Raw genomic sequence first — 144179 nt, 5'->3', positions numbered from 1 at the left:
TAACGTACTGCTGTCCAACAAAAGAGCAGCAGCAGTTCATCTTTACACTTTGTGATTTCATCATGGACCAAAAGAAATGCTCCCAAACTGCTTGGAATAAAGTCTTTTACAGTGAAAGTTAGGAACGTTTTCACCTTGAAGTGTCTGTTTTGGAGGGCCATTTTTTTTTTTTTGGGACAGCAATGATGCACACACATACACTCACTGGCCACTTTATTAGTGTTCAATTGCTTGTTAACACAAATAGCTAATCAGCCAATCACACGGCTGCTACTCACTGCATTTAGGCATGTAGAGGTGGTCAAGACAACTTGCTGAAGTGCAGGCCGAGCATCAGAACGGGGAAGAAAGGGGATTTAAGGGGCTTTGAACGTGGCGTGGTTGTTGGTGCCAGACGGGCTGGTCTGAGTATTTCAGAAACTGCTGATCTGCTGGGATTTTCACGCACAACCATCTCCAGGGTTTACAGAGAACGGTCCGAAAAAGAGGAAATATCCAGTGAGCGGTCAGTTGTGTGGATGAAAATGCCTTGTTGATGTGAGAGGTCAGAGGAGAACGGGCAGACTGGTTCCAGATGATAGAAAGACAACAGGAACTCAAATAACCAACCAAAATCTCTGAGGAACGTTTCCAACACCTTGTTGAAAGTCTGCCTCGAAAAATTAAGGCAGTTCTGAAGGCAAAAGGGGGTCCAACCTTCTACTAGCGAGGTGTACCTAATAAAACAGGCCAGTGAGTGTGTGTATATGTATATATATATTACACTGCTGCTCGTCTTCTCACTCGCACTTACTCTCGTCACCACATCACATTGATCCTCATGATCTCCTCCTAATGTACCTAATAAAGTGGCTGGTGAGTGTATATACATATTATAACCTGGGTTGTGCTTCGGACTCCTTCCCTGAGCAGACGAATCTGATGATTGCGAGTATGTTGAAAGACCCCAAAGAGAACTGCCAAACCTTGGTGAAGGCATGTCTTCTGGGGGTACTTTGATGCGTATTTAGATGAATGTATCATAAGACAGTGATATAAACAATACTGTACTGAATAAATGAATACACAAAGGCAGATTTAATGATGGGAGATCATTACCCTAACCCTAACCCTAAATTTGAATAGCAGCTAAGATAGTTATAGCTAAATTAGACCATGCCTGCTCATAGCGATCACGTTTTCACTCCAGTGGTTCCACTTACATGCAGTGCTATACTTTCAGTTTTACCTCTGTAAGCATCAGCCTAATGTTATTTAGCTTATGTTGGGTAACCAGCTACAATATCTGGGGCATAAAGCAAATGTGCATATCTAGTATAAATATTTTGCCATAGGAAATTGTAAGAAGGATAAATTGTAAATGTGTGCTGGGCCACACAAAGCTGTCCCGCACGGGCCGGATGGCCTACAGCATAAGCAAGAAGGACATGCAGAAGAACTTTCTGAACACATTCTTTTGATATATTGCCTCAACCATGCATCCCTACAGCAAAACACTGAATATTACCGGATATTACCACAGTGCAATATCCCAGTGATCCTGTGTGAACTCTGGCTCAAACACATCCAGAAATGATCAGCATAAGCCTTAGGAAACAATAGCACTTTTCTCTCGTACTGCATCCTGCTTAACTATCACTGTTTACCATCTGTTTTCAGATTTACAGGTTGCTTAAACACTTTTGGCTCTAAACGAAAGTTTTTCTTCATTATTTTGAGATAGAACCTCCAAGAATGATCACTTAATGTCAAACTAAGTGGAGAGCTTTAAGTGTTTCTTGTAAATTAGGATGGTTGCATCATGTTCCAGGTGGTGCGAAATGATAAGGTACTGGAAAAAAGTCAAATTTCCTGCCAAAGATCATCCATCTCAACTCAAGTCTTGAGTAAATCCTGTCATAAACACTGCGCTGTTTTTACACATTAGCTTGTAACCCCAGGAGCACTCATTCATTTGTATGATGTAGAGCAGTAAACACTTCAGCACTGCTTTCAGACTGAATGAAGAGGTATTTTGCATCAAAGTCCTGACTGGGACAAAATTAGCACGGGCTACGCTCGTGAAGAGCCCCGCTGCTGGTGCTGAGATTGGAGGTGGGCATCCCGAGGCTATATGTAAACTCTTCATTATTCCGCTGGGGCCCGCTTCATTAACCTCTGCTCCACGCGACCTCAGCGGCACGTTTGATTAACTTCACTCCCTAACTCCTCTCTCTAAGCCCCACCTGCAGCACTCTCAATGTCACAACCCATTAAAGTCGTGGAACATGCGCTAAGAGAAAGGGATTTGGAGCAAATGTGTAGAGCAGCAACCAGGCCGAGGAAAGGTCCATGGGGTAAACATGCTCCAGGACCAAACCCCAGCGTGGCCTATTCATGCACCTCCCGGGAAGGTCTTTTTATAACATCTTTTGCAAGAGAAACCTTTACAGAACGTTGGTAAAACCTTCTACTCTACGTGATCAGAAGTTGTACTGCAGCATGTTTCTCAAAATAATTACGCTTAGAATGTCATTCGGTCCGTGTGCCTGTGTGAGGACCACTAACTGAACACTAGCTCACATTGGCTTGATGGTTTTAGCCATAGCATAGTCCAGCTTGGTAGCATAGCATTTTAAACTGGAATATTTAATGGCTGCTGTGAACAAAGTTTGTCACAAGATAGAATAGGTTGTTGACGCTGTTTTGACAAAGCTTTTCAACAGTTGCTGTAAAAAACACATTTACTAGTAGAGCATTTAGAGGTCAGCTGTTCTTGCTCCACCCACAAATTCCATTGTAGTTGCTATGACTAGGTAGTGTTATAATTGTTGGGGGGAAAATGTAGACCAAATCAGAGTGTTTGTTAACATATAGGTTGGCTGTACTAACAGGTGGATAGCCCATTTCCAGTCAGTGTGAAAGCAGGTCAGTTTAGTAAATACAAACACAGACAGATCACTGGCAATAATGGTAAAATGTTCCTGTTTTTGAAGCTGTAACGTCAAATATACACAAGTGCACAATGGTTGTTGCCAATTTTCCCATTTTACAGCTTTTGTTTTGCGTAGTTTTAATCCCAGTGAGGGATCATTTCTTTGGTAACACTGGCAGCTGATGCAATTAACAGTTTAGCAAATCTTTTCCACTTTCCACTTTCAAGTGAGTTGCAGTCACAGTTAAATCACCGGCAGTATGGTTCTTTTTTTTTTTTTTGGATTGCTATTCTACAAATTAGGGTGGCGTGGTGGGTAGCACTGTTGCCTCATAGCAACAAGGGCCTGGGTTCGCTTCCCCGGCCAGGTGACCAGGTCCTCTCTGTGTGGAGTTTGCATGTTCTCCCCGTGTCTGTGTGGGTTTCCTCCAGGTTCTCCGGTTTCCTCCCACAGTCCAAAGATGTGCAGTCAGGCCAATTGGACATGTTACATTGCCCCTAGATGTGTGTGTGTGTGTGTGTGTGTGAATGTGTATGTCTGCCCTGCGATAGACTGGCAACCTGTTCAAGGTGTGTCCTGCCTTCCGCCCGATGACAGCTGGGATGAGCTCCAGCACCCCCCCCCCCCCCCGCGACCCTGACGGAGAAGCAGCTTAGAAAAATGTGTGTTCTACAAATTATTGCTTTGTGAAGAGTTTGGGACAAGGTGACACAAGCTAAAGCCATTAGCATTTTTGGTAGCCTCCACAGAGCGAGTGTTTTTGCTTTTCACATTTTGCAGAGACAAATATGAGCATTGCTTCATTATACACATGTATATATTCGTATGCAAAACAGTGCAGTGTATTGTTTCATATTAGCCAATAAGCAATGTAGCCAATTAGCTAAATTAGACAATTTAGAGCGCCAGAAAGTAACCAAAATGACAAATCGTTAATCATGCTTATTTTGACACAGATGTTTTGACTAGGTTGCAGATGTCCCTCATTTGGATGGAAAATGAACTAAAACTAAAATCCTGAGTTCCCTTTTGGGTCAGTTATTGTTTTTGACTGTACAGTGTCAAAAAATGACAAAGTGAATACTTCATGTACTGAGGTCAGTAGGCCTGGCCTATCACCAAGACTCTTTTGGGACACTTTGTATAGACTTTAGAGAAAACAAGAATATATTTATAAATGCCAATGTATAAATGCGCACATCTGTTTACTCTCCTTGTCTCTCTGTGCCTCTTTGGGAGTGGCAGTGCATCCAGCTTCCATTTATATTGGCCAAAAGGCCCCCAGTTAACTAAAGGGGAGGGGAAGAGCCTGACATTGAGGTACCTGTGGGAGAGAAAGAACAGTGTTGAATATAAGTATAACTGTTTATATGAATGAATGGTCAAATAATGCCAGTATTTTTGTTGTTGACGATGATGTTTGCATGAATACACTTGTATATTCTCTGTTAACCCACTTGCTCTAAGCAGTGATTTAGCCCAGTCTGATTAGGGACGGGGTTATGAGTTTAAATGTGGGAGCGATTTAGTCAGGCAGTGAGGCCTGTTTATGGAGCTGAAAGTTGGCCTTCATTGCTCGAAACTGGATCCAGTACTGAAGTTGAGTCAGGGAAACTATTTTATTGGACTGATGTTTGTGGACTAGAACAAGTCAACTAGAGTCTGTGTGTCTAGAAACGGCTTTTAAGTAATTTATTATCCTTTTGCACAGTTCTGTTCCTTTTTTGGGTGAACACTAATAATATGAACATTTTATTGGAACTTACCTTGAAGTGCTGAGTAGTTGTTTTGCCGTGAACCCAGGTTCTTGCAGCTACCAGAACACTGCAGTGAAACCCTGTAGAACTGTGGCGAGTGCTTGCTTTAGTAGCATATGAGTTTATTAATATCAGCAGCAATTGCAATAGGATCTAGTCTGTCAATCTGTAAATATTAGGTACACAATTAGCATTGTAGTATTTCAATCACAACAGAGAAGCTGTAATGAGAAGGTATGATTAGCTTGGTGGTGAGTTGTAGGCAAGAGAGAAGAGGCCGTTTTTGGCCGTTAAATATGGAGGAAGACTAACACTGCCAGACTCGTGGAGGAAGAAAGTTCCAGAGATGAAGAGCAGATCTAGAAAATGCTCGGTTGCCAAAGTTGTTATGGTTGGATGGAGCAATGGTTAGTACATCAGCTGAGGACAAGTGAAGGGTACAGGTGGGTTTATCAGGAGCTTTTTTAATGAGTAAAAGAGTTTTTAAATGAATGTGTTTTAATTAAAATGAAGGTGCTTTACTGGAAGCCTGAGGAGATCATGAGGAACAATGTGATGTGGTTATGAGAGAGAGTGTGTGAGAAGACGAGCACCAGAGTTTATATATATATATATATATATATATGTATATATACACACACACACACTCACCGGCCACTTTATTAGGTACACCTTGCTAGTAAAACGTTGGACCCCCTTTTGCCTTCAGAACTGCCTTCATTCTTCATGGCACACTTTCAACAAGGTGTTGGAAACATTTCCTCAGAGATTTTGGTCGGTGATTTGAGTTCCTGTTGCCTTCCTATCATCTAGAACCAGTCTGCCCATTCTCCTCTGACCTCTCACATCAACAAGCAAAGCAAGCAAAATTTATCTATACAGAGCTTTTTACAACAGATGTTGTCACAAAGCAGCTTTACAGAACAAGTAGTATTACAGAAAGAAAAGAAAAGAAAATCTGTGTCCGAGCCCCCATGAGCAAGCCAGCGGCAACGGTGGCAAGGAAAAACTCCCTAAAGAGGAAGAAACCTTGAGAGGAACCAAGACTCAGAAGGGGAACCCATCCTCCTCTGGTCGACACCGGATAGCGAACATTATTAGTATGAAGTATTATAGTACAAAGTGGGAAAAAGAAAAGCAGTGATTAACTTGATTAATTTATGATTATGCAGCAGCAGCATCTGAGGGTGAGGACTGCACAACGTTGCAAAGCAAGAAGCTCAGTGGTGGTCAAGCTGGTCCAGAAGGCTGGCGAGCAGTGGCACCCGATCAAGGCAGAAGAGGCAACAGCATCAGACGCACAAGATGGGCAGCTATTCAGCTCGGCAAAGAAAGGAAAGAAAAACGCAGTCAGTTCTGTAAAGAGTGGCTGACCACAGATTACAGTGTTAACAGAGCAGCAGAGACTCTGGCAGGTCCAGATCTGACAGGGAGGACTAATCACCAAAGGCTCCACTATACAAGTAAGTTTTTAGCCTAGACTTAAAGACTGAGGCTGTGTCTGAGTCCCGGACATTAATAGGAAGATTATTTCAATGCTGGGGGGCTTTGTATGAGAAGGCTCTCCCCCCTGATGTAACTTTATTAATTCTAGGTACCAGTAGTGAGCAGCACCTTGTGATCTAAGAAGGTATGATGGTTCATAGTAGGAGAGAAGGTCACTCAGGTACTGAGGGCCGAGTCCGTTTAGAGCTTTATAGGTCAGTAATAGGATTTTATAATCAATGTGAAATTTAACTGGTAACCAGTGCAGGGTTGATAAGACTGGGCTGATATGGTCGAACTTTCTGGTTCTTGTGAGACTCTGGCTGTAGTGTTCTGGACTAACTGAAGCTTGTTAAGGCTTTTGCTGGGACATGAAGACAGCAGGGCATTACAGTAGTCTAGCCTTGAAGTAATAAATGCATGAACTAGCTTTTCTGCTTCCTGTAGAGATAATGCATTTCTTAATTTAGCGATATTGTGGAGATGCAGGAAGGTTGTTCTAGTGATATTAGTTACATGTGTGTCGAAGGACAGATCAGCGTGACAGATGAACTTGATGCACCTGAGAAATTAAGTGTTGAGTTAGACAGTGTGTTTCTAGCTGTTTTTGGACCAAGAAGGAGGACTTCTGTTTTATCTGAGTTAAGTAGCAGAAAGTTACTCGACATCCAGCCTTTTATGTCTTTTACACAGTCCTCAGTCTTGCTAAGTTTAATTTTATCATCCGGTTCGCTTGATATATATAATATAATATATAGGTCATCAGCATAGCAAGTGGTACCCAGTGGTAGTATATATATTGTGAATAATATAGGTCCTAAGACAGAGCCTTGTGGAACACCATACTTTACTTTTGCAAGGACAGATGATTCACCCTTTACATTAACGAACTGATAGCAATCAGTGAGGTAGGACCTGAACCAGGAAAGAGCTGTTCCTGTTACCCCTACAGGGTTTTCTAGTCTAGTAAGACAGAGTGGTCTATTGTGTCAAATGCTGCACTAAGGTCATGGAGGACTATCAAAGACACATTTCCTTTGACAAGGAAATGACAATAATAAAAGACAATAAAAGATAATAAAAAGATAATAAAAGATCATTTACAATTTTTACTAGTGCTGTTTCTGTACTGTGATGTGGCCTGAAACCAGACTGATATTTTTCATGTAGATGATTCCTATACAAATAGGAGCTTAATTGTTTTGCTACCACTTTTCCAGGATTTTGGATATAAAGGGGAGATTCGAGATAGGTCTATAGTTTGATAGTTCGGGTTTGAGGGATCGAGGTTAGCTTTCTTAATCAGAGTCTAATCACTGCAAGTTTAAAAGTTTTTGGGATGTATCCAAGGCTAAGAGAGGAGTTTATTATTGACAGAATAGGCTTGATTATTTCTGGTAAGATTTCCTTGAGTAAACCTGTAGGAATCAGATCTAACATACAAGTAGAAGATTTTGCTGAAGAAACAGTTTTCACTAGTTCATTTTCTTGAAGTAAGGTAAACGATTCCAGCCTCTCTGCAGTGACTGTAATACTCTCAGGGTCTAGACTGGCATTATATGTCATAGTAGGCTCCTCCCACTAATCCATGTGCCCCTTTTCCCCTGTCTGGTTACTGGTCGTTGCTTGAATCTCTGTCTGTGTTGTCTGAACTGTTATCTGCTGTGGTGTTTGTACTGTTCTGGTTGTACTGTTTGTATTGGTCTTTGTATGTTTGATTCTGGTTTATGTCATGTCTGCCCCCTGATGTATCCGTGTTGGCTCTATGACCCTGGACTGTTACGATTATGACCCTGGATTTGCCCTTAATAAATCTTGTTTATCTCAGCACGTGCCTCCGCCTCCTCGCTCCCCGTTACATTATAAGCCAGCAGGTTTGTAGAGTTTAAATGTGTGTTCTGAATTTTCTGCCTAATATTTTCAATTTTATCACTAAAGAAATTCATAAAATCATTGCAGCTATAGGCTAATGGCATCTGGGGTTCAGTGACTTTTTTGTTCTCTGTTATTTTAGAAATTGTGCTAAATAGTACAAGGCATTTTCATCCACACAACTCACTGGATGTTTCCTCTGTTTCGGACCGTTCTCTGTAAACCCTGGAGATGGTTGTGCGTGAAAATCCCAGTAGATCAGCAGTTTCTGAAATACTCAGACCAGCCCGTCTGGCACCAACAACCACGCCATGTTCAAAGTCCCTTAAATCCCCTTTCTTCCCCGTTCTGATGCTCGGCCTGCACTTCAGCAAGTTGTCTTGACCACCTCTACATGCCTAAATGCAGTGAGTTGCAGCCGTGTGATTGGCTGATCAGCTATTTGTGTTAACAAGCAACTGAACAGGTGTACCTAATAAAGTGGCTGGCGAGTGTGTGTGTATATATACACACACACACACACAGATACATAAGTGGTAGGTATAATAAAGCCCTGATATTTCTTGTAAGTGAAGTTCCACTGCCATCAGTGTATATCATTTTAGCAAGTTCTTGAAGATGGTCTGAAACACCTTTTATGTCACAAAATCCTTCAAATAAAAGTCATCATTGATGTCTTCATAAGATATATTTTCACCAATACCATGACTGACAAACTCTTCTTCTCATAGCAAGAAACAGCTTTGTTGAAAGGTCACTCTATTGGGGTAGATCAGGTGTAGTTGTTTCTGGTCAGCAGTAGGTTTTAATTGATTGTAAACTTCACTCAGCATCTTCTCAAAACCCCCTAAAACCACTAACCCTCAGAAGCCCTTTTAATGTCTGGATCATCAGTACACAACGAACACAGAGAGGGACCATATCTCTCTCCACGATAATGGAGCAGAAGTACATTTTCTTTGGCTCAAGACCCACACACACACACACACACACACACATACTCACACAAAATAGCAAGGACATTTGGAGTGGACATTTTCTGCCCATTTCTCTTTCCCCACAAGAGCCACTAATGGGCATGTAATTAATTTTAATTGGAATGTGAAGTGACAAAAACAGACAGAAATAGCAGTGTGGGAGCCGGGCGAATCGTGGCTCCGGGTCTGCGTGGAGTCGTGGTCGCGCTGTAATTATCCCTGCGCTCTGACGGGGATCCATCTTAAAACCGTCTCATCGCGACGCTCTGCCGACTCTCAGGCCCACACTCCTCTCCGGCCCAGCAACTCAACTGTCGTAAAAAATACAAATACGTCTGCCCTCCTCTGTCTCCTTCCTGCACTGCTAAATGGATCCTGTCACACGTATTAAAAACAAGAGCACGTCAGACTGTGACACATTAAAAGGGGGGAAGAGGTGCAGGGATGGAGGGGGCTGGAATGGAAGTCAAAAAAGAAAAAGAAGAACCCTCATTAATAGAGTGGATTGCGGGTGCACTGGAGCCCTTGGAGGAAATGTTGGGAGGACAAAATGGCCCTGACAATCAACCGGCTGAGTGCTCTTGCACTCTTCTCAGCCGTTGTTGGGGCTGGGCTGGGGTTTTGGGTTGGGGAGAGGGGAGGGAAAGGGAGTGGAGGGGGGATTGGTATGTCTCTGAGTCCTACATGCAGCCAGGGAGCGTGTGCTCTAAGTGGAGCGGAGATAAGCACCAAGAGGACGTTTGGAGACCCAGTTAGGAGTAATCGCTCGGACGGCCCTGTGACATTGACAGATTAAAAAAGGGAGGAGAGGAAGCAGGAAAAAAAAAAAGGAACAGGACTTGTGCGCTTGGTGTTGACTGAGTGGCGTCTCTAAATGAATACATCAAGATAAACCTCTGATGGCTTGAGGGGCTTTGGAGAGAGAGGGGGGAGAGAAAAAAACAAATCAATCTCATTGCAAGATTGCAACCATCACCACTTACAGTTTCTCATCCCCTCACGCTGAATTTCCACCTTTAACAAAGCAAACAAAGGAACTAAATGGCCTTTCCTTCGCACCAGGTTGCTGGTGATAAGCTGTACCATGTGCACTATGTGAATTAATAAATGGCTTGTTTGCCCATCTCTGTGGAGGAATTCGACAGGCCTGGCTGAAAGTGAGCTTAGTGATGATGAATATATCGCCTTCTCTGTAGGTGTGCGGTAATTAGATTAAGCTAGATGTTGCCCTCACAATTCGGTTTTCACAAAAATTGCAACTGTTCATTTCATTTGGTCCTTTTCATTTTTCTCTATTTGTAGATTTGACTGAGAAAGCAAAACGTTCCATCAGCGCTGATGTCAAAGATCAATGCTGAATATCACTATACAGTGTCACCTGTCATGTAAACACCACTTATTAGTCCTCAAGTAGGTTATTGAAAGTTATCTGCATAGCTTTGACAAAGCCTACTGTGCCGTTTCAACCAGTTAATGGCGCTGATCTTCTAAGTTAATTATAATAGCCTCAAATTCCACAGAATTCCATCGTTTTTTTTAAAGAATTCTACTTAATGAAATTGTTCAGATGTAAACAGCCATTCAAAGTGGTTTGATGTGAAACTCCTACAAGTTCTTCACAGTGGTGGTGATAGGAAGCAAACATCAGAGGAGTTTACTGCCTCTGATTGTTCCCTTGCAGAAAGCCACTACACAAAATGGTTATGAATATTATGGCTGTCAAAAAAAGAAAAAAAAACTTTCAGTTTAGTTTTTTCATCATTTGATCATGCAGATGTTCTTCACATTGTGTGAACATTTCATGATGTATAGACCAATAGAAAAGCTCCAAAACTGATTGCAATAAAATCTCTTTACATGAACTTAATGTTAAAACAAATGTACAGCAATGTTACGTCGCCAGTTGCTAGAGCAATGAAGAGTTTTGACATCTGCAGCATAGACAAAACATCTGTGTCATGATAGTTTTGTTTGTTTTTTTAAATACATTTGTTCATGGTTGAGATTCAAGATTACATGGTACATGCAGGGCAACTGTCACCAGCCCTGGACTTGTAGATCTACTTACCTGTGTAGTTATAACCACAATCTGCCATGCAGGCTCCAGCTAGTCAACTTCAGAGGTGGCCGGATCACATGCGTTGGTGTTTGTATGAGGAGGGGTAGTTTGTTAGATGCAGGCTGGATCTAAACCCTGCAGGAAAGCAGATCTTCAAGACCAGCACTGATTGATTATTGGTGTGTTGTAAGGCAAAACATGACCCAAAGATAACCTTCCTGACCCCCCAGATGTACCATCATCAACACTACATATGAAAACTCAGTAGACACATGTAGGTCATTTCGAAAGGTAATAACATGGATATATTTGCATTGTACATATTGCAACTGCTGCTTCCTCTCACCACCATTGATATCAGTCGCTAAGTTTCTTTGCATAAAAACATTTCTTATCACAGTGCTCTGAATGACTTTGTTTACATCTCAGTGATCTGATTATGCAGAAATTTTGAAAAATTGGTGGCATTCCTCTTTTAGCAACCTCAGTGAAAGCATGTACAGCTCCAGGCTTATAAATGAACACCTCAGTGTTTTTCAAACTAATCTACATCTACAACATTTATTATGGACAGTCATTTTCGCTGTTCTCAACAACAGAAACCCCTTCGACTCAAGACATAACAGGTGATGATGGGCTGATGCTGAAATTTAGGCACATTCTGATATTATTCATGTGTTTGGAGTCTATGGAGTTTTCCGTTTTCTGTAATGTAGCCGTATTCATGGTATACATACAGCAGATACAGCTTATTTCATAAAAGACTGGCAAATGTCTGGAAAGTTAACACTGATTGAATAAATGTTAGCCATGCACTTTCCAAATACAAGTATAGCAGCTTAACTCACCTAAAATTTGTAGGCATGCTTGTACACATAGCCATTAAGCGTACAAGCCTGAGACAAGCTGGGCCTGACTGAAATCCTACTGCAAACAATGAAATCCCACTCATATAACAGACCTCAGGAAGTGTGCAAGAGTGCACAAAGTGAAAACCAACGGCCTAAAAATACACCCAGAATGTGAGAAACCGCAAATATCTCCTGCACAGAGTGACAGCTCAGCTTGCGCAGACCTCCTCATTAGAGTGCAGTGTTAATTATATAATTACAAGGCCGTATGCACTACTGATATGCCTCTTGCCATGCATGGCTGCCTGATATTGTTAATGTCGATATAGGCTGTGCACTGAAACCAGCAGGGTGCTGCATTCGAAACCAGAATATTGGGTTCTAAAGCAAAAGCTGTGAAGAGAAAGGCTACAATCTCATTGGCCAGTTACATTCAGTGTGGTCAGAGTTATTTTGCTGCTGATAGAAAACTTTACTGCATCCACAAAATATGGAGAACTCCCTATCATCTTTCCATCTGCCAATTAAAGCAGCATTGCTACTGATGCTCTACTGTCACATCAATGTACCAATTAACAAAGCAACAAGTGACAGTTGGGCAGAGTGGACAGTTGCTCTTGTCTGAGCAGCTGCTGAAAGGAGATACTCAAAGTCAATGGGTTTCCAAAGAAACAAAACATGGTAAACATCACTCGAGCCTCCTACATAACACTGCCATAAATATGTCATGACAGATGGTATAAACTTATGAATTGCCCTAACATATTTTCTTCAGTAATTTAACAGTTTCATGCTATTAGTAATTGTCCTGACAGATGCCATAATGTTTGATGTCATAACAGCTGAAAAACTATTTTTGACACATTTTTACTAAGTGTACTTTACTTAGCTGTCATAACATCACACTTTATGACATCTGTCATGACAGCTCTCTTAGTACTAACATGACACTCTTATATTACTGAATAAAATCTGTCATGACAATTCATAACAGCTTATGACATCTGCCATGACATTTATGTCAGGTATTTCTCAAATATTATAAACCCCCTGGGTGAACATACATGCAAATGCATACCTGAGAATCGGACTCTTTTCTTCCTAGGTAAAGTTTGGAACAGCTGCTTCCAAAAGGTTTAGTTTATAGATGGAAAAACAAATATCAAATGTATGCACAAAATAGCTTTTGTTCTGGGGATGCAAGGATAAATATTTTTTTCATGATTATTATTGTGTTCTACACATTTTTGTGCTTAATCTCTCCCTTTTAGATGACTGTAAGCAGCACAAATTATGGCCAAAAGTATGTGGACACTTGACCATCACACCTACGTACATGAGCTTGTTGGACCCTTCCCTTTGAGGCTGTAAAAGCCCCCACTCATTTGGGAAAGCCTTCCACAAAGTTTTGGAGTGTGTCTGTAGGAATTTGTGCCCATTCAGTCAAAAGCATTTGTGAGGTCAGGCACTGGTGATGGACGAGAAGCCCTAGCTAACAGTTGACGTTTGAATTAATCTGAGCGGTGTTCATTGGGGTTGGGGTCAGGGTTCTATGCAGGCCACTGGAGTTTCTCCACAACAAACTAGTCAAACCACAGAGGTATAGTCATCCTAGAACAGGAAAAGCCCTTTCTCAAATTGTTGCCAAAAAGGTGGAAGTTTCTAAATGTCTAAAATGTCCTTGAATGCTGTTGCATTACCTTTCACTGGAACTAAGGTGCTGAGCACTAATCCTGAAAAACCCTCATTATCCATCCTCCACCAACTTTACTATTGGCATTATACTTTCTGGTAGGTAGTATTCTGGCATCTGCCAAACCCAGATTCGTCCATCAGATTGCCAGATATTTAAACATGGTTCATCACTAGAACGTGTTTCCACTGCTCCGGAGTCCAGTGGTGGCATGCTTTATACCATCCAGCTGATGCTTGGTGTTGCGCATACTGATCGTAGGCTTGGGTGCAGCTGCTCGACCATGGAAACCTATTTCATGAAGCTTTGGACACATAGTTCTTGTGCTGATCTTGCTTCCAGAGTAAGTTTGAACTCTGTAGTTGGTGATACAACAGAAGATAGCCAGTTTTTAAGTGCTATGTGCTTCAGCACTTGGTGGCCCTGAGCTGTTGGTACTCCTAAACACTTCCATTTCATAATAATTGTCCTTAAAGTTGAATGAGACAGACCAAGCAGGACAGGAATTTTACAGACTGGCACGGCCTTCTATGACAGTGCCATGTTTAAAGTCTCTGGCAACATGACCCATTCTACTGCTAGTTTTTGTGTCTAGTGTCACAATTGGCCCCTCCCAGTCTTCCATGTGCGTCTGTTTACATGTCCATGTGCTTCTTTGTTTGGTTTCCTCCCGGTTCTGCCCCCTTGTTTCTTGTCTTCGCCCTTGATTGTTCCCACCTGTTTTCCACCTGTGTCCTGTTGTCCCTTGTTAGCCCTCTTGTATTTAAGCCCTGTGTTTTCCCTAGTCTAGTGCTGGTCTTTGTTTGATTTGTTTGACGTGTATGTATTGTTTGATCCTGTGGTGTTTCATTTATTCCGGCCTCAGTTGTGTGTTTCTACTCTGTGTTCGTTTTGCATTATGTCTGTTCCTCCTGTTCTCCCTATTGGCTCACTGACCCTGGACCGTCTCGACCCCGAGTATGGATTTTCAATAAATCTCGCTTTTCTCATCGCTCCCCACCATTACATCTAGAGATTGCATGGCTATATGCTTGATTTTAGACATCTTTTAGTACTGAGTGTGGCTGAAATACCTGAGCTCAATAAATTGAAGTGTGTCCACATACTTTTTGGTCATATGTGTGACTCTACCTTCACTGTTCTTGAGGATTTTGTGTTTTTCAGATCAAACCGAGAACTTCAATAAATGGACCTGACAGGGTTTTTGACAGCATTCCAAATCTGAAAAAAAAAAGAATGATTCATACCTACAACCACTCATTTCTCCACAGCTAACAGATGCATTTTGAGGTGATAGATATGAATTGTTTTCACATGATATAACATGGGGTGTGCAATTTCTGAAGACTAAATCTACCATGAAGGGCTTCTTCATGCTCCTCCATGATTTAAGGGGTACATTTTGAACATTCTGTGCAGAGCGGGCTCTGAGTTATTTTCCTCTTCAATTTTTTAAGACTTTCTGAGAGTGTTCCCCAGTTGTTACCATGGGAACCCATGCGGACAATTTTATTTGTACAATGTTGTATACTTAGCTCATGCCATATTCTCCTGGTGCCTGGTGAAGTAATGAAATAGCACCTGAGGAAGCTGGCAGCGTTGCAGAGATAGGGTGCACTTTACAAACGTTTGTTGATGAGGAAATGATTCAGTAAAACAAAACCAGAAAGGTGTGATTGCAGCCTGCTGAGCTGCACACCTCTTTCACTTCAATTGTGCCTCATCATATCCAGCGTTATCATTCCTGATGCGTTTTCTGTGTCAGTAAGAGGGCTCAGTATGAAGAATTCCAATGAGGAGCTCACCTGGCTCAAGAACAGGTGACTCTGAAGCCTGCGGATGTCAGGTTTTGATGTTTTGAGTAGCGTAATATCTGCTGCACATGTATGGCTTTGACCCTGCAGTATAATGAATAGTTAAACCATAATAAATGAAGCTGCTTATAGTTCTTCCTCTGAACTACAGCAGCGTCATTTTAAGACAACTTTGTGTCTGTTTATATTTTGTTTATAATTTGATCTACACATACATCCTTTATCTGCTTGTATGTGTGTGTACAAAGGAATATATTCTAATAATAAATTAAATAAATAAAAAAAATAAAAGTTTTTTTAAATAAGAGATTTAAGTAATAAAACAAAACGGTATATGATAAGTAAGTAAGTGATACTTTTTTGATCCCACAACAGGGAAATTCCACCTCCGCATTTAACCCATCCATGAAGTGAAACACCACATACACACTAGTGAACACACACACTAGGGGGCAGTGAGCACACTTGCCCGGAGCGGTGGACAGCCCTATCCATGGAGCCCAGGGAGCAGTTGGGGGTTCGGTGTCTTGCTCAAGGACACCTCAGTCATGTGCTGTCGGCCCTGGGGATCGAACCGGCAACCATCCGGTCACAGGGCTAAATCCCTAACCTCCAGCCCACGACTGCCCCCTAAATATATATAAATATGATATAAAGCCCCCAGCATTTGGCTGTGGTGCAGTGGGAAAGCATTCCCTAAAGCAGACCGCTTTTAAGAGTGCCTGACCTGACAAGTGCATTTGTGTCTGAATGCAGTCAAATCCTCACAGCAATGTTCCAACATCTAGCCTTTCCAGGAGCGTAGAGGCTGTTACTGCAAGAGTGGAACAAACTCCCTTTGAGCCATGTAGTATATATAGGTTATAATATTTTTCCATCTGCTGGAGTTAATGTTGCTGCCAGGAGGCCGAATATCTTACTGCAGCTGTATAACTGCAACAACTGTCTACAAATGATCACTATAGTGGAGAGAACAGATTACTGGGATGACAGAATGACTAATCAGATGAGGAGGAGCTTAAAGCTAATGTCGATGAGGTGGCTTCCTTTCTACGTACCTTAGTTTTGCATCTTTTCTCTGGCTGCAAGGGTAAAAAACATATCTATGGCAATTTGTTTTGCTGAATAAACCCTCTTTCAAACTTTATTTACCATTTAAGTTACACTAATACTAGTTTGGTTGTATATATTAGCCTGTAGCTCACTAGGTTGGCTAGCAGTCAGGATTGGTCGACAATGCAGGTATTCTCAATGGTTGTATGGCATATCTGCATAATGCATGTTGGGTATTGTGCATGAAAACAATATATAAAATTGTGAAATCTGTCCAACTGATGAGCCTGAGGGCTACAATGCTGCACTACAGAATCCAGCATGACATGTCAAATGACACTCTAAGCTGTAGTTTTAGGCTGGAAAGGCCCTTTGATGAAGCCAGAGAAGTAAATGGTTCCATTTTTATAATGTTAAGTCCTGTAATGTTCTGAAATCTTCCTGCAAGCAGGAAGTCATGGTTGTTCAGACTGTGATTACCAGGCCGCGGTGTGTTGGGAGCAGGAACAGAACAGAAATGTGCACTGGGTTGAATACCTCTGGCCTAATTCTTTCCTGTGACCAAGCCTGACTGCTTGAAGAGCCCCAAAAGGAGAAAATTGCTTGTCTTGTGCCCTTTCTTACTTCAAGGGAGAAAAAAATGCCTCCATGTCATATATTCAATAGCCTATCTGAGACAATAGGAGCATTGAGAGATTTGCCACGCAGTGTGAGAGATACCATTAAAACGAAGGAACACATTTCTTTCTGGACAGTCCTATTACTGGAACAAAGGGACAGAGTAGAAAAGTGCACCTCCCAGGGCCCATTTACACAGAAAAATAACCTACCAATAATCCATAGTTATTATTATGTGTTCTGGTGGCTGAGGTAACAGCATGTGACTTATTCCCAGCCATTTCTCACTGTGGAAATGAAAGCCTTGCCAAGACTTTCCATGACTTTCAGCACTAAATTCATAGCAGACTTCCAACTTAAAGATGATAAGGGAGATTCTCGCCTCTCAGCCCACTAAATCTGTCTATTTTAGAAAGGAAACAGCAGTTGTAGTTATTTGTTTGACCTGCTTTTAACCTATTCCCTGTGGGTCAAGGCCATACCACAGCCACAAAGCAATGTGTGGGATGCTGTTTCTTCGTAATTGTGACAGGTTGGAGTTTCTCTTATCTAAATGTACTGAAAGCCTTTCACTGTGTACCGTCAAGTTTGTTGATCTGAGCACCCAAAAGCCGGCAAATGTCTTCAGACGATCAAAGTGTTTCGTCAGTAGCGCACAGGTCAAAGGGTCACACAGTCGGCGTACATCAACATTCTGATGAGGCCAAAAACAGTCAAGGGAACGCACACGCCGAGACCTGCCAAAGTCCACGAGCAAATGGAGAGAGAAAACACTGGAAAATGTCAAAGTGTCTTTGCTTGTGTTGCCACAGATTTTCCTTTCATTCCTCACCGAAATTGAGGTGCAGTGTTTTCTCGGGAGACAAAGCCAGGCAAACAACGCCGCAGGGCTCGCCACATTGATAAGGTGAGGTCAATGCAAGCTCGTAATCGACTTCAGCAGCTTAGAGCGTCTGCCCACTGGGAATCTCCACACACCAACAAAAGCAGCTCAGCTGAGGAAGTAATAATCCAGTGATATCTGCGCTGTGGCATGGGACCGCCAATGCCAATGGCTTCTAACAGAAAATAGTTCCTGGACAATTCCCCCTTTGATGAGGAGAGCACAGTGTTTTTTAGTGATTTATCAATACAGAGTGAGGCTTTGACTTAATTCACTTTAACCCCCCTGGGTCCTGAGCCACAAAATGTATTTTCCTTGTATTACAGCCCATCATGAAATCAAACAAAAGCGTTTTTCAGGCTTTCACAGCCTGGATGAGCAGATTCTCTGGTTGAAGATATGCAGCTAAAATTCTTCAGATTGTAAGGAACAGCTCACAATAGTGCTTAGGGGCCATCCACAGGGGATACCTCACTGATTTAATGATTTCACTGCCTTATTGGCTTCTGTGGTTCATTGCTAATGTGGTTCATTTCTGAATTATTACAAAGAATGAACACAGACTTCAAATGTTATTGAGTGAACCTGGAGATCGAACTGAACTTCTCATATAAACACAGATAGCTTTGCTTCCACCACAGCTACAGTCAATGTCCAGATGTATCCAGAACCCTCTTCTAATTACTGAATTAGCTAATTTAAGGTGCACCAGTCCCTAACACAGGTGTTCAGTTGTGCACACACAACTCATATAATCTCCACAAATATCATTGCCAATAGAATGGCCTGCCAAAAGAAGGTCACCAGGCCTAATGCCGAACGGCAGCTAAAGGAGTATAAAGCCCCCAGCTTTGGGTTGTGAAGCAGTAGAACTGTATTCTCTGGAGTGATAGAGCTCCATCCAATACCTCTGGAATGAGTAGGAGTGGAGTTTGTGATCCAGAACGAATCATTTAAGATTAGTATTTGATCTCACTAATGCTCTTGGGGCTGCATGCAATCAAATCCTCACTGCAGTGTTCCAACATCTAGGCCTCTGAGAAAAGTAGAGGCTGTTACTGCAGCCAGTAGGATAAACTCTGTATTAAAACTCTTAATTTCAGAAGAAGAGTTGGATGAGAAAGCCTTTGAAAATGTAATATATATCGAATCTTTTATAAGAAAAGCGAAAAAAAACAGTCAGAGGTTTAATATTGTTGCCCTTTTTTGTAATAGATACAATGGGCCTCATTCTCCAATATCTTCTGGAGTTTATTCCTGAATTTTTTCTGGAGAGAGGTCATAGGAAAAAGTCTATATCAGATTCATGACATGTTCTTAAACTACTGAATCGTTCACACCTTTTATTGCTATTCCTTATCACTATGCAATAATTCCAAAACCCATTCCATAACAGCTGGAATATCGTCCTGCAAACACTGAGAAAAGATCGGTTTAATCAACCTCCACGGTAAACACTTCAATGTGAATTAGAAGGCTTTGAGGTTCTGGAGGCATAGGTGCAAATCCAGTCTCATTGTCGCATCTGAAGTATTACCCGTGTGGTACGTTTCTTAGGTATGAACCATCTGCCAGTCACTGCTCAGTTATTAATCACTAATTCATGTGCAAGTGAAGCTGATTTCTTTCCTCTAATGACAGTAGCAATAAGATGAGCTTGACATTAGCATAGTAGCACTGCTGCTTTATCTTGATCCACACTGAGTTGTCAGTTTATTAGGTATACCTATCTTGTGCCTACAGTTACATTGGCCATTTTATCAGAAACACCAGTCATGAAGTCTTATCCGGATATGGGGGGGGGGACTTTTTAAACATTCATGTCCCGCTCTGCTCATTTGAATGTATCGTTTTAAAAATATTCAGAATGTAGCTTGCTGTAGATCCCACTTGATAAAAGAACCTCGGTGGGAGCGCCTGATGAATAAAGTATGATAAAAAAAATAAATGTTTAAAAAAAAAAAGCATTAATTATTGCTAAGAGAACACGCAGAGTTTGACGTTCCACGCCAAGGCTTGAGGAAGAGTAGCAGGAGCTGCGTGAGCTCCATCCCTCTGATGGATGGTGGACTGTGAGTGTGACATGAGGGCATTTACCTCATTGAGCCATGTGTCTTGATCCTGCTAGTGAGAACACTAGTCTGTTATGATGGGCCACGGGAGGATCCTGTGGAAAGGACACACACCATGAAGAGCTGCTAAAATCTTTATGTGACGCTCTCATCTCTTAGGAATTGATGCGCTTCCCGAGTCTTGACACAGCAGTCTGTAGCCATTAGGATCAAATCCAGCTATGGTAAAGCCTTCCTTCAACTGTGACAGCTTTGAAATAGAGCCACTCTGCACCGGCTGTGTCCGGCACTGAAACAGTGGCTTGTGCGAACCCAAGGCCTGGTGAAGGACAAACATGTACCTGGCGCGCAGTATTTCACTCAGCATTGTGATCTGCTTGTCAGGTGCAGCTTTTCATAATGAGGCTCTCCCTTCCTCTCTATAATCCTGCTGTTTGCTTTCCAAAAGCATGCCTCTTGACTCGAATAGAATGGCTTTCAAACAGTTAGGACCTTTTGGATGGTTTATTATGATTGTATGGATTGGTGTTTGAATCATGTTTGCTGCTGCAGTGCTAATTGCACCTTTTTCCATTGAAAATGGAGGCTTTCTCAGAACTATTACAACAGAATTAGATGTTGTAACTGGAATGAATTTAACCTGGCTGCCTTAAAATTGTATTGAACCTCAAATGACAGCTTTACAGAATGTAACACACCAGTTATTGTCCTGTTAAGTTAGTATTAGAGGGTTAAACGCATTTCAATGCAGGTTACATCAAATTGTAGCAATGTAACTGAATAAAGGGACATGTGTGCAGTAGGAGCATTGATAGCAAATTCAAGTCCATAGTTAACTAAATTTACTGTTCAGAAATCTCAGCAGTTGCTCAGTTTTGGTGGATAGATGTCTCTGCCTCAGACTTGGAGTTTGAGGTTCAAACATGTAAGGTTTTATTTCTGTAAGTGTTTCCTCTCATCATTTCATAGCAGTATGATACACCAACAGTATTAGACCTCTGAAGACGTCCATCGCTTTGTAGCTGGTGTCACCTCAAACACTTTAAAATTAAGGGCTGGTTTCCCAGATGTGATTAGGGCTACTCTTGGACTATGCTGCAGTGCCAATGGAGAATGACCATTGACAGTTCATTTTAGTCTAGGCTTAGGCTAATTCTGTGGCTGGGAAACTGGCGCTAGAAGTCATGATATTTGGAAGTGAACACTTGGAGAGAATCGCCACTTAAAAAAGAGACAGATGATGCTCAACTCTATCCAGGTAGGACAATCTAATAATCAAACAACTGAGGAGGCACCCATGGCAACCATTAAAATTTCTGCCCCCTCCTAGAAACAACAGGGCTACTAAAGCCAAGGAGCGTTAGATTGCATGTAAGAAATATTTGTATTCTGACTCCTTGACAACCTTGTAATTCACAGGGCTGAGTGACATTTGGGTTTCAGTAGGTAGGCTACAGTGTATAAAGTGTGTTAGGTGCAGGAATAGAACAAATATGTGGGCTGCTGTGGTCCCTGAGGACTGGAGAAATCCTCTGTGTAAGACAGTGTGAAGGCCTGTTCTGCTCTTTTCTGCAGTGCACACATCTCTCACAGTGAAACAGCACACACTGTACAAGTCTAATGTGAAACGAGTGTGCAGATCACCCCCTTTTTAATGTGGTAGAACCTCATAACTCTGTATATATATATATATATGTGTGTGTGTGTGTGTGTGTGTGTGTGTGTGTGTGTGTGTGTGTGTAAATATTGTATATCAATACTTTTTCCATAAATGAAACGGTTAACACCCAGATTTCCTTTTTTGATCATATCACTGACTACAAACTGAGGACATGTGATCAGTGGTCTACAGCATAACCATAACTATAGTGTAATCAGGATTGATGTACTGAAGGGGTGGGGTTGCGAGGATGGGGCATTTCCAAATTTGCATATAAATATGTATTCATTACAGTCTTTATCAGGGTAGGCCAGTTTAATAGTTTCTTAGGCAGAACAAGTGATGTATAAAATATTTAGCAGTTGATTTTTTAACACTGATGGTTTTTTATAGTTTAAATTAAGACCGAGTGCCACCTCAGTCACTCGCAAAAAAAGGGTCCTCTGTGGACGGATGCGGGGGGCTGTTAGGGAACAATCTGCAGGACAAGTTGGCGGTAATAAGCAGCAGTGCATCATGCGTGCAGAGGCAAGGCTGCATACAAAGGAGAATCCATAATGACGAACAGCTGGCGAGTAACTCACAGAGCCTCGTTAAAGGACTCCTCTCACTCACATCTGTAGAGAGATGAGCGACAGAGCTCCGGGAAAGACAGAGCTCATCACAGCTCTGCTTAGAAGACAAATGCTTTTGGAAGAATTACTCCACCCTGACTGAGTTTTTTGACCGTTTCTCAGTTAGATTTCCCTTCGGAATCAACTGATCCTTCCGCGCATCAAGTGTGTAAATTAGTGACATAAACTTTTGGCAGAAATAGTGTATGATAAATTCTCATAAAATTCATGAAGTTCAACCTGTTTGAAATTCTGGTTTCATGCTAATCAGATATGTGGGCCCCGACGCCTCTGAAACCACACAAGCTCTTTCCGTGTCTATTTTTAGGAGCTGTCAGCTTTGCAAACGCGTAGCGACGGCTCCATCCACACGAGCATAAGTGCTCTCAATGCGGCCCATTTGCAGGTAATGTGGTACTTGAACAGTATCATTGTAGCCATACAACTCTATTCATCCTTTAAATATTTCATTTTGCTCAATGAGAGCTGCTTTGGACTTCATTGTGTAAAAGACATCAATATTATTATTAAATACACTCACTGGCCACTTTATTAGGTACTTGCTAGTAGAAGGTTGGACCCCCTTTTGCCTTCAGAACTGCCTTCATTCTTCGTGGCAGACTTTCAACAAGGTGTTGGAAACGTTCCTCAGAGATTTTGGTTGGTTATTTGAGTTCCTGTTGCCTTTCTATCATCTGGAACCAGTCTGCCCATTCTCCTCTGACCTCTCACATCAACAGGGCATTTTCGTCCACACAACTGACCGCTCACTGGATGTTTCCTCTTTTTCGGACCGTTCGCTGTAAACCCTAGAGGTGGTTGTGTGTGAAAATCCCAGTAGATCAGCAGTTTTTGAAATACTCAGACCAGCCCATCTGGCACCAACAACCACGCCACGTTCAAAGTCCCTTAAATCCCCTTTCTTCCCCGTTCTGATGCTCGGCCTGCACTTCAGCAGGTTGTCTTGACCACCTCTACATGCGTAAATGCATTGAGTTGTGGCCGTGTGATTGGCTGATTAGCTATTTGTGTTAAGAAGCAATTGAACAAGTGTACCTAATAAAGTGGCAGGTGAGTGTGGGGGGGTGTGTTTGTACTTAGCATACTGGGGAGAGCGGGGTAGGTGGGCACAGTTTCGCTCTCTGCGAGGAAGGACTTTTACTCTCCGGACTTGTTGGGCAGGAGTTTATAGACGGCCTCTACATATGAACATCACACACACACACACACACACACACCTACACACACACACACACACACACACACACACACACACACACACACACACACACAAGCTCGAACAGAGGATCCTCCATGATGTTTAGATCTCCTATGCAAAATCATTATAAAGTGCATAGTTCCAGTCCTGAAATCTGATTGGCTGATTGGCCTAACAGCCACTTAATTCTGTATCACTGCGCCTCGGCTTGAAAAAACGCTGTTAATGGAGTAATCTTGGACTGTAATGCTGCTCCGAGTATACTGATGAAGTGAGAACCTGTTTTTTGTTTAAACTGAGGGGCAACGTGTTCTTAACTAGAACAAGACTGGTCAGCTAGCAAACAGGCTAAGAGATAGCAAACATGCTAAACAGCTCCACCATAAATATCACAGACTTGAATGGACTCTACACTTCAGATGTTCATGTTTCAGTCAGAAGTCGCGTCAAACCCCGTCTGAATCTCCCTAAACAGCGTGCTAGCTATGAACGTTCACAGAACGTAGAACGCCTCTACAGACAAATAGTGCATCGTTTATTGAATATGGCTGTTCTTCGCTGTAACGACTGTTTCTAAGCTATATTTTGTACCGTTGGGGTGCAGGAACCAGTATTTAGATTCCTCCTATGTAGGGCACTATCTAGGGAGTAGGGAAACATTTGCGATTCAGTCCCAGGACGAGAAGAGGGGAGCCAGTATATTGGTGCTAAATAAGACCCGTGGTGGCAATTTGGTGACCAAAAAGTACTTCCAAAAGAAAGGTTTTTGCATTAAACTGTGCTGCGTTATCATACATTCATTATCAGACATCAAAAAATCATGAAATGACCGAAAAATACAGCAATGGCCAAATAAACAGTTCAGTCGTCCATGGTCGAAACCATACTCTAAAGGAGCTACATTTCTTGGAGGAATACTTGTTTATGTTGTTTATTATTACTAATTGTATCTTAAATTATTAATTGTGTATTTTATTGTGTTTTATGTTGACCGCTGTTTTATAAAAGCAATAATCCACTGTTACAAAAGTTCTTCCACACAAAATGTTCTGTTTTGTAGCTTTAAAAATCTCATAATTCAGTGGACTGCTGGGAAAAACAGTTACACAAATATACACAGGACATACATAAAATACACACAGGACAAACCAATGTGATGTCACTGATTAGTACCTGAGCATAAAGGATGTGATCAGTGGTCTATAGCTTTTAAGAGATATCAACAATGGTATGAACTAGGGATTTACTGATACTCAACACGTACAGTAGAGCAGGGTTGGGTGGCACAGTTTTTACTCCCTGTCATATATTAAGAAAGCCCAACTAGCAACAAATGAAACAAGTGAAATGAAATGGTCACGGGGGGTGCTGGAGCCTATCCCCGTGGTCATCAGGCTAAAACAGACACTTTATTTATAGAGCTGGCGCGTTAATGTTGTGTACACCCAGCTCCAGCAGATCCCAGTACTAACCAGCCCAGTTCTTCCTTAGCCTCTTTCATATTTGCTTCCTTCATTGGATACTGCTACACAAAGAAAACCTTTCCGTTAGAGCTGTGTGCAGCATTGAGGAAAAAATGACTGGCTTGTTCAGTGGGAAGGCTACAGTATACAAAGTGCATTTGGAACTGGAATAGAACAAATATGTGGGCTGCTGTGGTCCCTGAGGACTGGAGAAATCCTCTGTGTTAGATGATGTGAAGGCCTTTGGTGTTCCAGAAGCCTTTTCTTTTCTGCAGTGCACATGTCTCTAGCAGTGAAGCAATACATGCTGTACAAGTCAAATGTGAGAAGAGTGGGCAGATCACCTTTTAAAAAGCTTCTGTTGTGGTAGAAGAATGAAATTGCAACGGAAAATGGCTCAGTAGGTAAATGAGTGTGATATTTCTTTTTATTAAGGACAAATCTCTGCCCTGAATATGAAGTATGCACTGGTGCTGTATGGAATGAAGAAACCTGCTTATGATATAAGATCATTTCTGATCTGTCTGATTATTTGCAACCTGTATGTTTGAGTTTTCACATTGACTGTAAACACTAAAGACTGAATGGCTGCTAAGATTATCGTGTATGTGATGCAGCTAGTTGGAGGGAGGGGCACAAGCTGGAGAGTGTTGGTTTGAAAACATATTTAGCCGATTCCCTTTAAAAGTATCACGTTAAAAAATGTAGCGTTTGGTCAGCAGAGGCTCCTAAAAAGGGTCACCCTGCATATGTCTTGCATTTCTTCATTTTAAGGTATCATTTTAGATTATATGATGTGGGGAATTATCTGAAGTGACAAAGAAAATGCTCCCATCAATGGTCAGCATTACCATTGTTTACCCTTCATTTGTCTCCCTCTTATTCATAATGCATCCATAATAACCACTTTAAAATGGTCCCTTCACAACCTGCAACGTGATATATTCATCATTTGTAATTTTAAATAGGTAGTCAAACGTAACCATTTAGGATAGTGTTAGATGCTCGCGGCTGGAGTGGCATACCTCAAGAGCCTCAGCTTGTTTGAAGCATAACAATAGCGAGTAATCAAGCAAACTACATTGTCAGGTTTTTTACTAATTGAATAATTTGATAATGAGGGGCTTTAATTATTTTTGCCATGGGGCCACCGAGTAACAATATACATGACCAAAGTATAAATCCCAGCCCACAGTACAGTAACTCCGCATTTTGGATCTCACCATGTGCTAATGCTGCTGGTCTACTGATAACATACCCTTCAGAAACAAAAACAATGAATAATGAATTTGGGTTGCATTTGCATGAGGGCCCACATTAAATGTGCTCTATTTTGATGTGTGTTTTTGTGGGTAGTCTATAGTCATTTCTGGATATTTTACATAAAGTGAGTAAAATAGAGTGATAGTATAAGCAACTAGGCCTGTAATGTAGGCCAGACGCAATCTAGGAAGTTCTGTTTCTGTCCTCAAAAAAGAATGAGTCTTAATCAAGATCCCAGCAGCCAAGTGATCACAGTGATGAGCAAAAGGGAAAAGCAAGATTTCAATCTGAGCGAGAGAGTGAGAGAGAGAGTGAGTGAGAGAGAGAGAGAGAGAGAGAGAGAGAGAGAGAGAGAGAGAGAGAGAGAGAGAGAGGAAGAGGGAAAGAGGCACTCAACCATCTCCAAGCAGAACTGCAGCCAAGGGGTGGACACGGGAATGAAGCAAGGCCACCCTTCTGGCCACCCCAGTTATGAAAAGTGAGACGGTCTATCAGTGTGCAAAATACCCCCTGGTATTATGGGCTATCTCATGTTGGCTGGCTACTCCAGCATTGGCTGGTTGCTAACTCACTCGCCATAGTGTTCTGATGCTTCGCTTCAGGGGCAGCAAAATGTTTGCTTTAACAATTTGTCTTTTAGAAATGCTCTTTCCTAGTTTGGTAATGTTTTCTTCCATACCTTAACTAAGATCTTACACATCTAATCTTTTGTCTTCAGAGGACTGAGTAACAAGTCACACTTTTCACCAATCACTTTTCACCGAGAAATCGTAAGATTTAAAAATGGGCTAGTGGGCATGTACAGATGCGTTAGTGCGATGTACAGATGAGTTAACTATCAAAAATGAGTCTGTTATAATCATAATCATTAGACTGTGTAATCTGTAGCGAGTGCAGCCTAAATGAAAAAAACTTCTACGGCCTGTCTGAATTTTTTTCTTAGAAAATTGAATTAGTAAAATGATGCATTTAATTTACTTAAGTACATCATTTGAGTAAAATATGTTACATTCTTTCAGTTTACTTTTGGCGATAGTTGTGTTTAATAAATCATTGATGTTAAAGGGCTTCTCTATGTATTAATGTATTTTTTATTTATTTATTTATTTTATTTATTAATGCCACTTTATTAGGTATTGCTAGTAGAAGGTTGGACCCCCTTTTGCCTTCAGAACTGCCTTAATTCTTCGTGCCATAACACGCCTTTCAACAAGGTGTTGGAAACGTTCCTCAGAGATTTTGGTTGGTTATTTGAGTTTCTGTTGTCTTTCTATCATCTGGAACCAGTCTGCCCATTCACCTCTGACCTCTCACATCAGCAAGGCGTTTTCGTCCACACAACTGACCGCTCATTGGATGTTTCCTCTTTTTCAGACCGTTCTCTGTAAACCCTAGAGATGGTTGTGTGTGAAAATCCCAGTAGATCAGCAGTTTCTGAAATACTCAGTCCAGCCCGTCTGGCACCAACAACCACGCCACTTTCTTCCCCGTTCTGATGCTCGGTCTGCACTTCAGCAAGTTGTGTTGACCACCTCTACATGCCTAAATGCATTGAGTTACAGCCATGTGATTGGCTGATTAGCTATTTGTGTTAAGCAGCTGAACCGGTGAGTGTAATACTTTATTTATGTGGAAATGATAGACGGGTTTAGTGGTACAGAGAAACACTAATACTCACTTTATGTCACTTTAGTGCAGTAATGCTTATTTCTCTGTGCCACTCCCAAAAATATATAGGTCTTACTTAACCCCCCTATTCTAAAAGATCTAGCTGAGCTAGACTCCAAAAAAAGGAAAAGAGAGAAGAAAATGATCTAAACATGTCAAAGACTCTGAAGAAGCATGTCATCATGACCGTAGAGCCTCTGTGAGTTCGACCCCCTTTTTAACTCCAGCCATGAGATAAGGCTGCAGCTCATCAAACGCTTGTGACTGTTTAAACAAAGCCGAGTTTGCTCAGCTCCGACCTCCAGCCAGCAAGAGCGAGGGTGTGTTTGAGCTGCTGCTCAGGATAAGAGCTCACGTTCACTTCCTCTACCCAAATCATCAATATTTACATCCATTTTCTGCAGGGAAATTCTTCTCATTATTCTACTTTAATCAGTTAAACAAACACAGAAAATCAGCAGAAATATGACAGGTTTAGCATTCATGTGTTGTCTGATGGAGACAGAAGGTTAAACTACAGTTTGTTTAGCAACTCAGGAAAAATGTCAATATGAAAACAGAAAACGAGGACGGTTTGAAATTCATTACAGTTCAGAAATTCATGAGTGCTGAAATGTGGAGGTTTCATCAGTATGTCAGCACAGAGTATGCAGCTCTGCAAAATCAGAGACCACCCTTTCAGGCGATATTCCTGAGGATTGGATATAAGATTGCACTTGCATAAGGATTGACAAGGCCGAAGAAAAATGAGTGAAAAAAAACAGAAGTTTCCAAAACTGGAGCTCAAAAAATGAAGAGAAAATGAGACGGCGAGACCTGGTAGACCACCAAAACTGTCACCGCCAGGTAAACAACACGTAAAGCTCTCATGTTGGAGAGAAAGGAGAAAACCCAGCTCCTCTCTTACTCAGGACTATCAGTCCGAAATGAAGTGGAGCTGTCAAGAACCATTCCTGAGGAAAGGAAACAGATAAGAAAGCAAAAAATTTGTGAATCACACAAAGAAGCCGCTGGTCTTCTCAGAGCGATGAGTCCAGATCTCAACATCACTAAATGTGTTCGGGATTATTTGGAGTGTGAGAAGCAGAAAATGCAACCAGCTAATAGTGAGGTGAAAAAAGTATCCCTGCAGATTTCTCTGAAAAACTGAGAATAACTGAAAGCACAGGCTGCTGTGTCATTTTCTCCTAAATATATTTTCAGATTTTTCCTTTTACAGTGATGTACGAAATTGCCTTTTGAATTTACAGTTAAATAAATGAAGGGTGGTCTCTAAATTTGGACAGTATGTGGTGCTGTATCAGATAAAATGTTTTACACTTGAACTTTAACAAATCGGTGAAAGCTGACGTGCGAACACGAAGAAAAGCAACACAGCAATCTTTAAAAACCTAAACCTCATCTTTACTGTACTCCACAGCATGTTGCCACAGCGGACATGAAACATGCTTGTGTCTGATGCATATCTGTCCAGGCGTCTGAATGTAACTAATTTAATTGAATAATAATTTAAGGTGGAACAGGGAATGAAGCTAACTTCAGATTTATCTTGTCTCTATCCACTGTGAGAGTCTCAATTACAGTCAGTAAAACGGAGCTATATGACCCGAGACGGGAGTCACTATGTATATACACTTGGAAGTAACGTTCATTATATACACTCTGGGATTGTGTAAGGCCATGGGTGCAGTTTTTTCAGACTCAGCGTCCACCTTAACACCACCACTTTCCCACTGTCTCATCTGTTTCTTTATCTCCCATATATACATATATATATATATATATATATATATATAGAGAGAGAGAGAGAGAGAGAGAGAGAGAAATTGTTCAAATTAAAGTAATGAGCCTGTTTTAAAAATGTAGTGAGTAAAAAGTGCAGCTTTTTCTTTTAATGTGGAGTGAGTCAAATAAAAAAGTATTAACTTACAGAAGTTCCCAAGTACAGATACTTAAAAAAATTACTTAAGTACAGTAACAAAGTACTTGTACTTGTACTTTGTTACTTACTACCTCTGTTTGCTCCTCACGGTATTACGTCTAGGAAAAGAACCAGGCCGATCACACGTCTTTTTTTTTATATCTCTCTTCAACATCTCAAAACTCTTTCAGCATCTATCAGTGGAAACAGAGATCTTTCATTTTCTCCTTTATTTCCTGCGCTTCTTACGATGAAGCACTCTGTTAAAGCTCCTCATTTCTCCAGAGGAGAGGTTATGAGGTGTAATGTAGAAATTGGGCATCCAATATTTCGTTCCTTCTAGGAAAATGCGATTTCACAAAACATTACCTAAAAATGTTAGCATGCGGCCCTAGAGATGGACATTTGGGTGGAAAGCTGCTTGTACTTGAATTATATAAACACATGAATCATGTTTAGAATTACCTTCATCACAGATGTTTGCATTAGTAGTAGTTCGTAGAAAATGAGAGCAGTCAAAATAGAGGCATTAATGGCAAACAGCTAAAATGAATGAGGCCAAACTGCCACAGATACATAGTCAGATACAGGTCACGATTAGCTGTTCGTCTTCACGGATGCAGCAATTAAATTTTGACTATGAGAGGACAGACAGCTGGACGAACCTGAGCTAAAAGTTTAGGATGAGCAAGAGAAATGCATTAATGCTTTAATTAGCCGACTAGCTGTCATAAATTCATTCAAATTATGCCTTCAAAAGTGCATCAGTAAAGTGCCTCAGTAAAGCCACTTAATGCCACATACACAGTGCTGATTCACTGATGTGGGCATCATTTTAGTTTCAGACACTCCAGACACTGACTTCTCACTCCACTTCTTTTTTTTTTTACTTTATGAAGCCACCATTTCATTATGGTGTACATTGGAATTTGTAGTGTACATTGTCTGCTAAGATATGGTTTGCATTATGGGTTATTGTTAGTGATCTATATAGAGAGTGAAGTATACCATTGAGATTTTAAACAACAAAACTGCAACTGCAAAATGGCCAACATACTACACAGCGCAGTGTTTCTGTAATAGGGATTCATTTAGGCAGTATTACGGTAATTTTGAGACCAGATTTTGGCCTAAAATATTTTTTTAATATCCATTTTATATTCTGAGGTTGTTGCATGGCAAAATACTTCTCAAAGATATTATTTTAGATATAGCACTATTTCACCGTTATCATATACATATACATATAACTCAGAAGACGTGTAGGTTCACTGGTCATTTTGAATAGTACTTAGGCTATATTTATGTAGACATTGTGAAACCTGGTTTCCAAGTTTACCCAAGGGTCTTGTATAATGACCCACTTCAGATCACTCAGAATGACTTTGTTTACATCTCAACCATTGAATTATGTAGACGTTTTGAAAAGTTGGTGGGATTGCCCTTTAAGTTTTGGTAGCTACTCGTGGGTCAAGGGGGTAAAACTGTGCAAGTAGCAATATCAGTGGTCTGATAAAGACATCATTGGGCTACAGGCCTCCGTGCGACTGCCCTGCCTGCACTGCAGATACATGCGTCATTGTTGCAGATGCTCCTCAGTAGACATGCTCCTTCACCGTGGGCCAGAGGGGCTCAGTCAGACCGCTTGTATCTCTCTCTTTCCATCTTTCTCTATCTCCCTCCCTCCCTCTCTCTCTCTCTCTCTATCTGCTGTTGGGGACACAGCAGTGGAGGAAGGAGCAGCTGTGACATCTGCTCTGAGTGCCAGCGGTAGGCCTCCGTGTCTAATGAAAGAACACGCTGGCATTTGGCACTGCTTTACACACCATTTATTAGCAGCAGTGAAACTCAACCAGGCTCTGCCACGCACTTTATTGATGACACACAGCCACTGACGGCACCATCGTCTCAGCAGACATGCCTCACCTGACTGCATGTTCAGCAGTGGACAACGCGGTTTAAAAGTGTGGAATCACTGGTTGTAACCATTTATCATTTTCTTACACACATTATTCATGTAGAATTACATTATAAACCACAAACCATTATTAAAAGATGAGTAATGTGCTGTAATGATCTATTTACACTCATCTCTGTCAACTTACCTGCCTTGAGATTTGATATCCACTTTGCCATCAGGTAATATGGTTAGTTATTTCATGAACACTTCATTATTGAGACTGCTCTACTTTCTCCTGCTTCAAATCTGACAAAGACTTTTCTCTCTCACGAGCGTTTTTATTCCTCCTCCACTGATTGGTTATTATTATTTTTTGGTTATTTATTTTGTTGTTTCCCCATGCTATGTGAAGCAACCTTGGGTTTGTGAAAGGTGCTACAGAAATGTAACATTATTATTATTATTACTGATCATAGGTCATAAAACTATAAATTGGTCATAAAACTCAATTTGTTACTCAATTCTACTAATGATTTGAAATATGTGAAGGTGCAGTATATTAGATTCATGTCACACATGCATCTGCTGTCTTGTTTTGTTTCTGTTATTTAAAACACTGACTTTAAATGATATATTATATAATAATCATCTTGCAAAATCACTGGTTTAAAGGACAATGGTTTTTACATCAGTGACAACAGGTAACACAGAGGCTTTTATTGAGTAAAAACAAGCAGCAAAATCGCACATCAGAAATGCATCCGCCCTTGGTTTGAATCTTTGTTGGAGAAGCAGGCTGAATGTTGAAGGAGCTGCTGGTCAGTTAGAAGCTTCTCAGTGGAACTGCCTGGAACGCAGAAACACACGTGTTATTGTATCTGTCACTGTTTTCATTAGCATACAGAAATACACAGTCGTTACACCAGAGATGAGATGGAATCTTCACTAAAATCCTCACATGTTTATAAAACATACACGGTTTGTGAAATAATGAGTGTCTCCCCTTGAACAGCAGGTTTATTGTGTAATTTCTGACTAAAAAGCTCATTACATTAACACAGTTTTGTGCTTGTGCAAAAAAAAAACATCTCCATAATGGGGATAAAAAAACTTTACAGGAGAAGGCTAAATGGGTAACACTTTATTTGAAGGCTACCTACATAAGGGCTTCATAACACACTCATAAGCACTGAATAATGTGTTTATGAAGCACTACTTGAACATTTATTAAGTGCTTATGTCGGTTCTCGCAACCTGACAAGATGTTTTATGAAATAAATGACATTGTACTGACATAATATGAATAAACCTTGAACATATTTACAGCACTAAACATTTAAAACACTATACGCAATTGCATCAATCATCTTATCTATGCCATGGAGGGAAGAGGGGGTGGTTTCCAGGCATATCAGTACAATGTCATCTTAAGAATGCTGACATAAAGTTATGTATAGTGTTTTAAATGTTTAGTGCTGTAAATATGTTCAAGGTTTATTCATATTATGTCAGTATAATGTCATTTATTTCATAAAACATCTTATGTCAGGTTGCGAGAACCAACATAAGCACTTAATAAATGTTCAACTAGTGCTTCATAAACACATTATTCAGTGCTTATGAATGCGTCATGAAGCCCTTATGTAGATAGCCTTCAAATAAAGTGTTACCAAATGTTCTTCATGTGTGGAGATTTTTGCTCAAATAATGAAAAACAGAGATATTTGTTTTTTTATTGGACAACAATGATGTTTTATTCATGTGGAAATTATGTACATATTTAAATCAAGTAAATCCTAATATACAAGTTGTGTGGTTATGAGAGGGAAGACTAGGCCACACATGAGCAGTTTTTAACTTAAGATCACAAAATCCTCAATAAATAAAACCAAACAGAAAACTACCCAGTGCCTGTTTCACTCTGTGGTCCCCAAAAGTTAATAATACTGTAAATAAATAAAACAACTCTGAATAATTCAGTGTGCGTTATCCTATTGATTGAGCTGTGTGGGCAATCTGATGCAAACATATTGTTCTTATAAATGTTTAATTTTGCATCCTTGTGGTTCAGCAAACACTGTGGTGTTCTGAAATATTGAACTCTTTTTTTCTCAACCAAGGACAGAACACTAAAACCAGGCACAGCTGTCACACTATTACAGCAATTTCAATTAGAGACAAAGGCTTAAAATGATTTCAGCAGTCATTTCTGATTCTTCATTTACAGTTGTTAAAGTTTAATAGTGTGTCAGATGTGTTCCTTCCAATCTAGCACAACTTCACACATTTATGTGAGAAGGAAAATGCCTCTCTATTGTTCTTTAATGGTTTGAGCTTCACTGTTTGTCTAGTGAAATGTTACTAATGCTCAGATGTGGCTAATTAAATGAATTAAATTAAATAAAAGCAGTAGTGTGGATCATCAGAGTACCTTCCTGCAGAGATGGGTCAGGCAATACATGATCAGGCAATACATGAACACTGCAAAGCCACAATGACACACATAGGGAGACACACTATTAGGTTAGTAAAATGCATCAATAACAGTGGTTTAACTTGTACTAGAATCAGTTTTAATTGATTATAATAATGATGTATTACAGAGACATCCTTACTTTGAAATCTATCTGTTTAGTTAACATGACAACTTCCATTAGGGAGTTACGATAATAGCTCTTACAGAACAGCAGTTCCCAAGTTCATAATCAAATCCTAACTCCAGATAAGAAAAGAGCATTAGAGAAGCATCTTAACTAGAATTCCCCAAATACTGTATATATGCTGTTTTTTTTTCCAGCAGCGATGAAAACTGTCTGGCTAAATTGCATTATAACATCGTTTTGATTGTGTTTCAGCTGCACATATGTTGTCAGTTGCTTGATAACAGACATAACAGTTGATTATCCACCTCAATTTAGTCATTTAGGATTTTCTTAACTTCTATTTTGGTTTAAAGCTGAGTTTTAAACTGTAATCTGGTTGATGGGAATTAAACTAATTAAACACAATTTCCACAAATTACACATTTGTTGATAGCATTCTTTTTCTATTTTTACATCTAATATCCTCCCTAAAATCCCAAAAGAAATAATCCACTGCTATGTAATTAGATTAATTAGATTAGAGTAATTAAACAATTCTGAAGCATACCAAAAAATGTATTCAAACTGAACTGTGGTGACGTTTCAGACATAATAAAGCAGCCTATCTTTTCCTAAAGGAAGTGAATCATTGTGAGGTCAAACATTTACAGCTGTAGTAAACATGACGTAACGTTATTCCATTAGAATTCCGATTACGCATCAAGTTACAGACGTTCTTTTGTGTGAAGTGATGAATAGTGTGTAATTGTGTCTCCACTGACCTGCCCAGAAAGCACTGATGAGAGCTGGTCAGGATAGGGCTGGCCTCCAGGGCTATCATCTGCTCTCGTCTGCTGAAAAGGACAAAAAGGACATCACTCTCATCTGGGTGCTGCCACAGGGGCCTAATAGCACAGCCACTTCATCCTCATCAAACTGCTTGTTAATCGTTTACCAGTATGTTAAACACAGACTGTTCATTAGGGTCAAAATAATGTCTCACTGCATAGAAAAACCTTTGACTGTGTGCTTTCTGACACTGTATGACATAAATAACAATAAAGAACAATTAAAAACAATAGCTGCAGCCATACTGAAGCCTGGATCTTGTCTATTTTATACATATCATCATGTCATACAGTGTCTGAAAGCACATAAGCTAGTCTGACATTGTTTCACCTGCCTTATATTATGCTGGGGACTTTAAATATTCATACTAAGATATCATCCTCGATGTTTATGGATTTAACTCTTGTTTTCAATGTGATATGTTTCTAATAGTAGTCACTGGTTTTTATAGATTTATTTGTTATTTGATAGTCTGATAGGCCCAGGGTGGTCTTTGCACTAAGCAAAGATAGGCAGCCACCTAGAGCCCCCATGAGACGAGGGCCCAATGACAATACAAGTTAGATAGACTGTACGTGTTGATGTTCAATAACCTATTCCGAAATCTACATGTACACACACACACACACACACACACACACACACACACACACATACACACACACACACACGTATATGTATGTATGTGTATATATATATATATATATATATATATATATATATAAATGACACAAATGGTATAAGACAATGGTGATCTACTTTATCAAAAATCAAATAAAGCCATAATACACGAAGTATAATACAGAAACGCTGAAATGGGGAGGAAAGCAAAAGGTTTCTTTTATTTCAGTCAGAACAGATCGCTGCACAGGCTCAGCAGACCATCCTTAATGCTAGCTTTAATATTTGTATAGATAGCTCCAAGTTACCAAGTAAAAGTAATCCAAAGTAATCTAAAATGTTTTGTTACTTATTCAAGAAATTTCATTACACATTACTTCACTTTTAAGTTACTCTGTACCAAAGTATTGCACTATGTTGGCAGATTCTTTTGCTTGTTTTAAGCATTATTTCTTAAAACAAGCAAAATCATCTGCCAACAGACTGAGATCATAACACAAATCGAGCAATTTATAAAATGATAAACTATGCTTAGAAATACGTCAAATAATCTTATCATACCCTTACACCAGTCTCCAAATGAGAAATATTAGACATATTGATTAGATGTAAGATGATTTCGTGCGCCAATATATCATTTTTTGCAGTGTAGTGGGAGCCCAGAGCCTCAACTCGTTTAAAAATGTTTGTCCCACAGTCACTAAATCCACCCCTAGATAGGCCTCTAACAGCAGTCAGAGATACAGAGACAGTGATTGTAGCAAAAACACTGTAGCACTGTTGTGCGTCAGTAACGGTGACTGGTTTTCATGGAGCTATTTCTAATTTAAGACTCTTGACAGGCCTCTAACAATTTTTTTTTTCTATAGTAAATCCTGTGTATTAAATCTTTATTCATATTACTTTTGTTAAATTATTGTCTTGGTCTTGAGAAGATTTTCCTTGCCGCTGTTGCCCTTGGCTCACTTGGGGCTTGAACTGGGATTTTCTGTAAACTTGCTTTGTGACAATGGTCATTGTAAAAAGTGCTATATAAATTAATCTTATGAATAAAGCTTGACTCATTGCTCCAGGGCATGGCTAACGAAGGAAACTTCAGAAGCCAAACGTGTCTTGGCTGATTGACTACATTTGAGGAAAGGGATTAAAGTGTGTACAAGTGTGTTGATTTGGTCCTTTGTCCTTTACTGGGACCACTGATGTGCAACTTTTCTGGTTGAACTGGTTAAAAATGACATGCTTCATTCACAGAAGATTTCATCCTGACAGAAACCTGGAGCTTGTCTTAAAAACGGCTGACTGCTAAAGAGCGTCTGGCGTGTGTTTAGCCAACACACAGAATCATTCTGCTGCTAAAGCTAAGCACTGCTCTCTTTCTCCAAGCATGCTTCCCTCTTTCTCTTTCCCTCTCTCTGCCAGTCTATTTTCACAGCAACTGGCACAAGGACATGGGTATTCTGCTCAATGTGCAATCATCGTCCGTGCCATGCATTGATATTTTGCCAGGCTCATCCCTAAATGGCAGGATAACGAATCCGTGGAAGCGTGAGTGCGTTTGCAGAATTCAGACTGGTGGGGTAAACAAGAGGAACAAAAACAAAGGCAAACAAAGCAATTTCATGGATAAATTGCTCATGTGTGAAGGCCTCATTGAGCTTCCTTATTACAGTATAATAATTCGCTTTTCTTGTGGGCAACAACATTCGCTTTCTCGAAGGCTGAAGTTTTTTTTTGTTTTGTAAAGACTGAACAACAGCATTTATACATCTTAGGTAGAAACCTGTTTCAGACAGCGTTGACCTTAACTTTCAAGAAAGCGCTGTTAACTTGTCAAGCTACAGTCAGTTTCTACAGTGCTGCAATTATCTTCGTTTTCCAGAACAAATCCCTCAAATTACTTTGCCAAGTGTGCTGTGTTACCATTGTATCAATAAAGGGGATTGAGCCAGTGCTCTCCAGTGAGCAGATGGTGTCACTGTATCACTGTCAGACATTTGAATTCTCAGTCAGGTTGCATTAATTGACTCTTCAATCATAACACACTGTCGTCTGTGTTCGGTGGATCAGTGAACAGCTTTAGCTACTCTAACTGAGAACTGAATAAGGGCTTTGGAAATGAACACTGTAATCCTTATCGTTTAGGCCTGCTTTTGAAGCAGATCGTGAATAAATGCGTGTGTAAGGGAATTAACAGTGCACATAGTAGATCTAAGCTTATTGAGCATGACGAGCACAAGCCCTTATGGCTTTTGGTTTTAATATGACCGAAAAAAAAAAAACAAGATAGTGAGTCATCTGGGTTATTTCAAAATGGCTATCATCAAGATCATCTGACCATGAATCCCCATAAATTGAGGGGACTAAAGCGTTTGGTGATTAAAGCTGTTGTGGTTGAAGGTTAAGGCTGAAAGCTGAGTCACCGTAGGTCTGTATTCTGGAGTGGAGCATAAACAGCTTTGCTCCTTTCTCCTCCCCTCTGCCCTCCATTCGCACACATGCACTAAGCGCTCAAAACGCGTGGCCCCTGGCGCACAGAGCCACATGCTTGCTGTGAGAATGGCGATGAGAGAAGCTTCTGGCAAACGCAACGTGAATGACAGAGGCATCCGTTTTTACCCCAGCAATACTAATCATCTGAATCTGCAACTCCGAATAAACAGATGCTAAGCAAACATGGCCTGCAGGATTGGGCTCCACACTCAGAGTGGATAAAGAACAGCAGACAGCCTTCAGAAGGATGACTCTCACATTTAAAGCGGCTCAGAAGGAGGCATGATTCGCACATGGTTCAAGCCACAGGAGAAAGATCTTTGCATTACAACTGTAGATGAAAAACTGACTCACGAAAGCAGATATTAATTGAGATTCAGTGAAACTTTTGACATAAAAAGATACAGACTCTCTGAATTGTAAAGCCCAGCTGGAGCTGGTAAAAGTTTACCTGTGGTGGTTCTGTAATTTAAGTGATTATGGACAAGATCCATGACTTTTAATCCAATATTAATCTGCTATGTCTAGTTTTTACAGTCTGACAGTCATACATATGGAGGGAAAGAGTGAACTCAGAGCTCCCTCAGTTCTAGTAGTCCTATTTAAATTTCCCTCATACTAAAAAAGGCTAACAGACATGGTTGTGCTCCGTGTTGTTATTGTTAGTGAAGCCCTGCCCCAGTTGGTGCACTTGCAGTGCTCATTTGTGCAAACCCATGTATGTACCCTTTTTTTTCATTTCGATGTTCAAAGGGCTGCTTTTGGGTGTTTTCTATGTGTCTTTAGTGTGACAAAGCCCACATTGATGTAGACTATGCATCACTCTTGTTTTCAAAATTCCTCACAATACATTAATGGAGGACGGGCATTTTTACAGCTGCCTGATCAACATGAAAGCCTATTTAAAATGTATTGCTTTATTAATTTATCTTGTCATTGAGCTGCAGTACACTTGTAATCTACATTAAGACATTGTATATACGCAAATTACCTAATTATGAAACATGCATATCTGGTTCATCCCCCCCAAAAAAAACTAGCACCCCTTTAGAGATTATTTTTATTTTGAATACAGATATGAACCAACATCTCATTAAAGCTCTAATCAACTAGCTTTATTTTTTTCTGGCATATGGCAAGGATAGTGTGTTAAAACATGTTAGTCAATGAGTCTCTTTAGTCTAGAACACTACAATGTGTGGAACAGATGTTACTCATACATAATCCATAACCCTGGGCACTTCCACAATCCTCTGGAACTGGAATCCAGAAGCTTTAAGTGAAGTGTTTCTCATGTCTTCAGATACTCACCAGGCCTGCAGCAGGCTGTGACTGAGTGGAGCTGCTAGGCACCTCTAGCAGACGAGAGGAAGCTGCTCAGCTCTGGGTGGGCGGCTTTATCAGCCTGCTCCATGTACTCGCTGCAACCAGTCTGCAACAGAGAGACGCTGCACATGTTAGACAAACAGAGCATTTAAACGGGCAGCTAAAAAGAGATAACCAGCTCTTAGAAACACCAGTCGTGGGCGGCCTTGAGTTTTTCGAATGCCTGATGCAACTGTTTGCTATCTGATAATGTTTCTGACTAAGAGCAGGCCTGAGGGAAGGAAGCGAGGTATGCTGAAGCAAAGTGAATATGAAAATGTATCTCAATTGCATTTGTCGATACTGTCTTTCCTATCCACAGAGATTAACAAAATTATTACCTAAATGAGCAAAATGAAAGTCAAAAATGTGCACTATATTCTTAATGCAGATATCAAACACTGATTTGATAGGAGCATCACTTTTTTCCCAGTGTACCATCATACAGAAGCACTTGATCCATGTTGTGTCTGAAGTACTACTTCTACAAATGAAGCACTACTTCTCTTCTATTGGCTGTTTAGGACAAGACAAAACAAGTGCTCAATTTAGAAGTTTAGTGTTTTCTCTTAAAAACAGTAATTGCTAAGGTTGTTGATTAGATTTAGGATTTCAACTGATTACTTCAGAATCCCTCAACAGAGAAATCGGCCTTCTTTTCCCCTTCACCTAACAAAGCCTAAATGTAATGAAACAGTCAATTCAATTTCTTGTTTTAAATGCTCCACTAGATTAATTACATTGACTTCTGTGGCTTTATTTTCAAACCACTACATCAGCCACACTAATCTGTGATCAGGGCTGAACAATGGAGGTACAACATAGGTTCGTTTCTGTTTGTTATCAGCATCGATTGGAGATAGTGAGGGTTCGCTAAGCAGGAGCCGGAGAACCTTTTCCGCGGCCCAGCCTTGTAAACACCTTTAGCCTGGCCTTCAGTGTGGAAACCTCCACTTGATAGGACAGGAGGATAATTACCTCAGACTAATGAGCTGAGGGTGACAGGTACAAGAGAATCAGCGTCATTCACACTTCAGAACTATAAATGTCTGAATATAGCAGGTAACGGTAATACATCTGTTTGCACTCCTGAAAGGTACGTGCTTTAAGTCCTTAACCTTTAATTGTGTGTTTGTTATCACGCTGCGTTCAAAACCATCTGAATTCAATTATCAAATCAGCAATGCCACATTTACGAGCCCAAGCTGCTGAGCGCTCACTGGTGTGTAATGTTTTGGAAGTATAGTATTTTTGTTTTGAGCTCAACTGGAGTAGAAAAAAGTGTAGAGTTGACATATTTTAGTCGTTGATATTAAGACTATACAATGAGATTTAACAAAATCTAGCATTTTACCACTTAATACTTTGTTTGTTGTAGGCTCATTCACTGCTAATACAACTCAAATAACTCAATAAACAATAGAGTGCTTGAAAATAAATATGGCTTTCTAAGCTTCACAGGTCGTTGCCGGTTAGGCCGAAAATGTGCGTTTTGATGGTTTTGTCTATTTGTAGTATTCCATGTAGTCTACATAAGTGATAAGTGATACTTTTTTGATCCCACAACCGGGGAAATTCCACCTCTGCATTTAACCAATCCGTGAAGTGAAACACCACATACACACTAGTGAACACACACACTAGGGCGCAGTGAGCACACTTGCCCGGAGCGGTGGGCAGCCCTATCCACGGCGCCCGGGGAGCAGTTGGGGGTTAGGTGTCTTGCTCAAGGACACCTCAGTCATGGACTGGCCCTGGGGCTCGAACCGGCAACCTTCCGGTCACAGGGCCAGATCCCTAATCTCCAGCCCATGACTACATGATTGGTAATTTCATTGGTGGTAGGATTGTGCCGAATTACTGAAGCAGATGCCTGTATAACACAAGCAATTCTGGTTCATTCAATGAAGAAGTCTGCATGAAAAGCTGGAGCACAGGCCACAAGTGAGTGGAGTGAGAGAAGGGTAATGTCCTCCTGCCTTTGTGCTGCGCAGGAAGAGTTCCGGGCTCTTCTCTGCACTGTGAAAAAAGCTTTTATTCAAATCGCTCCCTATCCTCCTCCAAATGACGGCCAACTCTGTCATCGTAAACAGCATTTTTTCCCCTGACATGATGGAAATGCCACTATTATGTGACAGTAAATTGGATTTTTCTGTTTGTGCATTACAGAGTCTCTCTTTAGATGAATATATCAAGAATTAATCAGCCCTTGTCATTATAAATGCATTTACTCCTGCCACAGAACAACAAATATGATTGAATGTGGAGCGAATAGCTGAATTTGGAGGCAGTGTGTTATGTTTTTTCTGAACTTGTGAAATGTAGAAAAGAAAAATACTTCATTAATCTTCAACACGGTTGAGAAACATGAGGTTAGTGAACTGTCTGTAGGAATGGTAGACTACCCTCTAATGCTTAAGCCTCTACAATTTCACTTCTCTGCTGCCATGTGGCGGTCAGTGAGCAGTCGTGTGTGCTAAACACAGATGAGATGTTCTTCAAACAATGAATGTGATGAGGCTTCAGCCTCAGCGTAAGTCTGCCACGACGACAGACTTTCCACCTGTGCGGCTCTGATTACAACAGAAACGCTTGCTTTAATTTTTAGTAAATTAATTGAAGCAAATTCGAGGTAATTCTACACAGCTTCCGTCACATTGCACATAAAATATTAATGATCTACTAGCTGTGTGCCAGAGTAATAGACTTTAACTTAACTGGTTGGGATAGTGTAGTGGTTAACACCTCTGCCTCCTACACTGTAGACTGGGGTTCAATCCCCACCTGGGCAAACACCCTACACTATACCAATAAGAGTCCTTGGGCAAGACTCCTAACACCACCTTGGCCTTCCTATGTAAAATGATCAAATTGTAAGTCGCTCTGGATAAGAGCGTCAGCCAAATGCCATAAATGTAACTGAGACAAACAGCTGAACTTTCAATAGAATATATATAACAGATGTGTGATGTAACCCAAAGCCCTGTATTTATTTTTATGTTTTTCTTCTGAATTTCTCCACATTTCTTAAACTGACCTGCCCATGCTTCACCTTCATTTAACCTCTTAAGACATACCCCTATACCATACTCTTGTTTTGTTTCTTGAGCACATATTGTTAAAGGCAGACAATATGTCGATCTGTTATTGTTATCACAATATCATCAGAACGTAAAGAACACTGAGCACCAATGGCGTGCTTCATTACATCTAGAGCACAATGACTGCTGTGGATTTAGTGCGTGGGCACTACTGATGTGTTCTAACCTCAGATAAATAAAATACCAGGATAAGTAACATACACCATGAAAACAAGTATTGTGATGTGTTACCCACTCACACATACATACATGTAAAGTATTTACCAAATAAGTCCAAATAGCCAGCCCATAGTAAAAAGCTACTTATCAAAACAAGTATTCAGACCATACAGACACAATGATATTACAAGGATTATGTTGTTTAGGTTATGTTGTTAATTTAAAAAAACAAAATATTTACAAACATATTTGCAAGATGTTTTCTAATGGGACGTGTTTCTCCCCAAACCCCAATTCCCAAACACAAATAATGCACCTTTTTTTTAAAGATCTTTTTGGTTTCTCTTAAAATAAAGACTTCTTGATCTATCATGAATTTATTCAAAAAATGCTGTCCCACGTTTTCATGTCACTACTGAAACAAAAAGATTGTATAGGCAGAGCCTTATTTAAGCCACACCCCTGCGTTTTAGACCTTAAGAATTATCACTGATAAAACGTTTTCTGCAATCAAGCAAACTTTTTTGCTAGTCATGTACTGCCGTTTTTGAGTAATGCTCAAAATTGAAAAAGCCAAAATTGTCACCACCAAGACAGTCACTACCGAAACATCTGGCAAAGTTTTTGTAGTGTTCTGGCTGTTTTGGTGATGTAACGTTCAATCATTTCATTTAATACACATAATAAAGGTACAGGATGATTCAAAGCAAAAAGTTTAGTTTAGTGTTCAAGTCATTTGATAAGACTTTGAATGGTGGAACAGAATATTAAATATACGTTGCCGTTTTTGTGTCCGAATGTCCGAATCCACCCGCTAGCTAGGTCTCCTCAAATAACATATTACCAATTCTTGGAGGGTGAATGCCAGCACATGCTTCCTTTTTTTCCACTACCAATGCAGGAGAACACCATCACTAACTGTTATATCAGCTAACAGACAGGTAACATACCATCCTACCCACCCACCAGAGAGAGCAAGGCCAACAGTGCTCCCTTGGACTCACAACCAAGGATGGCTGTGGCATCACCTGGGATAATCTCCCAGTGATCGGGCCAATGCGTATACAGATGTGCCACTTGAACATTAGAGGCTGGAGCATGGACAGGTCACAATTGGATCTAGTAATATTACAGTTGTATGCATGTTTGGCCTTCATATACTTGATGGGTGCTCCGTATTATCCTGTGATGGACTGCTGTAATAGCATTATAAATAATGGCTAAATGTCTAACAGCTAAAGGCTGATGCAGTTGGTTAAGCTGTGTCACCTTTTAAACATCAATCCTGATCAGCCTCAGTGATCTCAGCCTTATACATAATGCATGCATATGCATACCTGGTCATGCATGTCTTGCCTTGTGGCTTGAAGCTCATGATATACATACGGCCTAAAATAAGCCGTGGCTCTACGACTCTATCATTTATTGAAATGGAAAGAAAAGCTGAGCTCTTCTATTGGCTCATATTTAAATCATACTTACAGTACGCGATAACATATTCTCTGCCCCTGAGGAAGCCTTTCTCGCTCTGTTCTGCTGCTCTGATCTAATGCCCTTTACACTGCCTATGGTAATACAAAACGTGCTCTTCTCTGGCAAATGCTTAAATGGAGTAAAATCGACATTAACATGTTAAGTGAAATGCTGTAAAGAATCAGTGAAACGCTGGCCTGGACTAACTGTGCTTAGAGCTCAAACGGTTAAAAAACTGGCGATTCTCTATACAAACTACAGGAAACACATCGCTGTTTCATATCTTATTATTTTCCTTTCAATCTTTAGTCTGAGCAAAGTTCTCCCTGTTGAAGCCACAAAAAAAGAGAAAAAAAGACAATAAACATGCTCCTCAAGCGAGTGCAAGTGTTAGCATTTCTCATTGTCTTGTTATAGACGATGTGTCTCACTTGGGGAGAAGAGCTCCTGCAGGATAATTAAAAGAAGTGTTAATTAAATAAAACGTTCGAAGCAATGTTTCCGAAGGCCACCTTTCCACTTGAGATCATGCACTGGTCCCTTGGGTCTTGCAGTCACGTGTGTAATTAATGCGTATGCCCAATCCTGCAAATCTGCAGCATTTGGAGTAGGGTTCTACCTCCAAGCGAGCCCCATGCTAGATGTCTGCTACTCTGTTAAATGGTTTATTAATTGAGTTGTCACAACACAATCATTAGCACATCCCTCCCTCTCAGTTTCTCATTAATGGGCGAACTGATTGTTTTATAATCTGACGTTATTGATTGTGTTTTTGGTGAGTATTCAGCAGGTACACAGAAGAGCTCCATCTGAACTTCCTGAACAGTCTGTGCAGAATGGCTGTCTTCAGCTTGTAGTAACTCTTGTCTGCCAGTCCAACAAATGTACTGAATTATGCATCATATGATAAAGATTGAGGTAAATGGTTTGGAATATGCTCCCCGTACCGCATATTACAGTGCAACTTTGAGCGTAGAATATTAGACACTAATTACGGCTCGTCGGCTATCTTCTGCTGTCAGGACTCTTAACAGCAAACACTGGCTGACTGGTGTCTAACTGTATCTGACTCAGTAGACACACTGTGCACTTTTGTCACGATTGGCTCCTCCGACTCCTCCATGTGCTTTTCTGTTTACTTTCTGGTCGTCCACGTGCCTCTTTGTTTCGATTCTTCGATGTCCTGCCCCCTTGTTTCGCTACTCCACCCCTGATTGTTTCCAGCTGTTTCCCACCTGTCCCTCGTCAGCCCCGTGTTTGCCCTGGTCTTTGTTTGACGTGCTGTATGTATGTGCTGTTTGTCTTGGATGTTTCGCTTGTTCTGTTTGAAGTGTAGCATTTGGATCCTGTGTGTATTTCGTTATGTCTGAATCTCGTTCTCTCCGTATTGGCTCATTGACCCTGGGCTGTTTCAACCACGACTCTGGATTTGCCCTCAATAAAACTCGCTTATCTCGGCGTAGGCGTTCACCTCATCACTCCACGTGACAACTTTACCGCGTCTTCTGGTTTTCAATGCTTTCTTCCACACTGCACTTGTACAGAGTGGCTTTCGGAGCAAAATCTTGTATCTCCAAAAAAGTAACTGTAATAGAAATTGTTCTGCACCATTTCTGCTGGTCCCATTGTCAAAAAATTCTGACACAATATAAAGGGCAGCTGGTTATGTTACATTTTTATTTTGTTTAAAAGAAATAGAATCGAGATACGAGGCTGTGAACAGAACCACGTATCTCAAAAACTTCACAAGAGAAGGAAAAAATGTTCTCGTTTAACTGATTTAGTGCAGGACACTATGTGAAATGTGGAATAAAAATCATTGCATTTATAGTTTTTTGTAGTATTTTTAAATGTAGCCCTATTGATGTGCGCTGGCCCAATGTATCAAACCAGAGAAGAACAAAATATTGTGATCATGTATCATGAAAATATTTATATTTTTGCCATATTGCCCCCTATATATTTTTCAAAAATAGGTAAACCTATGCACACTGTACTGTTACAGTGTTTATTTAGAATCACTACCTGACTTTAGAGTTCAGTTCAAAGTGTCCAGTTTAGCTGTGCTACCAACCTGCACCATGTTGTAGCTAATCAATCATTAATCGATAATCAATCATAATCAATCATAAGCAGGTTGGAAACTACGACACTGGAATTTTCAATGCAAGGTAAGATTTTATTAGAGGTCATTTTGGGCCATTTGTATTTGTCGATTTATCAAGACATTTTGGCACAATATAAAGGCCAGCTGGCATTTTCGAATTATAAACATTAAAAACAAAAAAATAAAACATTGTAAACATTTTAAACGTTATAAAATATTAAAAAATAACAAAAATGGAGATACAAGGTTTTGTTCTAACATGCGTTAGAACAACAAGCCATTTTTTCAACTAACTTTGGACAATTTCTATTGAAGCTCACATATAATGCAAATGGAAGTTGGCATTTTTAAATTACACAAAAAACAATTATGCCATTGCTTTATTATTCTGCGCTGTACTGGGACGTCTTCTCACATGCGTGTACCTAGCTATTAATTTAGCCATTCATTCCTGCCATTTCCACTTCACTCTGCCACACATCTGTACTGTTTGGTGCCCTTGAGCTTATTTATCATTACTTTTTGTGCAATACCATCATCCCTTCTTGCCACCACCATGCTCTTTGTGCTGAAAGTCTACAGTCTGTAGGTGTCTGTTGTTGTAGTAGAAGGATTTCATTGTTTCAGTAAACCTTCTCTAGACGCTGCTCTAATCTGTCCAGCAATTCTTCAGAGCCGAGTTATTTTAAAACATCATTGCTTTTGCTGTAATGACATTTAAGAATATAATTATTTCTTGTTGACAACTTCAAAAGGGAGAATCATGGCTTATGATGTTTGCCTCTAAAGGAAACTGATAATATGAGCATTTTCCAAGCTAATAAAGATGCACTGGCCTTCAGTAAAATACACATTGATAGTGGACATTGTGAAAAATGTAGCTGAAACAACAACTAAGCTATGCCAGTTGAACCAGTGTGGTGTTTATGACAGTGATGCTAACCACACTCATTTTGAAGGGTTTAATATTCCGTATTGTGTTGCAGTGTTCAGTTTTAGTTGTTCCTGACTGAGGCTTTAACTGACGAACGATTGAGCCTATTGAAACACCCATGTAGGTTTGATGTCACAACTGAATCCTTGATTCATACATGCCAGCACCCAAAATGGCATATGCATGATAATTCTACCAAATATGCCTCTAAAGCCCTCCAAAAATGTCTCATAATCCTTCATGTAAGCTGTAAAATATGCTGCCAAAAAATACATTCAGTTTGCTACTGGACAGCAAATATTTTAAACGCAAATATTTTAAGCAGCAGTTTTCACTCCCATAATTATATATCTCCATGTGTTATTTAAATGTACATGCTCTACATGTTTCCTATTTTTATGTACTTTTGCAAACATTTTTTGTTGTTTTGAATGCTATGTAAATTACCTCCATCCTGATTGGTTGCCTTGTATTGTTGAAAAAAGCAGAAATCAAGTAAACTAACTTTTAGGTTTAGACTGAAATTCTCAGAGATTTCAGAAAATAAGAAAATTCACCCTTTGGACGTTTAAATTCTTTGGAAGATTTGAAGGTTGAGTTGTACTCAAACCTTTGACCGCCCCTCGTCAAATGACGCTTTGTTGATGTTCTAAGTGGAAATAGGTTAGCACATTCTCTACAGCGAAGACACGTCTGCATATTTTAATAGAAATTTGCTGTTTATTTACTGAATTTAACGTATTAGAAATAAGTCAAACATAAAATGTGGCCTGCATTAAAAGGGCACATTTTTATGTTTTTTTTTTTCCCCCAAAATTTTAAACACAGCCAAAAAAAAAAACAAAGTAAAAGAAGCCGAAATGTTCTCTGTAGAGGCTGTTCACTTATTTCCACTTAGAAATCAGTCATTTAATCATTTTAGTAGTATTCAAACTTTTGCATACGAGCGTAATTATACTATTGATCGTCTGCAGTAACAACACTCCCTATCACTTCAATGTGAATGGGTAGGCTAAAGTGCTGTAGGTTGAAAATGCAGTCATATGTGAATACATTCAAGATCGGGACATTGTAACCATGACAAATTTAAAGAACTGTTTTTCCATATTTGGACATTTGGAAACCTTGAACAGTGTTTACATATTACTTCAAACTCACCTCCATGATGCCCTTTAATCTACACCACTCGTACTAAATAAACTGTGTATTTGGTACTTGCCGTGTTCTGACACAGACTCCTTAATTTACTGAAACTCGTCACATGGCAGAGCTACTGTACAGATGATACAGGCTATGACAGGCTTAACGTTTCGGCGTATAATCACAGCCCGTTCTCATCAGTGCGGAGGCGGCTTTTCCTACTTACCACTTCATATTTTTTCTTCCATAGCTCAGCTCATGCAGAGACACCTGTTGAAAAAAGAAGTCTTATTTAAGACTCAGATACTGCATCCCTGACGGTATGTTCCACACATGACAGACAATGGATAAGACAAAGAGTCGAAACAAATTTTCCAATCACATGCAAGATGAATGTAAGGGATAAAAAACAGGATGACAAAGCCTGTGCCACTATCAAAAAAGTAAACCAATTTGTGGGGTGGGACAAAAGCTGTCACGGAGAAGAATCTGATTTGAGAGCAACCATCTCCTTTCATTTCCGTTTCTGGTTAAAAAGCTTCGTTTAACTGCTCAGGTATTAACATCAGTTTTAGTTCTTTTAATGAATGCAATGTTAATTTTTGCGTTAGGGAGTGATTTTCGAAGTGACTAGTTAACTTTAATTAGCGGCTTTAGGGGGCCGATGCATTTATTCGGGGGGTTAGACAGGGCAGGTTTACTTTTTTAAGTGTAAGTAACTTAATTTATGACTGGCATTCGCAACATTAGAGTTATTATTAGGGTTACCTGCTTAACGTTTAGTCATCCTTTCAGTCTCTTTATACGCGTCGGCATTCAGCTCTAACAGTCACAGAAGAAAGTTCAGGTCTCTAAAAAGTAGTGACTTTCAGTAGCTGATATTTAAAAGCATTGGTATTACAACACAAATCCTGATGTTCAATGGAAGAAGAATAAAGGTAGCAGAAACAGAGCAATCTAAATGTATCCCATTCACTCGAATGAGTGATGAAACATTGTGAATATCTGCCATATTCACATACTTTGTGTATACTGGCTAACACCAATGGCTGAAGGCATTTAGACAGTCTTATTGTAATACGGGTTTGTTCTTACCTCCTGAATCTCCATATCATGCACGGAGTCACACTAGTGCAAACAAGTCAGAGTTTTTGTTTAATAAGGTCAAGCTTAAAGAATACGTTTAAAAAAGTCAATTTATTGATCTAAACAGTTGATTTCCATTAACACCTTAAACATTTAAATGACGAATCAAGATTCAATGAACAATTTAGTGCGTGTTAAAATTATTTAACAAAGTTGAAACTGTATTAATGCAGCTCATCTATTGTTACACAAAACGACTCGACAACCTCTCTAAAGTTCCTTTTGTTAACTTTCTTTGTTACTTATATGTATATATGTATGTATATATATATATGTATATAAAAAACAAACATATTAGCAGTGTTCTCAACTAAAACAGGCATTTATTACTAAAAACATGTATGTACTTATCTAATTTTACAAAAATGATGTCAGCTCTATTAACAAATTATGGCAACAAAAATTTAACAATTATGGTCACCTATTTAGAGAAGCTTACACAAGGTGCTTTATGTTCTTTTTATTACATATTTATGTACAAATACAGGCTACACACAAAGCAGAGCACTTGTAGGTAGCTACATACATATCTGATTGCTTTCAATCCCAATACTGATATCAAAATCAAATATACAAACTCATTATTTACTGTCATCAAATCAAGAAATATTAAGAAAGATGTTATGTACAATATGGGTGTCTCTTACTCAAGGGTAGCAATTTTTGACTTGGTGAAATGGTAGCCAAGAACAAGAAAGCATCACTTCGTAGGCAACTCCATGCTTTAGATTCCGGGGAGCAAACAAAAAAAAAAAAAAACATCTAAGAGAAGTAGCATTCCAATGAAAGTGTTTCGTTTATGCAGGATCCTTGCCAGATCTAGATTGTGTTTCTTAGATGTGTTCTATAAATAAGTCATGTTATCAAAACAAGAGAAGGGACCATATGCTGTAAGCACTTTCTTGCTCCTTAATTAGGGGAGGTTAGATTTGGACTTTTGTTAGATTATTAAGTCAGGTTGCCGGTAAGGGGAGGTCACCGATTTAGAGCACCTTTAATATCTACCATAGGGGTGTTCTCTGTATCCCCCTCGTGTAAGTCTTGCTGTCGGAGCTTTGCGGCTTGGCCGAGGCTGAGTCCACTCCTCTTCTGCTACAGGTAAAACGACCAGAAGACATTATAAGCAGTGAAAGTCTGAAGGAACTAAACAGACAATGCATTTGTTTACCCATGCAGTATTTACCCATGAACATTTTTAAACATGAACATCTAAAAAAAGACACCTAAAATAGACTCATATCATGATAGCTCATTCAAAATCTTGGCTGTCTTGCAGATTCTGGTCAATTATTTTAACAGTTTGGACTGTGCTCTGTGTTGTTTAATATGCGGTCTTGTATTACTGAAATTCTTTGGTTGATTTAAAGTTGTGTTCTTGCTTATTGCTGTTGTCTTTTCTGCATGTGTTAAGAGACTGCACACAGGGCTGAGTAATAAAGTAATACATGGGGAGGCGTTACGTAATAAGGATTAAAAAAAAACCTAACAGTATTTCATTGTATTTCCAGCAGGCACACGATAAAAAATAGAGACTAATAGCAGGATTAGCATGCATGACAAGTTGCTGCATTTGCCAGAAATGCCATTCTGAATGACAATAATTTGACTTTTGTTGACTTTTTTTGGGGGGGTGGGGGGCTGTGTCGACCTTTCATTCAGCCGATCTACAAAGTTCTCACTCAGATATGTGAATCTGGCATTTCTTCACTGCCAGATTTTATAGCATGGAACTGATCTGGAAGTAAAATCTTTCATTCTCTTCAGTTGCCTCATAAAATTCTACTGTTTGACTGGCAAGAGATCAAACATTTGCTATCGGTAAATTACCAGATTCTCTTCTAAACCTGAAGTGAGTTAGCATTTACTAATAGCTCTGAAATATGAAGAGAAAGCCAAGTCTAATATGGGCTAGTATGTGTAAACTATAATTATTTGACACTAAGACATTCGGCTCCTGCTTAGTATTCATGCTAATCTCGCCTTTTTAAAGCTTTTCAACTCCCTGACCTCTGTAGACCACTGAAACTGCTAAAGGAGCGTCTACCAATCACATCACAATTGGTAAACACTGAAGTAAACGACAAACCAATATGAACCCAACCAGTACTGGACAGACAGAACACAACTGGTAGCCTGCTAAAGTTAATAAGATATCTACCATGCTGATCTTTTGACTTTGGTACAGTAAGCAGCATTTTTTTTTAAATAAGGCAAAACGTAGTTTGTAACATCACTTGCATTTGCATCATTGTTGAACTGAATCATTATAGGGTGATTACTTCCTTCCCTGTGTTTTAGTCTCAGTGCTTTAGCCTTAGTGTACCAATTTTTTTCATTTTCCTATTAAAATCAAATTTCTCCTAAGGAGATGCATTGGTTTCTGAACTTGTAACCCACAGAGACAAGTTATCCAAAAGTAAGGCAAAAGTAATGATTACATTAATCCTTTGAATTGGGTTATAGGTTTAATTTTTAATTCAGAAAATACATTCCTCAAGTAATCCTCCCAGTCATGCTGGAACATTTACAGAAAGGCTTCTCAACTAATCTCAGGTTAATTATTCAGTAACTACATGGACTGCGATACACACTGGCTGGGTTATTTTTGGTTATATTAAAACCTTTTATCCTGGTCATTTAAGGGGTTAATGTTTATATTCCTTGTAAATCTAAACTCAATAAAATGAAGTAAAATTTCCTGCTTGTTTCAAGTACATTGTCCTCTACTGTGCTCTTAGCAGTTTGGGAAATGGGGTGGTCCTAAATCTCGGGCATACTTCCTGGGGCAGCTATGGGTATGTTTCAAAAAGATTAGATTGAGGCTTCTTCTCTGACTCAGCATGGACATAATATAGCAATATCAATATTAAACCTGGGGAAGAATCAAGAACATTGCTGGGTGACCAGGCGAACAGCAAACATGAGAGTGAAGTTCAGCTCTATCCACATTGCACATCTGAAGAATATGCAATGTCACAGTGCCCTAATTATCAGTTAGCAGCAGCTGAGCAGATGAGGCATGAATTCCTGGCTGAGCTTGCTCTATGACCCAGCTGTCATATAAATACAGTAGGTGCTGGGAATCGATGCTCCATTAGGCTCCATGAGCGTGCTCAGTGGGCCATCCACAAAACAATCAGCCCACCTTCAGGGCAAGGAACCCTAACGTTCTTTGCAGCTAACTTGATGTTTCTATTGCAGCTTGGCAGTGGGATTCCGGAGAAGACTGGAGAGCAGCATTACTGGCACTGGTTCAAGAAACAGAAACCTTAATATTCAATCTACTCAATATGAATAAAGCAACCAAAGCTATTCGCTACAGTAGATGAAATTGGATTGTTTGTCCCCTCACAGCTGCAAAGCTGGCCCTGACCAGAGCACCTCGTTACCATTCAAATGACATTACAAGTGCGGCTCTCACGGCATGGCTGAGATTTCAGTTCCATGTCACAGAATGTTTATGGGGCATAAAATCAAATCATTGCTCTCTTGTATTTTTTTGTTTTTTTGTGCCATCCGCACTGTGCACATTTTTTGCCGTGCTGGAAAGGGAATGGGCAAGCAGGCACGCAGTGTGAAAGTGGCTTCAGTGGGGAACAGCAGAGCTCCTGCCAAGAGCAGCTGGATTTCTGGTTTCAGACGTAAGCCGTTGAGGGCAGCCGTTCAAAAGGCAGAGCAGCGTCTGAAAGGCCACAGTCCCTCTCTCAGTGGGCAGCGAGGCCTCCAGCCCTGTCCTGGCTCCACTCCCCAATTTCAAGTGCATCTTAAAGCCACCCCTGGAGCAACCCAGCAAGGTGCGATGGCTACCGCAGAGCATAGCGCCCTGACAGTTTGACCACTGGCAGAAACAGGAGGTGTTTTTTTTCCTTATCTTTCTGCTGCGAGCAATTTAACGCTACCGTGGGAAATGACAGGAGAAGGGCCACATGTACCTGACAAGCGCAACGAGCCATTTCTGAGTGTATGCTTGCTAGCTATGGACACGAACACTACTAATCCTGTAAGAAAGGGGCATTCCTAATTCCTTTTAGAAACTACGATTTTAAGCAAGCAAATGTTTGAATAGGACTAAACTTCACACTTCAGTTGCTTTTTAGTTTTTACTCAGAAGAAGACATCAATAATTAGCCGCTGGATATGTGAACTGCATTCTGTGTGCCCTATCACAAGGCGAAACTCAGAATACGTCCAACAATAAGGGCAGCACGGTGCTTGTGCTAAACACTGTAGCACATAGAAAGCTCCAGTTCTAGGGGTGTAACAGTGCATTATGACAATGTGCAATGCAAAACTGTGACAATGCGGAGAATATAATGCATGGAGAATAGTGCATCAGAGTATATGATTATACCCCTATTAAGCTGATTGACTGTACATTCAAATCTTCTAACTACTCTAAGTGCAGATTGCACTGAGTTAAAGGTGACAGCCAGGGTCTCTGAACATATTACTGACAATACCTCAAAATATATTAAATGTATTAGATGGAGGGTCAACAGCATGCAGCTGTATATGGTGTGCCATTCACCAAGGTTGACACAGCAAGCTAAAACAAAAAGTTTGAGTCCACTAAAGATGACTCATGCTGCCTCAGATAACCCACTGTGCAGTGTGTTTCACTGAGCTGGGCTTTTACATGTGTAGGGGGCAGGAAAGCTCCCTAAACGACTTGTGGGTGTTACAATATCCATCTGGGTGTTTGGTTTTTCTGTATTAATAGCAGTGTTACAAATTAAACAAGAGACGTGCCAAGGGTTCTACTGAGAAACAGCAAAAAGAAAACAAAGCTCCAGTGATAAATGTCCGTCATTGCCCAGCCTACATTGACAGATTGATCGTGTTATTGTTTCTTAATGCCTCAAAAACTAATAGCTAACACTGCCCCAGGGTTCGCTCTGACCTTATGAGCAGAGAACATGGTAAATGGAAATGCTGCACTTTCAAGAATGGGCTACAGTTTAAATGCCTTTATTATTACTAAAAAACGGGCATACATGCAGCAATCCTTAAGCAGAGCTTTAATGCTTATACTTTAATACCTAACATTGTTTTTAACTCCCTCTGCACATTAAGTAGCATGGCTGTTGTTTCTTGTAAATAACACACATGTGCATTTCTTTGACTATTTCAAAATCTAATTACAGAGGAAGACACGCATTCCTCCCTTGGCTTTCTTAACTCATTACACAACAAAAGAAATAGGTCTTTACCGTAATCGTTGTAGTTATCATCATTGGTCCCATGTCCATATTCGTAATATTCTGAAACACTGCAATAAAAGAAAATAATATTTCAGAAAATGGAAAGTGCATGCACACCCAACAGGCACTGAATTTACTTAAGCCAAATGTTCTCATCATTTGTGGATAAATAAAATATACGACCTCAACACATTTATTGCCAAAAAGTAATTAACTAAAAGATAAAAGTGCGTTAATGTAGTATATGATGTAATATATTTTATTCAAATGGAAATTATGAACAAAATTCAGCACTTTTGTCAGATTATGGGAGAATTTCATCTGCTTGTGAACATGTACATCATCAGATATATGGACCATTCCATCGAATTTATTCAAATTGCTGACCCACATTAAAAAATAATAAAAAAAAACTTCAGACTTTAAATATTTGCAAGAATTATGTTGTGATCTACACCAATCAACATTCTGACCACCTCCTTGTTTCTATGCTCATTGTCCATTTTATCAGCTCCACTTACTCTATAGGTGCACTTCATAGTTCTACAATTACAATCATTACATCAGTGTGTAACATGAGAATTGTCAGTACTGTAACACATCAGCAGTTAAGCAATTAAACTGTTTTGTGTTTCAATGAAAAATACTTTGATTTTATGTGTGTACAACTGTTCATTCTTCTGCTAGTCATGCATTTTTGAGTTATGCTCAAAATTAGCTCAACTCGTCAATGCATAAACAGTCACTTCAGCAACATCTGATAATGTTTCGGTGCTGTTATGATTGTTTTGGTATTTTCAAAATGGAATGTTCACTCTGTTTTAGTAAAATAAACATCAAGCTACAGGGTAACTCAAAACATAAGGACTCGAGTCGAAAGTCTAAGTCAGTTAAAAGGCCGAAATGGGTTTTTAACACTGGCTTTAAACCAATTGGGTAGAATGATCCATATATCAAGTTGACTTACATGTGAAGCATAAAGCACTTGAGCTGTAGAATACTGTAGTAAAGCTGCTGTGGAATATGGACAAAGCAGACTGACTCAGTAAAGAAGAGTGCCTTTCTGAGGCACTCTTATTGAGCCAGAGTACCTTTTAGACTGGCTGTTGTAGCTGTCGTCGTAAGCTTCGTAACTCTGGTCATCATATTCCCCGTCATATCCATCATCATAGCCCTGAAAACACAAAAACACACAGGCTTAATCTCACTGGAGAAAACTCACACACATCAGGACAGATGCCCTCTCCAAACAGCACTCTAATTGTTTACGGTTGAAAAATCAATGTTTAATTACGCTGCGAAAGGATTTCCCTTATAAATATACTCCGAGCGCGAGGGGAGTGACACAGCTGAATCATGTCCAACACAAAATATTGATTGTGTGCAGGGACAATTGTTTCATTTGCCATGTCTGAGAGAGCGAGGTTAGCAGTTGACCCCAGCACAGATTAATACAGTGTCACCGACAGCCGCAACAATAAATACCTTATCACTTAATAAGAGGTCTGTCCAACTTATTTGCATGAAAATGTCGCTGGTGCACGCTTAAAAACAGAGGTTCTTAAATGGTTCTTGGCTTCGATACATGGTTCTAGGGATAAACCTTTTAATTACATTGTGTGGACGTTCTTTAAACTTAAAAAAGGCTCCTCAGTTTTGCTTTGAACGATCATGTAAATTATGTTTATTCTATTAGAATTAATGATTGAACATTACATTTTATCACTAACAAAATAATCATATCACCTCCAAAACTTTATCAAATGTTTTAGTAGTGACTTTTAGTTGTGCCCTGAAATGGACTGGCAAACTGTCCCTGCCTTCCGCCCAATGACCGCTGGGATAGACTCCAGAAAACCCCCTCCGGCGACCCTGAGGGAGAAGTTGCTTAGAAAATGTGTGTGTGTGTTTCAGTTGTGACATTTTTAGCTCATTTTGATAGCTGTACACACATAAAATCATTATATTTTTAATCAAAACACAAAAACATTGACTTAATTGCAGAAAATGTTTCAGCAGTGACCGTTTTTAGCATCACATACTGATTTTCAGACTTTGGGACAAATTTACTTCAAAACAGTGGAATGTAATGTAATGCTCACCATGTGGCCACGAGGGACAAGGACGCAGTCTCACGTCCTGCTCTAAAATGGAAGGGTGTGGCTAAAATAAGGCTCCAACTATGGACTAAGTCTCTTTTTGTTTTGGCAATGACATGAAAATGTGGCCCAGCACTTTTTAATAAGTTGTTGCTTATACATTAAACTCCTGATAAATCTAAATGTTTCAATGTGACGAAAAGAAATAAAAAGGATCATTTAAAAAAACAACATAGAAAAAAAAACACACACAAAAAACAAAGTATTATTTTCACACATCCAGACACGTCCAAACAGAAAACACCCTACAAATGATTTTATAGACATTTATAATGTCTATCTTTTGATTATTACTATCTCAATGAATGTCTTGGGTTTAAGTAGATCATAGCATAATCCTTGCAAATATCTAAAGTCTGAATACAAGGTTGTTTTTTTGTATTCTTTTTATTTTTATCCACAGTTTTAACTAATTTGGTAGAATGGTCTAGATATAAGTGATTCTTTTAAGTGGTTCTTCTACGACATGCATCTTTATTTTGATAACCCCCCCCCCTCCTCCCCTCGCCACCCACAACAACCAATAGACATAAATATAAATAAATCCATTCTGATTTGATGGCACAATCCTCACAATCTTGTACTTGACCTTGATGCAACAGCAGAGAAGAGCTGTCATTGTGCTGCATTTTGTCTAATCAACCCTTTATACTACTCAGACCAGACAGTCTGATAGCAATGTAGCACCACAACAAAGGCCGTCCATTAGTGACCGCCAATAATTACAAGCACTGGGTCATGGGCATGAGATTAAATCATTAAAAGGAAATTGGTGGAATTTTTTTTTTTATGCTGACACAATTTACACCACAAGCATGTTCTCTGCTGTGGTTTAAAACGTGTAAATGAAGTGTCATCTGCAGAGTCTGGTCCTCTAAAGATTTCACTAAAAATATTCAAGTGCTTTTTTATTGAAACAGACTTGCCTCATGTAAACGACATGTTAGCACCCCAAAAACAGGTAAGTTTCTATTAAAAATGTTGCTAAAAATGTTTTAAACAATGAAATAAGACACAGGCTGCTGTAGTGTCTCCTGATTGGTCCTCATGTATGCACAGCATTAAGCCATTAAGCCAAAAATGGTCCTGTATTAAAGCCCCCGTATTATGGACAACCAAATTTTCATCACTTTGTAGCATGTAATTACTGTTAACATGTCAAAACACAATGTTTAATCCCCAGTCAATACAGTTAATGTGTGAAAACTGAAAAAACAGCACGTTTACAGGCTATTGTTTTTGTGATGTCACATAATAAACTCACCTATTCGTGCTTAGCCCATCTGTTCACACAAAATGTATAAGGAGACTTCTTCTTAAACAAGGCACAATACAGGGCAGCCATTCAGAATAGAGCTCATTTTCATATGCCTCTTAAAGTAACAGTAACAAAAAACAGGCTGTTTGATTTAAAGGATAAAGAGAGGTTGGAAAACTGCCATGTGAAAATGAATTATTACAGTTTTTGATACATAAAACCACATATATGTTGTAAATGGAAAATAGGATATGGATCCCTTAAACACGTGTCATATTTGATGTAGTATGCAAATATCTTTTCAAATTTCAAGATGTAATATTCACTTCTATTCTCAGGCTGTTCTAAGGGCTAATGAGAGGTTGGAAGATGTACTGGAAATTAGAACCATTATGGTACATAAAACTACTTAAGCAAAATGTAAAATATGGGCCCTTTAATACCTCATTTAGGAGTCACTGTAACTCACTGCAAATGGAAAGGCTTAAAAAAAACATCACCTCTAAAATGGCCTATATGCACATTTGCCTTGCTCTCTGAGAGTGAACTAATCCTAATGTGGCTGCTTCAGCATTCCTGAGTATGGGTTTGAATTCATCAATAGTCATGCGGAGCACCCTGCCAGCTGAATGGGCGACTAAAATGTCCATTTATATACTCAAGAGATTCCACAGGAATTTCATTCAAAGTGCAGAAATAAGAAGTTAAATGGGAGCATTTAAAGTGTGCAAGCATTTTTGCATTATTGCGTACAATTTTCTAATCTTTTCTAAGTGTACTCCAACGCGCACCAGGCGGTCAGGCAGTACAAGCCTTCACTCACAGCCACGGCGGCACAAAAGTGAATGTGAGTGTTATCAGAGACTACAGGTACAGCAGTTTTGATCTAAAGAGTTTTTGATGTGTGTTCACTGTCAGTCATGTTCACGTCACTCTCGGCTCCTTCAGATTCTGCCACTCCTGTAAGGTTGTGTGTCCTAAACTCCTTAGAGGTGGCCATAATTAACAGCATGTAAACTCTGCTTCGTGTTTGTGAAGGTCAACAGCGTCTCAATAAATCCCAACGTGATGAATCGAATTCAGAGGAAGTCATGCTCCTCTCAAGTGACACCGAAATGAATGCGATACATCCCGAAAAAAGGGCTTAGGCACCGTCTCGTTTCGTGCGCTGGTATTTATGCCTAGCCGCTCAGGAGCACGTCCGCAGCACCAGTCTGAACTTTGGCTAATTATTCACGAGGCATAAGGCCAACATTTATAATTGCGTAAGCCTTAATGTTAAGCTAAAGCTAGTGAGCGTAATGAATAAGCAAGGCAGGCGGTGCTGCTCCTGCTGAGAGGAATACATGCACACTCTGGCTCCCGGTTGAGCTGCTGGGCCGCTCTGAAAGTGTTTAATCCTTTGTTGTCACTGCTGCATTTATTTTTGGCACTCCTTCTTGTCACTTTTCCTCCTCCCCCTTTTTCCTTTGCACTTTTCTCAGGTAAAGACATGTTCTTATCACCTTATCTCTTTCTAAACATCTGATGCTAAAGGCATCAGATGTTCAAAGCTTTGCTTTATATCCGTCATCTTGCTGCGGATTAATCTTCGCACTGCCTCTAAAACCTGCCACACCGCAACGTAGGCTGCATTTCAATTACGTTTACATCCAAAAAAGGAGAAAAAAAAACGAGAAGAAAAGAACCACAAACTCCTACTGACAAATCCTATACTCAAATGTCAAAAACTGTATCTTCCCCGGTGCACGCCTGTCTAGCAAACGTGTGCCTTCATGCCGTTGTATTGCATTTCCACAAGTGGGGTTAAATGGTGATGGATGTTCAAGAAAATTTCCGTTCCCCAATAAGGATACGTTTCAAAAAAATGCAATTACAGCACTATGGATTATGTTGACAAGAATATCGTTTCTTCACTGGCTGAATCCACGATGAAGTGCGACAGACTTTAACTGAGTCATAACCTACGCGGCACTCAGTGCTTTCATAATTCAGAGATTAGCAGAAAATTCTTGCCTCTTTTGATTAGGTCTAATCTGTTGGAAAGACCTCGTCTGGCAAAGAGAGCAATTTAGGCCCTGTCTTTTTCCCTTAACAACATTTAAATTCCCCTCTGGCTCGGCTGTGGTTTTATGAGTGTGAACATGGATTAGACTAAATTAAAGTTAAGGATTATGTCAGGGATTAAGTTGTTTAAGCGATCTAACACAGAAACCTTGCTCTATTAGCTCTCCCTCATAATGAAAGGGTCGCCGACCTGCGCTCTCATTCTAATGGACCGTTTTGTTAACACTGCACATTTTAAACAGCAAAGTACCGAAACGGCAGTGGGTTTAAGTCACATTTGTGGATGTGTCAATCACGCTAATACCTACAGCCCTCAAAAGGGATCTTCTTCAGAAGAACAGAAAGCACTAGTGTTCTGACATCCTCATTTGGTAAGATCATTTCGCTGAGCAGCTCTTTTCACTTCAGCTTGACCAATATGACAATATCATGGACTTCAGAGAAAAATCTCTGAGTGTAGAACATGCAGAATTTGTTGAAATGCTTCTGTTACATCACCAAATAAACAATTCGTTTCAAGTGCACTGACTTGAACATGATGGGTAAACGCTGTCAGGACAGCAGAGCTGGAAGAAATGTTCCAGAACAACAGGCCCCAACAGCAACGCACTGCCTGATACTGGATAACACTGACAATTTAATACTGAAAGCCATGTGAACTCACTGGTCACTTTATTATAACCCCCTGCCTTAAAGTTCCACCTTGCTAATGTTCAGAGAGTCTATGTTTTCATGCACAACTGAACTTAGTCATCCTCTAGCTCTTCATCAGTTGTCAATTTCTGACACCAGTGTGGCTCTTGGCTGGATGGTGCGCTACTTATCTTTGCTGACGTTGAATTTAAGGCTGCACCATGTTTCGGCAAATCGAAAGAGGTCGCATTACTTCATCAGGAAGACAAAACACATTCAAATTTGGTATACAAATGTTTCAAGCCACCCTATGAATCCTGAAAATAATGTAAAGGCCTGACGCCTTGGGTTTTCTTTGCGTAATGTTAAATATTATTTTATTTTATTTGCTTTTATTAACTTTGTAACTTCTGTTTCCCTTCTGTTTTCCCATGCCTTTTGGGTTAATCTCAGTCCCTTTTGGGTTAATCTCATTAATCTTATTGGGTTAATCTCATAATCTCATATGTCTTTCTTGGGTGATGTGTGGGGGCTGTGGAGAGCAGTCCTTTGTCAGGTAACGACCCCCAATGGACAGCCTATTTCACGTCTGGTTATCTATAGCTCCAAAACTAGAAACGGGGGAGACTGTAAATTCCTGGGTGGACCTCAGCACCTCTAATTTAATTACAAAGGTAGAGGCAGCTGGCTTCGGGGGGCTTCGGGGTTGTTTAGACAAAGAGACAACCGGTGGGTGTGTTTTTACTGGAGTGACTATAAGTTTGATGGCTGTGCAAGCTGAGTAGACCTGGTTGGTGGTGAACGTGTGTTCATTAAACTTCCTTTTCCTCAAGTCTCCACTCCTGTTTTTCTTCAAGAAGCAAAGCCAGCAGAAGTCAATAGTAACAACGCCACACACTCAAGACTCAAAAAGAGGTTTTGGTATAATATAATCAAGATATGATGACATATGATGATTGCGTACAGTCAACTCTGACTGTAAAATGAGTGTATGCAACTCCCTGCTTGGGCAGTGCACCCCAAACTCTGCCTATGGCTCATCAAAACATCTGCATGAATTAGGATGCGCTTCATGTAAATAATGTGTATATGAAGGTAAACTGGGGTGTGTCTGTTGCAAATACTATGTAAATAAGGTACTCGTGCGTGGACGCTTGTTTCCACACACAGAAACTGATTCACTAATTGCGCTTGAATCAGTGCGTGTGTCATCATCATAGGGCATCATAGAACAGCCAGACTCAGAGTAGTTCAGAGACTCAAATCTGTGCTCTTTTCTTCTGGTGAATAAAGGACAAACTGTTTTAAACATCAAGGCTCTGATTGAAGCATCACAGTGGCTGCTGATAGAAGTCATCGCATCACTTATCAAGCTCTTCTCTGTTTTCGTTTTCAGTTTTAATATAACCAGTGTATGTGTATGAGGTCTAATGACCTATTGTAATGTCCAATTGTAGACAGAACCCTGGCCTTTCACCTCTTTGACCTTAACACAGACTTACAAAGCACAATGCATTAGGAAAGCAGTCTCTAGTTAATGATGTCTGATCCTTATATTTCAACACTCATTTGGAAATCCAATTAACTCTGGACTTATTGAGCAAGCTAAGGGGAAATAAATCAAGTGTTAACACATGGGTGGAGAGCTCTGCTAGTGTAATTAGGACAGCAGGCAGGCGAAGGCCCTCAATACTGTGCTCCATTATCAATTGACAACCAGCACCCCCCATGACAGTGACTGATCCTCATATGAGGCTGCTACAGAATGCCTCCTCCTCAGCAGAGAATGGAAAAGAAATGGGGGCTTTGAGAGGTTTCTGTCTCTGATAAATATTCTTAATGTTTGGTTATTAGATGGAGCTCTTTTTGTGTTTCTGCTCTACCCTTTCCTTCTACTTCGTTTTTCCACTTCAGTTTAAAAATATGAGAACAAGAATGCCCTTGATATGTTCCCCTTAGCAAACCAAGCATATTTATGTTTCCATTGTAAGGATAGTAAACATCTTTCTCCCCTAATAGGTACATACAAAGGAGTCAGCTTTGCATCATAGAAAACATCCATCCATCCATTTTCTAAGCCGCTTCTCCGTCAGGGTCACAGGGGGGTGCTGGAGCCTATCCCAGCAGTCTTCGGGCGAAAGGCAGGATACACCCTGGACAGGTCGCCAGTCCATCGCAGGGCAGACAGACAGACACAGACAGTCACTCACACCCAGGGGCAATTTAGCACGTCCAATTGGCCTGACTGCATGTCTTTGGACAGTGGGAGGAAACTGGAGAACCCGGAGGAAACCCACACAGACACGGGGAGAACATGCAAACTCCACACAGAGAGGACCCTGGTCACCCGGCAGGGGAATCGAACCCAGGCCCTCCTTGCTGTGAGGCGACAGCGCTACCCACCACGCCGCCGTGCCGCCCATCATAGAAAACAGACTTCAAGTAATTTTGCATAAAGTGTAAAAATAGTATTTTGTAGTCATTCCCTATATATGATCAGTAATAACTATTGGGTACAAACTAAAAGTTCCTGCATTGTTTTCTGCTTGGATGTACAGTTTTAAGAAAAAGCTTTCATCAACGTAGCACCTTTACATAATGTACAGATTCTTTAAAAAGGTTCTTCACACTCACATATTCTTTATAAAAACAGTTCTCTAAAGAAACTTCCACTGACAAGTTCTTTAAGGAACCAAGAGTGTTTTTTCTAAGACATCGCTACAACGAATCCTTTCTTATTTTTTGAGAGTGCACAAAACCCAAAGACAGTCTCCTCTCTCATGCATCTATGAGATTATGGTGTGACTGTATTTGCATCCAAGGGTACAATTACTGTCTGAAACCGCTAATTAATCTCAAATTAAATAACTGCCGAGCTTCTTTTTCATTCAAATGCTGGTGAAAAGTCGTATCATTTAATTACTGATGGCATTTTTTTGTTTTCACAAATAAACATTAACAAGCCTGAGATTTGCTGTTAGGCTCTCTATAAGATTTCTTTCCAAATAACAACCACACAAACACAAATGCGAGAAAATAAAGGAGCAAATAAAACCTATATGTTAATATATTAGAAACATACATGCTCCACCACCAATTTATATTACACCAATGGTGTTTTTGTTTTCCGCTGTGGACGTTTGTGAACATGTATGTGCTCATTAATGTAGAAAGACAATGAGTAATCATGCAGGTAAAGGATGTAAAATGACATCAAGGTAATGGAACAGTCTCTGCCTCGGGCAAACAATAACATATATAATTGAATCAAGTCAATTATAGTGGGTGACCAGCAGCCAGCTTTTAATTTGATTTTTGTCATAATTGAAAGAGATTGCCCTGTTTTAATTAAAAAGTTATATGATGTTAGCTCATTGAAAATCTCCAAGGATGCCTCTCGCTCATCTGTCCAGGAATAAACACATGCATATTTATGGCCCTCAAAAATATTGGGACTGAATTATAAACACCTTGACTTGCTTGACAGACGAACAGCATTAAACCTGCCTGAGTTAATGAATGTGCGTCTAAGCTTCAGGAGAAGCTTAGAAAACTAATAACACCATCCAGTAATAATAGAAATGGAGCTTTGTACTGTAAACCAAACACCACATATATTCAATTTAGTTTCCATTTATGAAAATTATTAAAGCTTCTTTCTTGATTCCTGTCATTGTCTGAGAGTACTCTGGAAATGGTGTATGTACAGATGCATACGCACACTGAAAAGTATGTGTATTTATCTGTACATGACAGTGATTTTATATGTAATGCTGAGGACACTGGGGAAAAAGATTGGGGGGTGTAGGGGGGTGTCCCTATACTTACTTAAATTATGTAATATCATTGTAATGGTGTAGCAGAATTGTTCTTCAATGCAGAAAAATAAGGAGTGACTGAAAATCATTTTTATGTTAATATGTCAATGTTCCAATTTTCACTTTATTAGAGGACTCAACATCAAACGTGCAATATTTTATATTAAGTATTATGTATGTCAGTGTCAAGCTAATAAGGACTGTGCATGTAGTCCCTGCTCTCGATTTTGAGATAAAGAGGGAGCAATATTTTCAAAGGATGTGGAACTTCCGAGGGTCTTCCCTATTTGTGGACTTTATATATATATATATATATAAATCGCTGCTGTTGGAAGAAAACCTCATATATCCATTTTTGTTGTTTTTCAGTTTTTGACATCATCTGAAAATGCCTGTTGCCCTTTACATTATGTGTAAATTTTGTAAGGAACGGACCAAAAGAAAGGGCCTAAAACGACTTGGAAAAATGTCTGGTTCCATTGACTTACATTAAAAGTAAAGTAAGTTTTTTTCCTTCTCCTGTGAGGTTATTTTGGAGATTTGGGTTTCTTCCGACAACAGCGATGTATTATTTGATACCTGTGCGTAGAGAATTGAGAGGCTCGTACTGAACGATACAACACGTTGTACTGTACACACCTAGTAATGCTTTCCATTTCCATTATCAGTGGCCTGCAGAGAATTCTGGAGATGGTCCTACAGCGCTTCCATAAAAATGATCCAATGCAGAAGTGCACAACACACAAAAGTAGCAAACACAGTTGCTGTTCATTGGAGCTAAGTAGTCTACAGGCCAACCCCTGCCAGCCATTTTAACGTCTGCCAAACATGGGGTCATAGCCAATTACCAAAGCTAACTTTTTGCTGTATTGCATCTGCTTCGACATTAACAGCCTCTAAAAGTCAGACAGGCCTGAAATAAGAAACGATGCCTAGAGCCTTTTGGTATTCAGTCTGTCTCTAACAGTATGAAATTATTAAACAATTTTCTTGAGGTGTATGTCGTACATCTGTTTTATTAAAGGAAGGAGTTCTGCATGGAGAATTCCATTTCCATAATTAGTTCACCTCAGAAATGTCAACTCAGCGCTGTAAGCGAGCCTATTGTTAAAAAACAATTACTGGAGTGGGGAGAGCCTTCCTTTGAAATAGTGCAAGAAAAGCCATTTCCTAATATTTTCCAAACCCACAATCAAATCTTCTCTCCACGTGAAGCAGTCTGTGCGTGCGAGGCAGTATAGTCCAACACAAGAGCCTTTTCCATATTCATTGACCTATTTCATTAATAGACTTTAACAGCCTATACCACAGTAAAGAATAAAAAGCAGAGCTTTGCTCTGATTAAGCGCTATATAAGCAGAACTTTGCTGTGATTTTATGCTATCTAAGCAGAGCTTTGCTAGGATCCTGTTGTTTATTAATAGCACAAATTCCTAGCCAGAGAGATATGCATGTGTGATGAATGTTATGCAAACTGATGAGACTTTTGGCTAAATCTAAATCTTTTTATTACATTTTTTCTAAACAATGATCTAGACAAAGTTCCACAGATAACTCTGCAGTGACAGTGCAGCAACCCATTCAAACTGCGCTGCTGCTTCAATAAACCATGATAACATCAGTGTAGATTCTCAAGTCACCTGCAAAACCACACCACAAACAACACTAACAAAGACTAAAAGTGACATGAATACACAAATATGTTCCTGCCCACTGAACCTTGTCAAGTTACGTGAAAGCAGAGGCCTCCGTTTTGTAAGACCTTGAGCTTTTTCTGCATTTGTGAAACAAACATGTCAAATTCAAACTTTCAGACTGTCGTTATTTGAGTTATAAATACACAGTTGACTGAATCGTACCATTTCACTTAAAAAAAAAAAGCTTCAAACTTGAGCAAATGTCCAAATTTGGACTGCAAGAGCCCTTCGATGCTTTAGTCTCGTTACTATATAATATGCATAGTGCTATTTCATTTGTCAAGAGGAGATCAGATATAAGATGATCCAGAAAAAGTGATTCCTAACAAATATGCAAGCCCTGGTAGACCACCAGAACTGTCACAAAGAAATGAACAGTACTTTAAAAGTCAAGCTCCACTCTTACTTCAGATCTAAAAAAGCCATATTTTTCACCCCCTGCCAGAAGATTTAACACCATGGGTCTGAAAGGAAGTGTAGCTGTCAAGAATCAGTTACAGAGAAATTAAAACAGACAGAAAAGAAGAAAATTTGAAAAGAAGCCACTGGTGTTCTCAGAACAACAGACAGACCACCAGGTCCAGACCTCTTAAATATACTGACTACAGACTGCTGAATATGTTTTCTGATGCTAAAAATGAATAACTTGCAGGTAATGGCTGTTTTGACTAGAAATTAAATGAATGAGGGCTGCTCTCTGACTTTTGCACAGTACCATATTAGTTTCATAGTATTTACCAAATAATGTATAGTCGTCTAATGTGGTTGGTGTAGTGTAGTGATTAACACCTTTGCCTTTCACACTGTAGACTGGGGTTCAATCCCCCACCAGGGCAAGCACCCTATGCTATACCAATAAGAGTCCTTGGGCAAGACTCCTAACACCACCTTGGCCTACCTGTGTCTAAATGATCAAACTGTAAGAGCGTCTGCCAAATGCCATGAATGCAATAAGTCTTAAGATTAACTGAATAATACGCCAGTGTAAGAAGTTACAGTAGTTTTCAACATAATGTCTGTCAAACAAACAAAGACAAACAGATAATAAGAGATGAAGCATCTGCCCATTGACTTCTATTGTGAGTGCGTTTTATGTTGATGGGTCTGTCAGATACTGTTGACAGAGATTAGGTAGTACAATGGCTGGGTATGAAACATTACACTGATAAGTGGACCAGTCTAAAAAAGAGAAGCCTTGCTTTCTACAGTCCAAGGACAAAACTAAAACTGGTTTACTGTTTCCATGAAACCCACTCATGTGACAGTGATGAAATAATAGCTAATTGCCAACCCTACAAACTGCCATCTGAACTTATAAAGGCAGAAAGATGACTTCTGCATTTGCATTTTTAAAACCTACACTCTAATGCTGCTACAGAGGGATGGGGTGGTTCAAACAGAGAGGGGTATCTGTGTGTGTTACAGCAGAGTGATAAGCACTCTGAACAAACCCTTCCGCCGTGTGAGTAAAGCTGCAGCGCTAAGAGTGAAGAGAGGCGGTATTGTGATAGAGCCGGGTTGATCTACATAAGAACCATGATTAGCAGGGATTCAAAGCCCGTCAATCCAGAGCAACACAAGAGCACAGCAGTGACTGAAAACTCTCTGGTTATTCATGAGCATTCATTCTGTTGGCCTGGGTGAGTAATGGGCGCGCAAATCTTAAAGGACTCCAACATTTTTTTTTAGCTAAATCTTTATAGCTCACGGTTGATTAACATAGAGAATAATTTTGACTTAAAGCGTACTTATACTACAATAACTATGTCTGGAATACAATCATTTTGTCCACACCAACAGGCAAGTGCCCACAGACTTCTAATAATAATTCCTACAAGCAAATGTTGAGGTTATCAGCTCTTTTTAAAGGGACATTTGGCAAATTATACGGCAAAACATATGTGGACACCTGACCACTACACCTCAAATGAGCTTTTTGGACATCCCGTTACAAAACCACAGGCACTGAGTGCCCTCCATCCTTCACGACTATAACAGCCTCCACTCTTCCATAAAGGCTTTCCACAAGAAAGTGTTTTGAAGTGTATCTGTATGAACTTGTAAGCAATTAGTCAAAAGAGAGCTTTTGTAAGGTCAGTCAGAATAACAAAAAGATCCAGATACTTGAAAAACAATTATATTATGCTTCTACTTCATCATGTTGCAAACGCTGAGCTTTGACTCACTGTTTTCCCTCAGTGCTAATACCTCTATGACTTTGCTCTTGTGCACCAAAATGAATCAGTTCACCCTAAAAGGTGCAATGATGGCCTTTATCACAGTGTCTATTTCATGAGACAAGCTGACAACTTGACAGAGCACATCAATCATTCAAAGCTCTGCAGACGGTCTGTAGCTGTTAGGAAATTGGCTTCTTCTGCCTTACTGTACTCAAAAACTACTACGTAGCAAGCGTTTCCTTATGAAACTGTACCCAGTGTACTGCATGGAGAACTCACTCCCCCAGACCCCTGGGGACGTCTCTTCTTTACCATTATTCAGAGCCTCCTTTTGCTTCTTCTGCTTTCACTCTTCCTCCTGTCTTTGAATACACTGTTTGTGTGGATGCTGCCTTAGCCTATGCGTTGCTCTCCCTTTTTGCTAAATGTGCTGTTATGCATAGTCTTACTTATTGTCTTGTCTTGTGAAAGTAACAATAAAAGGCCACTGAGGTGTGAAGTATTAATTCTATTCTTATGTTAGCTTGCTCAAAATAGTAGTTTGTGACACAACTTTGTTAGATCATGTGCTTTACAAAATAAATGCTTACTACTTTCAATAATTCAATAACGTTATTTTCATCATGCCTTCCACCCAATAACTGCTGGGATATGCCCCAGCTCCCCAATCCCCCGGCCCCCCCTCCACAACCGAAAAGGATAAGCGTTTAGATGAAGTGTATGTGTGTATTTTTATCATGACCTGTCCAGGGTGTTTCCTGCCTTCTGCTTAATGACAGCTGGGACAGGCTCCAGCTAAACCCATGACGCAGAAGGATATGCGGCTTAGAAAGCGTGTGTGTATTTTCATCATGCAAATATTTTCATCATGCAAATAATGGACCAAGAATATAAATATGAATCTAAGACAAAATTTAAGCATCTAAACATGATGATGTGATTTCCATAAGGTGAACACAAATCAGTTTTCATCACTGATGTCCACTGAAGCAACAATACACGCATGTTCCACCAATTAAACATTCTAATTATAACGGTCCCACAGTTAAAAAATAAATTAATAAAGAAAGTATTCAGACCTTGGATATTTACAATGATTATGTTATGATATATTCAAAACCAAGGCATTAATTGAGATAGAAATTCCAATTTCTAGCATATTTTCTATTGTAAGGTGTCCGTCCCAAACCCTAAAAATATACATTTCAATTTGTTAAAACAATTTTACTTTAACGTGTTATTGTATAGGTGTGCCCCTGTGTTTTACAGCAGGAAGTGAGACTGCATCTTTGTTCCTCATGGCCACATGGTGAGAATGTTGATTCTTTTGTTTTTAAGTAAAAGTAGCCCAAAGTCTAAAACTCACTGCATAACCTTGAGAATTGTCTCTACTGAAACACATCTTCTGCAATTAAATAAACCTGTTTACTGTTCAAAGCTGTGTTTGCTAGTCATGAACTTGCTAGCGATTTGGAAGGGAAAGCAGGGAAAGCATTATATATACATACAGTATATGATGGACATGACATGGCACAGTATGTATCAGGGCTACACTGTCTATTAGTGAAAACGTGGGATACAAAACACATCCCATGACATACAGTCACATCCCAATCCCCAGCAGAATTTGGTCTCCATGTGTTTTAGTCACTGAGTGTGCAATATAATTCAAAGCTTTATATATTAAGCTTCTTCCTGTATAAAAAAAGCCTCCGTGAAATATTGGCACATTTCACAATTTCACGAGAAAAGCTGTTAGGTCATTCTCAAAAGTCCAGTGTGTGGAGAAAATTGAGCACAGGAAAGAAGGACGAGCAGGGGAAGATTTGAGGGACGGGGGAAAATTGTAGTAAAAATCTGTTCTGGGCAAACTTCTCATTCCTTAATCCCCTGATATGTGTCTGCCTGCCCCTACCTGCCTTCCCCAGCCCCAATTACTGCAGAAAAATGTCCACACTTTTGGGCTCTCCAGCAGTATGGAGGGTCTCCAGCAGAACTCAATTCACTTCGGTAATGAGCCTGTGCTCTTACATTTCCCCATGCAGACAGCCCAATCTGCCACTGCGCAGCACACACACTGCGCTTTGCATAAGGCCAAAGCTCGGTGGAGATCGCCTCTGCGAAATATTGCTTTTTTCATTAGGCTGGGATTTGATGTTCACTTGGCTGAAATTTCTTGAAATAATCTTTTTGACCACATATGTACCTTCCATCTTTCAGTACCAATAAAAAAAATGTGATTTTAAGGTGTCTTTATATCCAGTGTTTCTGTTATTGTTGCTGGAAGCTCAATGTTGCAACTGTATGGGTAAAAACTGTGACACTCCCATATACTACTGAAAACATTTGTATGAGAATGTTCTACACCAGCACACACTTTCATCTATTTTATACCATACAGCTTGTATTCGGATGACATCACATAAAAGTGGGACCAAGAGTTATTGCTCCAAAGATAACAGTAAATACTGCAATTTCTCCAGCCAAAGTTGTCCTTTACATTTCTGTGTAGTTCGATGTGTTTACTGTATCTTGTGAACTATGACACCCATTTAAGGACAGAGTTGAAACGGCCCCGTATTTGACCGTTTTCAATCTGTCTGAATGTTCTCTGCCATTGCCAGTTCATTCAACCTTTGGTGAACAGAAAGGCCACATCAGTGAGTTTTTCCATTTTACCTCAGAGAATCTGAGATGTGCTATCTTAACTTTAGCCCCCGTGAAGCTTTTCTCACATTTTTCTGTTCATAAGCAAGACCGTCAATGTATCTAAAGGATTCTGTTTGGCTGCAAAGATCAAAATGTCATATTCTTAGCAGATGCTATGTCACTGAATTATAAACCAGCTTCCAGAAGATGTTATCAAAAATGTGAGACTTTAATGTATGATTAAAGGATAAATACCATTTAATCAGTTTTCAGAAGAAATGATTAGAAATGTGGGACATATTTCAATGAGTAAACAGCACTTAATCAGTTTTCAGAGGAAATTAGAAACATGGCTTCTTTGAATATATAAATACATAAACCACCTGATTATATAGAGCACAGATAATAACTCTGTGGATTTTAGAACTATGGGCAGCGTGGTGGCGTGGTGGGTGGCCTCACAGCGAGGAGGGCCTGGGTTCGATTCTCCGGCCGGGTTATCAGGGTCCTCTCTGTGTGGAGTTTGCATGTTCTCCCCATGTCTTTGTGGGTTTCCTCCGGTTTCCTCCCACAGTCCAAAGACATGCAGTCAGGCCAACTGGAGATGCTAAATTGCCCCTGGGTGTGAGTGACTGTCTGTGTCTGTCTGTCTGCCCTGCGATGGACTAGCGACCTGTCCAGGGTGTATCCTGCCTTTCGCCCGCCCCCCCCCCCCCCCCGCGACCCTGACGGAGAAGCGGCTTAGAAAATGGATGGATGGATGGATTTTAGAACTTTCAAACCACATAGCAGAAAACCTTCTGTACAATTACTTACATAGTCATCGTAGGCTTCATGTGTAGCCTGCAGTAGAGGGGCTCTATATCCAGGGGTCCCTGCTGTTCCTCTGGCTCTGGGGGTCGAAACTCCTCTAGCTAGCATGGTGGTGGGTAGGGAGGTGCGTGTACCAACAGTTCCCCCAGGAGCTGCAGCTCCACGGCCAGGGGGAGGAGGGGGCACTGCTCCTCCGCGACCCCTGTCCAGGGCAAAATATGAACAAAAAACATTGTTTACTTTCTAGAATGTCACTCTAGGCTGGGACCATGAAAAGGTCCATGCAAAAGAGTAAGAATAGCACTGCCATTCCATGCAGCTTCATTAAACCGCTTAGGTTCTCTGCTGAAATGCGGATTGATATACTAATTAGAGTACTGTAAGGCTAGGATGTGAAATAAGTACTGTGCTCAATCCCTGCTACAGTCAGGAAAACACTCTATAAATAATGCTGACTCTGGCTAAAGAGAGTTCCTGTGAACATCAGCATAAGCAGCCTTTTCTGTATAATAAAGTGCTGCAGTGCTGTGATAGAAAGCTGCTGAAAGCTGCAGCAATAAAGGCCCCAATTGAGATCATACAGGCCCCAACGAAACCTTAGCTTTAGCTCCGAGTAACTTTCGCGTTGCTATGCTGTTTAAATGTAATTACGTTATTAAACACTTACTTACATAGCAAGCTGAACACTGAATTACATCTGCATGTGATTAGGCTACATTCTGCATCAAGTCTGTACTTCTGTCTTTTTTCCATTTGACTTCAAACATTATAATATAAAGGATGTTTTTTTTCAGCAAAACAAGGCTGCAGAACAATCAGTGCTTCTATGCCTAGCCATATGGGCTTAACATTAACAGAAGCACTGCAAACTGATAAAACCTTTGACTGTAAACTATAAACTGACAGATAGAAAAGACACATACTCAGCTTCTTTGCATTCCCAGTCTTACATGACTACTGCATTATGTATATGATGTTCCATCTATTGTGCTTTACGCCACCCTCACAGTCCCTTATGCAGCACTGTAATTGCATCTGTACACTGTGTTCTGTATGTATGCTGTATAAAATCCCTCTTGCACATGGCTCATGTGGGAACAATCATCTTTTCAAACATAAAAGAAATTAGATTTTCTTCTGCTCTCATACTTTTACGCTTTGCTGCCTGAAAACCCGTAGCTGATTTTTCATGAGCGCAGATGATTGAAAGGTTGGAAATCCATCTGTTTATTAAGGGCGGATCAGGAGTAAACCATGCATGAAGTATGGCATTTAATATGGTCGTCTTGGTTGCTGAGCAGTCGTTCCGAAGCAAGGGGGAGGTGAGAGCTGTGATGTGAACCCCCACAGCATCAGGCAGCACAGCTGCAATATTTTACTGATGCATTTAGTATTAGAGATATCAGAGAGTAAATGGAGCCTGCAGTAAGTGAACAGGGTCAGTAAGTGTTTAAAGTTATTGTTTTCATATTTAGAGATGCATGACGCTGTGTCTAAGGCTTGGACAAATGATAAAGGGCTAAAAGGACTCGCTCTAATGTCCAAAGGGCCAAGTGGACTGTCATAGTAATAGCATTATAGTAAGCAGAGATGAATTGCAATGGGCCAAACATGGGTCAAAGCCAGATCTTCCCAAAATCAGCCTAAGCCCCCATTCATTCTGTTTGCCTTCTAATGAGATTCCTCAGCTGCTCAGCATAAATGCATATGACCTCTGCACATGTTCTGTCCAGGGTGAACCAGCCCTTAATGAACCCAGTCCCGCTATCATTAATAACAGAGCTTGTGTCTGCTTCAAGCCATTCGCACCAGTTCTTTCACATGCAATTTCATTTTCTTGATCATGATGAAATGAAGCATTTTAAACAGGAACATTTATAGAAGTCATTATTAGTGGAGCAATCAAATTTCAAATGCACAAGAGCTCAGAAATGCTTGCTCAATACTCTGGAGATTTATGAGCCTCAGTTACAGTATTTTTACAGTATCCTTTAAATCAGACGTTTCCTGCCTCTTCATATGTGTCAGCTCTTTCATCAGGTCCTCAACAATAAGTCATTGTTGTCACTGCCTTCTAACCTCATGGTGAAATGCTATTCAACAGGGCATGTAGTTCTGGGACTGTGAGAAGTAGAAAAATATATCACATATGTATATAAATTATAGGTGTCTTCATGACTAAGCAAATTATTTTTGCGTAATTAATCACAATTAATCGCATCTGTCTTATTTACTCAGTTTTTTTTACCTTTTAAAAAGTGCATTTTGTGATGGGTATATAAGAGGACAAAGGATGTGTCACCAGAATGTATTAATTACTTTCAATAACTTGATAATATTAGACCATCAGATGTAAATTAGCATGAAAATCGTGATTTCCACAGGGGGGAGCATTTTCCAATCAGTTTCCAATCCAGTGAGAGCAACAGCGGCTGCATGTTAAAGCCAATATGTCTTTATATAATATATTTCATAAACACAGTCAATGGTTCCAACTCCTCCAGTGTTTACTATACTTATATTACTGATATTCTCAGCATTAGTGCTGTGTTTTGCTTACTTACAACTAACAAATTTATCATGGCATCAGCTGGAAATAACTTTTGGTTTTACAGTGAAAGTCATCTATAATAAGAGTCCACAAGCAGCAGGGGTTTAGGATGGGTCAAACCAGGATTACACAATAATGCCATTAAAAAATAATGGTGTAATCGTTTAGCATGTGAACACATTATTAATATATTACCTTTGACACAATTAGTATAATTATACATATAATCGTTTCTGAAACAAAACACTGCATCTGCTTTTTTGTCTTTATTTTGAAAATACTTGATGTCCTTTACATTGTATTAGGATTTCATTATGAATGGACCACAAACCTGAGATACAATCTTTTTATATATATATTTCTACATAATACACTAATATAATCCATGATATTCAGAGTTCATTCAGTTCTCACAATGCACACATACTGGAATATGACTGGCTAATATTATGCTGTTGTATGCTCTACTTTAAGCCAGTTAGATTTGCGCAACACTGGCTTTAGCTGATTTTACCATTTTTCTCATTACATGATCACAAAAATCTTTTATTTTCACCGTAGACTTTGACCAGTTTCCATTTTTATCCTAGACAGGTTATTAAACCTCCATAATGTCTGGTAGGAGGAAACAGTAAACAGTAGACTGTTCAAAAACACTGCAGTCTTCATCTGTCTTACGCTCTTCCACAGTATAGCCCTGGTTTTGTGCTCCTTTCTACAGTTTTCAAACAGCAGCATGTAGAACACACATATTTTAACATATACTGAAATTCAGCTGAGAACAGCTCTCGCAGGTAATATCGGAGCCGCAGGGCATGAACTATGCTCTTCCTAAAATTCAGTTTTATTTATTTTTAAACATGCTTTCTAGAAATCCCTGGAAGGCCTTCTTTCAGGATCGTAAAGCAACACATCATAAGGTTTTACTGTTATTCAGTAGTACCTTGTGAAAATTCAAAAGCCCCATTCATCCTGTAGGTGTGGGTGTGCACAGAGTTGGGATAAGTAATCCCAAATCAAGGTCCTTTAGAACCAAACTTTCAAAAAAGTAAAAAAAAAAAAACCCTTCTGCTAGATGTTCTTCTCCGTTTGAGTTGCATAGACTGTATGCAAAATAAAACATGGCTAGAGAAGCCTGTGCTGTACAGCCTACACATGAACTTGTTTCACATGCAAAAATTCCTTAAGAGAGTGAAAATTTTAAGTCAATTTAATTTTATAAGTAAGAAGGATCTCCTGGCACTTCTCCCACAACTTCATTATGCCAGCGCACAAGCAGATGCCCAATAGTAGGCTGCATGCCGCACAATAATAATAGTTTGTATGTACCTCGAGGAAGGTATTTCTCCAGATTAACTCTATATTTAATGCAGAACTGGTGAGCAGCAGACATTTGGATGGATGCAGATCTCCATTCCATCTTCTCATATTCAAATGCACTCAAAAAATTCTCCCCTCATCAGCTCTCTCATTATCTAACCCCCACTGCTTTTCTGGAACACCTTCTTGGAACACCATAAGGAAAGTATCAAGGAGTGGAGGAGCTTTGGGTTTGAATTGATGAGAGAAACATGTGATGGGGCTGTATTTTACCACCTGAGGTAGTCCAAGCTGTCGCTCTGTCAAGGGAATTCTCACTCTTCTGAGAGCAGTGCAAGCCGGGGCAAGCGTAGAACATATGAAATATAAATTAAAGAAAGGAACATGTTTAAGATATGAAAGGCTTGAATAATGTATGATGATAAGTTTAAGATGTGCATTTGATGAGTGGCAATTACGGTTTCATCTGATAACCTCACACAATCACTTCGAGCCAGAGGTGCTTAGGGCACTTTCATAATCACGCACTGCGCAGATGTGTTGAGTGTAAAATCCTGGCTTTACTCAGCAGGTCGCATTTAAACAAAGGTTCCCTCAGCTCTCACCTGTGATGAGTTCATTCTTTGATAACTGCTCTGAAAGTCTTTGAAGCAAGTAAAAGCACTGGATTTCAAAGGCAGCATGGATGATTTAAAAGATGAGCTTAGAGCTTAAAATATTGGTATGAACCCGATGAGACCTGACTTTTCATGTCAGGTTCTGACATTATTTCCCAGATATTTGTCAAGCTTTAGAATTTACATTCAGTTTTCTCCTAGATGGTATTCTCTAACTGAGTTTTTCTCCCTACTGTATTCTTCCTTCCTACCCTACGTAATTTTGGATGTGACACGTTGGAGTCACTCCTCTGGTTGCAATGAGGTTTGTCGAGGCTCAAAAAGCCAACGTGAAAATAATACATTATGTTAAGTTTATCCAGACAAAAAGCTACCGATGTCCTGATGTGATTCAAGGGAGTGGATTCAGGCATATTTTAATGCAATGGGTGCTCTGATCATAGTTCTGATCCTACGGTTCTATTTTTATTTTTTCTTGCATTCGACTTAGGGCACTAGAGATGGGGTAAACTGTCATTATCCACAACATGCAGCAGTGAGGTGCATTTTCAGAAGATAAACAGATCTTAGTGACTTATTTTAAAATGGAAAATGAACAATTGCAGTATCTGAAGCAACAGTATTTCCACTGTGTTTCAGCTAGTAATGGTTCACATACACGTAAAATGTGAGCAAAAAGCTGTTATGTCTGCTTTCTGTGAGCGGCACACTATCCGAAGCATGGCCCAAATATGCTCCTTCCATCTTTTCCACACAAAAACAAGTGAAAATGAAGCTCTCACAGAAATGTTCTGCTTTAACGGCCATGCTCCACGCCACACTGGGTTTTAAACCAGTGTTAGCAGTAGCAGAGCACACAAAGCTAGGTCAATAGGTCAATCAAACTGGATTATCATTATCAATAAGCAATGCACATTATGTATGTATAGATGACAGTACAGAATGTCACCTTGGTGGCAAGTGGTTGAACTACAGATGAAAACAAAAAGCTTGGGCTGGTATCAGCTGATACTAAACATTTAATCATTCAGATCAGAGGGCAAAACACTGGATTGGGACATTCCTGCATCCATTTAAGATGTTTGAAAGCACTAACTGATGATGTATTTAATTTAACCCCTTAACTGGCAGCAGGCTGATGCATCCACTCCTTATGCCCATAAATTACAAACAGCTACTCTACATTACTTTTTATGCAATTACTGACAGTGTTGGGAGGGTTACTCTCTAAACGCATTCTGTTACAGAGTATTGATTACTTGTCTTATAAATGTCAAATTTACCAAAGTGAATTTCAATGAAAGGTGAAAGTCTGCATGTATGTGGTTTGAATGTAATGCTGCCTTTAATCACCTTGTATTCATAATGTACGTGTATTCTAATATCTGTCTTTTTTACTGTAACTGTAATGGAATATAATTACCCTTCTTCTTGTATCCTGATACACCGTCACAACATGTATTCCATTACTACCAACCTTGATTACTAAATAATAAGCCTTAAAATATAATAATCCTGTGAATTTAAATCGATAAACTTAATTTTCTGACAAATGAATGTATTTTTTTTTGTTTATTGATTATCTGCTGCCAGCTGTCACTGTTGCTAGGGTACTTAACACTGTGGTTAAGGTAACTTAATAGATGCAATCATCTGTTATCATCATCAGGAATGTGGAGCTTTATTCAGTCTCCAGCTGTCGGACAGAATCGGTCAAATATGCGAAAGGTTTGGAATATATACTTAGTGTCGTTGGCCGGTTCAGGTCCAGCTCAAGCAAAAGGTCTTTGGATATATTTTGGTTTTTGGACCAAAATTTCAAGTCTGGATGGTCTGAACCATACCGTGTAGAAGCTGTGGAGGTGAGCCGTATGCTGCGTCCTCGCACGCTCCTCCCTCTGCTTGGGTCATCAGAGCCGTTCAGATAGGAGAGTTCGCGGAGCTGCTCTTGCCTGATCTCATCGTTGTAGTCCTGCGGGAAGAGAAGGCAGCGTGCAGAACATTAAATAAGCCAGTAGATTAATCCTCCACATCATAATAGCTTCTGTCAGCTGTCACACGAGCCTACAGATACACTGCTCTTAAAAGTGGTGGAAAAAGAAACAAATGATTCACTTGGATGAACATTTTTTGAAGAAATCAATGTCAAAGTGACTGAGCCTTAAATGCATTGCCAGATTAGCAGAGTGTAGGCCAGGAGTTTTAAATGTGCTGCCAGGAAGTTTTTCTCTCGCCCTCTGCAGCACCAAGCTGAGATAAAAAGCCTAAGCGGCGTATGCTAGTTCATCCTAAACGCCAAGGCATGCTTTCACCAACTTTTTCTGCGAAGCATTTTATTGGTTTTTAAACACATTAGTCACGCCGGGTGTTCGACTAAATGTGGTATATCAGAAGTTATATTTGTCCATGCTTTGTTGGTGTTACTGCTTGCCGGTTTCTAGCAGATGATGAATGGCGATTTTATGAACGGCGTGACGCTGCGCACTTTACTATTTTCCCCACTCTATCACATTTAATTCATAATATTATCCAGTTCTATATAAGTTGCAAATGATCAAACCCCGGGGAGAACTCCCATAATAGCTTATATATAGAGTCCTGACTGCTCCGGCTTTGCATGCGGTGTAGGATCCTGCGATGTATGCTGCTGCATGCGGCACACAATTCAGACGCAAAGGCAAAGGTGCGCATATATCTTTCATTTAGATAGTAAAGGGGACACATAAGAAGGAGAGAAACAAAGAGGTGGCTTATTAACTTTGCTTGACATCAGCTATCAGCACATTGTTGTGAAAGAATCCTGGTACTTCCTGCATTTATAAAGTCCCCCTCTCTCATTTGATTGAACATGACAGGGCCCTGAATCACAAGGCCGATTACAGCGTGGATAGCGCTTATTTTATTATCTTGTCAGTGCCACAAGCAGATAAATGGAGCCTCATTTCCACAAACCACTTATTCCCCTTCCTGTTTGCTGTAACAGCTGGGCACAGGCAAATATTAGAAATGGCAGTTAGATGAGAGTGGCCTTTTCATGGAGATCCAGTCAACAATCAATAAGGACCATGCTGCTTGGGATTTAGAACTTTAGCAGCTTTTCTTCTTTAGTTCTGTGTGTGTGTGTGTCTCTGTGTGTGTGTGTGTGTGTGTGTGTGTGTGTGTGTGTGTCTCTCTCTTTTTATTTTTATAAGATGCAAAAATCTATTCATGTATTTTGCAGACTGACTTCACTGTTCATTGAGCTGCATCATGACAAGATCATGCTACACTGTAAAAAAAGAAAAGTGAGGTCAGCTTGAAGCAACTTGCACCTAACTTACATTTTCAGTACTTCATGATGCCCCAATTTCCCTTTTCTTCCAATTTAGCTATTGCCAGTTTGATCTCCCCATTACATAGCACCCCCAGCCTGAGGGGCAAGGGCCTCCTCCTCTTAACGGAGCCGCACACCATACATCACTGAAAACATTGTTTTTAATGAAGGTGCAAACACCAGTGCAGACGCCAAGCACCATCCAATTTCTCAATGTCACAGTGTGCCACTCAGCATTTGACATTACTATGGCTTCGATAAATCCATTCATTTGGAAACTAAAAAGTGCAATTAGTACACTGAAATAAAATACATCAACTTAAAAACCCCAAATATTTGTAAACTGAAAGAAAAAAGGTGTTCATGTAACATGTTTATTACACGTGGGCCTGATGTACACATCTGAATCAAATGAACTCAGCTTTCTTCTTTTTTCAGTGAGTTCGTCAATAACGAAACATTTCACATCATACACAATGGCTCTTTCAACAAATTAAAAATACAACGCAATATCAAATATCAACCCTACATTCTAAATCACACTATTATCAAGATCAGCAATGCCATAAAATGCCTTTCGCATTTCCCTCAAAAATGATGCTTTACACGGCTTGAAAGAAACAGCAAAACTTAGATGACCAGCTAAGACCTACTATGTAGATTCTACAAGAATATTGCATTTCTATTCAAGTCATTTCTCCTCTAATGATAAAGCAAAGATAAATGAGTCAGAACACAAAGAAGCAGTCTAGTCATCAGCCAAGTCAGATATGCAGAGGTATAAAGCATGTTTACAACTCCTGAAACAGCAATAGCCATGGACATCGGTGTAGTCAGAAACCTCTGTCCACAGAAAAATACAAAAACTCCAGCCAGGACATAAAACACTGTTTTCATGCAGGTGGGAGGCCAAAAACGTGGAAAAAGAAAGTACCTTTCAAAAAATATCCTTATCCCTGTGGATGAGCAGGTCTGTGTGTAGTAGCCCTGCTAAAAAAAAAAACTGGCATAGACCAGCTTGAATTTCATGCCCTTGAATTTCATGGCCTAAACTAGTCTAAGCTGGTTTATGCTGGTCTGGTTTCGGTTTAGCTGGTATTGGCTGACCAGCATATCAGCATCCAAAACACAACATATGCTGGTTTTGCTGGTGGCCAGCATACTAAGTTCCATTGCCTCTGACCAGCCTACCAGCATCCAAAACATGGTCTACAGTGTTTTATAGCAGAGAGTGCACTAGCATTGAATAGGCGTAATTTATCTGGGCAGATTAGACAAATATACAGCTCATCCCTTCAGGCAAATGTGTTTATTTTGCCAAACAAAATAAAACTCAGACAGAAACACGCTGCTTTAAACGTCTGACTACAGTTTTACTGTAGTTTACACAGGCAGCTTTGTCTCTTACTGCTGCTAATGCATTTCTCAAGATCCTCATGTATGACTGCTGCGCTGCCATCAAAGGTAAGCTAAGTTTTGCACATCTTACATGAAGCTGTATTTTTAGATGATATTACAGTGTTTCCAAATTTTTTTATTGTTTAGTTGTGCACAGACCTGTACATCGAGTCTGTGAGGAGGTAGTAAACTGATGCCAAACATGATCAATGTAGGTTTAATGTAGTTCAATTCATGTAATTAAGAGCGTAGAATGTCTTGGTCTTTATTGTGACACAGTCTATGCAGTATGGCAGCACTAATGTATCTGCTATGTGATGCTACTTGAGGCAATGCAACACTGCATGGCACCGTACAGTGAGAACGTCTGGTAAACACCTTTAGACTCCTGAATGCAGAGGATTAAGGTATCACCAGGACTTAAACTCATGATCTCATTTCTCCTGATCATCTGGCAGTCAGACAGTTGCATTGAACAGATTGAATTACGTTATACATGCAACGCCAGTGAGACGTCACTACATTAGCAGGTTAGGTGGTTGGATAGTGTAGTGGTTAACACCTCTGCCTTTTACACTGTAGACTGGGGTTCAATCCCCACCTGGGCAAAACTCCCTACACTACACCAATAAGAGTCCTTGGGCAAGACTCCTAACACTGCCTTGGCCTACCTGTGTAAAATTATCCAATTGTAAGTCGCTCTGGATAAGAGCGTCAGCCAAATGCCGTAAATGTAAAATTAGCAGCACTAGTGCTTCTCTGCACTGGGACTGACCCCTGCTCTCCCACGCAGGAGACAAGTACCTTAACTCTTAATCTAAACTGACAATTAGAAACACACATTCAAAGCTCAAAAACTGTTCGATCCTGAACTGCAAGGATGTGAAAACACTTTAAATCAGTATTACGACTATTCTCACACTCAGTGTTGTGTTTTCAGTGTGCAAGGCAGTAAGGCAGTGCAGCTACTGTCACACCAGCCATGTATAAAAATGAATATGACACAAAAATATGTGTTTGTTCTTGTGTTACTATCTATATACATGCACATGTATATCGCAGCTGTCGGAACAAAACCTTGAATCTCCAAAATAGTAACTTTACAGGAGAAGAAAAAAAAATACTTCACTTTTAATGCAAGTCAATGGAAACGGGCTGTTTTCCAAGTCAGCCTGGGCTGTTAATTTTGGTCCATTCATCATGAAATTCACATACAATGTAAAGGGCAACAGGTATTTTCAAATTATGTCAAAATCTGAAAAACAAGACAAAAAAAAAAATGGATATAGTGATAGATATCCATTTATTCATTAGCGTCCGTATTTGCATCATATCCAGTCAGAGATTGGATCTGTATATAATCTATCGTTTCTCATATCGTCATTTTAAGGCTTTAAAATCCCTCTCAAATCGCGATGCGCTGATGCTAACAGACAGAATCTTTACTGAAAGTGCTGCAATGAAATAAAAATTAGAAAGACTTAGTTTTGTTTTTTTTTGAGGAAAAAAAAAAAAAAAACGTGTGACTGTGCTTATGATGAGTCTAGCCAAGTTGTGATGTCCCACTGTCCAAACCTGACCATGTAAATTCTGTGCAGAGCAAAATCTACAAGCATCTGAATACATTTATCAACTAAAATGTGCTTTGGAGGTCCAAAACACTCTTATATGGTACATTATTACCAATATCAGTTTACATTCCTTCCACTAGTCCTCTGGTCCTTCAATTGCCTGACAGCAGATCATTAACGAGCTGCGCTACTGAAATCCCAATAGAGATCTCTCAAGGCTTCTTTCGGTTAATCCCAAAATTAAGTTACATATCTGTCAGTCGGACCAAATCCTGTCCAAAAAGAAGGAGAAAGACATTCCTAACTTTAAATGTAAAGAGATTTTATTCCAAGCAATTTGATTCCACGTCCATCGGTCCATTCTTCATTGAATTTTCACACAATTTAGACAGCAGCAGGTGTATTCAAATTATGCGAAGAAAAACCGACAAACCAGAAGTCTGTATAATCGAGCGCATAGCTTTTCAGCAAAAACATTGACTGTCGCATCATTCTGGCTTCCTACACAAGCTACTCAGGAGCCCTTGACATTCTTGGAACAGCCACTCTTGCAAAGAGACAGACACATCTGCCTGAAATTTGCCAACTCATGGCACTCATCCCAGCTTTAGACTGTCTCCCTCCAACCAGGCAACAATCTCTAAGAAGAGCCACTTGCATACTGCCGTAAACTCAATATTCTGAAGCCAAGATATGCCATTACAAGAATTATCATATCCCATACTTCACGAAAGAAATGAATACATTTAGTGTACGTGCTGCAGTAGCAGCACAAGAAATGAATACATGCAGCACACAGTCATATTACGTATAATAAGAAGATTGTTGCTGTGTTGCAGAAACAATTGCTAGAGAACCCCTATGAAGAAATACATTGTGTTGTAAAATTATACAGTGATGGTTCTGAATATTTACTTGATTCGGATGTGTACATCATTTGCACAAAATATATCGCAGTTTCGTCACTGTCACAATTGGCTCCTCCCACTCCATGTGCTTTTTGTTTTGAACTTCCATGCGTGCGTTTGTTTTGGTCCAGCCCCCTTGTTTAATGAATCCACCCCTGATTGTCACCACCTGTTTTCTGCCTGTCCCTCGTTATCCCTGTGTTTTATAAGCCCCGTCTTTGCCCTTTGTTTTCGTTGGTCTTTGTGTTGGATGTTCTGTTTGTACTGTTTGATGTTCTGTTTAGATCTTGTTTGTTGTTTGATTCTTGGTTGAGGTTCAGTGTTTTTGTTTATCATGTCTGACCCGCATTCTCTCTGTATTGGCTACTTAAACCTGGGCTGTTACGAGTATGACCCTCGATTTGCCCTTAATAAATCTCGATTGACTCAGCACGTGCGTCCGCCTCCTTTCTCCACGTTAGTCGTTCAGCTGATCTACTCTTGGCAGTATTTATGTATATTCATGTATTTATGTTATTTTACTACTTTTTCAGTGTAGCTGCTCTGATGCATTTCGTATCAAATTGCTCCATAATATTATATTATATATAACATCTGTAATTTGGTGACTGAAGCCACTACTGCAAATGCATCGCTCTGTTGTACAGTACACAATACAACATCCATCACATGACTTTGTTTAACACTGACACGCCATTGTAAGCTACTTGTACTTTGTTATTTTTACTTATTCAAAGCAACTCAGCTGCAGTTTCATTGATATTACCTGGAATGCACAATAAAAAATGATGATCTATGAAAATTCATTTAAATGGAGAAAACTTGTTTTTACAAATGAACACTTCATATACTCCCCTACATTAATATCAACTGAGCCAGAACTTTATAGGCACTTTTTTCGCAAACAGAAACCTGGTCTTCATATTCTTGAGCCTTACCAGTAGTTCGCACTTGTTTATTTAATTTGACAGTAAGCCCAGTTTTCCAACCTGGCCCAAAGCCACATTAACATGTAAACTCCTTTAAATATCACTCACAAGCTTCTGTGGTCGTGACCTTAACAAAACATATGCAGTGAAATGTAAATTCAGAGCTTTGTAACAAAAGAAACAGCTTGAGAAAAAGGTGTGATAAGACATTACGAGCCTTCAGTGTGTCAAGGCTTTGCACTTTGGACACTTGCCATCTGTTTGAAATGTATGTCCAGTCTACAGCAGGGGTAAAAATGGAGTACAACACAAAGCCTTAAGTGAAGAAGCCTGGGCTGCGGTACTGCTGAGGAGGCAAAGCTGTGTTCAGAGGCTGAGGCTATGCTGTAAAGCCCAGGGCAGGACACGTAAAGCAGCACTAGGGTCTTTCTCTGAACATCTCTCACCCCGAGGCCACCATCTCACACAGCAGCACCCATATTTACAGTCTAGACCATGCACAGATATACAGTAGGCACATTAATTATTGGTAAATGCTTCAGGCCTAAGGAAAGACTGTGCATCACAGGGCTTTTGCCCTTCCACATTGCTTATTAACGTTTGAATACGTTATGCCTTGTGTTGGAGCCGTAGAAGGAAAAATGCTGAGAGAAAGTTCTTTTTTACTCTGTTAGAATATGTGCCTAACTCCTGTAATGGATGGAAAGAGAGTACAAGATAACTCAGTGGAATGTGAATAATAAACACTTGTCACCTGCATTAATGAAAAATAGCATACATGAGTAAATATCAATGCCGACTTCTCTGAGCTCAACCTTTCAGATTGTCAGTGGAAATGATGGACATCATGTTTTCTAGGCTAAAGGAGAAATGGACCATCCAGACTGTTACAAGCATAAAGGTCAACATCTAAAACACAACAGAGTTTAAAATATTCACACATGCTGCCACCGTCTTTGGAACTGAGGTCTGTAGAAAATTCCACAAGCGTACTCTGTCTGAAGGTTTTGCCAAGTCAGTCCCTCCAAATGACTGCACTGCTCCTTCCCTGTTGCTGTACTTAACCACAAAAGTAACTTTCAAAACCATTTTTTTTCCAATTACAATGTAGTAAGTAGTGGCTGAGATAGTTGGAGACTTAATCAGGGAACTGGAGCAAACTCAAGCTCATGTGCAGCTCCCAATTACCCTGCAGGAGTTAGAGTGAACAAAGTCTAAATGAACTTACAGGAACCAGGAATTTCTTAATCTCCTCCAAGGCATGGCTCATGCGGGAATAGGCCTCTCCAGGTGGTGCAAAGACTTCAATTAAAACATGGAGATCATTGCTCAAATGGGCGTATTTCGCCTCCCCACTTTTCCTCAGCTCTTCTTCCTGGAAATAAGAAAATTTGGTCAGATCACTCGTGTCTGGCTTTGCAGAAATTAAAAAAATATATTCACCCCAATCACTTGTCATGTCATTGAGATGATTATGTTCTCTGGGCAGAGAGCGCACCTTGATCAACTGAATTTCGCCACCTATGCTGATGAAACGCATCATCATTTTGAGCTCGAGTCATTTTCCGTCATCATAGTTTACAAAGTGAGTTTGCTGTTACGTTTCATTACTCACACTGAAACCAGAGATGTCTACAAACAAACAGGCAATAACCTTCCATAAAAATACAAGATGAAACATTGTGATACAGCGCTGAAGAAGACATAGCGATAATTTCATGCAGAGTAATATGCACAAAGAGAAATGTTGGAGTGGAGAGCTGTTCAACAGCAATAAACCGCCGCTGCCTCCTCTCAGATTAAATTCTCCCCAGGGAGGAGGAATAAGGAGGATATATCTGTTTCCAGCTTCCAGAGTAGCTCTGATTGCTGAAGGTCATCAGTAACTATTCTTCAGAAAGCTCATAATTACGGCAGCCTACATTACCTTCTCATGTTGATTACCTTTGGCTGTGGCTTGTACTCAAAGTCTGGAGAGCGCTGACAGCAGGGGCATTCAAAGATGCTTGATCTGTGATGTACACCCCTGCAACCTCTTCATTTCTGATGAACTCTAACTGATAACTGATGCAATGTTAACAAAATGTGACCCAATCACTTCATTTCTATCATGCACTACTTTGAATCAAGGTCAGAAAGCACTCTTTCTATTTTAATTCTTCCAAGTTACAATCATGTTTGGGTTATTTAACCCCTTAAACTACAAGGCCTGATATGTGGGTCCACAATTCAGTGTAAAAGTTGCCATCTACTCTGCAATGCATACAGTCTATATAGGGAGACATATATGGAGCCGCAAAAATGGTCCGTTTTTAAATTCAAAACCAACACATTTGCATACAGTATTTGGCCAAAAGTATGTGGGCACCTGACCATTACACCTATATGAGTTTGTTGAACATCCCGTTCCAAAACCACGCACATTAATGTGAAGTAGACCTCCCTTTAAGGCTCTCCCCTCTTCTTGAGAAGGCTTTTTATGGGCGTTTGTGCCCATTTGGTCAATTTTTGCGGCATTTGCGTGGTCATGCACTTATGTTGGACAACAATTCCTGGCTTGCATTCAACGTTCTAATTCATACCAAAGGTATTCAGTAGAGGACAAGGCCTTGTTCAGACCACCGGAGTTGATCTACACCAAACTAGTCAAATGATCATCTTTCTCTTTCTGGAGCTTGCTTTGTACTATAGAACAGGTAAAGGACTTTCCCAAACTGTTGCCACAAAGTTGAAACCATATAATTGTCTAAAATGTCTTGTCTAGCATTACCATTGTCCTTCACTGGAACTAAGGGGCTGAGGCCAAATCCTGAAGAGCAGCCCCAGACCATTATCCCTCCTCCACCAACTCTGTAGTGAGTGATTTTTACGAACTATGTGCATCAGCACTTGGCGGCCCCACTCTGTGAGTCTGTGTGGTCTACCACTTCATGACTGAGATGTTGTTGCTCTTAGATGCTTCCACGTCACAATAACAGCACTTACTGTTGACTAAGGCAGATCTAGCAGGCCAGAATTTTCATGAACTGACTTTTGGCAAAGGTTGCGTCATATGACACGGTCACGTTTAAAGTCACTGAGCTCTTCTGTGTGATCCATTCTGCCCAATGTGCTTAATGATATATACTTGTCAGTACTGGGAGTGGCTGAAACACCTGAACTCAATAATTAGGAGGGGTGTCCACGTACTTTTGGACACATGGTGTATATCCACTTATTCAGCAGCTTACAGCAGTTTAGCTAGGCTCACTTACGATCACATAACAAAAAGTGTTTCAGCCTACCTTTTAACTGAGGCACAATACAGGGCAGCCAATAAGAACAGAAGTCATTTACATACATATGTTTTAAAGGCACAGTAACAACAACAGCCTGTCTAATTCTAATGAAAAATGGCCAGGGAAAAATGAATGAATTTCCACTATTTTTTGGTAGCTGAATGAAACGAGAGGAGAAGTTCTGTTGAACAAATTGCAAACTCTGAACTTTCAGTCAAAAGTAAGAGATAATTTATTTTAATGTGAATTTAAGGACAGTTGTTGTGCACACAGTCTTGTTTTGCAAAAAGAAAAAAAACATTATTAATAAAATATGTAATTGAATAATTACATATGAATTGAACAGCAAAACAAAAGCAATATCTGCTGATTTTTTTACCGGATTAAGGTGCAAAATCTGTATTGTAATGTAGCAGAACAGAACTCCCCTCTGTCTATCTCTCTCTCTGTTTAGTGTTGCGCTGAAAGACAACTTTAAAAGTACAAGACTTTACCTCACAGCCTAAAAAATAGAAGGAAATAGTCTGCATAGACACACGAAGTAAGAGTATTTGCCTTATGTCCCATCTTCTCTGAGACAGAAGAACTTTCAGCCGGCTGACATTTTCCTGTCTCAAGTCTGAGCGCTTTAATCTCCCTTTATGTCAGTCCACCAGCAAAGCACTCTATTGTTTTAAAAGCCGACTCTGTCTTCCAGGATAAGTTTCAAAAGGTACTGAAGTGAGTCTGTCTAAGTGCGCGAGAACCCTCTACAGATATGACATAATGGCAAGTGTTTCCGTCTTTTTATTTATTCTCAATGGGTAAAAAGAGGAACATGCTGCACTGACAGCCACAGGATATTTGTACAGTATCAGTGGGCAGCTCTGATTACCAAACAGCAGATTTCACCTTCATGAATGCCAAGAACTCGCCCAGTTGCTCAGCTGTGAGATCAGTGAATGAAGTCAACAGAACAATGAACGCCTGTTAGAAAATACTTGCCTCAGTTAGAAAACAAAAAAAAACAAAAAAAAACAAAAAGGTGTTGTGTGACAATTTCATTTGACGAAGCTGATGATTCCCTCGACAGCCACAATAACGTCTTTGCCATGTACATTCACTTTCAGAAGTGATTAGTCAACTTTTCTATATTATGCAAACATAATTATCAAATTATACAATTGCACAAAGAGTTACATAATTAAATTCACTTTGAAATTACATTGTGTGGCCAATCCAAGTCTGCACTTTTAACTTTTTCCCATTTGCTTCAATATCAAGATGTCTCTCCACACATCAATAACTTTATTCAGTTCAAATCATTACAAAGTGTCTCCTCTTCTGCTAATAGTCACTGAGATGAACCGTTCGAATCTGTGCACTTGCAGAGTTTCTCTGCTTCTTTCAATGAGCTATGAAAAACCTTTAAACCTCTAAAGGGTTAAAATGTCAGCGATTTTAATGAATTGCTGTAGAATCAAAACGTATCAAGTCACTGAGAATGATTTGGTGTGAAATGCTTCGTTCTAGAGAAACTTCTACAGTCAGAACTGGTTGCAGTGGTGGTGACAGAAACCAGACATCCAAAGTGTTTAATGCCTCTAAAACCCTCAGAGAAAGTTGAAATGCTTTTGAATGAGCTGCCTGATGTCTGAGACATTGTTTTATGATAGTTCTGAGTTAAGCTTTTGGCTGAAAAAATGTTTTTTAAATCCATTTACGGTGGAAAGGCACATGCAGGGCATTCTACGGCAAAACAGCACCCTAAGGAAACGTCCTTTTTTCAGATTTACCACTTTCTTATATATCAACAGTACATATGAAAACTCAAGATACGCATAGATTCCCTGATCGTTATGTGCAGTAAAAACTGGCTATATTCATGACCCCTGGTTCGAATCCCCACCACTGTAAAAAGAGAGAGTTAGCAAGTATCTTTATAATGAACCGTTTCACACCAAATCACTCAGAATGACTGTTTACATTTTGAAAAATCTGTGGAGTCTCCAAGAGTATACACTGAAGTGGGTTCTAAACCATTTCAAAAAGAGTAATTTTGTCTTCATTCTAGATCAGCCGGCCTACCGGGCATTGGTGATTTTTCTTGATCATGAACCACAGGGGGAGAAATGGTAAACAAGCTATGTAAATGGTGGCCTCGCTCCATGCCTGAGCCCCTCTTAGTTAAGCTTGGAGAGAGAAACACATTCATGAAAGGTGCACTGCTCTGACTTTATGCATAAATTATGCATCTTGTTTTGACTGAAATCTGTGTCTATTACAAAACTGGATCTTGGATGCTATGGAGCCAGCTCTGGCTCATGCGGCTCAGTGTCAGTCTCGCTGACAGACAGAGGAGAACGGCAAGGCAGCAAATCAGACATGCAGAAGAGCATTACGTAAGATGGTTGCATCTCACATTAAAGCTTTAATCTGGGCATTTTTATAGCAGCTCGAAATGTAAAAACATCAGTGTTAACCTATTCAATCTACTTGAAATCGATATAACTGGACTAGTGAAGACAAAAAAACAAAGATCAAAAGATGAAGCTGGATAAATGATGATCATGCTGGAGGCCAAGCTTGTGCTTATTCTGTTCCGCTAAGAGAAAAAAAAAAAACCATACAGCCACTACAAAAACTCAAAAACAATCAATGCCACTCAAATCTGGCTGGAGTTCAGCCTGCACCTAACTGACCAAGTTCACTCTTGAAAGTAAAGGCTCCCGGCTTGGATACACAGTTCTAAGGAAAAACACTTAATTGGTATCGAATCATTACATTACATAAGGGTTTTTATTTACTGCTCATTTTTTGTTTGTGTAATTTGCATTGCTGTTATAAAAAAAAACAAGTGTTTGTTGAAAGTAGTCGTTTTTTAGAAGACGGCATTTTTTAGAAGACGTTCAATGTACATGAAATTATAAGGACCAAAGTGCAAGATCGATCTATATTACACTTTACTTCATTAATTGTGTGTTATTATGGCTTGTAAGTAAGTGATACTTTTTAATCCCACAAACGGGGAAATTCCACCTCTGCATTTAACCCATCCATGAAGTGAAACACCACATACACACACTAGGGGGCAGTGAGCACACTTACCCGGAGCGGTGGGCAGCCCTACGCATGGTGCCTGGGGAGCAATTGGGGGTTAGGTGTCTTGCTCAAAGACACCTGAGTCATGGACTGTCGGCACTGGGGGTTGAACCGGTGACCTTCCGGTCACAGGGCCAGTAACCTCCAGCCCACAACTACCTTTTATAGTAAAAGTAAAGATTTTTGTAGAATATCGGACAACAACAACTACAATCCTGTCTCAAAATTGGCTCATTTACAGTCAGATTTTGTGTTTGTATATAGAATGTTGCTCTTATTATCTAACTGAAATGAGTGTAAGAGGGGTTTTCTAACATGGCTCAATCATTCCAAGTAAGCTGCAGTATCCAAGACTCTAGACTTGAGAGTAGAGGGGCAAATTGGAAGCTATAAATACCCCTATACAGCAAATTGTTTGCTTTGCCATTTGGAATCAGCATTTGGCAGCTGCTTTAATCTCATGTGGAGAAGTATCTTCTGCATCATATTTTCTCCTCGCTCTGGTAACAAGACATGGGTGATGCCTTCACAAATGAGTTGGGTATTATCATGGGTACTTAATACTCGCATTGAACAACGTCGGCACACTGTCATCATTTGATCTCTCACTCTGTGCCCACCATTATTGTACATGACTGGGAATCTGAAGTGTTCCCAAACAAGAATAGGGTGGCTACCTCCTGTGCCCTCGATCTGTGGCTTGATTTTTTTTTCTAAATTCTAAAATGAAATGAAATTCTAATGAAAATGTCTGCTTAGCTACAGAACCTAATCTTTTCAGTTACTGCATTGCAGTGATGATTGTTGCCTATACATGTCACCAGCGGCACACCTTTCCCAGACAATTGTCCTGATTACTCAGGGTGCTTGCTGAGGGTAATCAGAACTAATCAAACCATTTTTGTGTACATATAAAATTGCATGGATTGCTGGTCATTTTGTGTCCAGGAATGGATATCTTTCTTTCCTGGCCAGGGAAATCCTGGATGGTAGCAACCCTAAACAGGAGATGAATGCAAGGATGACTTTGCTTGTTCCAGCTTAAATTTACTCTCTCCGCTCATCACTTTAAACTACTTGGTATCACGACTTCTGCTCAAAAGAAATATAGAAACAACTCCTGGTGCCACGCAGTTCATAGCATGAAATCTAGCTGTTCACAGTTCACAATAAAAGAATATTAACGAGTATTCTATTCTCCCTCTACATTATTAGGACGTTCTTCGGGTTAAAAATGTTACAAAAAGAATCAATCACTCGTTTTTCTGTCTTTGATTTAAAAAAAAACTTTTTTTTGGTGCCGTCTGTTTTTAAAAAATGCAGAGCACTACACTGAATTTGTCCAACCACCAAAGAAATATTAAAGCCCAGAAGAGAAGCGAGGAACGACGAGTGAAGCAGTGCGGAAATATGCACTCCACCTAATTATAACACATTACAGCGCGTAATTAAGAACTCCTTAAAGTCGAAAGTCTTAAATCCTTGCCAGGTAAATGTGCTGCAAACCTAGCCAAGATAATATGGCTCTGTCTAGCTTGTCGTCAATTATGCGTGCGGTCGTGATACTCTTCATTTTCAGTCATCAGGTGGTACAAGCGTGATGCTTACCCACTGTGGCTGTACTCTTCAGACATGCTCAAGAACGCTCGGCTCGGGAGGAACCGATTGCAGTAGGACTAAAACAAGAGCCAGTAGGATTGTTTTGAATCTCAGAGCTCATCTTTGATGCAAATGTATTCCTGCTTTAATATTCACCTGGAACTGGCGCAGACATGGTGTAAACATGAAGTGAAATAACTCAGTCGTGCACCTTTATCAAGATTCAGGCCCCTGCTGTCAAAAGTAAAGTGGCAAATAAAAATAAAATGTTTCTTTGCGAGTTTTATGCAGCTGTGCATTGACTCCAGTACTGGCAGATTTTAGACCGCAGTTAGGAGCAGGTTGCGGCTCCTGAGTTCAGCAGCTGCTGAGGATGTGCTTACACTCACACAGACAAGCTTTCAGGGGACTGAGAGTCAGAAGGATAAATGGTTATGCTGAGGAAGAAGTGCTGTGTACAGGTAACACATGCTGACATATACACATTCAAAACAGTATCATAAGCAATGACATTTGAAATATATCATGTAATCGGCCGAAATGAATTATTTTTAACCCTTACATGTTGCAGTCATCACCAGTAATAGCTTTTTTACAGAAAGGCAAACCATGCTTTACATGCATTTTTGATACTTCTGTTATTTCTTTGCATTGAAACAAGCAAACAAATGTAGACCCGCAGACTTGAACCTGCTCACAGAGAATGTAAATCAAATGTAAGTGTAATTATTTGCTAATTCACTCCATAATTACAACCCCAATTCCAATGAAGTTGGGACGTTGTGTAAAACATTAAAAAAAAAAACAGAATATGATGATTTGCAAATCCTTTTCAACCTATATTCAATTGAATACACTACAAAGACAAGATAGATAAGGCTTTAGATAGATAGATAAGGCTTTATTGTTATTCGCATCACATGTGGTACATGAGTCCCAGTTAACTCCCAAAAGTAACATTAACAATAAATAGAAGGTGCAAATAAAAGGTGCAAATAACAGCAGCATGAAACACAGCAGCATGAGTACGAGGTAGAAGGTGTACATCTTAATACTGGTGATGTTTAAAGTGATATGTGTTAGGGGTGATATAGTGGGGGCACTGATTCAGTACAGCGGCAGATATATTTAATGTTCAAACGGATAAACTTTAATGTTTTTTGCAAATATTCACTCATTTTGAATTTGATGCCTACAATACATTCCAAAGAAGTTGGAACAGGGGCAACAAAAGACTGGGAAAGTTGAGGAATGCTCAAAAAACACCTGTTTGGAACATTCCACAGGTGAACAGGTCAATTGGAAACAGGTGAGTGTCATGATTGGGTATAAAGGGAGCATCCCTGAAAGGCTCAGTCGTTCACAAGCAAGGACAGGCGAGGTTCACCACTTTGAACAACTGCGTGAGCAAATAGTCCAACAGTTTAAGAACAACGTTTCTCAACGTGCAGTTGCAAGGAATTTAGGGATTTCATCATCTACAGTCCATAATATCATCAAAAGATTCAGAGAATCTGGAGAAATCTCTGCAAGTAAGCGGCAAGTTAGAAAACCAACACTGAACGCCCGTGACCTTCGATCCCTCAGGTGGCACTGCATTAAAAACCAACATCATTCTGTAACGGATATTCCCACATGGGCTCAGGAACACTTCAGAAAACCACTGTCAGTGAACTCAGTTCGTCGCTCCATCTACAAGTGCAAGTTAAAACTCTGCCATGCAAAGCGAAGCCACATATCAACACCACCCAGAAACGCCGCCGGCTTCTCTGGGCCCGAGCTCATCTGAGATGGACTGACGCAGAGTGGAAAAGTGTCCTGTGGTCTGACGCGTCCACATTTCAGATTGTTTTTGGAAATCATGGACGTCGTGTCCTCCGGGCCAAAGAGGAAAAGGACTGTCCGGATTGTTATCAGCACAAAGTTCAAAAGCCAGCATCTCTGATGGTGTGGGGGGCTGTTAGTGCCCATGGCAGGGGTAACTTGTACATCTGTGAAGGCACCATTAATGCTGAAAGGTATATACAGGTTTTGGAGCAACATCTGCTGCCATCCAAGCAACGTCTTTTTCAGGGACGTCCTGCTTATTTCAGCAAGACAATGCCAAGCCACATTCTGTACGTGTTACAACAGTGTGGCTTCGTAGTAAAAGAGTGCGGGTACCGTATTTTCCGGATTATACGTCGCTCCGGAGTATAAGTCGCACCAGCCAAAAAAATGCACAGTAAAGAAAAAAAAACATATATACGTCGCACCGGAGTATAAGTCGCATTTTTGGGGGGGGGGGGGGTTTCATAAAATCCAAGTTAACGTAACATGAACAGTTATTCAGATAACAATGACAAACTATAACAAAGAACATGCTAACAAGTTTATCAAACCATTTTTATCAAAGTTTATATCACTCCAAATCATCAAATCCATTGAACTCTTCATCCTCAGTGTCACTTATGAACAACTCCGCTAACTCTGGAGGTGGACGAAGCGCCGCTTCCTCTTCTTCGTCGCTTTTGTCAGACTCGTCGTCAGTTACATTTGCAATTATTCCAGCCTTTCTGAATCCCAGCAGGATGCTTTCGGTTTTCACGGAAGCCCATGCTTTGCTGATCCATTCAATGACTTCCGAGAACGTAGCATGGCGCATTCTCCCGGTTGCCGTGAAGTCTGTATTTTCCGGACTATAAGTCGCTCCGGAGTATAAGTCGCACCCCTGGCCAAACTATGAAAAAAAGTGCGACTTATAATCCGGAAAATACGGTACTAGACTGACCTGCCTGCAGTCCAGACCAGTCTCCCATTGAAAATGTGTGCCGCTTTATGAAGCACAAAATACGACAATGGAGACCCCCGGACTGTTGAGCAACTGAAGCTGTACATCAAGCAAGAATGGGAAAGAATTCCACCTACAAAGCTTCAACAATTAGTCTCCTCAGTTCCCAGACGCTTATTGAGTGTTAAAGGAAAGGTGATGTAACACAGTGGTAAACAAGCCCCTATCCCAACTTCTTTGGAACGTGTTGCAGGCATCAAATTCAAAATGAGTGAATATTTGCAAAAAACAATAAAGTTTATCCATCTGATCATTAAATATCTTGTCTTTGTAGTGTATTCAATTGCATATAGGTTGAAAAGGATTTGCAAATCATTGTATCCTGTTTTTATTTATGTTTTACACAATGTCTCAGCTTCACTGGAATTGGGGTTGTACATAAATAATTACATAATCACAATTACTTTGTAGCTAAACAACAGTGCACTGAAATAACGGCGCTTTGAATTATATTAACTGTCACATTTGAATCATGCAAATTCAAAGCAAGGGCATAACTTTGGACTGAACATTGGAGGGCTTAACAGGAACTAACATTAGTGTCAGCCTCAGATGAAGAGATATGTTTATGTCTATGTCAACAGAATCTCTTGTGCTGTAGGCTACTGCACACCAAACACTTATGCTGCCTTCACATGTTTGTGTTGAAACAACTGTCGTTCATAGAGGTACAGGACCGATGGTGGCCTGAAGCCACGTAAGTGTCAGCATGGTGACAGCAGTTCTGGTGAAAATGGATGATTATCTGAAGAGAAGTTAAGCAGTGTATATTATTATTCATACTCTTCTTGTTATATAATGCTGAGTTGGCTGAGTTATAATTACAATTTCCACTCCACTCGGAAGTTAACTCTCGACGTGTGAGGGTTAGAATTATTAGTTAATCTGTATTTGCTTTTCTGTTCTGTAGCTCAGTTTCATGCGTCATGTTAATTTGTTTAATGTACAACAATGAAAAGTGACTATTACATACACCGACTTGCAATAATTCAAACTGAATGTGATATTGGTTGGTGAACAAATGCCACACATACTTCAGACAGTGCAACCAAAAGCAAAAAGCGAGATTGTCATCCTACCTTGCCTTTATCTCTCATTGAGCCTTTGCCAAGGATGGACATCTTTGCTCCCGTTTCCTCTTGTAATCTTTTCATGGAATTGCCCCGGGGCCCCAGCAGTTTCCCAACAAAATTAAACTGTAATGGAGAAGAGAAAAGGCAATACCATTGGTCTCTCGTGCTGCTTGACAGTTCTCTTACCTCACAGTCAATAAAAAACATCCACAGCTTTTTTTTTTCCCCCTCAGCGTGGACAAAGCCAGATGCAGCCTAACCCAAACAAATCAACTGAAAAGAACTGCTTTCAAAATGAATCGAATATCTGATGCGTCCATCTATCAAATGTGTATCACTGATCACAGGCAGGTTTGTGCACCTTCGAAACCTGCATGTCGGAGTATACGCCTCTATCTGAAGGAACCACAGTCAGTCATCCGTCTAATCGATGTTCAGGGTCAGTAGTGGGCCTCTGCTGCTCTCAGAGATATTAGAACATGTGCAGATGCCAATAAAGATCCTTGGAGTGATCCAGAGGTCTACGCTTGAACGAGGCATAACATAATGAGCTTATCTCCAATGGGAATTCGAGTAATACTGTGCAGATGATGAGCTATCAAGTGATTGCCTTGGGGCAACATCTACCATTTCAGCCAGACGGTGGTCAAGAAGTCATTGAGACCAGTTACTCAGCGCTCCTTTTCCCCGCTCTCGTCTCCCTTTGCCTCTGTCAACCAGTCACATAATCTTACTGTCATTCCTAACAGACTCGAAGTTTACTACATACAATACAAAATCAAACCACTTTCCCCAGAGTATTCTAGACTGTACCCATCTTTAATGAAGTCAAACCAACACTCTAAGTGTTAATTCAACATTGATTTCAACACTGGTGCACATTTGCTCCACTTCAGTGTTGCTGTTTCTTTGTAATGTCTTTTAAAATGTTACCCTGCTCTGCACATTTATGCTTCTAAAATGCATTTCCGTAAACATTTAAAACTAGATTGCTCTGAATACACAGCCTTCGACAGATCCTTCTGTAATTTATTTGAGAATTTCAGAAAATACTGCTGTTAAAAACGTGGAAAGGAACAATAAATGACAGATAAAACGTCAGTTTACGCAGCACATATTTAAAACATACAGTATCCTTCTAGACTGTCATCTGTGAATGGCCGTACCTGGGAGGCTAGGCTGTTCCAGCGGCACACATTTGTTCATGAGTGATTCTGTCATTATTTCAGAACGCTGTCTGTGCTTGTTTACTATTCTTTTCTGCTCTGCTGGGCGACAATCTTTGCTGAGAGAAGTGAGCTTGCCCTTCAAATATTTTCAAAGGTTAGCTGACACGCGGCAGTCAGGATGAAACAGTTGGCCATAACACATGTTGACATACCCTGCCTAGCACATGGCTGGAAACCACTGCAGCCAGAACAGCTGCACATAGGGAGGGAGCTGACTTACAGAACAAGACTGAGCTCTCACAACATCTGCCTAGAGACCCCTGAAAACGAGAGTGATTCCACATGACAGAGTGGGACACCATTTGGGAGGTCCACTCCACTTACAGAGGTGGAAAGCAACTAATTACTGCTGCTCTCATTATAGAAACCTGTAAATATGTTCCTGTAATGGTACTTTTTGTTGAATAATTTAATCAAATTAATTTTACTTTCATTTCAATTTATTTTGAATAAATTACTCAAAGATGTGTTATTATTTTTTGACTCAGTCCAAGCCAATATAAGGTTAGGCTGAATTGGCATCTGCTATTGCAGATCTAGTATGCATCTTTTCAATGTACTATCATTAGGGAGTTGTGTGGAAAGTGTAACGCCGGGGAGCGATGATGAGGCAGACGTATACGCTGAGAGAAGCGAGATTTATTAGGGGCAAATCCATAATCAGGGTCTAGACAGTGCAGGGTCAAAGAGCCAACATGGATAGAATGATGGGCAGACATGACAACAAGGAACACAGGTGAGGACCAATCAAGGGCGGAGTCTAGAAACAAGGGGGCAGGACAGGGAAGAATCAAAACAAAGAAAGCACGTGGATAAGACTAGAAGGTAAACACAAGCACATGGATGACTGGGAGGGGCCAATCATGACATTAAGTCAGTGTGTAGGTATGCATATTGTTGCCGCTGGAACAAACCTCAAATCTCCATTTTTTTCACCAACTTTAAAAAAATTTTTTTACATTTACCTTGTGTGTAAATTTCATGGTGAACAGACCAGCAGAAATACTTCAATATAGCTTATACAAAATCTGGTTACATCTACTTGAATTAAACGTAGGGAACATTTTTTCCTCCTCTTGTAAAGACACAATTCTGGAGATACGATGTACAATTCTTTTTTTTCTGTTTGTTTTGTTTTTTTGAGGCTGTCCACCCCTACCCTCCCATTCTAGCTGAGGAAGTACTTAACCTGCTAGGTAACTAGTCTTATCTTAATAGTGTTTTGACGCTCTTTAACTAAACTTATAGCTATTGCTTACTTTCTTCTGAAAGTGCATGTTAGCTAGCTAATGTAGGTAATGTAGTTTAAAGTTTAAGGCGGGCTTAATGCCAGTTTAAGCTAAACATAGTTACACACTGAGCAAGGCAAATTGTAAAGCTGTAAAGTTACTATTTTGGAGATACAAGGTGTTCTTCTGACAGCAGCGATATATATATATATATATATATATATATATATATATATATATATATATATATGTGTGTGTGTAGCCTAATTTCTCAAAAAGTACTACTTTGCTTTCACGTGAGCATCTTAATCCTTTTACCTGTATTTAAAGTGAATTATCACTGCAGCACTGCTCTAATTCACTAAAGATTTCATTACTCTTTCCACTCCTGGCCATTTAACTCTGCAGTATTACATTGCGTCTACAGGCGTTTTTTTCCGAGCGTTAAAGCTGGAGGCTTTGGAGCTGTCTGCCCATCCTCCTGTGGTGTGGATATAACGGGAATTCTCCGCAGTTGGCCAGGAGCCCTCGAGCAGATGGCCGCCTCGGCTGTGGAGCGAAGGCGCTCGCTGGGCGGCAGCAGTGGAGTGGCCTGTTTTCATTAAGCTAATGAATGTCTGGAGCCACTCTCCAGCTCCACGGTGGGCAATTTGGGCTTTATTAGGGGGCACGGTTCAGTGTTAAATGAGGTTTGAAACGACGCAAGCCGTCCCCTGCAGTCCCCAGCAGTGGCAGGCTGGCTGGCAGGCTGAAGAATGATGGGCGCGGATGGTGATGCTGGTGCAACAGTGACACTACCAAGATGATGGAGCTGACACTTCGCAAGGTGTGTGCCTGGCATGATGGGAGAAGTATTAGCATAAAATGATAGCATGCCAATAGGTCATATAAGATCATATCAGACCACAGGAGAAGGGCTAGAGAGAGAGTCGACAGCGCGATGTGGATTTATTGATAACCAATGGTAGGTTGGCCATACCTCTGCTTATTACGACCTACTGGACCGAGCTGTGAATGTGCAGAGCTGCCTGAACAAATGAGTTTTCACACTTGAGGCTTTGCGACAGGGACCTTCACCTGTGCTGGATTCTCTTTGATGCAGACCACATTGATTTTTTTTTCTCTCAAAGTACTCACAGAGTCTTTTCAGGACCCAGGGACGGGGACCACGTAGCCTTCCATTTATGCCACATCAGAGTCCAGGCCAGATGCACTTTAGCACTATGACAAGGTGATGGTTTGTCTAATAGGGATATTTCCCAGCAGTTAATTAAGTATGGCACTTGACACATCAGAGATTCAGTCGGATCACAGTGCTGCGGATTTGTCCAAATGGGATGGAGGATAACGACTTAAATGGAAAATGTAGAGTTCATTAGCCTCTGCTTGCTTTACCTGTCACATATATTGTGAACTTTCTTAAACAAGACTCGCTGGCTGCCAAAATCAATGGCAGCAAGAGCACCTGTACTTTAGTTTACTGGATTTTATTTTGGATCACAGCTCTCCTAGGACAGCTGTTCTATTTTCCTCCACTTCTTGTGACCCACTCCTGACAAACTTAATGCAAATGATGCTTCTATATTTATGAATATATCAGATTAGAGCGGGACACGTATTTTCCACGTGGAAAAAAATGTGCATATATCTGCCATGAAAAAACTCCTCCGCGGTGAGCTTTTTTTAGTACGCTTGTCCTCCCTGTGCATCTATACCATCAGGGCTTGTTATGAAAAAACATGCATTAAGACAGGCACCTTATCTGTTCTTTTTTCATTGTATTTTTTATCGTGCCTGACATTAAACCGGCTTTCTGTACAGCATGATCCACCTTTATTATTATACGGATAAGATTTAAATAAAATAAATAAATAAATAAATAAATAAATAAATAAATGGATACCATTTCAAGCTCCATGGCCGACGGTGCACTATCCACATTTGGCGTGGAATGCAGCCTAGCCACTATTATCCCAAACAGTGGCGCGGCGTTTTGCCTCTGTTTGAGTTGGACAGTGAAATGCTGCACCCTTGCCGGGAAGCACAGGGCCAGATAAGATCCACGGATGAGGCGATTCCGGCCCTGCCAGCTGAAACAGCTGTGCTGCTGCAAAGGCCCAGCCGCTCCTCCGAGCCGGATCTGAGCTGTGGCCTGTGAGCGCTACAGCACTGGCAGCAGAGAGGAGCTGGCTAGAGTGAGTCAGTGGACACAGGCTTTAGCACTGAGGAGCAGTGGCGTTAAGCACAGTGGCGTTAAGAGGAGGACAAAACCCTGCTGAGACTAAGGAGGAGCTAATGAGCTGAGAGAGGTAGTTTGACAAAATGATAGAGAGATGTAGAAAGACAAAAACACAGAGGAGAGACACAGGGAGAGAAAATGAAGAGAAAGATAAAAACAGAGAGACAGACTAGGGAAGTAACTAAGAATTAACACCTAACAATGGCTGATGCAGATACTACTACTAAATATTCTTTATTTTAAAACCTGTTCACATTATAATCCATATTTGATGTGATGTGAGTGTAAGTGGTTCAAACTCTAATGGATGATTAATTTAACATTGCAATGCATACATTATTATACACAAATAGTTTCTATATTAATATAGAGCTACGTAGTACCCAATAGTAGGTGAATGTAAGGCTTTCCACTCAGACTGCAAGAGGACTATAAAGAACAAACCAAAGGACCGGATAACAGGGTCTGCCATTATTCTTATAGCCACAATCAAGGATCAACACTGCCTATTGCCTGGTGCCCCGGGCATATTTCACATTTTGATCACTAGAACACAGATTTTGTGGCTCAAGTTGTCACTTGTCTTTGAGCTTTTTGTGTTTTTTCCCTTTTAACAGACCTCCAGAACGATTTCCACACATCCACAAATATCCAGCATTAATAACATACAGACTACTTTTAACCCTACCATGCAAGATCCATCCTGTTTGGTCAGATGCAAAATAAGGTTGCATCCAAACAGATTCTGTAATGTCATTGCTTCCATCACAAAAGCAGGTGCAAATGTCTTCCTAGAACTCCGAGCATTTCTTCCTAGCCTGCTGCAATGGCTGGGTTATTAAAATGTGGCTTTACTGCTAACTTCTGTGTTGACAATAAAAACAGACCTGGATAACAATGATGAAAACAAAAAAAAAGAATTAGAAAAGAAAATCTGAGTGGAAAGAATCAAGTAGAAGAAAGAATTTGTGAAAGACGTGATGTTCCGTTGAGCTTATCACCACTTTTTCACAACAGCAGCCACCACAAGTTTATTCTTTACAGGCAGTACCTCGTTTAGAAAACACAGTAATCAAAAGCACAGCTGCAGCTTTCAACCTGAGCACTGATATAGTGCAGTGATCTTCAGCGATCCCAGGAACAAACCTTCAGGGCGATAATGAATGATAAAAATCTTTAATCTGACTAAAACATAAACAATTAGTCTGTGGTACTGAAGCATGCTTGTTAGTTTGAAATGCGACGTATATAAACACACATAATTCTGTTATTTGGACTGCAAATTCTTACCTCTGGCCACAAGATTCACTATTTTTCAAAAAACATGAAATTTCTCAGTTTTAACATCTGATATGTCGTCTTTGTCCTGTTTTCAGTTAAATGCAGGGTTTAAGTGATTTGCACATCATTGCATTGCATTCACCTCTCCTTGCAGGGCTTCGTCCTTGCCCAGTGTTTGGGCTCTCTGGCGCCATCGGGGCCCAGGGGACGGGCACACGCCATAGTGTGTGAGCTAAAATCAGACACTAAATAATCATTTGTAAACACTGACAGACTGCTAATAACAATTAAATTATTCCACATTTTGGCAAATAATATATCAGTGTTTGATACTGGGAAGCCTTACGACAGACAGTGAGAAAGCGAGAGCGAGGAAAACAGAAAGTAGATGAGAAATAAAAAGGAACAGCGACAAAGGAAGAGAGAGAAAGAAAAAGGAAGCGCTCTGACAACACTCATCCTATATTAGAGTGAGTTCAGAGGAAGCTGAAGAGCTTTGAGGAAGATTATTGGAGGAATGGGGACATAAATTTCTATTTCTACACACCTGAGTTATGGCCACATGTGAAGGCTGCTTACAGATTTGTCTCATTAGTGCTCCTCTGTTGAAGACGCCCTCATGCCCTCTATAAATAAACTGCAACGCTTTGAAATCACTGTAGCTTAGCCAGGCAATATGACATCCAAATTTAAGAAGATGAAAGGTGGGCAGACAGAGGGACTTTTTACTGAGCAATGCACAAAACACTGTTTTACATGTTGTGTTCAATGCAATGACCTTCATATCAGTAGGTAAAGGTCATTAATACATCTTTTTTGAGTGCAGTGACTTGAATCTCAAACAGAACGTCTGTGTACATAAATAATATTTATATATTGTTAATGGCAGTTAATTTCAGATTCGAGGTCATATTTCTCATGCTATGAGACATCCGATTGGACGGATCAGAAACGGATATGATTCCAACTGTAAACAAAGCAATCAGATTACAATGGCAGCAATTAAGAAGCTGAATGGAATGGGCATAAAATTTTGTGTTATAAAACAAAGCCCACATCACGCATTTTGTTGGAGGATATGCTCAGCACAGCTCTATAAAAAGGCAGCAGTGTTGCACAGCGCCTAAGGAGAACGTGTTGATGGATCTCCTGCATTACTGCACCCACACCGAGCTCTGCACTCGGGGGCCGACAGCACAGATGTTGGATAAACAAACAGCACATTAAGACCATCGCAAAGTCAGGAGGCTGACGCCTTAAAGGACCCTTATCCATACAGATGAGAAACAGCCAGCCTACTTCCTCCCAACCTACGGCTTCCACGCTTCTACAGACAGTGGGCTTTAATGCATGAAGGCAGCCAGAACTATGCAACCCTCAGAGCACAGAGCACTTAAGAAAGGGCAGAGAATCAAAAAAGATTTGTTTACGACTGCCACAATTACTCAAAAAAAAACAACAAATTATTCCATTCCAATTTCCAGTAAAATTGGTAATGGTTTGTTTGCGTCTGCATGAGGATAATGCACATTTACAGTAAAAAACAGGGCCTGATTGACACACCATTAGATAGGTCACGTCCTCGGCTGCTCACTTTCCAAATTCCAATTTAACCCCTGCAGAACTGTGCTGCCATAACCTGAAACTGCCATTAACTCGGTGCTTCTCCACAGCCGTCCCTGAATCGAACCACTGTTCATTACAAACGAGAACGAGTCAACATCATCTGAGCCTGCGTTCCTTTTGAAATAAACAACTTTATTGGGAATTGGGAGCTACTCTCTCAGCCAGCGCCTAATTCATAAAGAAGATGCAGCTGCTTAAACTCTGGTTCTCCCTCTTGGTGTGCCACTGGGCTCCACTTGCAGGCTTATCTGTATTAAACACCTTTGACTAGGTTGGTCTTCCTCTGGGACCAAGGATTTCTACAGTGAAACAACAATAGGATTATTCTGGCATACAGAGCTAGCTGAAACCTCTGTATGTTAAGGTCACAATAACTGAAAACTGATAAGCCCTGCGTCTATAAGGAACACATGCAAAGATGCTACTGCATGTTTGATTAGGTGTCTTTCTTCAGGTTAAGAGGTACAGAGGGAAATCCCATACCAGCATATTGGAAAATGCTTCTGTGGCTACTGTAACTTGGTAGTAAGGTTAGAAGCACCTGCTCAGTTACCACAAAAGTGCTGTAATCATGCTATTTTGGGGACGTATGTGAAACAGTTACCACCGGTGCTGAAGCTGGTAGTCAGTTAGTTATTAGGTTGTGAGTCTAGGAAAGATGGGTGAGAGAGATTGGTTGTAGTCTAGTGCCAGCTCCTCATTTTGATTCTCTCCATGAGAGACATGACTTTGTAACATGGCCCGGAGAGCACAAAGTTTGCACAATGCTGAATGAAAACACTCGATGAGTGCTTTGTGCATGTGTCTAGTGAATACCGCTCACAGTAAGTGGCAAAACAGACTTGCAAGGTGCAGAGCTGGAATGAAAGACTGCACTCACTGCAACCAGATTAAGCCTTACAATTTAACTTGCTAACTTAAATTGTAATTTTCTTTAATTAAATAATTGTTACATCTATATCTACTAAATAACACATCTCACATGCTCCCCTTGTAAAATGACATGTTTTGCTGATTTTCTAAGTGAAAATAAGCTAACACTTCCTTTACAAAGGACAGGCACCTGCACATTTTAATGCACAATTATTGTTAATTTTTAACATATTGGAAAAATACAACATGAAATGTGACCTGGGGAAAAGTTATGGCACATTTTATATTTTATGTTCATTTTTTTCCCAATATGTTAAACTCAACAAATAAATAGTGGACTGAAATAAACCATAATGTAATACCACTACCAATAGAATACGGCAGTTTCTAAGCCTAGAGCTGTCTAGGCTTACAATGTCAAGAAATAGGTAAAATAAGCTTACAATACTTTTACAGCAGTCTCAAAATGAGATATATGAGATATGAACTAGATTTAAGATGATTCACCTTCCAAGATGATATCATAGGCCTATCATAAGTTGTCATGTTTTCAGTATTAACAGTATTGTTCAAATATACGCTTTACAGTTAATTTATAGCAGTGGTTTATTTATGTCTACCTTTACAAATTAAGAAGTGAGTAATCATATATGGTTGTCAGATTTACTCCCTTTGATTTGGATTAGCATTGAGCTTTATGATGTGGCATACCAGCTGGTAACCGTGGCATCCCTACATGGTGTCATGTAATGCTAGTAATTATTGCTGATAATCTGATTAATTTTATTATAGCATGTAATGAATACCTGCTGCTTATATCTCCCCCGGGCTATGAATCATGTTCAGATCCATACCATCATCCCGACTCATGTAAACCTCTGACTCACTTGCTGTCGCCCCAATTACCACTACAGTTCTGCTGAAGCTCAAGGTTCTAAATCTCTCCCTCAAGGTTCTAGGTGTCTTTCTAAGCAGCAGAAGGTGCCTGAATAGAGCTCGCAAACTGTGACAATCTAGATGGCAGCCTTAAATTTCTGCAGTGCAGCAACTGCCTTGATCCAGCTGCTGATGATGCAAGTTTTTCTCTTCCCCCTGCAATTGTTGCCGGACACCTGTTTGTCAGTTTTATGCTCAGTCCCCACGGAGCACTGTGAGTGATGACATGGTTTTTCTCTCCTCCCTAAACTCTGTGCAGCTTTGGATCGTCAGAGTGCAGTGCACTGAACACTGGCTGCTTCTAACTATGGTCTAGAGGAGGACGAACACGAGACAAGATCAGTGTCACTCAAAATCTTTCATCACATTCGCTCTAAAGGAAACATGCTACAAAGGATTTTCTGGAGCGATACAACAGAAGAACCACTTTTTTGGTCCTTCAATAATCTTTCAATGATTGGTCCTTCAAAGAACCCCTTTCATCAGTGAAATGCATGCATGCAAAGAAAACTAAATACTTGGAGGAGACTGTTATAATAAAGCACCTTCTGAGCTTTAACAAAGCTGATATTAAGTACTGACCATGCGCGGTTTAACACTTCAGAAAAGCTCATCTTATTTTTGCCATTAGCCTGCTTGCAATTGTTTGCGATCATAAGTCAGTTGTAGTTATAATGTGCTGTTCACATATTAGTTCAAAGCAATTGGATGCTGAGCCTGGGCACTAGCATTAGTCTATAAGTAGATCTTGATTTCTGCACACATATCCCATTCATCCTTTTGTAATGTCTTTGATCAAAGCCACATCATCCTGTGTGGGGTAAAGACCACCGGCAGTCATAAAACAATTTTGCAGAAATACTCTGATGTGCAAAAACGCCCCTTTGATGGATCGTCCAAATGCCTCTTCTAAATCTTAATACAGGGGTTTCCATGGCGACCATATCTCTCACATTACTAGATAGCAATGCAGGCACTCCCATTCATTTGTCCACCCAGCCTTCAGTGTGTGCGTGAGATCCTCTCATGGCTTGAATCTGCTCGCAGGCATCTCCGTTGTGTGTCAGCAGGAACCATATTTCTCTCAGGCCGCTGGCTGTGCCTCGCCGGCCCAGTTACGGCAAATCGTGCACCTAGCTATTCATAAGCATACAGCTAACAAAGAGCAAAGAAAAGAACTCCGCATGGCTGCGTGACGTTATAATGGAATGCATACAGAACCATGAAGACAAGTCTAAACAAGCTCTTTGTGCTTTGCTGCACGTCACAAACAACCTCAGGGCTTATTTCTCTTGGCGAAATGATGCATTTGCTAAAGTAATTTATAGATAAACAATTTATATTTGATATAAATGGTTACAAATAGTAGTGCTGTTTGTGGCACTCGTTTTAATGGTATGTGTTTTAGGGCATGTGGCTCATATGCATAAAAAACATGAGCCAACATCACCCTCTACTACACTGTCACTTGTGCTGAGCACTGTGCATCCGATTCTATGTAATTTTTTTTAAAAATGACTCCGCATAATAGATTCAGGAAAACTAAAGAGGCATGGAATATGCTGATGCGTCATTATATCAACTCAGGAAAAACGTGGCAGACCTCTCTGCATATAGAGAGAGCTTTTCAATGCCCCTGTCAGTCTTTCTACCAGAAGCCTGTGGGCACGACTGCCACAGCTTTTGTTCATTATCATAAAAACCTGCCGCTGTAATCATACTCATATGTCATTTCCTTGTGAAAGTAATGAAACTACTTTGTGGAAATACTGTGTGTTTTCAAATAAGACATTGATTTTGTTGACTGCCTCAGCACAGTATCACAGATACACAATATATTCAACATAGTCCGAAACACTGACCACATATCACTGGTTCTGGATTTGAGATGATATGTTATTACATGTAAATTATATTAGATTTCTTTTTGCAAATGTTTGAGATTTGAGGCTTAATTAAACAAGTAAGTGGGTCAGAATATGCATTGTATAAAATGGGGCAAGTACATTCAGGCCCACCATTTACAAGTTTGAGTAAATTGGGCCATGTTCCGACCAGACAAACAGGCCTACGACACGGCAAAGTAGGAGAATGGAGAGGAATTAAATAGGCTAGACTCTTTCATGCAAATGTGTGAATTTAAGTCAACCTACTTTAATGAGAACATCAAAGAAAGTCAGATCAACTCCAGCCCAGACTGAATCACAGCACAGATGCTGTTCCGGAGAGACTGCCTCATTTAGCCCCAACACACACGCAAAGAATAGTCCTCCAACTAGGATTAATTACATCCTCCCAGATATGCCTTTCCATCAGACACTGAGCTGCTCCAACTGGGCACTGCTGCTTCTGTGCTTTGGGTTTCATCCTCTGCATTTATCCACAAACGGACTCTATCACCAACACTTAAACATTCTAGTTAACCCTTAGATGACGCCGTTATCGCCGGCCTTAACAAACACATGGTGTAGTTCAACATATGTCTCGCCTGTAGCTCATTGAAGCAAACTTTTAACCAATAACAATAAAACGATAGTAAAAAATGAGATATTTTATTATTATTTAAATCTGATAAATTGTTTTTTGTCTGAAAGAAAAAAAAATTATTTTTGTCATTTCATGAATAAAGAAATAAGTCTGAAGTGAATACCGCTGTTGTCAAAGAGCGAGTAGTAAATAAGGGATAAGTAATTCATGAAATAATTGATATATCTACACTCCACCCACAAATGTGCTCTTTCTTAGCAACTGTCTTCACAGGACACTAAAATGCTAAAAATCAGAATCTTCTTCTATTTGAGACCAGCGTTGCTGGAGTCAACCCCAATTCCAATTACAAGAGACAGAAACTGGTGGAGGCTATTTCAAGAGTCAATTCCACTCATGGCAAAAATAAAGAACACAATATTAATTATATTCGAGCTAATTCTAGATAAATTAACTTGACTGATAATCATGGGCTGCCTAGTTGTACTTGTTTCTGCTACTTCAGCTGGCTAGGTGTTTTGGCACTGGCAAATTTTACATTTCACTTGGTTTTCCACTTTGCCTAAAGTCATATGCAGCCAGACTATGAATATGTGAGTTTTTCAGACAGGCTATACAGTGAGCGACAAACCATTCATACTCCAAGTGCACTCGGGTGCAGGCAAACCTCAATGGAATGTGTGGAATTGAATCTAAAGCTTTGGATTCAACTCCTCATTCCCAAATATCTGGAACCGAGTACCTGGTTCTTTTCGGGATTAACTTCTCAACCCTACATTCAACATGATGAGAAAGTGCAGCAATCTTTATTTAGAGCCACTAATTAACATTTAGTTTCCAGGACCCTCTAAATGGCCAGGACCCACTAGTGAGTCCAAGGTTTTACTACACGCTTCTATAACCCAGAACAACTATATACAAAAAAAACTCATCCAGTTTGTATTGTAGTCCATGTAGTTAGTTACTAAACAATGAGCCTTAGTGTGTAGTAAGCCTGGTATTTGAAGGGGTTTAAATGCTCTGCTATTTATCTGGACTGTGTTGTCAAGAAAAACTATGCAAAATCTATCCTGTTTAACCTTTCACATGCAAACAAAATAAACATCACTGAAATTAATAATGCATTCTAAATGTAGCTATTTTGACAAAATGTGAGTTGTGCTTCAGTTGCTCATTTGGTTGAACGGAATTTTGGCAAACAGTATTTAAAGCTTGTCCAAGCCTGCTACAGATGCAGAGCACTGAAGGTGGAAATGGGCTGAAATGCACTCGAACACTGTTCTGGGAAGAAAAGCTGGGACAGTACTGTGTTATGACTAAGATATTGAAATCTAGGTCATTGTTTTTCATAGGGAAACTGCATATAGGCATAGTCATTTTATTTCTAATGCATGTGCATGTGTTGAAGGGGTGTTCAATACACCCCAAGTCCAGCCTTCAGTCTGTCCAGCCAATGAAAAGTCACGGTGCAGTCTCCATAGTAACGCTTTGTGTTCGGCAGGTATGGTGAAGCAGATAAGAAACTCCACAATCATTAATAAACGTCAATCGCTTTCTTGTTTCTTCAAACCTTAGGGGTATTTGAGTGTCTAGTCTACACTAAGTAATTAACATTTTTAACAGCTCATGTATTCAACAGTGTGACCCAAAGGAGAAATTATGACTGATATTGCAAACTACCAATGTCAGCCATTCATTGGGTATATGTAACTAAATGGGCACTGGACAATTTTGACCTTCTAACTAAGAAGATCACATATATGAGCATAACAGTTCGGTATTTTTGTTGTTTTGACAAGCATTTCATGTACTCTGCCTTAAAGGAGTGTTCAATAATTACAATAAAATGACATTAACAGCTTGAAGAAGCTTTCACACTGTTTATTAACCTTTATAATTGGCTCTAGTTCTTCGTTTATTAACCAGTTCAGTTAGTTATTTTAAAAAGAAACTCTCCTACTCTTTCCTCCTGTATGTAGGAAAAAGAAACTGATTTAAGGACTGAGGTGTACGCTATGATTAAACTGATGTCTCTGCAACAATCAGTCAAGTTTTTGGTAACATGCAGAATTCGGGGTTTTTTATTCTTTTAGTCAAGAGCGTAATATAAAGAAAAGTCAAACAAAAGAAAAACAAGTCAAGCTTTCAGCTCTTGACTTTAGCACAATTTCCCCACCAAAAAAACCCAAATGTCACGATTGGCTCCTCCCACTCCATGTGCCTTTTTGTTTTGGCTTGTCCATGTGCGTTTGTTTTGGTTTAGTAACTCCGCCCTGATGGTTTTCACCTGACCCTCATTTTCCCTGTGTATTTAAGCCCTGTGTTTGTCCCTTGTGTTCGCTGGTCTTTGTATTGGTCTTTGTTTGACGTATTGGTCTCTGTTGGATGTTTGTATCTCTGTGTTGGTAGTACTCTGGTTTGTCATGTCTGCCCCCCGATCTATCCGTGTTGGCTGCATGAATCTGGACAGTCTTGACCACGACCCTGGATTTGCCCATAATAATGCCATAATAAATCTCGCTTATCTCAGCACATGCGCCCGCCTCCTCGCTCCGCGTTACACCAAAAACAAAAACAAAAAAAAAAAAAAAACTACGCTTCCCCCTGCAAAATCTGGCCATTTCCAACCCTGAGGAGCATGAATGGGTTAATTGAATGTGTAATTTTGTAATTACAGTGTAGCAGTAAGGGTCCAAGTGTGAAAACTTCTAACTGACCTTTGAAACTAGTGAGTTGCTCTATAAGCCACTGGTAGTCCTAGTCCTTAAAGAAAAGTCATCTTGTTTTCTCCACATTCTTCAGACAAGCCTCATTGGTGGTGAAGACTGCCAGATTCAGACACTCAAGCTGCACTGTGTCAAAAGTGGGAGCACATCAAATAAAGCAGGTGGACGTGGCACATTTTTCAACTCAGTGCAAGTTATTTGATTGTCACTATTGTGTCTCCTGTCTGACCCCACGCACTTCACCTCGACACCTGCCACTGTCTGCTGGCGCCAATTACAACGGATCCTATGGCCCTCTACAACCCCCTCCCACCAGCCATCCAAATCCACCACCTGCACTCTCTGCCAGCAATGCTGCATGGGCCCACGAGAAAGCATCACATCTGTATATGTAAAACTATGTACTGGTAAGGCTCCTCTTAATCACCACCATCTCTTATTTTCACTGCGTAGGCCATGACGGAAGTTTGCAAGCCACCGAATGTGGATTGCTCCTCTATCTTCTCTTCCAGCCCTGTAAACCGTGCAGGGAATGTGTAGGTCTAATATTCATAACTCAATGAAAGAAAATGGGTACATGACTAAAAAATGGCCAAAATTTACACAACATGACTGTACCGCCTGCGATTTACACAAACACAGGCATGTAACTAATCTTAACATTGTTTGCACAAAGGCTGCCATGGAACAATGCATAGCTGCTATCTGCATTCCAGGAAAATAACTAGAGAGTATTACGGTTCCGTTCTCGTAACTACACAGCGCCACAAATCCTGGGCGGGTTTGGCAAAACAAACCATGTTTTGTTGTTCAGTTAAGATTTAAACGAGACACAGATCTAGCACACAAAACCTGAGGCATGTACTTTGTGTACAATTCTTTTGTGCCTGTGTTTGTGTGTGTGTATCTACAAATATCCAACACCAACCCTAGAGTCCCAGCACATTTCAACACACTACAGCAACTAATTTTTAGTTGCAGCAGAAAAGTAGGCCAGTATCTGAGCATATGTTTACTAGAAGCTGAGGATTCTCACCAATCGCTTTATGTGATAAGTGCTCACAGCTTTTTATCTGCAAGTATACTCAAACTATTAGGAGTTTAACACAAAGTTGGGCCAAGCTCTGACTATAAATGTTGTTTACTGCAGTAGATACAGAGCAGGTTTCAAGGAATTTAAAAATGGCTCTAATCTAATCAGCCAGAGCTTGTTTAGTGACTACATTTGGTTTCTTTATGTTATCACTGTACGCTAACGTACAAGTCTAGTGTGACTAACAAACATGGAAAAGACACCCAAAGTTTTTCTGTAAATACACCCTCATTTCTCTCAACTCACTCAAACTGCATCATTAAGGTTGCACAGAGTGGCTTAGTACACAGTAAGACTTACATTGCCACAGATCATGCTTGTTCAACGATATATTTATTTGTTTTCACCCATTTTTGCCTCAAATGTATTGGTGTCTCATAGCGCCAGTCTTCTAGGACATGGGCTACAGTGCTGTGTGCCCCCCAATTTCTTCTATTTTTGCATATTTGTCACACTTAATTAATTCATCTACAAACAAAATTGAATGTAACACAAAGATAACAAGGTAAACACAAAATACAGTTTTAAAAATAATCATTTATTGAATGAAAAAAGTTATTCAACACCGACTGGCCCTGTGTGAAAAAGTAATGAGAATCTGAAACTATATAATGTGACAAAATATCGTCGCTGTCCAGTGAAAAACATGACGCTCCATTTTTGTGGATTTCATGATGAATGGACTATTATACTCTAAAATCACATAGAATAAAATCTCTTTACATTGACTTACATTGACAGATGAGAGTGTTCTTGCCTTTTCCTGTGAAGTTACCACTTTGGAGATACTTGTTTTCTTTGGACAGCAACGATATGCAAAAATAGAGGAAATCAGGAGGGAGGCAAATACTTTTTGACGGTGCTTTACTCAGACCTCCTCCTCTGAACAGAAATACTGTCTACACGTCTTCCTGCACTATATAGACCTGGGCCCAGATGATAATGAGAGCCTGCAGATTTATTAGTACTGACAAAAGTCACCAATATTAAATGACTTGTCATCTATATCAGACGTCTCTGAGATAAGAAAATTATATTGGTTGATTAATTTACACTACACTGAAGTGGAATGCATTACATTACATTCGAAATTTAGATTTTTAAAAGTTTTATTGGTCACTAAAATTTCATACAGCCCTTATGTGGGCATCGTGTTGCACTCTCAGAGATTAAAATCTGAGCAAAAGTCACGCTTAACTACACAAAGCCATGCTTTTCCTTCGAGCATCAGCCAATATGGAATATTAAGTGCTATGATTCAATTCCAGATGAATCAAAGCAGTATATCAAAGATTTTCTGCCACCGTAATCCAGCTATTGGCAAGTTTATAAAAATGTAATCATCCAGCATCCAAACTGTTATGCCTGATAAAAGGTTGCAAGAGCTCCGCTGCTGCTGTGTGTGTATAAAAGTACTCTGCGCTATAGACTGAGAGAAAGAGCCACATGGGGTGTTTCCCAGCTTCTCCACTGATGAATGAAGAGTAACAGGACTCAAAATTGATGGTGTTTGATAGCGTCAGTAGATGAAATGATTTCCTGCCTCTTTATTTCCTGGCGCACATAATTTAACGTACGGCCGCATGGGGTAAGAAGAAATGCTCATTTCCCTGCAAGAGTAAACGGAAGTAGCTTATAAAAAGAGTTTAACTGAAAATGCGACTTTCTAGTAACAATAAAATGCATGTTTTCCATCGTTTGCTGCCAAACTTTTAGTGATTACAGAGAGAACAGAAGTGGCAGAGCAATCAGTGATCTGCACTGGGAAGCCCACCTGTTCAACCCAGAACATGACGGAGACTCTGCAGCTTTGACAAATCTCTTTCAAGAGGTGGCAACATCTTGATGTCCTCATGATCATAACATTGATTTAGGTGTTCTGTCAACACTTCCCAACTGTCGCCCCATCATTATCCTGAAAACACAGCAGAGCAAGACATGAATCTTACCTTTGGATACTGCTGCACTGGAATGAGCACTCTCTCTGACAGCTTGATGTTTTTGTTGCTGATGATATCCAGGTACTTCTTCACCTCCCCGTCTTTTCTCAGCTCATCCCCTTCGTACTTTTCAATTTCTGCAACAGAATAAACAGCGTGCCTTGAAATGTTTTCAGAGCTTAGGTCAAAGAGTGGGCATAGCCTTTTCTCTTTATTTGCCTTTTAGCACAAAGAGATGTACACAACAAAATAAAGGCCCTCAGAAGCATCCTGCCTTTCTGAGGTATATGTGTTTGTGCAGCAAACAAATCTGTGCTTTATGGGAAAGCAGGGCACAACCTAAGGCATTTTCCTTAAAATTTTTCAAAGTAGTTGTGCAAAATATTTTTATATGCATCAATTTTTTTATAATGACTTTTTAGAAGCAACCTGCACATTCCTGCTACAAATAAAGACACAACCTTTGCTTCTAGCGCCTGCTGTTGTGAACAATACAGCTGTAAACAGAGTGAGTGTAAACATCACAACTTACCCCATAGGTGGGCTTTACAGTACACTCTCAGAAAAAAAAGATGGTATCCATCTTTATGAATGGTTATGAATAGGTATAAATATGTCCCTCTCCACTGAGGGTGTGTGAATTTTGTCTACCTTTCAAACTCATTTTAGGTACACAATTGGACCTGAAGACCACTGACACACCTTTTAGGTACATTAACATTATTTGTATCTTGATGAACAAAAATGTCCCCAAACAGTACTTTTTACCAGTACCAGTACCTTTTCTGACAGTGTAACAGACCACAGGGCTGTAACAGAGCTAAAAAGTCTAGTAAACTGGCGTAACAATAATTAATTCAAGACAATTCTGTGAGGTTTGAACCAGATGCCCTTTCTAACCTAATACATTATTGTTGACCACGAATCAGAACAGCAAATATCAGCATGATAAAATTGAATTTCATTTAAATGACATTTAAAGCACGTTTTGATGAATCTGTTTAGAATTATATATGGGGGGTGGCAGGGGGGATATGGACTTTTTCCATTGTTCCCTTTGGGGGGCTTAGTTGTAACTAACCCTGCTGAGTCTGTATGAGTCTTTATGACTAAGTCACATCTGTTCGACTGCGGCCCACATTTGTAGATGATGTTGTTAAAGGATTACAAGGACATGAATAAAAACATATTGAACCTGTTTTCTTACATAAAATATCCATGTTACAATTTTTTTGCCCCTCTCTCCTCTACTGCTCCTCTTTTATTGCCCACGGCCAACCCCAAACTGGATACCAGAGAAGACGACTCTTTGTTCTGTTTGTTTTTGAGCCTTCTATTAACCGTGTGGATCGCCCAGTGCAATGTTGTAAGTGTCTGAATGTTGTGATTATGTTGTAGATGTGTCACCTGTCACATTAGGTCCACTGAATGCTTGTTAGCAGGAGACACACGAACTGAAAACCTGCTGCGCAAAACAGTAATATTTCTTGGTTGAGGAATTTTACGGTGCTTTGGAGAATTGCGGCAGAGACGGAGCAGACACACAGCATCAAGGAGCCCAGGAATGAAGCTGTCACCGGCGCTTCCTTGGGGGTTTCCCTCGCTGTCGCAGGTAAATTAATGCTCGGCAGAATTAAGAATTATGAACCTGTGCCACTCTTGTAGAACAATACAGCAGAGACCTCAGCCCCGAAAGGAGGGAGAGGGGGAGAGTGACAGAGAGAGAGGGAAAGAGCTCAGCAGGAGAAGCTCATTATTTCTCACCTCTGCCGCAACTCGCTCAGCATCCTCTACCTGCAGCACATCTCATACATCCATTCTATCCACTCTCAGTCACTCATGTGGAGGGGGTATGCAAAAAGAGTCTCCTGTTGGTGCAGACCCCATCTGTACGCGTTCTCTCAGCCTTCAGAAAAGATGGGCTCTCTTGTTGTGCTTGCCTTGCTGATTGATTATCGGTGTGTTACCCACCTCGCCTGCGGCTCAAGGGCTGCGCTTCGTCCACACATTTGGTTACAATAAAGCATGCTCTCTGCAGGGTTCCTCTATTACAATGATCTGTTCCTCTAGGCTCACTGAATTTGTTGGGCGAGGGATTCTGACAATGATCTTAACCAGGCTATGCAAATAATGGCAATAAAACAAGCTCCGCTATTTACAGGTCCATGAAGCATCATTGTGCATTTAACTGTCAGTTTTACAGACATCAGTGGAAGAAAACATATCAATTAAACAGACGTATGGGGTGGATTTCCTAATGTTTAGCTGCGTTACAAACCCTATTTTGGTGTTAAAAAGTGGCTGTCAAGATTTGCTAAATAGACACGACAGCTCTGTAATGAGTAAGAAGGGGCAGAGTTGCTCTTTTGTGCTTTTGCCTCGTGGCATACGTAATAAAGGATATGTTGCACGTTTAATGCACTCTCTTGATGACTGTGACATATGACTATAAGAACTCACAGTGAGAAATAGGCCAGCTACAGTACAGCCTCCATACAGTGGGGTTAAACCAAAGAGGCGGTCGCCTCTCTTTTGTGTTTTTGCCTCAATGCATATGCAGTTATAAGCATTTCATTCTCAAATTCCTAAATGCTGGGAGGAGATTATATTATATTATCCATCCATTTTCTAAGCCGCTTCTCCGTCAGGGTCGCGGGGGGGTGCTGGAGCCTATCCCAGCAGTCTTCGGGTGGAAGGCAGGATACACCCTGGACAGGTCGCCAGTCCATCGCAGGGCAGACAGACAGACACAGACAGTCACTCACACCTACGAGCAATTTAGCATCTCCAATTGGCCTGAGTGCATGTCTTTGGACTGTGGGAGGAAACCCACGCAGACACGGGGAGAACATGCAAACTCCACACAGAGAGGACCCTGATCACCCGGCCGGGGAATCGAACCCAGGCCCTCCTTGCTGTGAGGCGACAGCGCTACCCACCACGCCACCGTGCCAATGGATATTATATTATATTATATTATATTAAATTTTAAGCAACGATTAATTGTCATAAATATAATTATGACTAATTCAATTGATTAAATAGTTTGTTTTGTTGATCAACTCAACTATTAAGATACAAACCTATAACAGCTACAAATACTAATTAGTGATCTTGTTTCCAAGCTCCTCACTTTGCAGCTAAAAAGAGACTCTGCACATAATAAGCATCTACAGTCACAACAGGTGGGTCCAATCGTATCCTTAAAGGGCCAGCTCACATGATCATGTGCTTCTGCGTGATTGACATGAAAGCCCCAGCCACACCAGCCCGTGATTTGCACAGAGTCACTTTTTAATCGTGCCGAAATATACCATTAGCCACCTAGCTACCAAATTAACAAACATTTCCCTACATCTGTTACAGCACAGTAAACTTCAACACTGTAAACTTAAATTGATTAATCATGTAGGAGCTGTAATTAAATTGATTAATCATTTAGGAGCTGTAAGGCTCCTAAATTCCAACTGACACTTACAAGAACAAGTACTGTTACAGGCACTGTCACTTTAAACCGCACTGAGACACTTTATCTAGACACTTTATCCACTGCTCTAAGTCAATATCATGCTGCTATAGCAAACTTGCACTCTGGACTTCATATTGCTGCTAACTTCCTACTCTCCCTCTCTTGTGTACTTTCTATTTATTTATCTATTTTAATAACAGCTCTTGGGTGTAAACTGGACCATGAGATCTTAATTTCGTTCCACCTCATGTACCATGTGATGCGAATGACAATAAAATCTCCTTGAATCCTTGAATGCATTCATGCTCACTTAATAAAGTTACTTAACAGGTTCAAGATTAAATAGGTTTATATTTCTATTTACTTTCGAATTGTAGTAACGCACACTTCTCCAGAGAGTAAGGTTAACTTTTTGGGACTATAGTCTGATTAAGTAATCTTCTCATTTAACTGCAAAATATTCATCTGTGTACAATCTGTGTACTTCATCTGGATTGTTTCACTGTAATGAACAAATGCCTGCATATCCAATGGCTATAACTTGTAATAAAGAAACAGCTAACACACCAGTCACCCATTTGTGGGAACTCAAATGCCTTCAAAAGCGTCTTTGCCATTCTGATCAGAAGCTGCTTAGGGGGTGGTTTTCACTAATTGATAGTATTAAAGTAATTCCATCCATTTTCTAAGCCGCTTCTCCGTCAGGGTCGCGGGGGGGGGGGGGGGGGGGGGGGGGGGTGCTGGAGCCTATCCCAGCAGTCATTGGGCGGAAGGCAGGATACACCCTGGACAGGTCGCCAGTCCATTGCAGGGCAGACACTCACACCCAGTTGCAGTTTAACATGTCTTTGGACTGACACAGACACAGGGAGAACATGCAAACTCCACACAGAGAGGACCCCGGTCACCCAGCCGGGGAATCGAACCCTGGCCCTCCTCGCTGTGAGGCGACAGCGCTACCCACCGTGCCACCGTGCTCATACTAGAATGCCATGGCTCAAAAATAACATCATGTAAAATAATTATCTTTTAAAAATTTAAGAAAAATACGAGTTACTTAACAGAAACAAAAAAAACTGTTGGGAATGCTGGGAAAATTTTACACAAAAGACTCTTCAGTCTGTAGGCTAAGTTCAACTGATGAGTAAAGTAAACCAAAAATAACTTAGTGCAACTGTTTCACAGCGAAGTCAGAAGCCATAAAGTTAAAAGAAAGATCTCTTTTATTTACATTTACGCGGCTCAAGCCAGCTAATGAAAATGCGTATGGCTCATATTACGCTTGTAGTGATACAACAGGTGTGTAAAACCTCAGGACTGTGGAAAACAACTGCAATTAGCTCAAAGAACTGTGAACTAGTCATCCAGGGAGGTACTATTTACACAGTAGAGCAATATACACAACCAAATGAAAAATGCACAGCTGCCAAAGAGCACAGTGCATTGATTTATTAAATAAAATGACTGAACATTATTTAGATCTTATTTATGATTCTAATCAGTCAGAACTGACTAACATTCTGAAATCGATAGTTTATTCACTACCTTCCCATTGATTCCTCATGACTCATCGATGCATTTTTACATCCCTAATGGTTAGTATTAATATATGTAAAGGTTTTATAATGATGCAGTATGATAATGTTTTAAGTGGCAGGTATATACGTCTATTTTCCCCACCCACACCTGTAAAGAAGCCCAACAGCAGCGTGAAACCACAGCGGGCTCTTTAAAATGATTCATTCATAGCGCATGGCGACAATTTCTGTCGAGCTAGACTGGATGGCTCTTTCAAACATGACAGGATCTCCTTTATTCTGTCACTCGTGGTGTAGTGGTAGTGTGGATTAGAACACACAACTCTCTCTATTCCTCTCTCCCCCTCCTCTCTTTCTCTTTTCTCTGATGAAAGGTACAAAAGAACTCAAACTGAGCTGAAAATGAGAGACACTTGGTGAGTGAGGCCGAACAATGAGGGACAGTGCGGCATCGATTTACGAGGGACTGTGGCAAGTTGTGGCTGAGGACACCACCACCATAAAACCCTTTTTATGTTCCTCAGCACTTAAAATGTCACCAGACGGCACCTTGAATTAACATTTTAGCTCTGTATACAAGATCATAAACCATACAGAGGCGGAAAGGGAGAGAGAATCTGAGAGTGCACCACTCTAGAAACCATTTACCAATGCATACTGTAGTAATCTCAGCCCCACCTGAGTGCTGTTACAGACCCCCAATACATAGCATAATGAAAAGAACGGCTTGTGAAACTAAACTGTAACAATTGACAATCAGAACGTATTTTATTGTACTGGTGAAATTGTTGGGCAACATTAAACAAATTAACCTCTTACAGCACTCTGGGTTTGAGTGGTCAAGAGAATGTGCACAATCAGACCTGCTGGTGGTTTTCTGCCATCAACACATCAAAAGACTGTGATATTTCAGGTTCTCTAGGTTTTACAGTAAACAAGAGCCCCTAGAAACTGAATTCCATTATCCACTCTCAACTCAGGCAGTTCGGTGAGAAATAAAGAGTGTTAAGGCAGTAAGAAGTACTCTCCTGTTCAAAGAGCCAGCGAAAAAGAAAGTATTGGTCTTATCTCCTACAGGCAAAGTCTAATTTATTGCAACAACTAAAAGTGAAGGAATTTTGGCACAATGGACACGAAGACAGTAGCCTCCTAAATACATCCACGGTATCTCTACACATTTTTATAGCATTACACTATTCTTTATCATCTTTCAAGGTTATTTCTATTGCAGCCCTTGAAAATGTGGCTTCTAGCGTCACTGCTTCACTGAGCTGGGAAAAAGATAATAAAATGAATGCCCTGGATGAATTCAGTGAGCATAATGTGAAGTATGTGGAATCATATTGAAGATGCTTAAAGATAACAGTGACATAATTTGAAGAAAATCACAGGTATCACCAAAAGTAGATTCTGCTTCAACAATAAATAAAAAGGAATCAGATTATTGCCACTTTGAGCACTTATTTTTGCTTTACCTCATTTGAGGCTGTTATAAGGCATTGGGCAGACCTACGCCTGCTATTATCACATAGGACTCTACCGTTACAGTAACAGCTGCACTGCACAGACATTTACACCATCCACCTCCCAAATATTTCAATTCCTGGCATCTGATCTCATCAGCTGTACTAGCTAGCCACGTCCTGTATCTTTAGAACCACACTCAAAAAATGTTTATGAAGCTGTGCCACTCTTGTAGAACAATACAGCAGAGACCTCGGCCTTGATAATGAATTTACTTAAAAGTGTTTTCATGTGGTTCCATGCAACTGCATTATAAATGGTCAAGTATTACAGTTTGTACATAGTGAATTCGAGTGAATCACACAAAGTAACTTCATTTTAATGAACTGGACTCATCGTCTTTACTCCAACGTTCAACTGAATATGGTTATGTCCAATTAATGAAACAACTCAAGTTATGGGTTTCAGTAAAATTTACATAATTTACTTCAGTTATTTCTGTCCAACCTGCTGTTGCAGAAATATGCTTAGCATTAGAGGACATGGTAACTCAACTTTACAGCCAACAACAATGAGGCTAAGTGGTTGACCAAAGAGTATAAGGAAGATGCACACATAGCCAAAGGTATGCTGGGAAAAACAACACATAGAGGATGAGTACAATAATATGTAAATAGCTGGCGCCAGAGGCCAGTGGGAAAAGTGAGCTTTTCTCAGTGGGGTTACACTGACCAAACAAGAAAATCTGACAGCTCACTGTATTTCATTGAACCGACTCAGAGATTAAAACGGATTAAAAGCACCATTTTATTCATTATCAAGGTTATATACCAAGAAACCAGTGGGTTTAACAGTTTAACACCTGTGCAGTTTACATGCACTGTGATGCACAAATAAGCAGGCAAGAAAACTAATTTAAATGTTTCGCTGTTAAAAGTCACTTTTAAAACCATGTGTACACATAGAGTAGCTAATATCACTGGTAGCTAATATGGCCAGCTAATACTGCTGGAATCTAATCTTGGAGGGAGAGGCACACAGCATTAGTTCATTTACTACATATTAAAGGTGTTCCATCTTCCCTTTAGAGCTACTTTTCCCATGTCTTTCATTTTTTTCCTTCTTTATTGGGATACCTCAGTCATACAATGCTTCACTAAATCAGCTGCACTTCCAGCACAGAAAAGGTATCTCAAGTGTTGGACTGCTTTCTAATTAGACCTTCAAAAACGCTTATCAAAGGCCAAGTAAGTTGCCGGTAACATTGTTCAAACGTTCATATTACCATGGTACCGAAATTTTGCAGATGCTGATAAGTGCTGTCTGCACATTAACATCCATCCCCAGATGTTTCTAAAAGGAACGAAAACTCCCTGAATGTTGCTGTTTGACCTCCACGCAAAGAAGGACGCCTCATCACTCTCTCTTCCAATTAGAATAAATCTCTGCCTGCACACCCAGCACAACTCCTCATGTCTGCTCTGGAAACTACCAGAAAAAGCAGTAAAGCTTTAAGGCTGTTGGTGGACAGATGTCAGCTCAGCGGGGTCCGGCAGCTTTCAGTGTGCCGTAACGAAGTTGCAACACAGAGTGACGCTAATTAAGTCAAGGGTTTTAAAAAATGTGAATTTCTGTGAGCAGTAAGGAGAATCTGTGAGGCCTACCGCTCACATGTAACTAGACTTTAAAAGTATGGTTTAATGTGTAGATCTCTCTCGCTCACTCCCGCTCTCTCTCTTTCTCTCTATGTGAGATAAATCTGAAACACCCACAGATCCACAGTCCCATGCTTTTCATTAAAGCTCTTTCTTCTCCAAAAGAGTAATAACTCTCACGATCGTAATAAGGTTCCTTAATTGAACCTTGGCCTGGGGCCTCTTATTCCCAGTGCAAGACAAGTGCGTGTATGTGTGTGCGATGCACTAGAGGGAGACAGTCTGATTTCTTCTCGTGGCCTGACTGCGGATGAGGGCAGGAACAGTAAGGAACTGAGGGCAAGAGCAGAGCTCTGTTGGTGCATTCAGAAATGCTAATGAGAATACCTTGCGTTTTTGGTTTTCCTTGTCTTCTGATAGTAAAATGGAAACGGTCAATCGTCATGCAAGCTACACTGAAGAACTATATACAGCCCGCTTTGGAAGAGCAAAGACGGAACACAGCTTCTCAAATAAATCTTCATGTCTATGAGCTGTGGTTCTCATCAAATGATTCATCAAAAGAAAGAGGTCTTTACTGTCCACGCAGTAACCAAAGAAATCACTACTACAGCAGTAAAACCCTGACGAAGCTCAGCCAGCTGTACTGCTAGTTTGGTCAATAGATTTTAAGCCCAATTCTGGACTATATGTTCCTTTCAGTGGAGAATATCCTTTTAAACTATTGTGTAGACCAACACTAAACTCGATCCTTGTTCTGGTAACCGAGCCTAGAAAGGATCCATATTCTACATTTAGTTTTGCCCAGTAAACAGTGATTTCATGCACCAAAAATGGCTGTAATTAATTCTACATGAGCATTTTCCAATATCTCTTTATCCCCTACACTGTGAGAAAAAGTACTGTATACAAAGGCAGGTAGAAACAATGGAAAATGTACCCGTCATCATTCAACCAATTGTACACACACACACACACACACACACGCACACACACACACACACACACACACACACACACACACACACTAAGCCACTTCTCTAATCTTCTAAGCCACTTCTCCTTCTGGGTCGCGGGGGAAGCTGGACCCTATCCCAGCTGACATCGGGCAGAAGGCAGTATACACCCTGGACAAGTCCAATTGTACACCTTAAATACATTTTAAAAGTGCACTAGATTCACTTTCCCAGGAGAAAGAGCAGTATTGTACTGTTTCATAACACAAAAACAGGGTGTATAAACTCAAGGAAGCTTTAAAAATCTATGTAATATGGTACAATTATGTCCGCTAACTAAGGGCACTGAAGTGATATACCACCCACGTGATATAGGGGCACCACCCCAGTTCCATTCTATTCTGATTGGCTGCTCCGCATAGAGGCTCATTCTAAAAAGCAAAATCTGGACTGAAACACTCTTTATAATTTCAGCATCAACGGGCAGGGCTAAACTGCTGTATACTCTCAGAAAAACAGGTCCTACACTATCAGTTGGGTGGTACCCCTCTTACCCCTCGTATGGTCCTCTAAAGGGTACTATCTTCAGTACCTTTACCCAGGGAACATAATCGTACAATACTCTACTACACTTCGATTTTTGAAGTTGTATCGACTCCACACCGTCTCGTCTCCAGGCTTTTTATTTTACTGTTCTGTTATAAAACATCAGGCTATGAAAGGGCATTAATATATAAATGTTTTGTTTCATTCACACATTGTTTGTACTTTGATGAATCAAAAATGCACCTGCATAGCACCTTTTTTCTCATAGCATAGGCTGAATAGCAAATACATGAAAATACATTGCTTTTCAATATATAATAAAAAATGCAGTTTGCAGTTCAATTTACTGAAGCGTGAAAGGTAAATTAAAATACTTTAACAATGAAAAATATACAGTGTCCAAATACATCAATTCTTATTTCTTGGATTTGAGCCCTATAAACACAGACCAGTGTTAAACTCCCCAATCACTAAAATTCAATTAAAATTCTACATAGTTTGTCTATTCATGGAGTTTATGTGAGTGTTTTTACTGTGTTAGTGATCAGAGTCCATATTCTAGCTTCGGTCAAGGGTCAAGACAGTGCTAGTCTCACGGCGATTAGGTATGGAGCACAGTACAATCTGGTAGCACTCTTGTCAACAAGTTGATAAGGTAATCAAATAGTGCTATCTAGGAATATTGTTAATTAAAAAAATGGAATATGAGTGGAGATTCTGCAAATGCTGCAGTCAAATCTAAATCTGTAGTCTCCAACAAAAAAGGAAAAAAAGTGAATTCTACCAGATTCTCATTCTCACAACCAATCAGATCGAGGCAACTGGATCTAACGTCTACAAATGACCAGAGAAAAGGAGCCAGGGAGAAATTCCCTCAGTGTTTAGAGAGGGGCATGAGGGCACCTATCAATTTCTACAGCAGAACAACATTCGCCCAAATATTGTAAAAGCTGGCATTAACCTATTAGCCTATGCCTGATTGTTTTGTGAATGAGAAAAACGTGCTTGATGAGTTTTGAAATGGAGAGCTATCAGCAACAGCTGACCCCATAATCACATTGCATTTCAAACAGCTGTCGTTCGCACACTCAGGTGTTTCATCACTTGTCTAAGAGATGGAAATAGTATAGTCCATCAATCTTTTTTAAACCACACAGTCTACAAACCTGAGAAACAAATTAAGTTACCAGACTGCATAATGGAACATCTTTGACTAAAAACGACAAAATACATTTCTTTCCAGCATGTATGCATCTCCCGGCTTTGTCAGTTTACTTTATTGTGAGCAAAGCAGGACTCAGAGCATGAAAACCACACATTTATCCCACTCGTTTATTAGCTCTCATCTGAGATGCTGCACATTGGACCATATGTTTAGACTCCGGCTGTACTCACAGATGAAACCAGGTACTCTGGCACAGTTCCACAGAGTGGGTGCCAGAACTCAACAGAACATGCTTTGCTTTCACAACACATATAATCAATACACTCCTCAAGGAAAAAGCTCTAGGCAGACGTTTGTCCCTGGAGCGGAAGGCTTTTTTTTTGTAAAGTAGCATCAGAAGGGCAGGCACTAAGACGCAGGATTGATCCTGCTTACCTTAGGACAGTTTAATGCTAAAAAACAGGATTCTCTTTCCAATTCCATTCCAAATATTCTATCCATCCATCCGTTTTCAAGCCGCTTCTCCATGAGGGTCGCGGAGGGATGCTGGAGCCTATCCCAGCAGTCTTCGGGTGGAAGGCAGGATACACCCTGGACAGGTCGCCAGTCCATGGCAGGGCAGACAGACAGACACAGTCACACACAGGGGCAATTTAGCATATCCAGTTGGCCTGACTGCATGTCTTTGGGAGGAAACCCACGCAGACACGGGGAGAACATGCAAACTCCACACAGAGAGGACCCTGGCCGCCCGGCCGGGGAATCGAACCCAGGCCCTCCTCGCTGTGAGGGGACAGCGCTACCCACCACACCACCGTGCCGCCTTCCAAAGATTCCATATCAGACCATATAAAGTAGTAAATGTTACACATTCAATTTCTTTACAATACAGCTTTCCTTTGTCTAGGCATCAAGTTTTTCTTAGGGTTCGGGGAAATTTCGTTTTGAATTTAGTGATTCGGAGGGTGCGGCAGAAGAAAGGAGCTGTTGCTCAAATCATCAGAACACGTTCATGTAAAACTGATCAGTTTAATATGGTGACTCTGCCAACATTTTAGGGAATGGATCAAATGTGCTTGGGTGAAAGCCCCTCAATAAAGGTTCCTAAGAGGCTCTTGGTTTGGATACAGTTCTAGGAAAACATGTAATTGGTACAGAACCCTTTCCATTACATAGGGGTTCTTTAAGCATTAAAAAGGCTCTTCACACACTAATCCCTGATGTTGATCTAGATATTTTCATGATACGAGACATTTATCAGGACATTACGTTTTCCTGAGATTTGATATGTTAGAACAGTTAAAAAGCCCCAGCAATGTAATATCTAAAAAATATGAACAAAAACTATTATGATTAAACTTTGTTGGTGCTTCACATACTGCACTTCACTAAGTGCAATTAAATGGGCCTAATTATGCTCTTTGTTAGGAAACACACAGTAGGTCAGTGTTCTTTAATTATTGACGAGATCCACTAAAGCTCAGTACATATGAATATTATGATGTAATGTAGTGTAATTTACAGCCATGCATGACTGGGAGTCCCAGCATGACAGGCCTTGCTCTCTCTAGGTGGGTAGGACGGCCCTGCCTCTCCCTTCATTACCCCCTATGATGGCACCCAATGCAAGCATAACAGAATTGGCAGTTAGCACTCTTCTCCAAGCACGTTGAGCTGTTTGGCCAAACTGTCCTCTTAGCAATGGAACTTCTTGTGGCTCAGAGTAGGCACATGGTGGCCTTCACCCTGCCAGCTTGGTAGCATCCTGTGATGGGGAAGGCCTAGCTAATGTGTATAGCTGGTCACAATTAAACTAGAGAAAAAAACCTTGCACTCATTCACAGAAATGGTTCTTCAAAGAACTATTAATGGATAATTCTTTAGCTTCTATGGCAACACTCCAAAGAACTTTTTTTGGTTCCATTTGGCACCTTTAGATGTTTATTTTTAAGTCTATGGTAGCACGCTCTAGATGGAGGCACAGCATTTCCATTATGATCATGGCGATCATTCATTATTGATTTTTAAAGTCATGTACATGTGTCCCTGGGCCATACGCAATGATACAGTCTCTCTTAACAGCAAATTTAAATGCTGCTGTTATATATCTCTATACTGAACCTTTTTCTTTGCTTCACCTCACATTTTTTTTCTTACACAAATTAAAACCTTGACTTCCGCATTTATGCTTTGCTGGCAGCTACGGCATCAATTCTGAACACACAGACGTTTTATTTAAAAATTGTCTTTAAAAACTTACAACACAGACTGTCCTCTTTTTACATAAAAGCCAAATGAAATCAACAATGAAAAGCCCCCTGCCCCATGACATCAACTTAACCACTTTAAAAATAAAAGTGCTATAGAGGGTTCTTCGGGGCGATGCAATAGAAGAACCAGTTCAGTTTAGCTCCATAAAGAACCTTTCACTGGATGGTTATTTAAACAACCATTTTGGTAAATAAGACATATAAGAATGAAGAACCTTTTTCTGAAGTTTGAAGAACCCCCACACAATGCAAAGCTTTATTATCAATTCAAGGTTTTAGCAAGTTAGCCGAAGCCAAGAACATGTCTGTAAACATTATTTTTTAAGTACTCAGCACAAACCTGAAAAAAACAGCCATTTCCATTAATGTTTACTTAATATTCTCAGCTATGTAGGGTTTTGCAGCAGTTATGGAATACACAGCTTCTCAGACTTCCCTACTTCACACACTGGAAAAGCTTTTCACAAAGGCAGGATTTGCCCTGTATTGTGAACACTCCGAAATCACAACTCGGAGCGGAGGCGTGGATTGGAGACACTAACCCATGCTCTTTCAGCTTTTCTGTCAGAGGCTTCTTAAGAGTACAGAAATCTACCATTCTGAGATTACAGAGTAAACACTTTTGGAGCCTGGGTTTGTATTAGTCACTGAGCATATAAAGCAACATGGATATGGTGATAAAATAGCAATGAAGATAAGCTCATTTACTCTCCCAGTTATAATGGGGAAGGTTCTTTTGTTGCAGCTGCCGAAAACCGTGCAGGGGGTAAGACTTCTCCCTTGTGGTGAGCGTGTGTTATTTCAACCACAGCTCCCTCCCAAACTGCCTCAACCCTGCCCTCATGCTGTACCTGAAATCCCATTACTGAATAATGGTCTTTCAATAATGTGATGACTAGTAAACTATTTGGCATTAGCAAAGTACACAAGCCTTAAATAATGTTAGCAAAATAAGACCTTGGCAAGATTCTTAGCTAATCTAGCTGACTGGTGATACCATTGATTTTCTTTTTTCGACCCAATTTCAAGTAATACTGCTTTGTTACCTGGTTGAAATAGGCCATACATTTGCAGGTTGTTACAATGAAAAATGCAAAAAGCAAAACACTAAAGAACTGAATGTGGATCAGGCTTAATATAGCTGACACCCAATCCACCAAAATATGCCTGGATTGGCTCCAATCCCTAAATAAAAATATCCCTTACTATAGGTATCCCTACAAGAATTCTACATAAAATGTCTTGGTATTAATATTTAGTGTGACCATGATTTATTTCTTTTTTTTTAAATTATGACACTAGAAGCAGGAGGGTGGCACAGGGTAGATAGCAGAAAGCAAATGCCAACATGAAAGCAAACCAAAATCCCAGATATTTTAGGCTATTTAGAAATCCTGATCAGTTCTAGCTACCAAAAACAGGGCATGTCCTGGAAAAAGATGTCACCCCAAATACTATTATATGGAGATAATTTCTCAAAAGAATGTGAGGATCGAACACCATGATGGTTCAGGTTCGATCTGCCCATCCAACTGGCCAGAATATGCCCACTCATGCAACCAAACAGTAGAACTCTAATTACCTGGCTGGCTCAGGTGTGCTAGGAACTAAAGGAGAACACTTGGGGGCCCTTAAAGTTAAAAAATCATGAGCAATCAAAAACACTTCATTTTCAGTGTTTGGAGTTTAAATATTGCAGATGTTATAGTCAAATCGTATGCAGGGCCATGCTGTGGCAGCATGACAACATTACAATGTAGCAGCACACTGTATATGATAATGAGGATCTTCGTTTGAAACCATTTCAAAAGAATTATGTTGGTACGCCACGCATTTTGGAAAGATGTGCTACTCCCAATCCGAAGCAGGAACACCCACAAAGACCTGTAGGCACATCTCCCACATGCAGTTTGCAGTTAAGGCAGACTTATCCGGCTTCAGCGATAAACGTACAATAAAAATCAAGCACTAAACTTTTGCATGTTAACGCCAGGCTTGTGTGTTTGCTTATGTAAAAGGAACTTTTCCTCCAGAAAGTCCTCCAGAAAAGCAACAGAACTAAGCTACAGATAAAGCTACACTGAATAAACAGTGAGCGAGAGAGAAGGGATGAATATCCTTTCATTATAAAGGTCAATGTATGTATGGTAAAATACACTCCAATTAATTTCCACTGTAATCAGTGTGTATCAATTATCACCCTCTTAAGGTATGACATTATTATCTACCCTGGAATTACTGAAAACCTGACCTGATCTCTTAAAGAATTCTAAGTGATTATAATGAGCAAGAGCGGTGTTGTTGGATTTTATACAAATTAAGTCATAAGAAAAGCTATGACCTCTAAAACCCCAAGCCCTAATCATCTGTAACTTCACATACCAAATCAGCAATGACAAGAGTCTCACAGGATTACCATATGAGGCTGCTTAACTGCTGCTATATATACTGTATGTTATGACTTTGAGCCAAAATAAGTTTTACAGACATCAAACACACCGATAATTCAGACCCTTAAAATGTTATTCTTTCTTCCAGCAGTTCTTCAGGTCATTAACTATTATTCACCCCGCTCCGATTTTAAAATGTCAGACTTTAACAGCTTTCCTCTTTCAGGCTTTCAGAAAATTCCGCGTTGGGTCTATCAGAGTTTCTGATCACGGCCGAATCAGGAACAAGTGCATCAAACAGTCCGTCCTGAAACGAGAGGATATGAAAGTGAGCCAATATGCGGTAAGAAAGGACTGCAGTCACTTAGTGTGGGTCCAGGTGCCGGTCATGGTACATGCCCTACTAACAGGCTTGCCTATCACGAAGGCATTCTGAGGGAATAAATAAAGCATGCCTGGATAACATGCTTGGGTAAATAAAGGCTGGCAGGGAGCCAGTGTCTCAGACTGAGATTCAGACAACCCTCTAAGGCTTTGCTTAAATGATAGCTTCAACTCAAACAGCTGCTTTACTTCTGGGACCTTTTCCAATTCTAGAAGTGAAAAACGCCCAATTGTAGCACCATTTTCCACCACGTCCAATCGGCGTCCATATTAATCAATATTCATCTTGATTTCCACTTGACTGGTTTGGAGCAGCCCTGCACGCCTTAGTGTTTTCCCTTTCTCTAACACACATAAATGGAGAAAACAGCAATAAATAAATAAATGACCAACATACTTTTCCTAGCAATATAACAAATCTGTGGTATTTAGTAATACAGTGAATGATGTGTCTGGTCAAATGTGAGCGTATCAAGTTTTTCACAACGGCTCAGCCAGTCAGAGTTTCACACTGGACTATACATATTATCACCAGTGGTTTAGACTGTCCACGGTATCTTTTCTATTGAAGCAACAAGAAAAGCGAAAAATGAAGGGCACAGCTGCCGAGCAAAGTTTTAACACCTATGGTCAAATCACATGTTTAGTTGACTTTGTAAGTTAAGATACTGCACGTTAACACATCCTCTACAGGGGCTAAACATAAATATGTAATACGTTAATTTTAGCGCGCAATTTCTATTGATTTGTTGAGTTTAACATACTAGAAAAAACGAAATAATCGCATAAAAAGAAAACGTGCCATAACTTTTGCACAGTGCACATTTTGTTTTTCCTTTTTTCAGTTTGTTCTCTGCAGAGGACGTGTTTACTTATTTTCATTCAGAAAGTCCATCAGACAGGTAAACTGACCAGGTGCATTAATAAAGAATCCAACTGATGTTTCTGGGGATTTTTTTCTACGACTTTTAACAAAGTTCAGCCCAGCAGACTTTAAAACTTTTATAACTGGTTTCGACTAGCAATGGAATCTACACTTGACATTCTGTGCCTCCTAAGCTGGGCCACTGGGAGATTTAATGTTTCATGAGGGAACGGGTAACAAAACGAATGTACGTGCCCTTACCCAATGGCCACTGTTCAGACTTACCTTCACACATACTCCCACAAATTTCCCTACATGCCTTCGCTGAAAAAGCTCAGTAGTGGAGCGTCATCTCTGGGATCTTCTTTGGATGTAAACTCACTGTTCAAGCAGTTTTCTCCCGGCTCACAAGTGACTTTAAACAGCGAGGCTGTTAGATCTTTTTTTCACACTAAATGTGCTTTAGAGAATCACATCTGCTTTGAATACAAGCAGCGTGTGAAATTCTGCCTGTTTTTAGTCCTGCTATACGTGCAATACGAAACAGGCTTGAGTGTCGGTCTGAAGTGTCTGCTCCACTCTCTGGACCAACAGACATATTTGGTAGAAATAACTCCTATTATTTTAAAAATTATGACAGTAATGCGTTGCACTGCTTTGCTCCTTGGAGACTTTTAACGAGAATTAGCCCTCGGCTATTTCTCAAGTGTACCAGTGTGCCTATTTTAACATGATATTGAGCAGCATGCAGACAATCGCCAACAGTCTGTTCTTATACCTTATTGACTTATTGACCGTTAATACACCTTTATTACACTATCAGTGACTGGCTTTAATTCTGGCTAATTTGCATGTTGTGATAATATTCATACTCAATATGGCGAGGCACAGATTATCATATTCGTGGTCTATTATTTAAATTCATCAGACAGCACACAATTTATTTATTAGCTCTTGGACGATATTAATGATATTATCTTGATCAATCCATAAAGATAATGACTTGCAGATTATTTCAAGGGACTGAAGAGAAGACGCTTCAGTCTGGATCATTACGAGTTGCAGCCAAAGCCCTGCAGTTGTCCATCCCAGGGTCCGGACAATCGGGATCACAAATTCTGACACTGAGCACAAAAGCGTGATGGTAGACTGGTAGGCTCTTGAAGACCCCGATAACAAATGAACCCCCACAGTTTTCACAGAGGATGTCAAAAAGAGCAAATCAGTGATTCTGTTCAACAAGGCCCTCTTTTAGCACCCCTTTCAAAGCGTTTGCCTTTCTTAACTTCAACCGCTTCTCACTGGCAAACTCATTCATCATCGGTGTCTGAAACGGAGGAGCAGAAAACTCTAGCTGTTGTGGATGTGATGGCACATCATGCCGAGGATGAGACAGGCTCTCTGAGGTTTCCCTTTAAGCCTGATGAGGCAAACAAAGCATACACTAACACGCACAGGCTACTGAGCCCACGAGGTATGGCTCTTTATATGGAACAGGTTCTCGAGCAGTCTAAATCTGACCACGCTTGAGTGAGTAAATGATAATATCAACCTTTAGGAAGCGCAGTCCTCAAAGATCAACTAGCAGAGCAGCACTAATAGAGTCGTTCTACGAGAGGTAATGATGTTCAGTCATGCTGTTTAACGTATATATACATTTAGTATGTATACAGTTGTCAATTGCATCATTTAGTAAGTACACGTCCTCACATGACATTAATATGACAGCAATATTTGCCGTCATTGTTTTAAAATTTCGTCTCTTAAGTGTTGATGAAAACACACATTATGCACACGTGTCTATAAATCATAAATTCATTGGCTTCCTTGCATCATACCAGCACTGTGACTATAAATAACAAAGAGCTTTATTACAATAATCAGATGCTATGACGTGAAATCATTCCTGGACCTGAAATGCTCCTTTTCCACAAAAATACTACCCGCTGAATTCGCTCTTGCTCTCACGACTGTCTCCCTGCTACCTAGCCCAAGACTTGCCGAAGGCAGGTGAAGTCAGTGAGACAGACATGTGTCCTTTTGTAAGCGGACGATAAAAGGAAGTTATGGAATTGTTTTATCTTGACTGATTACTGTGAAAACCACAGTTATGACACATGACTTCATTGCCAGGTCAGTATGCCGTATATATCAGAGGCGCCTGCACCTCTGAACACAACAGCACTTTACTAAGCAGCGCTCCACAAAATACAGCAAAGTAATGTATTGTGTGCGCACAATTTACTGCCCATGTCACTGGATGTGGATCATTCTGACTGGCTGCATATGGATCATTCTCTAATCTCCCTTGCATTATCCAAATAAATGGAGCAAATGTTAGACAGGGGGAAAAAAAACTCAAAAAGTCAGTATTTTCTTTCACGTGATCACAATTTAATTTGTATTACTGTTATTACTGTTATTGGTAGCACCAGTAGCAGTAATATAGCTGAATGATCACTGCTCATAAATTGAGCTGCTCTCTACACCAAACACAGGGAGAAGCCTTCTTTCCTTCCAGGAGACTGAGTTCCCGATCCCTCTGTGATTCCAGCTTGTGGGGTGATGAGACGGGCAGCACTGAGATCTCGTTAAGGCGAAGTTTAACCGGGTTATTTGCGCACATGAAGAGGAAACCACACGCACCAGTTAACCAGAGACCCTGGCTGCCTCGGAACAGACATTTAAGTCCCCTAATCTACTTCAGAGCTCGAAGCCCAATACACCTGAGGAGGGGCTTGTTGACCCCCGAACAGCATGGCGGGGAAAAGCAGCACACAGGCACGCCTCCATCCCTCCCTCCCTCACCCCGTTCACCAGAAACGCAGGAGCATTTTAGATAAAAACCGGACAAACGGCTATAAACCCCCACACGGTCAAGACGCCTCAGCGGGTAAAGTAGCCCCGGGGAGACTGTGACAATATGCACACGTACAGGAGAACGACGAACCACGGAGGGCGACAATAATCGTGTTACCTTCAGCCAGAAGGCGCATGGCGTGAACGAAAGAAGGATCCAGGCTTTCCTTCTCGGCCATCAGCTCTGGCAAGTACTTGTCCTGATCCATTCCCGGGCACCTCTCCTCTCCTGAGCACGGAGTGCAGGTGAGACGGCAAAAAAAGTGGCGAGAGACGGGACGTGCAGTCTGAATTCGCCTCAAACGTGTGGAGAACTGAAAGAGCGCGGTTCTCGTTTGAGCTGAGGTTGTGTTCACGGCTCTTTAAATAACGGCAGCGTGGAAACAAACAAACAAATAAACACTCATGTCCTCCTCGCGCTCGGTTTAAACGCAGGGCTCTCGGGCGAACGCTCCCCGCCTATAGCCACAGTATGAGCGCTCTGGCCCCGCCCCGCTTGGCCCTGATTGGCTGGGTCTCACCAGCGAAACGGCTTCGGCACTGGCTAACGGCATCTAACGGTCGTCTGTTTAACGTCGTTGCCTCTGTAGAGGCAGTTAGCCTCGCGGTCAGGTATTCGCTGGTCAGCTGCTAAAAGCAGACTCACTGTCTTAAAGGCAGCGTGAAAAGGCAATCATGACATTTATTCCACACAATGCCCTGTTTCCCAGTGTGGCGCTTGGTTCTGACTGGCTGAGCGTTTTCAGTGCTACACGCTGAAAAGGTTCTTCGAGGGTTGTTTAGTAGAGGCAGTGGCTCTATTTAGATTAGATTAATTAGATTAAGAGACCCTTATTAGTGCCACAAACGGGGAAATTTCACCTCCGCATTTAACCCATCCGTGAAGTGAAACACCACATACACACCAGGGGGCAGTGAGCACACTTGCCCGGAGCGGTGGGCAGCCCAATCTGCAGCGCCCGGGGAGCAGTTGGGGGTTAGGTGTCTTGCTCAAGGACACCTCAGTCACGTGCTGTCGGCTCTGGGGATCGAAGTGGCGACCTTCCGGTCACGAGGCTGGTTCCCTAACCTCCAGCCCAATTTAGACCAATGTGTCTTCCATATAAAACCATTCCATGCTTCAATGGTTCTTTGCATGGTGAAATTGTTCTTCAGATTGCTGGAGAATTTGTTGTATATGGTTCTAGCTAGGGGCGGCACAGTGGCGTGGTAGGTAGCACTGTTGCCTCACAGCAAGGAGGGCCTGGTTCGATTCCCCGGCCGGGCGACCAGGGTCCTCTCTGTGTGGAGTTTGCATGTTCTCCCCGTGTCTGTGTGGGTTTCCTCCAGGTTCTTTGGTTTCCTCCCACAGTCTAAAGACATGCAGTCAGGCCAATTGGAGATGCTAAATTGCCCTGTGTGTGAGTGACTGTCTGTGTCTGTCTGTCTGCCCTGCCATGGACTGGCGACCTGTCCAGGGTGTATCCTGCCTTCCGCCCGAAGACTGCTGGGATAGGCTCCAGCATCCCCCCGCGACCCTGACAGAGAAGCGGCTTAGAAAATGGATGGATGGATGGTTCTAGATAGAAACTTATTGAAACTGGTTGCGTGTAGCACCAAAAGGGTTCTGCTGTTGTAACAATGTCAGGTCTTTAACAATAGAAGAACCCTTATTGGTGATATGTGGATTCTATATATACTCAAAAAAGGTTCTATATACCATTTGCAACACATTCTCCATCAGTCCAATTCTTTGTGGAACTGGTCCTGTATAGAACTGGTTGCATACAAAATTGATTCTATGTTGAACCCTTTGTTCTAAGTAGAGCCATTGCCTTTACTAAAGAACCCATGAAGAAGTGTATTTTTGGAGTGTGGCGGGGCTCATCAGACAGGGACAGGAGGTTAATATTATATTGGTTAATATTATTTTTCTCCACCCACTGGTGTGTGGTGACAATCAAAAATAAGATGTTTTAAAAGGCCTAATTATAACTTCATTGAACGTTATGCGGAAACATATAGTCTTATAAATAAAATGCAGCCAAGGACAAGGTCAACTTTGATTTCTGGTGGGCAGATTTGTTTTTGGTCTTTCCTGTGGAACCACCAGAAAGAGCTGCTTGGGTTTCTGTTACTGGAGAACATATAGAGAGAGCTGGATGCACATTGTTCTAACAGTACTGTAAAATATCAATACTTCAGCATTATTGAAGCATAAAAATACTAATGGAAATGCCTTGAAGGCTTTTCTACACAGTTTGTGGGTAATAGAAGCAGCTCATATTCATTTCATGACAGTGAAGTGATTAGTTTTCATCAGCAAGCTGTCCTAACAAGCTATATTGGTACAGCGCTCTTCCCTCACTTTATCTTGGAGACCAACTAATCGGTTACCGTCTTTGTTTAAATGATCTCATCCTCAGAAGCCCAAAGAGTTTGCAGCAGTTTTGTTCTCTGCTCTGGAGATATGTAACTGCGCAAACCTCCAGCAAGAGACAAAGCATAGCTAACGTTTAAGATAATGAGGTGGCTACAGTGATGAGTAAATACATAAGTTGTCCGCCTAATTTGAAAGTGTGGTTGTGGCTGCTGTGTGGCATTGACTCTAGTTTCTTGCCAGTTACAGATGGATTGAATCCCACTAGGCGTGCGTTAAATATAAGGAAATAATCAATATAAAACGTATACCTATACCACCTGTACGACTAAATATAACATGTTTGAAAGCTTAATTTGGGGAGCCAGTTGTTTATTATTGTGCAGACATCCAATATATGAGAAGAAGTGAACGGATTACAAAGAAAAGATAAACAAAGGTAAGCTCACAAATGAACCAAGTCTGTCTTAAGGAAGACACATGTTCCATATTTATAGCAGGGCACAAAGTCAGCTCTATTTGTTGCGTCCGTGAATACTAATCAATGGCGTTCCTGTATGCCTTAGTTTGCCAAGATGGATTAGGCGTTTGTGACAGGCAGTCTATAGAGAGAAAACATGCACAAACACACACACACACACACACACACACACACTCACACACACACACACACACACACACACAGAAAGAGAGAGGTGGGGAAGTGGGGTAAGACAGAAGGAAGGAGAAGAAGGTCTGCTTGCCTAATTAATGACTGAATGGATTATTCTGCTGTTGGCAAACATCTGTACACCCAGCGTCACATTCAACGACTGCATGTTCACAGAGTATCGTCCACTGCAACATGGTGATTCAAGGCCATATACAACCCCAATTCCAATGAAGCTGGGACGTTGTGTAAAACATAAATAAAAACAGAATACGATGATTTGCAAATCCTTTTCAGCCTATATTCCTTTGAATACACTACAAAGACAAGATATTTAATGTTCAAACTGATAAACTTTATTGTTTTTTGCAAATATTCACTCATTTTGAATTTGATGCCTGCAACACGTTCCAAAGAAGTTGGGACAGGGGCGTGTTTACCACTGTGTTACATCACCTTTCCTTTAACAACACTCAATAAGCGTTTGGGAACTGAGGACACTAATTGTTGAAGCTTTGTAGGTGGAATTCTTTCCCATTCTTGCTTGATGTACAGCTTCAGTTGCTCAGCAGTCCGGGGTCTCCGTTGTCGTATTTTGTGCTTCATAAAGCGCCACACATTTTCAATGGGAGACGGTCTGGACTGCAGGCAGGCCAGTCTAGTACCCGCACTCTTTTACTACGAAGCCACGCTGTTGTAACACGTACAGAATGTGGCTTGGCGTTGTCTTGCTGAAATAAGCAGGACGTCCTGAAAAAGACGCTGCTTGGATGGCAGCAGATGTTGCTCCAAAACCTGTATGTACATTTCAGCATTAATGGTGGCTTCACAGATGTGCAAGTTTCCCATGCCATGGGCACTAACACACCCCCACACCATCAGAGATGCTGGCTTTTGAACTTTGCGCTGATAACAATCCGGACAGTCCTTTTCCTCTTTGGCCCGGAGGACACGACGTCCACGATTTCCAAAAACAATTTGAAATGTGGACGCGTCAGACCACAGGACACTTTTCCACTCTGCGTCAGTCCATCTCAGATGAGCTCGGGCCCAGAGAAGCTGGCGGTGTTTCTGGGTGGTGTTGATATCTGGCTTCGCTTTGCATGGCAGAGTTTTAACTTGCACTTGTAGATGGAGCGACGAACTGTGTTCACTGACAGTGGTTTTCTGAAGTGTTCCTGAGCCCATGTGGGAATATCCGTTACAGAATGCTGTCGGTTTTTAATGCAGTGCCGCCTGAGGGATCGAAGGTCACGGGCGTTCAGTGTTGGTTTTCTGCTTTGCTGCTTACTTGCAGAGATTTCTCCAGATTCTCTGAAACTTTTGATGATATTATGGACTGTAGATGATGAAATCCCTAAATTCCTTGCAGTTGCACGTTGAGAAACGTTGTTCTTAAACTGTTGGACTATTTGCTCACGCAGTGGTGAACCTTGCCCGTCCTTGCTTGTGAATGACTGAGCCTTTCAGGGACGCTCCCTTTATACCCAATCATGACACTCACCTGTTTCCAATTGACCTGTTCACCTGTGGAATGTTCCAAACAGGATTTTTGAGCATTCCTCAACTTTCCCAGTCTTTTGTTGCCCCTGTCCCAATTTCTTTGGAACGTGTTGCAGGCATCAAATTCAAAATGAGTGAGTATTTGCAAAAAACAATAAAGTTTATCCATTTGATCATTAAATATCTTGTCTTTGTAGTGTATTCAATTGAATATTGGCTGAAAAGGATTTGCAAATCATCGCATTTTGTTTTTATTTATGTTTTACACAACGTCCCAACTTCACTGGAATACTAAAAAGTGTCATAAAGTGAGAATGCAAGCAGTGACCTTTGACATTTATCATTTGTTTTCCACAATAAAAAGTGGTTCATAGAGATATCCCAGTGTAATAGATCTGAGTAGTCCTGCCTGTAATTCTGTATGATAAAATGATTCACAGTTACATCCCTGCATGGTCTGTTGACTGGGACCTGATTTACTCCGTACCAGATTTCCATCAAAGAGTCTATTTAGGTTCCGATCAGTAAAGACCTTCAAAGAATGAATACATACAAAATTGAGCTGTGTTGTTCAAATCCTAGCAAACCTACAGTAGCTTCGCAAAGACATCCGCACGGGTATATTTCAAAGCCCTTTTGAATGTATTGTACTTATTCCACGATTAGTCATCTTCTACTGATTCTACTCTGATCACCATAGATTATTTTTCTCAGTTATTCATACTGTCTTAAAGAGCTCAGGAAACTGTAATGGACTTACCTGAAGCTCCCACAAATCATACCAGTACATGATGGCATTAGGCTGGCTCCTCAGGAGAACTTTTCTCATTCTCAGTAAAAGAATTCTTCTTGAGTGAAACAGCTGCTTAGGTAGCTGACATGACCATGCAACTTCTTGTTGGAGTGAGTTGTTCGGCAAATGGAATAATCAAACAGGGTTAGGACTGATGCATTAATTTGTGTATTGAATAAGTAGGGCGTGTGGAAAGAAGGAAAGATGTGGAGAATATCAAGCTTGTGGTGTACATGTTTACATTACCAAACGCTTTCCTTGGTTTGAGAGCAACGGCTGTCAGTTTTAGGCAACATCAAATTACATTTTTGACACTTTACATGGACCCTGCTGCATAACATTGGCATAACCGTGCCATGACATGATGTCATGTTTTGTTTAACAGTGTGTATTCCCATTACTGGAAATTGTCATGTCATATGACATAATCTGTCATAATGTCACATCTTACGTCACATGCTAAGAGCAAAAAGATGGGTTTTATGATGGAGTAAAGGTCACATGACTCTATTATATCACCGAACATAATCTGTAATGACACCTCATCACAGCATATGACATCTGCCTTGACTTATTTATGACATGGCTATGTCAATGTTATGTAGCAAGCAAAATTGTTGTTAAAGGGAAATTCCACTGATTTTCCAAATTTTCTGCATAATTCAGTCATTAAAAGTGTATTTTTATGTGAAATGGTTTACAGCAATGTTTATAACACAAAACACCAGTAAACCTACACGTCTTCTCTGTTTTTCATATGTAATGTTGATGATGAATCTGGGTTAATGTTAATGTTGAATAGGCATTCATCTGAAAAATAAAAAATAAAACACATTATTTTGGGGACTATTTTGCCTAGCAGTGTTCTGACTGTACCTCTCCACCACGAATGGATTTAAAAATGACTTTTTATTTAAAGTTTTAGGCAAAATGTTTCTCTCAAAAATATTATAAAACCATGTCTCAGGCACCAGCCAGCATATTCATAATGACTAAATATAATAACTGTGAGGGAGCTGTTAGAGACGTACTTTAGACATCTGGTTCAAACCACTCTGTGGTTATGTCTTGTTCAGGCCTTAACCATTTAACTATGCGTTTTGAAAAATCTGTGCAATTCCCCTTTAAAACCAACATAACCTCACTTTGACATAGAATGTCTTATTTTTTCTCTCATAAATGCAAGAGGCTTCTGTTCAGGCACCTCTTGGTGAAGCAAGCACCGTTCTAATGAAACTGCTGTGCTCCATAGATGGCTTATTTGGGCAATGTCCTCTGGTTATTTGTTAATCTGGTTTGATAGCTGAAAAGGGTGAATGTTTTTGAAGGCTCGGTTGCCATATAAATATGGATGGCTAACCTTAATGTCTTAAGTTCATCTCAAGGTCTCCTTTAATGAGGTTGGTTAGATGGTAAAAAGTGACTTTGGGCCTTAATCAGTCCGGGTTCCTAATGTTCCATTTCTAAGAAGAACATTTTAAACATTTAGAACGGTACATTATACCACAGAGCATTTTGTCCATCATCTCATTATCTCCAAAAGTAGCCTGCAGCTGGAGACGTCCCATTATGGGCTGTCAGATTTCTCTGCCTTTGGATCAAGATAGTACATGATGATGCATTGTTAAGATGTGCAATTAAAAGGAATTTCACAACCTTGACACTATTTACTGATTGCTTAGATTAATTTGCCTTTCTACATGAAGAATTTGAATGGATTTTTACAGCACTCTAGTGGTCACCATCAAAACTGCAGGCTGCATGTGTGTTCACCACTAATTGTTGGTTAATTCTGCACAGGATATTGTGCTTCTGCTTTTCTCATGAGACAAATCCGTCTTTAATACACAACATTTCTGTGATTTGGAAAATTCCACCAATTTTCCAAAATGCATAGTTCAACCCCCAAGTGTACACAACGTCAGAGTGTTCTGATGTGAAATGATAGACTGTAGAGAAATGTACTGACACACATTTCTTACAGTGGTGGTGAAAGGAACCAGGGGTCACAATGACTACAGTGCAAATATAGCCATTTTATTTGCCATCCAAAATGACCAGTGAACCTATAGGTGTCTGAGTTTTTGTACATAATGTGGATGATGGTAAAATAGTGGTACATCTGAAAAGGTGAGTATAAAGTAATAAAGTAATGTGATAAAGTAACGCCTCAGGCATCAGGTAACATATTCATATCCATTTCATGGAAATGCTCTCTGTGAAGTAGCTTTTAGAGCCACTAAATGCTTCAGATGTCTGTTTTTTGTCATGCAGTTTCTATAGAGTTGCGCATTTCACATCAAACTGTTCTGAATTTTCTTTACATCTTAGCCACGAAATTGTACAGAAATGTGGAAATAAGAATGGAATTCTCTTTGGATTGAACACTTTGCTTTATTGCCTATCCAGCGTATATCAATGAAAAACAGAAAATAAAAAAGGCATATTAATTACTACAGCACAGCAGTACACAAGTCTAAAACCTAACATTTCAATCGGCTGCTTGTGGAAGAGAACCGCAGCTCATTCCCCATTGATCACCCATCAATCACTGAAGGGTAATTAGACTTTTTAATGCTGGGAAAAGTAATTGTTCTCAGTTGAGATTTCATAAAAGTGATGAATTATCTAGCTTTGGCTGTGCTGCATGTAAGTTGTACTCAATCTTTATCTAATGGTCAAAAAGATCCAGTGCTGGCCATAGTAAATTGACTCAGTGCCTCAGAGCAAGCTCCCCTACAAAATTCAGGATTACAAGCATTCCAGTTGATGTGTATGAGTGAGCGTGTGTGTGAGGCTTGATAAACCCTGATCTTACGATGCATTTGTCACCATTGACAGTTTCCCAATTGTAAAGTGAAAGTAATGGCAGTGAGCAAGCTCCCAAGTCTTGCTGCTGGTATCTTGAGCTTGTTCAGATCTCTCACAAGGCTCGCACAGGGTTCTTAGGTGTGTATCAAAAACTCGTGTGAATGTACCGATGGCAAGCATGATGGATTTGTTATTTTAGCCCAGACCCAGGATGTGGAAGGCAATAGCCCTGCGTGTGAATTATTAAGCAGTGCGAGTGTGGGGCAGAGCGAGGGCTGCAGTGGGGGAAAGAGGATATTAAGGCTTGCTCAGTTAGAGAACTAATGGCCCTCATGAAGTCTAAAACCCCAAAGTCTCGTTAACCTTCTGTTTTACTCTGCAGGGGTTTCCTTTTTGCCAACTCTTTGTTTCAGAGGAAAATCGCTGTATATTTCCTCACTAACAGGTGCTACAGTGCACTGAGACAGCAACTGTCAACATCACAGAGAGCAGGCTGTGATGTTTTGTCATGACTGTTTCATGATAAATACAGTAGCACTTTTGTGCTTTATATAAAAAACTGCTGCCCCAAATAAGCAAGAAGAATACTTGATAGTGCTGTGAAATGCAGGTGACTGGCTATGTAGGAAAATCGGGATTCTATCTACTCAAATAATGAATAATAAGAATCTGTAAATCATAGAGTGCTGGATTTTGCCAGGCTTCAAAGTGCTCTTCTCCTTGTTACATCCCAAATTACACCTCCCTGCTACTGAACAATGAAGGCAGCGCTTTATACAACCTGAAAGGATCTAATGTGCCCCCAGAAAAGGTTGATGACAAGTAGGGCTAATACAATTAATTACCATTAAACCCAATTAGTATATTAAAAAAGACCACCACTGATAAAAAATTCACCGTGTTGATGATTGAGCAGGGATTAGCCTCTTTCTGCAGGCCTGTTATCAGATTAACTAGAACACCACAGGCTCTGTTTGTGTAAAATGTTGTGACTCTTGTTGAGCTGCTAAGGAGCAACGAGGGGTGAAAAGGATTTTTTGGTATTGCATTTAAACACAATATAACCAATTCTATGAATGCTGACCTGCTTGCTCACCTACAGTGAACAAAATCCAATGCGTCTCTGGTTTTAAAAATCTTTTTGTGAAACATTTCTATCTAAATATGCTGATAAAAACATGGTTCAACTGCAGGACCTTCTCAAAACAGGCGTGGTTTGTTGGCAATCTGCACGATAGCAATGTATATTTTAAATGATCTCTTGCCCTGTGCAATAGAGCAAGATGGACACATTTATATGCCGTTTATTACAGTTTATTTTTTTAATGAAATCAATAAAGTATTTTGGAAAAAAGACTAAGTATGGTTTGTTGTAGTTTTGTTTATGAATTATTGTTGTTGTTGTTATTATTATTGTTATTATTTGTTTATTATTTCTGATTCCCTAATCATCAAAATGCTAGTAGTAGATTACTAGTAGATTACTCCATTGCTAATGCAATCAATACTGACAATAGTGGATCTCAAATATGCCAAGATGTGTCATCCAGAGCTTCAATTGTTTTCAGATGAAGTGATAATAGTAGTAGTATTGCAGGAGTAGGGCCGTCGCTGATACTGCAGGAAGAGGAATTCCCTGGGGCCAGAAAAAGATCTCCACAGAGTCATCAGTCTAAGGAAGCGAGTAGGAGAAGAAGTGAGATGATCACTCATTGCATCAGACTTCATATTCGCCTCATTTGAATAGAAGCTGGTAGGAGGCTGCTCCCAAAACAAGGTCATGCTGACTGTTCCTGTGCTGCACGTGTGCCAGCACAGATCTGCAAACAGCTTTGTTTAAAAAATGTAGGGGATACGGTTTGAGAACACGTTTGAAAGCAGTGAGCTGGTTTATGAGGGGAAAGTATTTTCCCACTCTCAGCCAGACTGGCGCTTCTACAGCTCTCTGTCCAGCAGTGCAGAAACAGCAGGGTTCACTGATAGCTGTTACATAAATCTATGATATAGATCAAAAAATTAAACCTTTATGCTCTGTGCTCTAGCATATGGGTTCATGTACAACTGCTTTGTAGTTCTACCACTGTGGATTGAATCTACTGACTGTACATCAAGTAAGTTTCCTAAAAAAAAAATTACTATCAGACAGAAATTCCTTTTGAATTCACCCACCCTTTTAT

General features: G+C 40.3%; 1 protein-coding gene across 10 annotated transcripts; it reads right to left on the bottom strand.

The window, feature by feature from the left end:
* Positions 1–32459: 32459 nt before the first annotated feature.
* Positions 32460–134363, bottom strand: khdrbs2 (KH domain containing, RNA binding, signal transduction associated 2). Of its 10 annotated transcripts, XM_017724569.2 has the most exons (14): positions 134006–134362; positions 114336–114463; positions 96674–96790; positions 86035–86181; positions 78532–78659; positions 72203–72401; positions 56017–56099; positions 54935–54993; positions 50730–50816; positions 48805–48848; positions 39611–39731; positions 35122–35193; positions 34189–34238; positions 32460–32604 (listed from the first exon to the last, which is right to left on the bottom strand). In XM_017724569.2, exons 1-10 carry the CDS (start codon positions 134094–134096, stop codon positions 48835–48837), a joined length of 1053 nt encoding a protein of 350 aa, XP_017580058.2. In that variant the 5' UTR covers positions 134097–134362; the 3' UTR covers positions 32460–32604; positions 34189–34238; positions 35122–35193; positions 39611–39731; positions 48805–48834. The 10 variants fall into 10 exon arrangements, with proteins under 10 accessions (XP_017580058.2, XP_037394704.1, XP_017580057.2 ...); XM_037538807.1 differs by having other exon boundaries at positions 34189–35193; XM_017724568.2 differs by lacking the exon at positions 34189–34238.
* Positions 134364–144179: the final 9816 nt, after the last annotated feature.

The sequence above is a fragment of the Pygocentrus nattereri genome, chromosome 5, assembly GCF_015220715.1.
Source record: "Pygocentrus nattereri isolate fPygNat1 chromosome 5, fPygNat1.pri, whole genome shotgun sequence".
Classification (NCBI taxonomy): Eukaryota; Metazoa; Chordata; class Actinopteri; order Characiformes; family Serrasalmidae; genus Pygocentrus; species Pygocentrus nattereri.
Note: the sequence above shows the minus strand (reverse complement) of the source record. Positions and strands in the feature narration are given on the sequence as shown.

Bases quoted from the DNA above. Each gene is read 5' to 3' on its own strand.
- khdrbs2 (XM_037538807.1), bottom strand. From the start codon at position 134,096: ATGGATCAGGACAAGTACTTGCCAGAGCTGATGGCCGAGAAGGAAAGC. The intron at 78,660-86,034 runs GTAAGTTCATTT...CTCTTCCCGCAG, and splicing joins TTAAGAAATTCCTGGTTCCT to GACTACAACGATGAGATCAG. The intron at 54,994-56,016 runs GTACTCTGGCTC...CTTTTATTGCAG, and splicing joins TACAACAGCCAGTCTAAAAG to TGTTTCAGAATATTACGAAT.